This window comes from Gymnogyps californianus, chromosome 4, assembly GCF_018139145.2.
Source record: "Gymnogyps californianus isolate 813 chromosome 4, ASM1813914v2, whole genome shotgun sequence".
NCBI lineage: Eukaryota > Metazoa > Chordata > Aves > Accipitriformes > Cathartidae > Gymnogyps > Gymnogyps californianus.
This window is the reverse complement of record NC_059474.1, coordinates 25,582,450-25,726,628: the sequence shown is the minus strand read 5'-3', so window position 1 is coordinate 25,726,628 and position 144,179 is coordinate 25,582,450. Positions and strand designations below refer to the sequence as shown.

General features: G+C 40.1%; 1 protein-coding gene across 3 annotated transcripts; it reads right to left on the bottom strand.

Annotated features, from left to right (window-relative positions):
- Nucleotides 1-29,202: 29,202 nt before the first annotated feature.
- Nucleotides 29,203-136,377, bottom strand: TBC1D1 (TBC1 domain family member 1). 3 transcript variants are annotated; one of them, XM_050896123.1, is made up of 21 exons: nucleotides 135,897-136,377; nucleotides 90,916-91,449; nucleotides 87,737-87,826; nucleotides 84,071-84,175; nucleotides 83,304-83,436; nucleotides 81,786-81,877; nucleotides 80,035-80,145; nucleotides 77,320-77,448; nucleotides 75,115-75,201; nucleotides 73,044-73,333; nucleotides 71,177-71,305; nucleotides 68,694-68,813; nucleotides 67,394-67,533; nucleotides 56,251-56,436; nucleotides 51,479-51,640; nucleotides 48,417-48,575; nucleotides 41,362-41,606; nucleotides 40,753-40,912; nucleotides 35,713-35,882; nucleotides 32,659-32,829; nucleotides 29,203-30,526 (listed from the first exon to the last, which is right to left on the bottom strand). In XM_050896123.1, exons 1-21 carry the CDS (start codon nucleotides 136,311-136,313, stop codon nucleotides 30,326-30,328), a joined length of 3,831 nt encoding a protein of 1,276 aa, XP_050752080.1. In that variant the 5' UTR covers nucleotides 136,314-136,377; the 3' UTR covers nucleotides 29,203-30,325. The 3 variants fall into 3 exon arrangements, with proteins under 3 accessions (XP_050752080.1, XP_050752082.1, XP_050752081.1); XM_050896125.1 differs by lacking the exons at nucleotides 68,694-68,813; nucleotides 71,177-71,305 and having other exon boundaries at nucleotides 90,916-91,149; nucleotides 91,204-91,449; XM_050896124.1 differs by lacking the exons at nucleotides 68,694-68,813; nucleotides 71,177-71,305 and having other exon boundaries at nucleotides 73,083-73,333.
- Between the last annotated feature and the right edge of the window lie 7,802 nt (nucleotides 136,378-144,179).

Sequence of the window (144,179 nt, the reverse complement as noted above, 5' to 3'; positions counted from 1 at the left end):
TCTATACATTTCCAAACCCTCTAGTGGCAAAGTGACATAGACACTATTTGATCTCAAGTTAGTAATTAATTTGATCTTTTATTGACTTGTGGCAGATTTTCTTATAATATATCTCCATAATGGAAATTACCATGTTCTAGATTACTATTTGCAATATTCCAGGAAGTGAACTGACTCAATTTCTCACTCCTTTTTTTTTTAAGTAAGACATCAGCCTTATCTACTTCTTGTCTCTAATGACCTTCTTAAATTTTCGTGTTTCAGAATTCCTGTAAGAAAACCAGTAATGAATAAATATGTCCGTTATCAGCGCTATGAATCTCAGCCTAAATCAAGTAAGTGTGTAGACAAAGTCCTGACTGATTTATGGTAATGCAGAAATTTTTCATAACCCCAAATTAAACCTAGTCTTTCTTCTTAATGCAATTCTTTGTTGTTGTACCCTTAAATGACCTGCAGGTAAATAATGATTTGTTTGCCTGCATAAACAAGTTCATGGTAGGTAAGTTATTAGCAGTAGACATTTATTTCTCAGCTTTGGTCCTTAGCCAGTTTATTTTCAGTTGTCCAGTAGCCTACACTAGGGATGACTGACCAAAGTGTTGATAATAGACCAGGCAGCTGGTCCTAATGCTGCATTGTGCAGACATGTACTGCCTTTAAGAATATGAGATTGTTGTTGAAAATAATGTTGGTATTCTGATGTTTTCCCCTAAAACCCTACCATTCTGACACATTTTTTCTGAAGCAAATAGCTATACTGATACATCTTGCAAGTTTTTTCTCACTTTTGACTGGATCAGAATACAAGTGAGTGAGTAATGTTACTTGTGACTGTACCACTGGATCGTACGGATATAGGCTGAACAAGTGTGGACTGAATTGAAGGGAAGCAAGAGTATGTGTCGAGGTTCAAACTAGGAAGACCATGAGTTAGCTTGACTGGGTTGAAACCAAGAGAGAAAGGGGTCAATTGGTGGATGTTGGTGGAAGGGAATTGTCAGGGTATAGAAAGATTCAACTGGGCAATGTTAGCTCAATGGGTAAGAGCTATGGGCCTCCTCCCTTCCAGGCTTAGCTCCAGATTTGTAAAGACTGTTTTGTTTCATCCCCACCATTTATTCTACACATACTTCTGAAAGCCTTTCCTTTATCGTTTGAAGTGGTGATACATCACACATTTGACTTGCAAAGGAATCAGCCCCTTCTTTATGCCTGCCTTGCAGGGCTCCTCCAAGAACAAGCTCAGCCATATCTGCCGATGATCTATCTGAGGAAAACCTTTCCCAGTCCCACCCTCCTGGGTATTGATAGGGCAGCAAATTAAAAACTCAAAGCCTTTGGCATAGGGGTGGCTGTTTCAGATACAGCAAAAACTGAAGATACCTCCTCCTATCTTACTTTGATGTTAATCAGATATCAAAACATTGGCAGGTTCTTCAGCACTCTGTCTAAACCAATAATGTAATTTCTACAGGTAGGCTTGAAGCCCTTGGCAAGCTGGCCTTGTTTGTTTCCGCAGTCCTTATGAGCTCTGTTATTGCTATTCCTGATTGAAATTCAAGGTCTTCAGAAATTCAGTTGATGTTAGATCCAAACTCAGAACTCTGGAGCTCTCCATTCCTGGGCACCTCATGGGGCTCAGGAATATGCATACCTCCTGTGCTTGAGCTGGCACACCTAAACACCACAGGCAGCAGCTGAGTGACCAGGCACATTTTCTGAAGGGTCTGTTTGTCCTCAGCTACAGCCATAGCAATCTCTGTAAGAGATTATATGACAAAATGTAAGTGTAGTTGAAATGCCAAGAATGGACATATGATGAATGGGTCAAGAGTCTCTCAGGTTTTCTCCCTTTCCTCCTCTCACAAAACGTTCATGGATTACACAGTAGTCCCAAAGCCCCTTGAATCCACTCTCCATGCCAGCTCATGTATACACAGGAAGAGCTTCTCACTTCATGCCCTGTCCAATGCCACATAACTTTTATCAGGCATATGATTTTATAAATTAACATTTAACAATCAATTCATCATCTCTATTACACAGTACCTTACCATGACCCAAGACACTAAGATGAAGAAAAATCACATCTAATTCATATCTGCTCAGAGACCCAGTCTGCTCTTCCGTGACTCCTTCTAATGCAGCTTTTTTTCATATGTGCTGTCACTTAATTTTATACTATGCTCCCTCATAGCTAAAATGGAAATGGATTTTCCATTTTCTTTACAGTCTTTTCTTCAGAAGAAATGGTAATTTACTTAAAGGCAGCTTTGCTGTAACCAGTTACAAAATTCAACTCACTGATGATACAATAGTTTGCAAAAAATCATACACTGTACACCATACACACTCCACAAAGCCACCACCAGTGGCTCTGTAGGGATGTGGCAAGCAATTCAGACTTGTTGGATGAAAGAAACCCAAACAAGATAGTAATTTGTAACCTGTACATCATTTAAAATCAACAGTAAACAAATGCATGTCTTGCCTCCTTGTTCACATCTGGGCGTGTAGTGCCGTTTAAGAGGTCGCAGGGTACATGAAACACCCATATGCAGCTGACAGATATGACACATAGGAAATCTGTCATGAGATATGAATATATGAGAAATCTATAGCTGGGGACGAGGTGGGTACCCTATAGTATTCTCAGGTGGTACTAGACAACTGTACAGAAGCAGATGAACTGAGACCTCTATGTCTATAACAAAGCACATTACCAAGTTTTTTTCTAGTTGACATGGGTCAGCTTGTGGCTTGCATCCCAATGGTCATTATTATATAAAGCAATTTGCATAAAGGTTTGCTAAATGTTAGAGTCAGGATCAGAATTTCAAAAGAAACATTGCTGTTTAGCTGAAGAATTGTTTGTTGGTTTTGTTTTTTTTTTTTTAATTTGTCTTTTCTGCTCCTCTTTATTCCTAGTGGTATCATTAACTCTTTTTCTGTGCCTATACGAAACCTGGAAGGTAGTGGGAGAGGTGCTAGCGTTCCTCTCAGTGCACAGTCACATGAATTCCCAGTGTGCTCATTGCTCAGAAATGGCAGGCATGGCAGAGGCTTACACACAAGACCAAGATGGAAATAAATGGAAAACTTAACAACATAGCTATAAATAGGCAGAGCTATTATTTAAGCTTCCCCATATAGGAATTAGCTGCCTTAAGGAGGATCTTCGGTATGAAAATTCTCTAAAGAGGATAACTGGAGACGCCCCAAATAATCCTATTTATGTTTGCCAAGCAACAAAAGCCAGTAGTTTTCTGTTTAAACGGTATTGGAAAGGACCCCAAAAAAGAACCATAACATCCTTTTGAAGTCTGATAAACATGAGGAGTTAAGTCAGTTGAGATTATCAAAGATAATATGGGCAACCCCATCTCTACGGGTAGAGAATGTTTTTCACAGTAGTAGCTACTGAATCTAACAGTAAGATCCAGTGATGCAAGACTGAAGCTAGAAAAATTACTATTGGAAATGAGGTACAAAATTTTAAGTGTGAAGTTGATTAACAACTGGAGGACCTCAGTGAGGGCTGTGATGTATTGTCCACCACCTGAATTCTTTATATCAAGACTGAATGTCTCTCTGAAACCATTGTGTTATTTCCTCTTGAGATACTGGACTTCATACAGAAATCACTGGGAGAAATTCTGTGGTCTGTGTTTTGCAGAAGGTGTCAACATGGTCCCTTTTGACCTTAAAACCTATGAAAAAAATTAGCCATTTTCCTGCCCTGTAATAAGTAGGCATTCCATGACAGGTCAGAGGGTATGAATGAGGAAACATGATTAACTTAACCCAAGAAGAAACATATCACTTTTCTTTCTTACAAAAGGAAATATCAGACAGTCTTGCCATTGCTGTCAGTCTGTTGCTGGATGGCAGAAGACCAAGCGCTGTGTTTATACAGCATCTAGCACAAAAGGAGGCTAATCTCTAAAAAGGTAGGTACTCTGATAGAAAACTAATAGTCTGAACAAAGGAAAACATGCTCCTTGGGATTACTGCTGAAGTACAGCTACAGAGGAGGTTCCTGAGGCCTTCAGTCTCCAGGCTGGCACAAAGGGGCAGGCTGGGTCGAGTTTCTGAAAGCTATGGGGACACTTCACAAGAACACCGACTAACTGCTAACTTTTAACATCAAATTCTGTATATTTGATATATATTTGACTGATACTTTCAGTCTTTGCCATTTTGAAGACCATGGGCAAGTTTAGCCGTTGGTTTCTGCAGAAATAGGATTTGACTCTTCAAATACGTGTAGAAATGGAAACCTGAGCTTGATGCTGTTTTCTTTGACTTAAGACCAAGACTGTGACTTCAGGTTCAGTAGAAAGGTTTCCTGGATAAAACAAGTAAGAATCTGCTCCCGTGCTTTAAGTTCAATTTTGAAATGATCATAACAGAAATAAAAGCTGTACCGTTTTCTGGGAGATTACAAAGATTAAGAAAACAACCCCCTCCAAAACAAACAATATAATTACAATGGCTGAAAAAGACATGTGAATAAAGCAAACCAGATCCACCAAACAAAAACGTGATGACGCTGTAACACTATCTTCCTTCACCAAGCTCACTCAGTCCGACATTCAAATAAATCAGGCAGGGGTGTGCTTGAGAGGGATTAGTTCACTGAAGGCGTCTGACCCCAGGTCAGAAACTGAATGATAAACTGCATGGCTCCAGGCACTTGCCTCAGGATTGAGCAGCAACCTGCATGGATATGCCCTGCTGAAACGCATCCAGATGATCTGGTTCATCAAGTCAAAATGATCCTGGCTTCCCACCCCACCCTGCGTCCCACCTGGCTCGTCCATAAGTGAGGCTTACTATTCCTCCGGGCTCCCCGTGGCACAAGGTTGAGGTAAGCTGGAGGAAGGCTGCTGGTCGGCCCTCTGACAGGCACATGCTCCATTTCACGCGAGGCAGCAAAGTAAACACAAATGTGGCATTTTCAGAAAATCTGCTCTCTAAGTCAACACAAAAATCCCCGCTGACATCAGCAGACGCAGGCTTAGGTCAGTGCTTAGCGCTTTTAAGACTCATTCACCCGTCCTTGTAGGTGGCGAAGCAGGACACCCCAGCACGTACACATCCATCAGCTGCTGACACCGGTGTGGAGACAGCAACACAGAGAACAGAGTCAGCCCTCGGGTTTAGCAGGTCTTGGTTTGCCTCCAAACCAAACATGAAGCTGAGGAACAAACCACTCAGGGATCTGCAGAGCTTGGTACTGGCGGAAGGCGACCTCCTACAAGGTTCTAATAGCCTGGTCACACTGCTTCCGATGGGAGGAGACTCTTCCTGGGAGATTCCTGAGGGAGAAACGCCTCAGGAGAAGTTCAGGACCTGACCACTTAAAAAAATAAGGTGAAGGTTCATCTGTCTTACTTTGTATCAGGGAAGTCCATTTTTACCAGTAATTGAAATCCATTTTGATATATTTCCTAACTAAACATACACAGTGAGCAGAGCCTTTTTCCTGCGTAGCATCCCCTTGCGTTTTTTCTGCAGCTGGCCAATCCACCTCCTTTAAATAAAAGTACTGAGAGGATAGTTTGATCCAGCGGTGAGTTTCCGTGTGTTTTCTCACAGTGCACAGATAAGAAGCCAAGTGTTATCTCTTCACTAGAGCTACCTGGGGCTGTTCAGGATGGAAATAGTTGTTGGGATAAAGATATACACTGGCTCCACCCTGCATTTGTCTCAGGGCAGGCCAGGCTCTCCTGTCCCTCCTCCCCTCGCCTTTCTCATGCCCTGGAGATGCCTCTCTGGCTGCCTTCTCTGCTCCCACACCTGACCCAAATCCTCGCCCTCCTCCCTTGACATTATGCCAGATCCCCCACCCAGCGCAAATGTCCTCCCTTCCCCTTCTGCAACCAGGAGCTGTGGTCTGGCTGCAGACATCCCAGGCTGGAAGTCTCTCCGCAAAGCAAGCTTAGCTTGAACTGAACGCTGTAGTAATATCTCATGTGAAATCTGATCTTCACATGCGATGGTCCCGTGTGGTCACCTCTGTAAAGGTAGCCCCATGTTTCTGAGAAATGCCTGCCCAGGTGTTCGTGCAAAGAAGAGCTGGCTGCTCTTACCCACACTGAGACATAGCTCAGGGAGGCAAATGTGGTGGCTCCTCCGGCAAGGCTTTCTCATGCGGGTTCAGACCGTGACCAGGCGTGAAACCAGGTCCTAAGAGGAGCACTTAATGGAGAAAAACCATACACTTAAACCTTTCAGTCTTCACACAAATAAGAGCAGTCACCGTAAGTTACTGGCATAGATTAACTCTGCCGATGGTCCCTGGAAATGCCTACATGTCTAGTTTGTCAGTGGAAAATACTCAAAGCAATTTCGCCTGAAATTGCCCCAAGAGTAAAGAGCAAAAATAAGGACAGCGGGGAGGTGTATTAGCGAATGGATGGGATATAAGGAAGTTAGCATAATTGTATGACACTGGAACATGAGAAGGCATCCTTTTACACAATATTACAAAGAAATTTCAACAAGGTATACGATCTGCGCTGACCAGCATCGCCCCAGAAGCTGTCATTATAGCAGCTGGTACTGGCTGCCTGGCAAGGAGCGCTGCGAGACATTCAGTTTGTCTAATAATTAAGAGCTCGCTCCTGCCAGCTGCTGAGCGTTCCCATCTTCTGTCCCATTCAGCTGAAGACAAGGAAAGTCATATCTGCATGACAAGAAGCTTTGGCAGGATGAGAGGCTTTGAGGGCCAAAATGTTCCTCATAGATCATGTTAAACATTCACACGTTAAAAAAAAAAATCCAGAACTAAAAGACTTTGAAAAATCAACAGCTCTGTCTACCAATATGTAAATCTCCTCATTTTCTTGCCTCTCTCCTGATCTGGGTTTTAAAAACATGCTGGATTTTGGAAAGCCATTCCAGCCCTGCATAATGAAAATGCAGTCTGTGGAACGGATGAATCGTGGCTGAGCTGTTAAATACAGGGTGTCCAACCTCTACTGCTGCCACAAATGAACTTTTTGGCATAAATCGGACAAAACAAAAAATGTTGCCCATAAGTAGAAGGAGGTATCTTGATTAAATACGTGGAGGAGAAAGCTTATTTCTATATCATGCATGTTCTTGTCAAGAACATTCTGGAGAACCTGAGACAATCACTAGATTCCTAATTTTGAAATTATCATGTCAAACTCAGAATATGGAAATAGTAACAGGATGGTAAGATTGTGTTAGGGCCATCTACTGTACAGAGCATCCTGTGGCATTCAAATCAACACATACATTTTATAAACCCTGAGAACACATCTGACCTGTGGAGAGTTGGGCCATTTAAAAGGTTGTTAATAGCCCAGAATTTTTTTATGCTGCAATTGAGAAAGCAGCTTTTTCGCAGTCATTCGAAGGAGAGACTACTGTGAAATAAGCAGGTTTTTGAACACTCTTGCTACTTCTTCCATTTATTGACTGAGGAATACCATTGACAGGGATATGATGAACATCAGTCAAAATCCTGGAAGACCTAGATTTCACAGATGATATCTGAATCGTTGACCAGACTTGATGGCGTGTGACTGCAAAGACTGACAACAGGAGGAAACTGAAACAAGCAAACTTACAAAGCAGGAAGCTGACAAAGGCAGTGAAGATAAAAAGGATACTGAATAATGTAGCAAAACACACAGACTGCAAAAGTAGAGTCATTCAGGCTGGAAATTTTGTGCGTTGGTCCTATGACATAAATGGACATAATAGTACTGGGACTGGAGGAGAACTGGTAGCTTTTACTGTTTCAAAGTGGTGTGGAAATTAAGATTAACGGAGAAATAAACTTCAATTCTGAACACAAAAGTAAAGGGAATTTTACTGAACGGGTCAGAGACACTGGGCACCACAAAGGAACTGATGAGAATACTTCTAAACATTGCTATCCCTTCACATTTTAGACATTAATGGATGGTTGGATGGATAACAAATGAGAGCATAGTAGAGTACAAGAGAGATGCATCAAAGCTACTATTAAAGAAAGTGGAAATGGATTAGCCACTGTCTGAGGAAATCAGATATCAGAGCTAGCAGGCAAGCCCTGGAGTGGAGTCTACAGGGAACAGAGAAAAAAGGAAGACCATAAAGGTTTGTGTGAAAGAAGATACATCTGGCTTGGAAAGACATCAGACAGCACTCTAAGACAAAGATGAGTTAAGGATCATCTCAGAGGCCCTAAGTGTCTCCTAGATAAGTAATATTAGCAGGAGACTTGCTCCAGTATGTCTTTACATAGATAAGTCTCTGTGAGCTACACTGGAAAATGGAGCTCTGTTAAATAGAAGGTTTACATGCATTCTTGCAAGGGTGACGCTTAAATGTGCGTTAATGATACACTGGCTACTTAACTGTTATCTGGTTGTAATATACGGCAACTGTAATATATGCCATTAAAAAAGGAGTACTTTTATATTTTGTTCTGTACTACTACTCTGCTGATGGCTGCTGATGTCCAAAGCAATCATTGGGACGAAGACACATTTCAGCTTTTTCTTACCCTGCCATGGCAGTGACCTCACTCTGCTCTCCTTCCTTCTCTCCTCTCGCTGACTGCAGATCACTCCTGTTTCTCACGTTGTTCCACATCACCCAAAACATTTCTTTCTCTCAGCTACTCATTTTCCTTTCAACTTTGCCACCGGCTTCCCCCACTGCCTTTACCTAAATTTTATTGTGACAAAGAAGCAGGGACCACAAGGTTGACTTGAAGTTATAGGGAGGAGGGGAACAGACCCAAGAGGGGAACAGACACAAGGAGCTGTATCTTCACACATGCTTTATGAAAAGGATGTGGAAAATAGAAGTCACTGTCCTTTATGGAGGGACCAAGCTTCGCTCCTAGCAACCTACAGCAGAAATTGCTCTCAGAGGAGAAGCCAGAGAAATATTTTGTATTCCATATTGGCACAAAGTTAGCTAGTAATGTTGGGGTGAGCTAACCAAACCATCAAAAGAAACTATATAGAGCACACACTTAGCTTTCATGTCAAGAACCTTGCAGAGTGATTGCACCATGCCTAGTGCTTATCGGTCCAGGAATAAATTATCCACCTAACCAAAACAAAATCTTTTATCATGCAGGCTATTGGAACTAGACAGATTTGGAATTATTGACATTTAGAAACTCATTTTCAGAGACAGGCATCAGCCAACAAATGGGAAATATCTAAGCCAAAGAGATGATTGTAATGTACAAAATAAATAATGCACACACTGAATTATTAATTAATTAATGATGTGATAAACAAACTTTTATTGCCTACCCTTTCAAAAAGCATAAACTCATCTGAGTAAAAGTAACAGTCGACTCAAGCTAAACTGAAGTGAAAATTATTCTGGATATTGAAAGCAGAGGGGTAAAAAATCTTAAAGAACATTTTTGCTAAACCTCCCACCTCTGGGTTCACCTGAGATTGGAACTACCAAAACACCAACGAAAAAGATAGTATCTCCAGAGTAATGATGCATAAAAATACTTCACAGAGTTCTTAACATACATGGATAAGAACACAAATTCCTCAATGTCGTCTCCAAATACAGCTCCTACTTATCCTAATATTCACTCATCCTTAATTGCCAGTGACTTCACTCATGACTTATTGACAGTTCCTGCCTCAAGAAGCTTTGCCAGTAAATTAGTTGCAACAGAGCAGCAGTGACACAAATATTTGTTCATGTAAACTTTTTTGCCTTTAAACACACCATCATTAAAACATGCTTCCGTAAGATGTACAGTTATCTTACCTCAGAGTTGCATATAGATAGTTAGGCTGTCTGTCTCCTCCTGTTCTAAGCTCAAGGTCCCAAGGATTCCCAACCCAGCCTCAAAGAGAAATATCCTTCAGCTCAATTTTCGGAATCACAGTTTTTGGATGAAAATGCTTCAGGGAACTCTTGATCTATTATAAACTCACACAGTAAGGCAGGCATAACATTAAAAGCCCTGAAGTGAAGTAAACCCAGCCATTCCTTGACCCCGCTAAAAGTAAGCTTGACACATGAAGACTTAGCTGTTGTCCCAGTTTCCTTGGCTGCTTCCTAACATATTTTCTGAGGAACCGTGTCTGGTGGAAAATAGTTTCTTCATCCCACAAAACTACAAAATTTCAAAGTCGTTCCTATCCTGAGTTGGAAGGAGCCCAAGACCTTTTGAAGGACTTTGCAAAAAACAAGAGATGCCCCACCAGCCAAGAGCCTGGTCTGAGGTGTTCAGCACTGATTGCCCTTCTCCCTGGGCTAGCAAGCCAGCCATTTGTTCCACCTGCCTCAAGGTGAGGGGAACCATCAATAAAAAAAGAAACAATTATTTCTGTAAAATGATCAATTTTCTATAACAAGCATAGGAGCTTTCACAGAAACCACTGAAAAACACATTCCTTATCACTCCCCAACAGAGAAAACACTTGGGAGGGAAAACAGCGAGTGTTGTTCCTTTGGCCTGGAGCTGGCAGGGGGTGTATCCAGACTTGGGCTCTTTCCTCATCCCAGAGGAGGGCTCTAATCACCCCACTGCTGGCTGCTTGTGGGAAAGGGACTAACGGGATGTTATGACCAAATAGCCTGCTTTGTCCTTACGAGCACTCCTCTTTCTCTCTCTTTCTTGAAAGAAAAATGAAGAAAAAGAAAGGGAAAAGAAAAGAAAAAAAGGAAAGGGGAAAAGATTTGTTCAGTACGTACACATCCTAGTGAAAAATTCTTGAGCCTGATCAGAGCAGGCAATAGCTGATGAAAAGCATTTGGTTGCAAAATTCATGACCAACTCTAGTTAAAAACTGCTATTCAGAGGTAGCTCTAACCACCACAGCTCTCGCTGGGCTCCTCCGTGTTTGCTTTTCCATATCCCCTGGTAAATTTGCACAAGGGTTCAAGGTCTTCTGCTGCTGTGCGTGTGCCCTTTGCCAGCCTGGTTTCTATGACATATTCAGGAAGCTACACGGTGACATTTACAGTCCGATTTCAGTACCTGCCACAGCCCGGGGCGAGCCGCAGCCTCCCTCCCCTCAAAGGCTGCCTCTCTCCCCCCCCGACCCTCGCCCTGGCCGTAGGAGAGAACACGGGAACGCGCCGCCGTTGTGAGCAGGATGCGGGCTGTTGCCAAGTGACTGCCTATCTCATGAAGCAATGCAGAGCTGCTAGGGCTGCCTGACCCTCCGGGACAATTTCTGACGCTTGGCCCACGGCGCACAGCTCCGGGGCGGATGTGATTTCTTGGCTTTGCCCCTAGCACACCCTTCCTGCCAATTTTTCCGCATTTGCATTCTGCTGGTGCTCCCAATAGAAAAGGCGCTGCTCCCATAAACACCAGCCACACCTGCCGGTGGGTCACAGCGGCCTGATTCACGGCGCAAACCTCCCGAAGTTTCAGCCTGACCTACTGCACCTTCTACAGCTGGCTTGGGGTGTCCTGCGTGGTGCTCTCTCCCAGGAGGATAAGAATTGAGCCTTTTCTGCTCCAGCCCCCTGTTCTCTTTGCCCCTCTCCCTGTGGCACCTTGCACAAGCCAGCATTTCTAGAAAAAAAACCTCTGGAAGAGTAATTTTAAAGGCTGCGTTAGTCACTGGTCTAAACAAAAAGGGGACAGCAGAGGAAAAAAAAATACATTCTACTTAATTTGCAGATTCTTGATAACAAAAAACTTTGTAAAGCCTACAACTAAAATATTAGAGAAAGATCATCAGCAAATAAGATTTATCTGGATGAACAGGAAGCTCTGCAGAGAAAAAGTAAAGAGAGAAAATTAGAGTGTGGTAAAATCAGGCAACTAGAGTGACGTGAAATCCACAGGGGGATCAGGTGGTTGGCAATGGCTAAATTAAGAAGACATAGCTGAAGAAACACAATATTTCAGGCTTGATTTTCATTAGTAGGTACAAACAAGTATGCATGGAAAGTAATCCAAACTCATTGTGCACCAGCTGCTGTGAGGGAGTGTAGTAAGGACAGCTCAGGCACTGGTACAAGTTGTACACAGCCCTAAGACACGGTCTATCCATGAGCCACTTCTGGCTGCACTTTTTCACATGCCAAAGGCAATGCAATTGCATATGCTCTTGCTTTTCTTTCTTTTTTGTTTTTCTGTTTGTTCTTTCTTTTATTTAACTTCTCAGTCTGTAACTTAAAAAAAGGACGACATCACTTAGTACAATGTAATTAGACTAAAAGAGGGAAACTGAATTTACTAGGAGGAAATCCTGCTTTTGCTCTAATGCTTCCTGCCTGTTCTGGATATTAGGTTCAAAAGATCAGAGAGAGTACCTGTTCCATCATCAGCATATTTTCCCTTAAAATGTCTGGACATCAAATTTATGCAATTATTTTCCTAATCAGCATTGGTATTTACTCATAGCCTTACTGACTGGTATCTAATGACATCAAAAAGTCAACTTGCAGCACATCACATACATGGTTTAGCCACTTCCAGATCTTCTGCAGGAGGTTTGCCCCAACCGCCTATACCAATTTCAGTAGTGCTGCCCTGCTTCATTAGCCCACCTTTTACCTGTACAAGCTTTCTTCCCTCAGTTCTGTTCACATTTCAGAGCACACAGATGCTACAGGTGAGGTATTCGGCTCATCTTCATCTCTTTTACCTACTGCATAGGGGTAACCTTGTTGAAGAGGCTCAAATCAGGTGAAGCAAGGATGCACCGGGGATAGGAACTGAGGGAGCAGTTTTTCAGCATCTTTCGTAGAAATGGGTTGCACTGGGGTGCAGCTTGCAGCTGGCCAGCTGTGCTGCTCCAGTGACCCATGGAGGCTTGGGATGTATCTGTCTATCTCACACACCAATGATGAGAGCTCAAGCAGACACCCCCATGCTGATTTATGTATGGACAGCAATGCAGAGCAGGAGCACAGAGCTCTGCTGCAGCTGCGAAGTCCTCCAGAAACAGGCAGTTAGCCTGTGGGAAGCCAAGCAGCGAGGTTATGTTAAGCCACGGTTCCTTTTCCAATCCCATGAACAGCCCAAGAAATTTTGTTCGTGTCATCCTCTCCCTGGACTCTTCATGGTCCCTTGTACAGATGCAGCACAGGACCTTGCCACACTTGTTCTCAGCAGAGCAAGCTCAGCTCTAGCGGTTTGCCTTTTCCAGAGGTGTTTTCTGCTCCACCCCACCATGTGCTTTGCTCTGCACAGAAAGTTATGGACAGGGCGAATCCTGCCACCCATTCAGCCTGTGCGTGCTGTGCTCCAAGGTGGTGTCCCTCCAGGACGCACAGGCAGCGACACAGGAGAATAATCTAGGAGACCGGACTGTTTAAATCAATTTAAGTCATTTCTCAGTGGTGCCTAGCAGCTCTCACATGTTGATGCTTTTCCCAAGGCCCCCCTCTGGCATTAACAGCATCACCCTCCTCCGGGTCTGCCACCCCTGCTCACACCAAAGGTGAAGCTAGAGAATTTTGCCGGGCACTGCTCAGCGAAGCTGGGCTCCTGCTGCCCCTCGCTCTGGCCCTGCCCTTCTCACACATCCCCGGCAGGGCACAGCGGCCCCTGCACCAGGTGAGGGGTGCTTGCTGTCCAGGGGTGCTCTGCCCTGCCTCTCTCCACTCGCTGGTGCTGCATGTATTTCTCCTGTTGCATGGCAAACAGCATTAGCCTCAGAGTCCTTGGGGGTTTTTTTTGTAGAAATACATTAATTTGGACAAAGGAAGTTAATCACCTTTCGCTAAAAATAAGCGACGACTGCAGTGCAAATCTAGCAAAAATATAGATCTGAGGTCATTTAATTTCAGGGCTCACTCTTGGAAGAACAGCTAAATATTCCAGCTTTCTAAAGGTTAAGATACATGTTTAATCGTGCTCCATTTAAGGCATACAGTTTAGACATCTAATATATAGCCAAAAGTGAAAAGTACTTTTTAAAGACTTCAGTTGCATGCAGATTGCTGCTTATTCATATGCCCTAGCACCACCACCACCCCCAACCCAGTAATAACTTGCAACGTTTTCTGCTACTACAGTTCAGCTTCTCTCTCCTGGCTCAGTGCCACTGTGCTCTGCACTTTGACTAGGAGTTTATACCCAGGAAAGGCAGGGCTATTTAGGGGTTAGAGTGGCTGAGTGGGGCTAAGGGCTCTCCAGCGTCCATCTCCCTTGTGCCTCTGCTTTTGCAGAGCAGGATGAGCCCAAACAGGAACATTTAAACTCGTTATGTTTCCACTACTGTGCTTATAAAGAGAGAGAAAATGGGATGTCCTCTCTAAAGCACTTGAAAATCTGCAGATGAAAAGCTCTATAGAAGAGCAGAGAAATGGAATAATGCTTTCTAACTAGCTCTTTTCTAACAGAGAGCTGTAAAATTGCCGGGATTTTAATTTGGGATGATAAGTGGAAATTGTGAAATTTTTTCTAGATAAGATTCTTTTAGATTGCCAAATTACAACACTCAGTATTAAATTAGATTTCATAATACTGAAAGATTATGAGAATAATAATAGTGCAATATGACACAAACATCTGATACTTTTCAACTTAGACAAAAACATCTGCATTTTCAGATCTTTTTCTCTGCGTGTATCTACGAACTCACCGGTGAGTGCCATGCGTCAGCAACGTGCAAGAGGTTCTGCCCCTCAAACCTGGCTCAGAAGAAAACTGTGGGGTCAAGTATTGTCCTCACCTCTGGGAGTCTGACATCCAACACGTTCTGACGTCTCAGAACGAGGTACGACAGCAGGTGCAAATTAGGAAAAAAAGCAAGAAAAAAGAGGTTTTCCAGGTCTCTCATGTTTTCTCTGGGAAAAGCACATTTAGGTTGCTCTGCCAACAGTCAGGCTGGCACCTACTTGCATTGTGTAACGTTGAGTGGGCCTCACAGGTTACCGGGCTGTCACTGAGTATGGACAGAAATTTGTTTTGTGTGTAGAAGATGGGTTGCCCAGAGATTTTCCTAAAGGTTTGTTCTGCAAAAAGTGTCAGAAAGACTGCTCTCTTTCTGTGTTCAGATGATCTGCAACATGAAGAAACTACTTCTCCGCATAGGTGGAGGCTCACGATGGTTGTAAAGGTCATAGTAATATAATGTGAATATTAAATTATCTTGTTAAGTATCAGAGTAGCTATTTGTGACAGAAGACTGTGCTAAAATCAAAATATATGCTGTGGTCTCCAAGTCTTAGTGTGGCAACAGAAGACTGGATAACCAGGATGAACTCAGCCTTCTCCTCAGGCAAAGCTGGTCTTTAACCTTCAGTCCTGCACTTACTCCTTTCTGAAACCACACTCCAGTGGAAACCAGTGGCAGTTTTGGCTGAGACAGCACCATTTAGCATCTTTAGAATTAACAACATCTTTGTCTTTTTTAACTAAGGTCCTTCTGGCTGGTGTGCTTGCTAGTCAGTTGGGGACTGAAATAGATACAGCCACGAGAAGGTGTCTTTGGTGGGTAGGTCAGCAAAAGCAGTCAGGGTAACCAGTGTGGTATGCATGGGATAAGAGCAAGTGTGTCTAACCTTCATTCAGTTCTGATTTTGCAGCTTCCTATCTGGACAGTTGAATACAATGTGAGCCCGAAAGGTCATCAGGTGTGTTAGCTCTGATTAAAACTATTGCCTCTTATTGTAAATTTTGCCTCTCTAGGTAAGGCAGGGGTGCAGCAACTGGCAATGGGCAAGTGCCCTTAGAAGGGCCTGCAAAGAGTTCCCCGAGTGTGAGACTCGTCTCATGTCTGTTGAGAGGGATAAACCTCTGTTTCTCTGATTTAAAGCAAAACTGACAGTTATCCATGTTTCCATCAGGCTGAAGTGCGCAAGGATTACAGAACAGGGAATACCACCCCAAACTTGAAGCAGAAACGTTACATTTTCCTCTCTCAATCCAAACTGTGCCTTTCCATAACTGTATCTACAGCCATAACCATCTCTGTAGCCAAGGCCTAAACAACCCTTTAACAACAACTAAGGGGGTCACATTGCAGAATTATCAAAATCAGGAATCGTTACTTTAAATCAAACCTCTATTGAATTTTTCCTAGTGGTATCTTTCTTACTCTCTTGTTCCAAGTGAAAGGTGAAAAGTCTTTTTTTAAACTTTGCTTTATTACTAAAAATAAAACTAGTACAGATGAACTTTAAAGTATATGTAATTGAGTCTCATGTGATCAGAGGATCCAGTGTTGACAGGGACTCTCTTACTTGATGTAAACTAAGGGATGATGTTCTCAGCCAGTGCTAGTGGAGAGTATGTTATTGTTTGCAAATAGCATAATTCTGCTTTTAATTTGTAACATCGGTGGATCACCTCTAAGAAACAAACTGAGCTAATTTTAGGTTAGTATTTGTAATACTGCAGTTTAGATCTGTCAGCATACTAAGGTAAAATTTAATGTAAAAGAGTCCACTGAATTTCACGATAAATCCTAGTACAGAAGCTGGAAACCTTAGGTCAAGATCTAAGGTGGAAACCATATTTAGCTTTAATACTACGTGCTATTTAAAGACTTATTAAAACATTTTCCAGAGCTGCACTGGCCTGAGATATTGCCTAGGAGCAAGCCTGCAGCTGTTCGCTTGTAGCACATACAGGAACTGTATTTCTCCTTGTGGGGCATGTTGGCGTTTTTTCATTTCATAGTGGTTGTGTTTTGCTGAATGCAAATAAAGTAAATTATGTTTCTGTGATAAAGGCCACCCTTTGGTCCCAGCTGCAGCCCACATTCACTGTGAACAGTAAGGTACTTTTCCCTTGATCAGATTTTTACCACCATGGACTAATATTACTAGAAGATATATGGCAGTGCTACGTGGCGTGCTCTCCTGGATCATTGCCCAGCACCACCATCGCTGCACACCAGCACTGCAGAGAGCCAGTAGAGACCTGTGAGTATGGGCGTGACTGGCTGCAGGGCCTGCCCAGAACCTATCGTGGTTCATACTTGAGCTGCATATGCCAGCCTGGCCGTACCAAGCCCCAGAGGGAGGTGAAGAGGAGCACAGCTGCTATTTTACCCCAAGGATTGCACCGATGGAGCTAGTGAGGCTTTCTAGTACCCTTGCAGAAATGGTCTTCTGCTTCTCTGTCTCCATTGCTGTAAAAGGAGGAGAAGAGTACTTTTCTACTTCCCAGCAAAACTGTGGCTAGAAACAACTGAAGGATTTTGAGTCACTCAGCAGCAACGATGGGTATCAGATAAAAGCATAAAGCAGAGATCGTTCAGCTTGTCTTCTGCATTCTCTGTCAATTAATTCATTGTTTTTAGACATTTTCAAAGTTATTTCATGAACTAAGACTTCCATGATCCTAATAATTACAGTACATACAAAGCTTTCATCAAAATCTTTTCAAACCAAAAATGATTTTCTAATAAATGGAAACTTTTTGCTTCCCCAAATCATCCAAAGGTCATTTCGTGGACAAATCTCACGGCTTCCACTTCCTTTTGGAGTTGTTGGCAGAGAAGCTCCTTTCAATACAGATCATCTGAAACAACATTACCATCTAGTGGAGAATTTGATTCACCACTGACGTGAATTCCTTAATGCAGAAATACACTCTTTGTGACTCTTGCACAAATGCAGAATTAGGAAGTCAATTAAATATTCATTTTGAAAATCAATGCCTGAAGTTCGCCGACTGCTTTAATTGAAGAGTAAAAGAGTCTTTGAGTCATACTCTAGATCTGTAATACTAAAACTGCGCTAAATGCAGGAAATCAATACAAGAATCTCTAGATAAGTTTTAATTCCCTAAGATTTTCAGAAGGAAACATTGTTTGATATTCACTCTGGCAAAGCAGCTGAATCTATATCTGGAAAAGAGAAAACAAAAATGCAATTACTCTCTCTATACAAATTATGGAAAAATTAGAGCCTGAATGTAATCAATACAAACCAAACCCAAACTCTCATCTTTCAGGTTGGTGTAAATGGAAATCTTGAGGCAGACTCAGCCACGTGGCTTCTTCTGGAAACTTCATTAGCCCCCACCAGCTGTCTTTCACATGTTCATCCGCTTGCGTGCAGGAGGGTTGGTGTCTCTGGCGCCGAACACTGTGCAGCGCTTTCATGTGTGCAGGACAGATGCCGACGATTAGTCGGCTAGCGGCGGCAGGACAGGACTGCTGGTTACAGGGCTTGCGCTTCCTGCGCCTCCACCCTGCCCTTTCTACGGTTTCTCTCTGACGCTCGGTTTGTTTATCGGGTTTCTCTGACATGTCCCACCAGTTGCTTCCCCTGCACAGCCTTTGGCACAACAGCCAGCATTTCCGTGGGGCCTCCACAGTGAAGCACAGCGCTAGGAGCGTGCAGGACGCATAGCAACCCTCTTAAAGCTGTCTGGTCTCATCTGTGTGGCCCTTGTCCTTCCATGCTTTTTTTCCTGATTGCCACATTTACTTCAGCATTGTAGCTGAAACCAGTTTGCAGTTCTGTACTTGACTAGCTCATCAGTCCCCTGTGGCCTAAAACCCCCTGATTTAGGGAAAAGTTAACTGTTAGGAAAGCACACCATCCTCTGGGAACACTAACTTTATACAGCACTCAAATGCCGAAGTAGAAAGTTTCATAGAAAAATCAAGGTCAATGAATGCTTTTAAATCCACCCATGATTAGGGCCACATTTTCACCTGTAGAAGGTGTCTGCCTAGAGCAACATGCATATGTGTGAAAAGCCATACCAAGAACTTGGTTCAGCTCCTCTACTCTCCTGGTTTTTCTGTACAACACTTTGTATCAATTAGAAAAACGACATCTCGTGGAAGTTGATATCTGGAGGAGACAGAAGCGTTCTGCACAGCACAGCACTCAGCAGCTTGCATAATACTGAACAACAGCATTACAGCACCTCCTTTGCTTAGGGTCACAATCACTGCTTTGCTTTGGAGATTATGGGCTTAAGTCTTAAACTCCAAGGGTAATAATCACATTAAAAAAACAACCCAGCAACAAAAAAGGAACCCCTCCCCCAGAGGCAGTTTGTTATCTGAGGTAGGAATAATAAGGGTACCATCCTGTTCCTGTTGGAATCGATGATTAAATTCCCCCCTGGGGATAAATTTGGGTCCTTTAATATCAAGCAGTAAAAGAAAAGTATAATGAAACAGCAACAAAAAAGTAGTTTTTAAAATCAAATTTCTCCCTTCCTGCTAAGATGCAGCAGGGTAATACTTCACGATGTTGGTGTTTCTTCCTTTACATAGACAGAACATGCTAGATCTGAGAGACAGAAAGTCCTTAAAAGTTGTAATTAAGAAGATAGTTACCATCTGCCCCGTGTAAGCCTATATTATAATCAGCCTGATCTTTGTGATGGGTCTGGGTATGACAGCTGTTTAATTTTTAAACCTCCTCCAGTAACAGCAATGGCTACATAGCCAGGCTAATTGCCTGAAGCTTTACAATCCTTTTGCAAAAGACGGTTGGAGAGAGCAGGAAAAAGCTCTCTCTTTCATCACAGTCAGAAAATAGTTAGGACAAATGGCCAAATGATTAAGGCAAGGGAATGAACTTGGCATTTTTTGGTGGGATACGCAGCACATCTTTTCACAATTCCATCTGACTTCCAGTGCGACTCGTAACTGCTTTTTTGCCTCCAAATTAGGCCAGTTTGGTAGCCAGCAAGAACCTTAGTATATGCTGAATGTCCAGGGGCTTAGTCAATTAACACAGTTGGCAACTCTTGAGTTGCTTACATTTAAAAGTTACTCACATTTAAAAGTTGCTCCTACGTTTAAAAAGTTCAATTAACAATCCAGTCTCAGCCCAGTGCCTTGCCCACCCATGTAGCAGTGGGGGCTGGAAACAGGGGAAGCTGGGTGATCATGATGTACATACTTCCAGACTGGAAACTTCAGTGAATCTTGCAAACTTCCATAGGGGGATGAGAAATGCAGTTACAGAAGTTTTTCCCCACAGATGATCTTTTAGAAGATATGAGCTTAGGAAGGCTTCTGAGCGGTCTTGATTGTTATAGTGGTATACAGTCCTAAGGAAATCAAATGTTTTAATGCAGTGAAAAGTCACACAACTGGGAATGAATAATCTGTGCCATAGCTACAGAATAAACATCTGGATGATGGAAAATGGCCATGACTGAAAAGGTCTTAGGAGCCACGGTCATTGCCAGCAAATTTAACATGAGTTCCCAGGGTGTGCTGGGACAAGAAGATCTAATGTCATCTACAAACATGGAAACGAAGGACTAACCAGGGGCATGCAGAAGACCACCAAGAGAGCATCACATACAGTTTCTGTGCCTTTTTTCCAACAGTTATGAAAAATGGAAGGTGGTACAGAAGCCCATGACATAAATAGTCAAGGGCTGGAAAAATGCTTCACAGTGCTTGCACACTCACTGTACCTTAGTCTAGAGGAAGCCTTGAAGTCGACTTAATAACACTCAAAGTATGTCTCCACGGAATGGTGTAGGCTGACATGAGTGAGCTCCTTCTGTACTGCAAGCTTGCTGGTCACAGCCTAACGCCAAACTGGGAATCACATAACTGCCATCAGGACCGCACTGAGCCCAAACTAATAAACTTGGCTAGGAAGCAGAGCAATAAGGTGTGGGTTCTGGGTGAAATGAACTACGCCATTGGGTAGGTTCAGTATATCTCAGATCACAGACAGCTTTTTTTAAGTCTGCCTCTAGAGAAGTGTGGAGACGTGTCTCGAGAAAGTAGCCAAGGACCAGGAACTGAAGGGAGGAACTGGATTTGAAACCATGCATCGGGAATGGGACATGGCCTAACATACATCCTTCAGTTGCTGATTGAAAAAGCAAGATCCTGACATGCACAAAAGCTTTGAGACTGCCCATGCCCTGGGTTTCCTTAGTACAGGTGAGAGGGCTGGCAGTACCAACAATTGCTGGGCAGAAACCATACCTGGTAATGAAGGCAATGCGGGAGAAAACATAAAATCTTTTAAGAACTCTTTATTCCAATGGTTGATCTGCCTGATCAAAAAAAGATGCATTGGCTCTGCAGAGTTTTCAGCCTTTCATTGTTGTTTGACCTTCTCTCCTAGATCAAACTGCCACGGAAAGTGGAAGAGTCATCACCTCTTGACGCCTGCTGGATCATATCCTGCTGGTTTTCCAGAGGATATGCTTCACCAAAATGCACAGGATCGGAGTCAGTACAGAGCAGGTGACTCTTGTGGACCCCACAAGCTGAAGCAAGCACCTTAGTCCCCAGTGATGTAAGTTTTTCCTCTTGACTGGTTGGCTCATCGTGACATAGTGGTTAAGTGACAGACCACAGAGCTTGCAGATGTTTTGCCTTGTGTCTGTGTTACATGCATGTCCCGTCTTTATGTTGCAGGACAGAGTGGCTGGTGGGAGGAGAATACAGAAGGGGCTTTCAAGGGAAAGTATACTATAACCTTTTCTCTGAGATCACACTGCAGTGACTAAAAATCCCTAAAATTTGTAGGCCACAGCGGTGAGACGTTGCATGTTGTTTGCTGGGATCTCTCTGGAGGTCATACAAAGGGTTTGGGTAAATCCCTGCTGTCAGCTCTTTGCTTCTGAAACTCTCATTTCCTCCTTCTCTCACATATACTCATGTTCCATTAATCATAGAACTTCCTACTTCTTTTTTAAGAAAAAGCTGACAATGGAAGTTTTTATCCTTTGTTGAGGCATGAAGTTTTAAAAAAGGGGAAACAAGAGTTTACTGTACTTGGGACACACACTCTGCAAATAATAATTAGCGCAGATCCACTCAAATGTCCAAATATATATTCCTTAATTTGGCCACAATTTTAAGCAATTGTTGCCTTAATCTGAACCTATTTAGTAATGTCTTGTAAACATCTGCCCCAGTTAAAATAGTACTCCTTTCTGGAACTGAGATGCTTGGAACAAATTATGAGAGAATCTGAAACATTGCTTTTTTTTTTTTTTTTAAATAAATGCTAATAATTTTGGATGCCTAAAGACGATCTGAGGACAGAACATGCTTGCTATGGCACCTTTCACACTAGCCAGCGTACCTAAACTAGCATACAGTAACGTTAAAGTCAGTAGTTATATATGACTCCATCACACAATCCCACTAAATCCTGCAGGAGCTGAGTGAGCCACCTGCACTTTCTGCAGATACAATTTCTGTACAGGTAGGGTAAAACACCTACATACGTTCTGTCTCACCATCCTTTTTATTGTCTTCCTGCAAAGTCAGTGCATTAAAGCAATCTTTCTGCACAGTTGATGTAGTTTAGCAGCTTAATGCCAAACAATGAAGGTCACAAATTTGAGAGCCAAACAATAAAATTCAAATTTTGTGAAGAAATACCTTTTTTTTGTTGTTAAAGGTAAGGTAGGTGAGAGGTATCACCGAGAAAAGTTTCAAGCAGGGGTCTTACGATAATAGACCAGCATCACGGACTGTCTTCATTTCAGCTCCAGCAAGGTTACATATTGTAAAATTGTCCATGGCTGGAAGTTGCTACTGAAATTGTTATTTGATTGTTGTTTCTAGGTACTACTGACACTGAAGCTTGTTCTCAGCACCATGGAGATGTCAGTGTATCCCAGAGATATGCCAGAGGCTGTTGGAGGATATTTTTGTATTAAAAAGTCTTCCTTCATTTTCCGTTCTAGCAGGAAGGAACCTTTCCTGACCAGATAACTAGGTTGTGTGATCAGGTCTTATTTCACGTTGTCCACTGTTTGAAAAGAACAGCACATTTTGTTCATCAGAGTGTCCTGGTTTCGGCTAGGACAGAGTTAATTTTCTTCCTAGTAGCTGGTATAGTGCTGTGTTTTGGATTTAGTAGGAAAAGAATGTTGATAACACACTGATGTTTTTAGTTGTTGCTAAGTAGTGTTTATACTAAGTCAAGGATTTTTCAGCTTCTCGTGCCCAGCCAGCAAGAAGGCTGGAGGGGCACAAGAAGCTGGGAGGGGACACCATCAGGACAGCTGACCCAAACTGGCCAAAGAGCTATTCCATACCATATGACATCATGCCCAGTATATAAACTGGGGGGAGTTAACTGGGAGGGGGGATCGCGGCTCGGGAACTAACTGGGCATCGGTCAACGAGTGGTGAGCAATTGCATTGTGCACCACTTGCTTTGTATAGTTTAATTCTTTTAGTATTGCTATTGTCATATTATTATTATCATTATCATTGTTTTTCCTTCCTTTCTGTCCTATTAAACTGTCTTTATCTCAACTCACGAGGTTTTTTTTTTTCTCCTGATTCTCTCCCCCATCCCAGGGGTGGGGGGGCAGTGAGCGAGCGGCTGCGTGGTGCTTAGCTGCCAGCTGGGGTTAAACCACGACACAGAGAAACCTTGCTTGCACTGAGGCCTGCCTCTATGAACTCCATGAGGAACTGCAAAAAACCCTGAAGGTTTTCTGAGGCTTATCCAGATTATTTCACTATGCTCAGATTTGTATTGCCTCTCAGTTCAATGGATATTTGCACTCATACCTCTTTATGGTATGTTAGACATCCTACTGCAGGTCTTGAAAATGTCATGGCTATATCATGGCTGGCCCTACATATTCTCTTCTTGACAGTCCATTTCCTTCCATTTTTAATAAGCATCTTAGTTTTTCCTTCTCTCATAACGAGCAAAATGTTTATTAACAACTTTCTTGACAAGTTTACTGTATAGAATGCACTCCAAAGGCTCTGTAATTATTCCTTACTTACATACTGTTAATTATATTGCTACTTTGCCAATTGCAAGGTTCACTGCTCCTCTGTATCTGCCTGTTACCTCAGTCTCTAACCACTGAAACCACCATTTGAGATTCCTTACCAAAAAATACTAGACACAATTGGTGTAGCAGGCCATTAAATACTAAAGAGCAACCGCATTTCAGGTTTTGTTTAGTTTGTTTTGGGATCAGATTTTTTGTGATATGCCCCAGGAGAAAACTGCAAATAATGAGCTGGAGAGACATACATGTACCACTAATCCCATCAAGAATCTATGGCTTCATGAGCTCGAAGTCCCAATCAGTGGCCGACTCTTCAAGCTACTCAGCTCATCTTAACTAATACATGGAAGAAACACGCTCTTTGAGTCAACTGTTGCCTTGGCAATTCCAAATCTTTGACATTGCAAGACATTTCACTACCTACAGAGCCAACAACATCCTAAGCATCAGATGTTGGAAACAGAAAAAGACTCTATATAGGAGTGTTACAAGTATTCGTTCATCCTATAACAGCTTATGAAAAAAAATCTGAGAAAACAGAACTCGGAAACTTCTTAAATGCTAGTTAAACAGTCAAAAAAACCCCACTTTGAAGAGAAGTAGGGCGAATCAAGTTGTAGCAAGAAGACTTTTTTTCCTGAGGACCATCTTGATTAGACTGACTTGCAAATAACTAGTGAGAAATGGAAACTCACTGTCTCATTAGTAACAGAAGAACAGACAGATACAAAAGGTAATTATCATATTCTCCTTTTAGCTGGAAAATGGAAAATGTATTTATATCTCCTTTGTACACAAGCAGTCTAGTGTGAAATGTTAACAGAAGGAAAGGTATTACAGAAGTGTGCCAGACAGTGACAGAAAGAAGTAGGCATCCAGTTGAGCCTAGGACCAATATGACTGTTGTCAGAGCATCTTTGTTCGTCATTTTACTCCTAATCAAAAGCAGAATCCTGCTTCCATTTCTTTCTGCAGCAGCAATTTCTACTTGTGAAATATAACACTTCAGAAATGTCAGGAAAATTTCCTAAAGTCTCTTTGGGGTTCTGAAAAGTTGCATGAACAGAGTCAGGGATGGGGAGCTAGTACAAGCTGCTCCGGAACCCCTGTTTTAATCATCTCTGTTCTCTCTGTAAGAGGAGTTTCATCGTCTTTTAGCATCCATAGCCCCAAAGCTTTTCTAACACCATGGAAATATATGATACAATTAGACAGAAGAAAAAATCCATTTATACAAAGGAATAAGTAGTCTTCGACATAAAGAAGTACTTACTGATTTGCTTTGGGTTATGCTGAAAAGGCCTACTTTGAGGCACTGAATTCTTGCAGCCTCAGGTTTGTTTAGATGAAAGGAACACTTTCTGGCAGCTGCATGAGCAAATGAGTACCCAGTGATCCACCCTAATTTAGGTTATGTAAAACCTAGTGGGCGTAAGCCACACATGTGCCTTCCGAAGGCAATGCCTGGCTTGCACTCCTGACGGTTAGCTTGGCTGCCAGCGTTCTTCTCCCTCCCATGTACCTGTTCTAGTAAAGCTCTGTTAAAGAAAAATTACTTCACATCGCAGGGCGTGACACAGTATAAATACTGTGCAATGATCTAAGGTGCCTCAAGCAATCATGGCATTCATCCAGCTGTAGTAAAAATGTATTCTTTTTGTTTTAGGCGCTGTTTTGGTGTCATCAGTATAGTATGCAAATATGGTGCACTGTTTGAAGTGGAAAAGAACGTGATCACAGTATTTTGAAATAGATGGGAGACTAGTGAGGGCCCTTTTCCACAGTGCGACCATTGTGTTGGAGGTCCCTAAGCAAGCTCTAAGAGAACTGGCTTGCTTGCTCAATGAAGAGCAGTGGCATGCAGAGACACCTAAACAAGCTCTGACTGGCCCAGCACTGGAATCAGAAGCAATGTAGACACGTAACTTGAGCTGTGCTATGGAGCTGTGTGTTGGGGAGCAGCAAAGGCAGGTGCTGCTCTGAAGGGGAAAGTGAGCCAGGAGCTGAGGGTGACAGGCAGGCAAGGGGGGCAACTTACTGACAAGGGGGCTGTCCCACAATACCCAAAAAAGACAAGCAAGGCAGGTCAACAGTCCAGGTCACCAGACAAGGCCGTGGTGGTGAGGCAGGTCTGAGGTCAAGCCAGGAAGCCAAGTCCATAGGTCAGGATCAACAAGGGTACACGGCCAGATGCAAATGTGGCTGCAACATAGCTCAGGCAGGGACCAAGCACAAGAGCCTCAGCTTAAATGCAGCTCCTAAGAGATGGTGGCAGGGTGGGAAGCAGCTGGCTTCTTCCAGCTTTTTGTTGAATGGCTGCAAGGCCAGCAGGCATTGAGGCCAGAAGCCGCTGGAGGCTGAAAGTGCCTCAAAGCTAGATGTCTGCATTATCTAAGTTGCATTATCTAATTAAGCAGCCAAACCCCCAGAAGAGAGGGGAATGCACCGAGGGCACCGACACTGTCCCAGCTGACTTGGCTAGGAAGTGGTGGTGTGCTCTGCCATGTTGACATACCAGGCTGTTTTATTATGGTGGAATTGCAGCAGCTATTGTGGTGGACTTGAAGTCAAAAAAACTGGATTCAGCTCCTTGCTCCACTGAATGGTGGAGGAAGATCCCAAAGGAGAAAAAGCACTAGCTACGTTGTCCTCTTTGCTCTGTGTAGATTACTGTCCTTCATTCAGAGTCCTACTAGCTGCAGTTTCATGACTTCGTCCTAAATAATGGCAACTCTTACCAAAGATTACTGTTTGAAAAAAATCCCCAGAATGTTGGTTGACTGCTGATGCTATACTACAGTCCTTGCTACTCAGGATTGCTGGCAGTGCACCTGCTCCAGTGTATCAAGCAAGAGCTGGAGAGTGCTAGATGCCTGCAGAGGATGTACCTGGTAAGGAGACAATGTGTTTTAGTAGGACAGAGAGAGTTACTGTTGGGAGGGAGGTACAGCTGTCAGGAAAGGACAAGGTTCCAGCGACTGCGCTTCCCATTTTACATTGTTTCGCCAGAGCATTGCATGACTACTGAGTACACGTTACAGACCTTCTGGAACAATCTTTCAGACAACCAGCAAGACAGTTTGACCACGACGTAGATCTGGATTTCAGTGCCAGCAACCAGTAAGAAACTGAAATACTTGGTGCAACTCATTGAACTTCTTTGTGACTCAATTCTCACTCTAAACAAGGGAAGCCCTGTAATATGTGCCTTTATGAAAGTGCTTTGACCTTCCCACATGACAGGCAGTGTATCATCATTCTCAGATTCTGTATTAGGTAATGATCTCTGGAAATAGACAACAGAGCAAAATATAAAAGTACATCAAACAGCCAGAAGCACAGGGGGTCACAAGTACCTACCACAAACTACTACTTGCACTAGTTGGAAAAAACAAAGCAGAACCGGGTGACTGCAGCACACCACAGCAGGTCCTCCAGCTATGCAGCTATGTTCACTGCTATGGTTTTAGAGGCGCTGCCTTTTTCTCGTTGCACATGCCAACATCAGTTCTTTCCACATTTCAGGCTAACCTCTCTCTGGACTACTGCATCAATGTCATTCAGTAGCACACTCACACTGCACACTTTGGTGCTGCCTTTGTCATGCACCTTCGGAAGCCTAGGTTGCACATAAAAGTGAACTCCTTCGTTCCTTCCTTTTTCACTGCTTTTTCTTTTCTTCAAAAATTAAGCATCACTCCTGGGGACTTCTATCTGTAGAAGCGAGATGGAGAAAATCTTGATTATTTCAATTTGGATTTTCCAGGAGTAGTTCATTCACGATTCCTGCTGAAGGCCAGTGTATGGATTTGCAGGGCTTTTTTAGAACATTCGCTGAATGAGAAATTACTGTTCATATGGAAGACAGTATGTGATGACAATTGCTGGTACTCAGACAACAGGAGATCTAATTTTACACATCCTTAAGGATGCTCAGCTACATAGTTGGAGAAGGATGCAAGTATCTGGGACTAGCTCTGGGCTCTATTACTTCTTTCTCATACTTCTGAAAGGAAAAGCCCCAAGCTTTGCCAAAGTTGGGAACTGGGTAAGTGATAGTACCTTCCTCCACGCTCTTCCACTTTGGCCCCTTGAACCAGAGAGGCCTGGTGACAGAAATCAGCACAGGATGGGGAAAGACATACTGAAGTAACATACCATAGATCTGTTTCAGTGTAAGCAGCAGAAAGACTTAAATCAACTATTTCATTCATGTTCAGACCCTGGACCAGTGGATGGCATGATCCCTCACTTTGCCAGGCATTTACATATTTAACAAAATTGTATTAATTTGCATATGTACAAACAGAAAATTCATTTGTACCCACAGAAAATTTAACTCCCTGGTACAATGAAACAGTTACATCTATATAGTCACAAAAGCAAAAAGTTGCTTGTTATCTCTTTACCACATTTGTGCATTCTGAGAACAGTGACTTTAGTTCTCATCTAAGTGCACTTACTTCTGGAATTACACAAATTCTCAATAAAAGGCTTTGGACTAGAGGTAGTCCTCCACTTACACTGGCAGAGAAGCAAAACATCACAAAAAGGAATGCATCCCTGGAGTTATGTGCAACGTACTTCACCTTAGTCAACACATCGAGATCACAACTGGATCCTTAGCATCTTTAGAAGAGTCTGAGGACTAAGAGTTTTCATTAATAACCACTGTAGATGGTACTGTACTTTCAGGGAAAATCTCATCTTACACGGTTCTGAACTGCCACCCCACCAACTATGTTTTTTTTTTTTAAATGTCAAAAAATGTACAAACATAGATGTAGGCATAGATTATTATTATTTTTATTGCTCTTGTTAAAAAGTCAGTGTATGAATTATAGCACTATGCTGTAAAAATGCAACATCACTGAGTGCTCTAACAGTATGAGGTCCATTATGACAAGATTTTAAACATGAAGCATGAGCTTCAATATGGATTTCCAAATAAAAAACCAAGCCTAAGAGGTAAATGGATTAATAATAACTGATTTATCTGAAATTTCAATACTAAGTGAATACAGAGTGGATTTAAGTGAATTTAAGCAGACATATTTAAGACATGGCAGAGTCAGACAAAGCTTCTAGAAATTGAAGAGTAAATTCTCTTTTTCTTTTTGACCTACATAGAGGTATTTGTTCTGCACAGTAGATGAATGTTACAGCTCTATTAAACTACAACCACAATGTGTCAGGGGGATTTGCATGAGAAAAGGAAAAAGCAAAACAAAACCTTTTCTACATTGCCAGTCAGAGAAAAAACTGTGTGCTTTGAAATTTTAAAAATAAAAACATCAATTTAAGGAAGAAAAAAAAAAAAAAAATCACATCTCCTGGGTGAATCTCCACCATAACAAAACACCAATGCCTATTAACTCTGCGCTTGGAGACTGAACAAAACTATGGCACTATTCCTAATTCTGAAGCAAACCCAAACAACTGGATATCCGTGGCTATTATTGCACTTGTAGCAGCGGTGCTTTAACTGGCCTGAAAACTACTTTCATTGTATTAAGGAAAGCGAGATTTTTTTTTTTTTTTTTTTTTTTACATGTGTAATCTTACTCAAAAGATGCATTGTAAAAAGAATGGTGTCCTAATTCAAACTGATGTACTCTTTATAAAACATTTTAAGCATATCTGGCACAACACAAAGCTCTTGAAATGCCTCCACTACTTCAGAAAAAGTGTTAAAGAGTAACATTTCCCAGAGGATGGGTGGGCACAGAGTACCAAATACAGGGGAAAAAAATGACAGTGGGCATTAGTTTCCCAGCAAAAGGATGTCTTATATCACACAGCAGATCAGAAATAAATAAGATGAAACTTCACGAGTGTGAATAGAAATTCTTGGATGATGTTGCAAGAGTCACAGGCTTCACCAAACCAATGTCAGTGTATCTTGTTAAGCATAATGCAGTTACTATATACAGTATGTTTATCAGATAATGCCAACTAACAATACACTAAATTAATTGTTGTTAAACAAAAAACGTACTAAAACAACGTACTTATAAAAACAGATGGCAACTCCCCAATTATGCATAGTTACATATGATGAAGTCCAGCTCTCTGGAGTCCAATGGATTGACACCTTCAAGCATGAGGAAGCAGTTTTCTGAAGCGTAAACGACATAATAACAAGCTGTAGGGGAATTACACTGTCAAAAACTCGAGTCCAGTCACAAAACTCTCTGTAAATGTTACCACCGCATAGCTGCAATGGGGCTGTCATCCATTCAAAGGTTTTACACTGCCATATTTCTTCAAAGGACCTTCTAAAGGATGTGCTACTTAACATGGTGGTGATCTACACACAAGCAAAACATGTGACAAACACAAAGCACTTAGGTTTAGAAGCACTTATGGAAGAATCCAGGACATCTTTACAGTATATTGTGTATGACTGCACGCACTATTAACTTTCTCCTGCTTATTATTATGTGGCATCTTACTGTTCATAGTATTTCTACATACTAAGAAGAAAGAGCCTTCTCCCCAAGAAACCAGCTTCTCTGATACGGGAAACCACCATGCCTGTATCTTGCTTTGCTACAGTAAGGCGTGTACAATGAAGGTGACAATGTCAAATCTCCATGGATCATGAGAAAAAGACCCAGTTCTTCCCTTTGTTTCTTGCTCATCTTCTCTGCTCCATTACAACTGTGAATGTCAGTCAGCATCCATGTGTTCCTGTCTAGTAAGCAGAGGCTTCCCATCTGTACCACCGAACTTTTGCCGCATCTCTTCCACTGCTTTCAGCAAAGAAGCTCGCTCCTGCTCAAGAGTGAGAATGGACTGCTTCAATTTGCCTTCGTTGGTCAATAAAAGCTCTACTGTGGCTTCAAGGTTTTGGATCTTTCCATTGGCCACCTTTCAAAGTAAGAAGAAAGGAGTAGAGAGAGGAAGGGGGGGGGGGGGGGGGGGAGGAAATTCATTAATAACTGAAACCAACTCTAAATGTATCTATTTTTGAGATACATTAATACATACAAAATACTTTCCAAACGATGAAAAATTGCAAAGGTAAATGCAAGTATGAATGTTATTAGATCTGTGTACTTTAGACTACAACTATGGTTTTGCCTATAACAAGAAGCTTCCTCTCTCAACTTGATTGCTTTGATTAGTTCACCATTAAACTCAGAATATAATGCAAAGTAATGAAATTAGAAAGTTACTAATTCTGCAAATTATATACCAAAGAACTGCAGGTTAAGATAAGCTTCTGTATGGGTCAGTTGGGAGACATTTTTGGCCAGCCATATTTGTTGAATTCCATGTGCTTTGCAAAGCAAAGACAACCCAGCCTGTTAGGTGCCTCCTCATTTCATCTCGACATTGAGTCCAACAAATGCCAGATTTGGAGGCAAAGGGGAGGAGGGGATTTAGTGCAATATGCAAATGGACAACACATCTTGAAAAATTCCAAAAATTCTCCTTCAAAAGGCTGCACATATGGGCATCCTACTTCATGGCGAAACAAAGTATTAGATCATTCAAACTCATCATGTGAGATCTGTAGCTGAGGTACTTTGACAAAAGCAGAGATCTGTTTGGAAGTTTCAGCACTGGATAACATTTGGAGACCAGAGCACTGGATGGTCTTGGCTTTCAGGGAAGTATTTGCCTTTCTGATGAGCTCGCTGCCCTTCATGTAATTATGGTGGGTTAAAAAGTTCAGCCTTTGGGGGCGAAATATTGACAAACCATGACCCACGTTGTTTGGTGATGCATTTTCCTCCCATCAGCAATGGGTCACCTTTCACCATAGGAAACGAAGGCTGATGAAGCCCACCTCCAAGACAAAGCGATTGCTCCAACACTACAGACAGTTAAGTTCCCCACTATGATGTTAGGTGCTGACTTGCCAGCACTCAGGTGGAGATGAGCTTTGTAAAAAACTGCTTAGGGCTACAAAGTCTTTAGGGGCAGCAGGGGGTGGAAGATCCCCTGATGCGGGTATTTATAGGACATCACATCTTGAATCTCATCCCAGAAATCTCTCTCCCTCATGCTACATTCAACAATTTCCTTGCCCGTGTGCCTGAAGCTTTATGAAAATATCTTGCAGAGGAGTATCTCTTCTGACTAAGGCTCATCTTAGAACCTGAAACAGGTTCAGATCTCACAGGATCAGAATTTACAGCTTAAGCAAATTTTTGTTAGGAGAGGCAATCTAAGTCTGCATGGTTGGCTAGCTTTACTCATGATACAGAACCAATGCCTGAGAAACCTGAACTCTTTCCCTCACCTATTATCTTACAAAGTCTATGTCTTTAACAATAATCAAGAGGCTTGAAATGTCTGCTTCTTACTGTTGAAGTCCTTTTCTCCATCAAACTAAATGCATGGTCAAAAGTTTTATAACAAATGTCCTGTTATAAAGCAGCCAGAAAGCTGACTTCTTGAACAGTTAAGCAAAGAATAACCCCTATAAAGACCAGGTGTACTGCCTCTGAAAAAGCTGCAGACTGAACAGGCACCGAGCATATATTAGAAATTATTATTTCACATATTGTCTAAACAATCTGGATAACAGTTTAAAAAAACCCAAACATCTTGTAAGAAAGAGTATGTCTTTATAGACAATGTATCCCATATCTCATGTATCTCTAAACTGTGACACTGGTAGTAGCTTTCCCATTCATGATAGACTAGTATCCCTGCCCTAATAAAGCAGTGACTGAAAACGTAAAAAGGAAGTTGAGAAAGCACTTTGTGTATTTTTAGTCATCTTCTACAGCTATGATTTTAATTACAAGAGAAGAGACAGTGTGATGGATCAACTTTTCACTAATTGCAAGCATATGCTCTATCCACCCCCCTCTCAGAATTTCTTCTGCATTTAAACTTTAAAGGCTAAACTAAATAAAATTGCAAGTGGCTATGCTTTAAAGTCACTAGACCACACACCAGTCTCTCCTGTGCCTTGGTGTAGGACGGTCTCTTCTGAAAAGGTGGATAAATTAGAATGTTAATTAAATATGAAATTTAAATTGTACCTGCAGTTCTTCCAGGAGGTCAAAGTTTTGTTTGCGCAAGCTACTGTTTGCCTTTTCTAATCTATCCAGTCTCTGATTGTCATTTAAAGATGAATCTATAAGCTCATCCTGAAGCACATGGTATTCAACTTCATAAGCTTGCAACTGCTTGGCAATATCCATTTCAAACACCTGTTGTATATAAAAATATTATTAGGCGCTGTGCAGATCAAAAACATAGCTTATTCAATGCTTTAAGATCTATGGATCTAGACTTAGATATCTAATCACTGCATACAAAAAAAGGACTTAATTTTTGGTATTCACATTTCCTACTCTGGAAATGGCAAGACTGAGGCAGTAGAATGCAATACATTGGCATTGGATCTACTTAAAAACTTTGCAACTGATTTGCTGCCTGACTTCAGCAAAATCACTTACACTAAAGTTTTCAAGAAGTGTAGACTTTGTAGGGTATTCCCCTTTTTAGGTTTCAAATTCAATGCATCTCAGTTTGGCATAAACCCTCCTAGACATACTCGGAATTAGATGTCACTTTAGAAGAGTGTGGTTCAAGCCCACGTGCCACATGTACAAGTGTAAGGCTAAGTAGAATGAAAGCTTTAAATGAAAAACAGTAAACATTGCTAGGTTTATTTATGATTCCATGGTACTTCTACAGACTGAAAGAAAATGAAATAATCTATCCTTACACTAATACAATTACTGGAAACATTATATAATGTCAAAGCAGATTTCTATTATTGTTGACTATGAATCACCGAAATGAGTGCCCAGTCTTATACATGAATATTAAGAAAACCTTTTACTTTAAAAGTAGATAAATGAATTGAGGTGCACAGAGTGACCCAAAGGAAAAAACTGCTATTGTATTTTCCTTTTTCTAGGTTTTGGCAAACATCTGCCTGCAAATTATTCAGGAAATATGACTCTAATGTCCCTGAGCTAGTTATCTCCTCTGAAAGCAGTGAAGAAGGTGGTAAATTAAAAGGACAAGTGTGCCAATCACAGAACATAGTAGAAACAAAAGCTGATTTAAAAATGCATCTGGAAAATAGCCTAAAAATAGAAGTTCAAGGGTTATTCTTTATTTTTAAACCTCTTGTACTTTATTCCTTTTGGAAATGAGTCAAATACCAAATCCTATCTTAAATACCTGTTGAAATAACAAGAATTATTTCCTATTTTATCCGCTTTGTCTACAAAACTTTAACTGTTGGTTATAGTTAAAGAAAACATCAGTTTATGAAATGATTCTGTCACATGTTACATATGCTATAAAAAATTCTCTCATCATTGTATAGCAGCAGAAACACACATATTGAGCATCTAAGTACAGAAGGGTGAAATACAACTTTAATTTGAGTTTGGTTACACATATGGAACTTCCATTTTCTGTAGATCCGAGCAGCTCTGGAGAACACACACTGTTGAAATTTCAATAAAACAAATGGTGCAATTCAGCAGGGCAGAATGCTAGTTCCTCTCAAGACCTCTGCCACTTCTAGCTTCTGTGCTCTCGAGAAGGGAGGGAAATCCCTGCTGTCATACCCAGAGTATCAAATCTGAAAGGGGGGAAACGTGAGGGAAATCAAAAGCTTGACCTGAAAACTAGCTAACTGAAGGCACATTAGGGCATGTAAACCAAAGGCCACACTGCAGAAAGCAGGAGGAGGATGAGGATTAGCCCAGGAGCTGTGTATGGACTGCAGGGCTGGTCAAACAGCTGCTCTCTTCAAAGGCAGCCCTGATCAAAGCGGGCAAACTGCTCTCCCTTCAACTCACTTCTACCTGCCCACTTTAAATTTAGAGCAGTCAGAGCTGCCTAAACAGAGTATCTCTCCCTCCTTCTGCTCAAAGCCAATGGTTTTCTGCAGCTTGCTCAAGCACTGCAAGTCTCTGCAGAGCTGTGCACTCCAGGCTTTCAGCTTGGCAGATAACATACGATCCCCTTTGCCCCTAGACATCGCTTGCTTTCCTTCCCCTTGCACAGGCTTTCTAGTTCTCCCCTCCTTCCTTTGATAGTAAGCACTAGAAGCAATTTTTCTGATCCTAATTCGAGTGCATGTCCCCTGGAAGCTTTGCTGCCAGGGATCAGGAGGGAGCCCCTCGCAAGCATTCTGCAGTGTACTGCGCTGCTGCCTGCTTTCTTTATCAAGCCACAGGCTTTGCAGATCGCCTGCAGCCCTTGATGAGTGACAGGCATTTGCAGTTCTGCACAGTACACCTGCCATGTTTTGGACCACAAAAGGCCTTCAGAAAAACAGGCTAAAACCCATCTTCTATTTGCCTGCTGCAAATTAGATGTCAAGTGTAACAGCTAGGGTTTCTAAACAGGCAAGCCTTAACTGCAATAATTTGTGATTTTTTCAAATTCCACAGTTATTGTCTGGAGCCTTCTGCTAGCTTAGCAATATCGCATCATTTTCCTTGTCTGCCATTTAAAAACAGTATATCAAGGATTCCCAGTTTTTACTGTCTAGAGTCACTGCTCACTGCAAGAGACTGAACTGCCCCATGTACTCCTGGCAGAAATACAAAGGCACTGTTGTAACATACTGAACCAGCACCATAAAAGCCGGTATACACAAAGTCAACATAGAGAGGCTTCTAATTTCATTAAGTAAGGTTAACATTTGTGAGGCTCTTGTAAGGCAATTTTTCCTTGTGAAATGAGACTTGGAGAGCAAGATTCTTTGGAGACAGGAAAACTCAGAGGGCTTTTAGCCCACCTTGCTGCTTTTTTTGTGGAAAGCACTGCGTATGGGCTGTAATACTGCTGCCAGCAACAAACTGTTTCACGCTTCAAAAAAAAAAAAAGAAACTCATTTTCATTAAAGGCTTCATAAAGTGACCATAACCAACATGTAGATGTATGAATACAGAGGTACTATATAAGTCATATGCTTCCAAAAGTTTTCAACATCTTCAGAGCTACAATAACAGAATTCTCAGCTTGAAGTAACACAATACACTGTTGTGGTTTTTCTGTAAAGAATTTGTTAAAAAGAGCATTCCTTTGCATACTACTCATATGTTCAGATTATTTCATACCTGACTAATGGTCTTTTCCATCTGTACCAAACCCAAGTTGGGGAGAGTGCTTTTAATAAAATCAACAATAGTTTCTAGGTTCTCATGCTGCAGAATCAAGGGCTTGTGGCTTCCCAAAAGGCTTAAAGCCACTTTAAATATAGCCTCTGTTCCTTGAAGAAAGAGCATATCTGTGAAAACAATGAAAAAACAGAGTACATCAAGCAAGCACATCTTTTGACAAGAATATTAGAACAGTAAAATTTCCAAGGACAACAACTTCTCACAGGAGCAACCTGGAGGCTAGATATACTGTGCCAGACACATGCTTTTGTTACTGTGGCTATGGCTTTAGAAGTTTTGTAGGATCAAGATTATTACTGTGAATAGCACACTTGACTAACATAATCAATTATTAATTTTAGTGAGTTTTCATCCAAAAAATCCAATTTAAATTTAAGCTCAGTACACAATAAACCAGGTAGTCAAGTTTGTCAGTGTTGCGAATTTTTGTGCATGTAGTGGTTTTGTGAGCTTTTTTCTTTTGAGCTGTTCATGGGAATCTGAATTTGAATAGAATTCTAATCCCAATGCCATTTAAAAATACTAATACAACAGGCAAAAACTACACCTGAAGACACAGCCGAAGATCTGAAGTTCTGTTCTTTTCTCATCTGGTGGAGAAAGCTACAAAATCTCAAGTTAATACAACATTGAGCACATGAAGCTAAATGCGCACTTTCCAGCAGCCTCAAGTTTCATGAGCATGTGCTTATTTTTAGTATGTGTCTCAATCACTTATGTTAATATTCTAATAACTACATTAATAAGTACCCTGAAATCTTAGTAATACAGCTTAAGCATTAATATTGCAGGTGGCCCTGCAGTGACAGCACCTGGCATACATTCAAGCACACTGAAACCACAGTATAGAGTGACCTTTCAATGCAACTTCCTTTCTTTTCTTTACAGATTGCCTATGTCTTTATAGAGGAAAGAAATAGAAGGCTGCAATGAAAGCATCAGACAAGAAACCCATCTTCACAAACCCATCTGTCCACAGTATAAACAGCATTGCCCTGCATTTGACTTTCCTGCTATCATAACTCAGAATCTGCTCCTGGTTTTATTGAGGGACTTGCTACAGGCAAAAGCATCTAACATATGAAACAATACTGATGGAGGTGGAAAAGGAAGAGAAGATACTGTGGTTTTATTCCATATTTCCTAAATATATTTTCATTTTTAAAGAGCTTCTCTCTTGTTTTTTCCCTTCTTTGTATTCGAAGCTGTGAATGAAGTCACAATCACTTATGAAGTAGCACAATGACACCAAATAAACAGTATGTCTTAATGATCAAAAAAAAAGAAAGAAGAATAAAGAGAGAGAGAGGAAAAAAACACCACACAGTAAGGGAAACAAATACTAGCAAAACCACAGGTATCTCTGCTATAGTAAAGAACATATGAAAACACTGGCTAACTGCCTTTCTTAGTAAAAGCAACCTCTCTTTCCAAATTTGTATCAGAATGAAATTCCCCCTTGCGCTCTTTTGCCTGTAATGTTGAAGCCATAACTCATTTCACTTCTCTCTCTTTCTCTCTGAGAAAGAAAAGCACAAGTAATAACTAACCATAAATCTTGCACTTTGCCACCATTTGACCTAAAAGCGGTGTAAAATTTTTCAACTCTGATTCAATGTGAAGTCCAAAGGCAGGAATCATTGAAAAGTGGTAACAGAGCAGGCATCTGCCTCAATTCTCTATTGAAACTGAAAACTATAGGAAAATGCTTTATAGGGAAAGCTCTATATTAGTACAGGGAACGCTGAAGAACAGCTAGGAAACACAAAGTGAAAAAAACAGAGCTGAAAATAATGCATATTTATGATTCAGCACCTGCCCCGTAAAGACACGTAGATTAACTCAAGGTGACCTATAAGTTGTTAATGAATGTCTGTATGAGCTGAGCTGGTAATGTACGGCTGAAATCCCTCTTTCATTTAAAACAGCAAGTACTTAACAAAGACCTGTTTGTTATCCACTCCCCACGCTTCCCGTTAAGTGGGCTGCTAGCCAACGACAGTACAGTGAAGGTACCCAAACTAATGTCAGCATGACTGGCAGCCTACAGGATTACAAAAATCAAGTTTTATCTATAATCTTGAAACAAAATAAACACTATTCTACCAAATCTCCTCCATTAATAAGTAAATAGGGATATTAAAGAACACATCTTTGTTAACGCTGTACTTTCATTAGATCCTGCTCAGGAGAAGTGTTGAAAGTTTAGATATTATTAAAAAGTTAAAAGGAGTTTTGCTATTTGACTCATAAAACAGTCTTTGGTTTAACCTCTTTCTAGCCCACTTCTTTTACATATTGCTTGTAAGATGCTCGCGAAAAGTACACTCTATGGAAATCTAAAGGAAGTGGTCTGTAACAATTATATTATTAAATAGCAGGGGGGCTTCAAATATTAAGGGTTCAGAGATACCATGTTAGAAAATGGCAGTGCAATCTTACAGTCTTAGTAACCTATAGATGAGTTACTTCAACATTAAAAGGCAACATTCTTTCATCCCAAGGGTTCTAATAAGTAAGCAATGAAAATGTACATATGTTCTGCAAAAGTGTGTGAACACATGGGTCAGAACCGACCGGATCCTAACTAGCCATGCCGCTAATGACAGCCGCTAGCAAAGTGACAGCTCTAGCCTTTTTTACATTTATAGTTGTGTTTCAGAGTCTTTAGCATGGGTGAAGATGAGATTTTACTTTCTACTGTAAAAGAATGTCCAATGTTCTCGACTTATATAGTTCCAGTAAACGCTGTTTTAAGGAAATTACTAAATACTTCAAAACATTAAAAACTGCAAGTGTTGGTCAAACTGGACTTTCTCTCTACAAAACATCGGAGATTTTTAAGAGGTGACAGTTTCAGTCACACATGCTTTTCTGTTCTTGACTGTCCTGGTTTCAGCTGGAATAAAGTTAATTTTCTTCTTAGTAGCTGGTATAGTGCTGTGGTTTGGATTTAGTGTGAGAATAATGTTGATAACACACTGACGTTTTAGTTGTTGCTAAGCAGTGTTTATACTAATTCAAGGACTTTTCAGCTTCTCATACTACCCTGCCAGCGGAGGCTGGGAGTGCACAAGAAGCTGGGAGGGGACACAGCAAGGACAGCTGACCGAAACAAGCCGAAGGGGTATTCCATACCATATTACATCATGCCCAGTATATAAACTGGGGGCAGTTGGCTGGGGGACACCACGGCTCAGGGATTGGCTGGGCACCGGTCAGCAGGTAGTGAGCAATTGTATTGTGCATCACTTGTTTTGTATATTCTATTATTATTATTATTTCCCCTTCCTTTTCTGACCTATTAAACTGTCTTTATCTCAACCCATGAGTTTTACTGTTTTTTTCCCCAATTCTCTCCCCCATCCCACTGGGGGTAGGGGGGGAGCGAGTGGCTGCGCGGTGCTTAATTGCCAGCTGGGGTTAAACCACGACATTGACCTAAAATCAGTCCTGTGAAGATCATGTATCTATGCCTTCTATTCTAATGTAAAATCTTTGCTTTCCAAAGCCCTACGATCCTCCAATGACAGATAAAATACTAATCTGTCTATTAAGGCAGGAATCCAAATATACCGGATACACAAGGCAGTTTTATACCCTCACTGCAGTCAATTGTCCAATTCAAAGACTCTTCTTATCATGGACAATACAACGAATGATTAAGAATAATTGAAAGATGAACTGATTATAAACTCAGTATATGACACTCACATACAACACTTCATTTAATTCCTACAGATTATTACTGTCAGCTAGATACTTGTTGATGTACATTAGCCTACTTTGAACTGTTCCAGGAAAAAGAAAAAAGAAAAAAAAAAGCTGTTTTCCCTGGAGTTAAGATGCTAATCACAGGGCATGTAGTTCTGCTTAGCTATACACCATCCTTTTCACCGTGATTTCTTCTAGCACTACTTTTGGCAGGTCCTTAAACAGAAACAGGACAGGATTCTTGTTGGTTCTTCTTGGAATCTATATTCATTATTTGTTATTGTGGTAGATGAGACTATAATTTTTTAAGTCAGGAAAGTGTCAATATTAATACCCTAATAAATAATTGCTTCATTACATCTCTTAAGTGAGACTAAGGAAAATGAAAATAGCTTCTCATTAGAAGAGAGGAATTGGGGGGAAAGCTCCAATCCACCCTGCTCATCATGGACGATCCAGTACCACATAATGAAATTGAAAAACAAACAACTGAAAAGGAAATAAAGCATATTCTTGCATACCAAACAATTAATCTATGAAATATACATCCATAAGATAAGCATCAAGGTAAATTCTTAATTGGAATTTAATTAAAAGAGAGAACTTTACTTCTGTAGATTCTAAAAATAGGTAACAGAAGTGACTTCAGAGCCTAAACCCCATATGCTTCCAAACATTTTTGGAAAGTGAGATTATCAGTCAGGCTAAAATTCTAAGGATAAGGAACACCAGTTTAAAAGCCCTATGTTTCTGCAGAGTAAATCCACGATTAAACTGCAAGGGCCATCTCTGTGTGTGTTTTAAAAACATAACCCTCAAAATAATTTTCCACTGACACTGTTGGAGTCAATGATAATGGAGTAAATGGATATATTTCTCAGATGATGCCTTTGTTACGTCTCTTTTCAGCTTCAAGCTAACTAATTGTCAGTGTTGGAGTGCCATTGTCATAACACTATGCCTTCATGGCATCAAATTTTACATCCTCTCTACAACTTGTTACAGGGTGGAAAAAGGTAACAATGAGGATGAAAAGACAGGACAGTTTGGGACTGTCATATGCTTTCCTCCTCTCTGTTTCCATTTTACTGTAAATACTACATGCTCCATAAGATGACCGCTGTTGTTGTTCTGCTCGTGAATAGTAAGTAAAATATTTCTCCTGGGTGTCTGAAACAGGTTGGATAATAATGCTGTTCCTAATAACAGGATTCCAAATATAAGACTTCAAAAAGAACAGATAGAAGTTTTATGAAGAATTACCAAACACTCTGGCTACAAATCCGAGGGGAAACTGGGAGGCAAACATGGTGAGAAACCAGGGAGCAGCATAGAGGCTGGGGCCAATCTCATGTTCCTCTAGGTGGTTATAGAGATCTCGATGGTAGTCATGAAGAAGTCGAGACAGTTGATACATCTGGATCTGCATGGAATAAGAACAGAGACTAAAGATAAACATGTTTTAACACTCATAGTAGCAAAGTCCATGCTTCACACTCTTATTAGAAACAGTGAAAGATACTTGTCAATTGATGTTTGGACAGAACTGTGTGAAGAAAAGAAATACTCAGAAGCCATCTAAAAGACCCAGGAAGGGTCACCTGTGAGCCTATGACAAGCTCACTTGCAGGGTCATTTGAACCTCATACAACATGTAACAGAATTCTTCCCATTTATGGTTTTCATAGTTTCCCCCGTAGCCTTTTTATTTGAAACTAGTGCACTTAAGATGAGGTATTCTTTTCCCAGATTATCCTTCCCCATTTTTGAGAACGGAATTTAAGTTCAAGTCCAGATTTTGACCATGCTATCTATATTGCATTATTATGATTTAACATTAGCATCCTTTTATTAGAAAAATTGAAATCATACCTGTAAAATTGTCATGTCAGGACGATATTGTTTTCTCAGGCCCATGTCAAACATGAGAAACTTTAGCATTTTAAAAGCATCTTCTTCACTCATATGTAGTAGTAAAACTCCTGCTACAAAACTAAGGCCCTGGCAATATCCTACTTCTTGGTCCAGAAGTGAATAGGCCTTCAAAATATTGTAGAGTGACAGCTGCCCAGCTCCCAGCTGTGCTGAAAAGTATGGATGTGTTGGAAATGTGCGCCCTGTGAAAATAGCTGAAGTTAGCAACTTAAACTAAAAAATAAATTAAAAAAACCCCAATTTGCCATGTTATCAAATTAAACAGTCTTTCAAAAAGGTAGATTCTTTTGAAAGGTAGATTCTGAGTCAACCCACAGGAAGACCACAAGAAAGTTAACACAATACAAAACAATTGACTCATATGCTACTACTGTTTTGTTACATTAGTTGCAAAATTAATTTAGAAATCATCAAGGGGATGGGGACAGTCTGTTGTTTGGAACAGCTGAGTAACGGGTTCTTAAGACTGGCCCTTGATCAGTTTGTTAAAGGGCTTAGAGGGGCTGGTTGCCTATAATAGTGGGAGACTTGATTCAGTGGCTCAACGAGTCACCCAGTCCTCTCTTCTTGATTAATAAGTGTTAGCTTTTAGACAACTATTAGGATCCAGGCACAGAGTTAGAACACCTGAGCTCTCTGGGTTGGGGCCCATTCCCTTTCTCTTTTCTTCTTGTCTTTGTTTCCAGTAAATGGGTCTCTTGTCACCTCCCTCCTTGCCTTGGTCCCTCTCAGTCTTATGGGTCCTTCCTCCTTTCCGGCAGCATGAAGCTCAGACTCTTCCATGAGCTGATCCAGTTCACTAACCTGGCAGAAAAATCCCCTTTTATATGGGGTTAGTTGTTCTGCCCTGTCGCTCAGCTGCGTCAGCTCCAGGAGGCGTCCCATGAGCACCAGCACAAGTGACAAGTGCTTGGAGAGTGGGAGTAGGTTGTTGGACTAAAACTTTCTCTTGGTCACAATGGGCTTTGGATCTATTCCCCACATCTCTTTAAATACCTGGCTAAGGTAAACTATACTAATTGTAGAGCTGTAGGAGCACAACTGAGCTATTGTCAGTCAGTCAGTTCTAGAACAAGATGATGACTTCCACCCCAGACTGGCTTATCTGTAAACTTCATACAGAGCTGGGTCCCACATGTCCTTAAACCAAACCAATCCAATTAGGTAACTTACACAATCAGTTTGACCCACAATATTTACTCGGTGAATAAAACCTCAATTTGTCTTTTTTTCTGCAGCCCTTACAATATCAAGAATTGTGTAGCTATATATGTGCTATGATATATGCTATATACATATTACATGAGAGCGCAGCTAAGGGAGGCAGCCAACAGACACAGCACTTTGTGCAGCAGTTTCTGGGCTTTGCTTCTTCGAGCTCTTGAGCATCTGAATACTTTGTCTGGGATCGCCAGGGGACTCCTGGGAACCTGAGGGTACTGCTGCTGGCAGGTAAGGCTGAGGCTGTGGTAAGGGTAGCTCTGGCAGCTTCTAACCAACCCTTGTCAGCTGCCCTCGATGACAGGGTGCCTGTAGCCTTTGTTCTAGCTGATCCCTCATTAGGGAGGGTCATTAACGACCTGAAGATGGGGCAGAGCACACCCTCAGCAAGTTTGCAGATGATACAGAACTGGGAGGAGTGGCAGATACACCAGAGGGTCGTGCTGCCATTCAGAGGGACCTCAACAGGCTGGAGAAATGGGCTGACAGGAACTTCATGAAGTTCAACAAAGGAGAGTGCAAAAATCCTGCACCTAGGGAGGAACAACCCCATGCACCAGTTGGTTAGGGCCACCCAGCTGGAAAGCAGCTTTGCAGAAAAGGACCTGGGGGTCCTGGTGGTCACCAAGTTGAACACGAACCAGCAATGTGCCCTTGCAGCAAAGAAGGCTAATGGTATCCTGGGCTGCATTAGGAGGAGCATTGCCAGCAGGCCGAGGGAGGTGAATCCTTCCCCTCTACTCAGCACTGGTGAGGCCACACCTGCAGTACTGTGTCCAGTTCTGGGCTCCCCAGTACAAGAGAGATATGGACATACTGCAGAGAGTCCAGCGAAGGGCCACTAAGATGATGAAGGGACTGGAGCATGTCTCCTATGAAGAAAGGCTGAGAGACCTGGGACTGTTCAGTCTGGAGAAGAAAAGGCTCAGGGGGATCTTATCAATGTGCACAAATACCCAGTGGGAGGGAATGAAGAAGAGGGAGCCAGGCTCTTCTCAGTAGTGCCCACTGACAGAACAAGAGGCAATGGGCACAAATTGAAATACAGGAAATTCCACCTAACATAAGAAAAAAAATCTTTTTTTATTGTAAGGGTGGCCAGACCAGAGAGGTTGTGGAGTCTGTATCTATGGACATATTCAAAACCTGAGCGAACATGGTCCTGGGCAACCTGCTTTAGAAGACCCTGCTTTGAGCAGGGGGGTTGGACTAGATGATCTCAAAAGCTCCCTTCCAACCTCAACCACTCTGTGATTCTGTGAACAGAGACGTTAAAGGCTTCACTTTTACAGATTTTTTTCAAAAACTTTTGGAAAAGGGAATATTTTCATTTCTAGGGAAAAAACCCTCGCCCTATCAGATTTCCCCTGTGAAATACCTCAACGGAGAAGAAATTTGAATACTTCTTTTGTTCTAGGATTAAGTGGAGCTTGTTTTTTGTTTGCCCACTTGTTAAATACCACCCCACCCTTTAGCTCCTGGAATGCTGCTGTGCTGCCAGATAATATCAGAGCTCCTGTTTCAAGAAGACAAAGCCTGGGGCGGGGTCCTTCTGCCATCTGGTAGCTGCTGTAGACTGTCACATAGGACACTGGCATTCAGTTCCTGAGCAGGTCTCCCCTGGCCAGGCTGTTACAGAGTTGAACGTTACAGAAAAAGTATTTCTAGCTTCCAAGTGAGAAGGAGTTTGTGTTCCTTTGCAAAGGAATCCTCTGCCTGAATGACAAGTTATTACAGCACGGTCTAAAGGCAGACCTGTACTGCCTCACTCACGCAGCAAAGGCTCCTTTCATATAAGTCATGAAGAAAAGTTACAAGCTGAGCAAGAATAAAAATACAAAGAAGTTCTAAAAAACAGTAAATGGAGGAGGAGCAGAACTGCTAAACTCACAAGCTGATTTGTTTCTGAGTGCCCTGGTGATGACTTAACTAAGAATTTTAGCTTTTACTTAGGAGCAAACAACTCCTGGCCCTGCTGAAAAGAGACTCTAAATGAACTGTGATACCTCAAGAGCACCAGAATGAGAAAGTAAGTACCTACTACTTTATTTTTGAAATGTAATAAAACAAAACATACTTTTCTACTGTGTTCAGCAAACACTCAGTGACAAGTACAGTGGTTTCCTACACTGATAGCATCTGGAAGTCAGTTTACCCTACCTTATTGAGAGAAGAAATCATTTACTGAACATGACTTTGGTGTTCGGGACCTGAAATCCCCAGTGACTGCTGTGGTTGTGCAGGTGGGGCCACAAAAGGAAATAGACAAAACAGCCTTCAGGGAATTGTGGCTTTCTTCTTGTCCACATAATGAAATAGCACCGTGACTTGTAAACTGGGCCTGGAAAGCAGTTGCTGTACTTGTAAACTGGGCCTGGAAAGCAGTTGCTGTACCTTACCTCTGCATCCAGATGCACACTGCTGTCCTCATTCTCAGGAAGCACTATTTACAGCTGAAGATGCATCGATTCAACTAAGTGTGAGCAATACTATTACGGCTTTCGCTCATACTGTGTTAGCAAGACCTCTTTAGCTTAATTTGGGAAAGCTTTTTTAAATATTATAACCACATGTTGCAAGAACATAGGTTTTTCTCTCAAGGGAGAAGTGTATGCTTTCAGAAGGATTCTTAAAGATTTAAGAGAAAACGCTTCTGGTAGCCTGAAGGAACGCAAGTCAGAACATGCAAATTCCTTCTAGCTGCCTATCCAGTTATGCTGTCTGTTACCGTGCAGCACTACTCTAGTTCAATGCCAATCACTAGGAAACTAGGAAGTCTTCAGCTTCCTAGTTTCATCTTACTGAAATAATAGGGCCCAATCCTTCCCTCAGCTAATGGGCTAGCAAATAGCTCCCCGGCAAAAACAACACTTTGCATGAAAACCACCACGAAGTTAACAATTTGCCAACACGTGCAGTTGTTTGTTTCTACAAGCAGAGCACACGGCCAAGATGAGAAAGCATTCGTGTGCAGAACCAGGCAGAAAATATGAAGAGCTTGCTGAGCCAGCAAGCCCCAATGTGCTGTGTGAACCAACCAAACTCAGACTGATTGTGCTCCCTACTGTCCGGGAGTTGTCCCACCCCTCTCCCCTCTGCTGAAGGTGTTCGATTCACTAACCTAGCACAAAACTATTCACCCCTTACTGAGGCACTTCAGCGTGACAGAATCCCAACGTTCATTGCCAGGGGTATCAATACCAGCTATGCTGACTTGACCAATAGGTACTTGCTAGCGAATGATCTCTGGTTGCACATAAATGTGTGTCTCAAAACCAAAAGACTGCTTCTGGTGCTGTGCGATCCAGGGGAATTCCTAAAATTGGTGTGACAAAGTCTGGAGGGAAACAATTTACCTACATTGCAACCGCCTATTCCCAGGTGGCATTAAGGCTCCTTGGAGCGTTACTTTCCCAATGCCAAGTTGAAACCCAGCAGGCCTGTCAAGTAGGGGAAAGTGAAGGTGGCATCGACCATCACCCTCCCCACCTCAGCTCACGCCAGTTTCTGGAGAAACATGCCTGTTCTGCCAGACTCTTGTTTTCTATGCACTGCCTTGATATCTTGCCTCACTTTACCAAGTGTTGCAAAAAAGGAGAAAATATTCTCATTTTAATAGAGATATATCTCTCAAATAAATCTCTCTCAACTGCTCCTGGACAGTTCTGGGTATAGGTGATCCCTCATCAGGCAATTCTTCCATTTGCAATGAAAAATACTCAAATACTGTTTGAGTAGTCATAAAGAGCAGAAGTATGATGGGACAACTCTGTACTACTTCTTTACGGAAAAGACGTAAGTGAAAATAATACAATAGGTATTAATCATTCAGATCAAACCAAGTACAGATTTTCTCATAATTTTTTATCATTCTATTACATGACATTTGGTTACTTGCAGTGCATAACTTCCCCTGATGAAGTTTTTCATGGCAAATTCATTTAATCAAACTTAGTGATTATGGATCTTAAATTGCCCCACACAACTCCTCAAACCCAAACCACAAACCCCACAATACAAGCCTGTTGTAAGTTCTATCATGCTCTGGAAGACATTATTAATTTTTTTTCCTATATTAGGAAAAAGCATAATGAACACTGAGTTCAGTGTGGCATTATCCCACACACAAGAGCTGGGATCCTCTTGGAAAAACACCAGCTCCTGGTTTCTCAGACAATAAACTGAATTAAAATATCCAAGGGAGGAGAAAACAATATCTTAAAAAATATCCACAACTGTATATTCATGAGGATAATCTGTAGATTATCTGTAAAAACTTCCAATTCAGCCATATACCACTGAGGTGTTATAAACTTGTATCAGATGGCTTACATTCAAACACAAATACTTTTGCCAGGGTAAAGGTTAGACATGTGAACATCTGACTCAACAATTGCATATATTTGAATAATTACTGTCATGTTAGAAATGCTTTAATGACCGCAACATATTCCACAGAATACTTAACTCAGCTGAGGAGCAACCATGCGCTGCTTGGGGGCAGGAATGGAGAGAAAAGGGAACAGCCTTCATGAGGGAAGACGGAGAGGATGCCAAAAAGTACCTCTCTGAGGTCTACGACACGAATGGCTGATTCGTGGGAGCTTCTGAGATGGAGAGGTCGCTAGTACTGATACAGACCTTAACAAAACCATCTGGGAGCACCAGCAACCAGAGACAGTAACAATGTTTAATACTGATCCACATCTTACAGAGCATCCTGACTTTTGGTCTTATTAAATGTTCCCGGGTTTCGTTATCGTCTCAGTCTAGCAGTTGCAAGAGTCAATCAATGAAGGACAATCTCACACAAGGGAACTAAAAGTGATAAAGGAAGAGGACCAGGAAAAGTAAAAGGAATGGTTAAGAATGGCATAATTTTTCTGAGGTATATGAAGACTGCTCTTTTACAATTATCTGGCGCAATCTCTTCTGCTCCTACCCTAAAACAATCATTTCATTCCATTTAGATTTCCTTTCTCATGTTTCCTTCTAGAAAAAACTTTTTGAGCTTTGAACAATAAATGTGAGGGTAAATGGAAAACTCTACTCAAGAAGATCAAAAGCCTGCCTGAAGCCCACCTACCAGTCACTTCAAATTTAAGAGCCTTGGTTCCTAACCTCTCTCTACTAAACTCAATGGACTATAGTATATGTGCCTCCACAGACCAATTCACTGTCCCTAAATCAGGAGCCAGCTACTGCTTAAAATTATGCAGCGTGAATAACCTGCCTTAAAAAGAGCCTTTTTTAAAATTATTATAAAGAGCTTCTTTTATAATTGTTTCAATACAAGTAAAAATACCAACTGCTAGCAACTACCCATTAAAAAAAGCAAAAAGCAAAAAGCAAAACTTCTGCATTATTTCAAGTAAAAGTGTTTAACAGAGACAGCAAACACTGGACATCAGGAATGAACAGCACATGATTCAACAGTCTGCACTTAAATATTGACTTCCTTTCTTGACAATTTGTATTCCACGGGCCTGTGGAGTTCACTGTCAATATCTAAAATACAGATGCATTACAGTTACATCTAGCAACCTCTTATTACCACATGTTGCAAAGGACCTCTGTGCTTGAAATGCACATTTTGCTCTTTCCTAATGGTGTCAAGTAATAGTTTTCACTTATACCAGATTAAAAGCAGTTCTTACCAACAACCTATTATTAAATGGTGAGAGGCTTTTTGTGTGTTACCTTCTTTTATTTAATTCTCTTCCAGAGATCATAAACCCCTTATTTTAATTTCAGACCACCACTGTACTTACCTAGGTCAATAAGTATTGCATGTTGCTGGGAAGTTAGCTGTTTTAGGAGTTCTTTATAAGGTATGTCCTTTGGTTGTTGTTTACTCGGAAACTGATGTTTAAGATGGTATTGCTCTGCTAGAAACTTCCAGATCTCCCCACGGTGGTGACGTGGTACTCCTGAGAGAAGAAAGTCATTAAAACCAGTAATTTGTATTCATACTGAGGGTTCAGCTATAGTTGAGCTAACAGGATTGAGGAACTGAAGATCCGTATCTGCTAGATATGCAAGCAGATCCCTATCTGCTAGATCCATATGTGCTATCTCCAGTAGACCATAGAAGCAGATCAAACCACAGTGCTTATACTTCCTCAATCAATAAAAGACACCAGCATCTTAACAAGAGAGATTTAAGGTAGAAACAGGGTGAGCTGCCCAAGTCTAAGGTTACAGCTTACATCCAGTCTGAGAAGTACTAGAAGAGGCAGCAAAAATTGCAATACTCATCTCTGAAAAGTTATATGCTTATCTCCCATTTTTCCATGTCAAGTACACAGTAAAGCACTGCAAGAGAACTAATTAACATTTTTCACTAATATAGCACTGACACTGTTGGTAGGAGTAAGTTTTAGGAAGGTAGGATGCACACATACCAAAAGCATAAACAAGTACAAATGAGATGTGATCTAGAGACTACAGCAGAAGGCAGATAATCAGAAAGCAAGTGTTGTACTTCTAGTTTTGCTATTTATTTGCTGAATGACTGGTACACGTAAAAATGTTTTAAAGCTTGAATTTCTTTCTCTCTAAAAAGGGATGACACTACTTAACTATTTCACATAGGTAATGGTAGCCTTCATTTGTATCTATACGCAAAGCTCTGAAAGTAACACAAAGGTTGTTACATGCATACTTTATTCAGCACAAGACTGGCACTATTAAATCACCTACACAAGAAATCAATACACTATTCTTTGGGAAAGAATATCTGGAACCAGATATTACAGTTTGAAGTAACTTATGGCTTAAAGTTTTTTGGACTGCTTTTTTCTTTTGATATATATGTAACATATGGATGACAACAACAACAGGACAAATCAAAATTGACTCAAGCATACAACTTACATGGTAAGATAACAAAACATATTAGAGCAATTTCACTGCCTTCTCTCATATAAGCACAAAAGGATATGAATTTATCTCTGCAATACTTATTTTTAGTACACTATCATAATCCAGAGACAATTGCTTGAAAATGAATTGCTAGTAGAAATGTATAAAATTTGAATCCACATCACAAGTGTATTTAGAGAACGTTTCTATAAATTACTTTAGGGAGCTTAAACCCAATTATCAAAAAGTCTCCAACATGAAACAGTGAGGGAAAGTGCTGTTTCAGACACTGAATGAGCCAGGTTCTCCTCTTCAGATACACATCTAAAATCCCATTAGCTTCAATGAGGTTGCATGTGTCACATAGGGTAGAACTGGCTTAACAGTGCACATTTACAGCTGCAAAATTACAAATGAATTAAAATTCCCTTTAAGGAAGAAGTCTGATATCAAGTTTACCTCTGTATGCTGCATCGGACATGTAAAATAAAGTATTTCGTTTACTACTTCCTAAATGAAAGATGCACTATATTTAAACAACTACTACAGTGTACATTATGGGTCAACACTATATATTTGTTATCCTAATTTAAGCCCCATGCCTATTGAAGCCTGCATTTCTTACCTGCTTGCCTTGCTTACTCAAGTTATTTGTAATGGTTTTGGTCTAAACTAGAACTTGCTAAACTCAATTTAAATGCATTTTTCATTTCTGCATATGTGTGAAATTTGACATCACTTCACTCTAAGAACTCTGACACAACTGGGCTCTAGAGAGCAGAGCATAATAATAGCATCAAGAGCTAGGGATAATTTCCCCATCTACTGGCTACTTGTATGTGCTTCTTACTAGCAATCCACTAAACAGGGCTTTATTTATTTATTTACTTCTTTTGCATCACTCCAAGTTTTTTAAGTTTTATTTTGAACTCTAACACAGACCAGCATCACTGGTCTATCAACAGAAACGAAGTTTTTCTCATGCTCAAATATCGACTGGACAGAGCCCTTTACCAACATGAATGGAAGGAAACTTGTGATAATGAGCTTTCCCTACTCTGCAGAGATTTGTGCTTGAGGCGTTCGATATTGTTAGAAATCTAGACTTACCCAGTCATCTTAAATGGACAATTTGGTTTAATTTGCTTGAATAATTCCATATAGGCAGGTGCAATATTTAAAATATTAAACTTCTGCTAGTGGTGAATTCTTGACACTTCCTTTACACATTGGAAAGCTTTGTATAGAACTATAAAAAGCTCCTTGGAGTAGCCATCTTCACCATCGGCTACATACAGCACTCAGCATAAGGCCTTTGGGTCCAACCATGGCACAAATAACATTGAGCAATAACCCAATTTCTTAGATCATTTAAAAAAAATCCTTAGGTTATATTACTTTTGATGCAGTGGAGAGAGGGGCTGGTTGCTCAGCCCTGCAGTTGTGAGGAAGACACTACGTGGTGTTTGCAGGTACAATGCGTTGTTGAACTCAGAAATGAGGCAGTTCTACAGAGATATCCATGTATGCTGTTTGTATACACACATACTACCCAGGCTGGAACAGAGAATTTCCAGATAATAGTGTAGACAGTTTCTTCAGTTATTTACACAGTCATTTCTTTGCCATTATCCAGGCTTTTTTCTTTAATTATAACTTTTAATTTATAAAAACAGATTGCAACAATTGTAATACATTGAGGTACTGTACAACTCTCCTGTACGGACAAAAGTTATTCAAAAATTAATACCAAGTACTGTAACTCCAGTAATACAATTGCAGCTACCGCTGAAAGGGACTGTTACTTGCATATGCATAACTATGAAGATACCAAACATTGTTACTTGTTTAGTCAGCAACCTGAGGAACAGCTCTAGTGAGAATCTGGTTGTAAGGAGTTGTCACCCTATTCCTTTTCTAATACAATTTACATGCATTTCAACAAATCAAAATAACAAACTGTGCTTACCTTGCCCAACAGCAGAGTGTATTTTTTCCACGTCAAATTTAATCTTTGACCTTCCAGGTGTACTCAACATTTTTTCCCAAATCAAAGTTACATCTTTTAGACATGGTGTGATTTCTTCATAGTCAAGTTTCAGACGTCTGTTCTGCAAATTGTTTTCTGAAGCTAGGAAGTGATATCATGAATGCACCAGTTAATATTGTTTACTATTTCTAAAATGGATTAATTTAACTTAGAACTTCATCATGCAATCCACCTGAAATTAAATCCTATTAATTCTGAAACATTACATGTCTACATTTTTGTGATTGTAGGGTGTTTTGGGTTTTTTGTTGTTGTTGTTGTTTTTTTAAGATATTATATGCAATATTAACTGTGTTTGGCTTGTTAAATTAAGTTCCTTACAGCTAGTCAACTCTTAAATCTGAAGAAACATGAAAGATGATGACTAATGAAATAAACGCAAGATTTTCCTATCAGGATTTTTCAATTTCACAGCTCTTAAAAACAATTAGTGCAGAAGACCTACACCAAATAAAAATACAAAACCAATATAGTCATCTATTTCTTATGCATATAGCTCCATAATAGTAATGACAAAGTAAAAAAATTACTTTAAAAGTGATCATTCACATATCCATTTTTATAGACTACATAAAAAGGAAAGTTCAAGTATAGAAAATTTCAGAACCCTGAACACAAATAGGACTATAAACACTATATATACATGAGAGTCTCTTAAAGTCTCCACTGAAGAAATCAGAACAAGGGTCAGTGCATATCTCAGTCTTAAATAACACTTTTTAGATCATCACAGCTCCTGGAGCAGAGATGCACTGTAGTATTGGTGATTTTCTCAGATTACAATTTATAAGAATATTGCACTGTATCTTCATGTGTTATCTATAAGAGATTAAAAAAAATTAATCAATAGCTGGGAAAGCATCAAAGAACCGTGGCAAAAATGAAAATGAATTCTGTCGCTGAGTGTTAATTCCAAAGTTTAGAAGCGGAGTGAGAATTTCAAAGGGACTCCTGGCAAAGCTTTTAAGTTTTGTTTCTGTGGGGCTTTTTAGTACTAGAATGTACCTGGAAAAAAGGGTTTATTAATGGCATTCATGTAAACTAAATAATAAAGCACCTTTTGGGACAGTGGATGAATTTGTGCAGGTCATGATACTGAAAAAACAGAAGAGGTCTTTCAGCTCAGATGGAGAAAAAAAGTGCAGTGCAGATGAGATAGAAAGATGTCAGACGTCTATTCCTAAAAGGCATGAAATGCTGAAAGAAAATGCTATAAGGAAACCGAGACGAAGCTACAAAGAGAGCACTAAGGAGTGACGTAGACTGTGGCAAGTCTATGGACAATCTAACAAAATGGCTATTTCAGTTTTTTAACTGGGCTGTAAAGTGGCTGAGGACTCAACAAGCCTAGTTCCAGGACAAGAGTCCTGGGATATGGTCAGCAGCTCTCCACTTGCAAAAACGAGCAGAGCACAGGTTCAAAAGTCATAAAGGACTGAAAAGGTTCTATAGCATTGAACAAGAATTAAAAAATACTTCTCCTCAATAACACCCATCGAGCAAATTACAAATAACACGATTTGGAACCATGTTTATGAAATAGTGTATCATGAAGTGACCGTGATTTTTAATTAAGTTGCCATGATGTATTCACAGTACTTCATTGTTGCTGTAATGCTAACAAGATACTCTCATTCTGAGGACATTCTGCCATACATCATAAGCCTACTGCTACTTTTGATGATTTCACAGTACGAACTAAAAAAATCACACTCCTATGCATTACAGCCTTGAGACAATCGATATTAAAAGGATGTTATCTTTTGTTAGTTTAACTCTCCATTGTTTGTATGTTCAACTTCTTTATATAAACTTACTAAACAGGTAAAAATCACCTGAAATTTACAAGGCCCGTAATGACACTAAAATAGCCAACACACTAAGCTCATCTTGTTCTGAGATCTGTATCTGCAATTAAGGTTTTTTAGATTATCAAATTCTAAGAGTTGCAAAGGGTTAGCTGGTCCTGTACTCCCACTGGCTAAAACAAGATTCTAGATATTAAAAATGGAAAAAGAAAAGAACTGTTTAGATTTGGGAAGTGTCCACCTTACTTCCTTATCCTGTAGTTGCTTTCACATGTGAATGATTTCATTCAGTGAGGTTATTCGTGTGAGTTATGATGTTACCTTAGTGTTTGCAAGACCTAGACCTCATAGTATTTCATTTTGACATTTTCTAATTTAGTTTTTGACTTTTCACTTCAAAGTAGCATATTTCATTTTAAAACATGACTTTGGCTGCACGTGTAGGGACACATGCTTTACTCGTCCTGATACAGACAGCTGTAGCTTAATTTTACTCCTTAGGGTTTTTTTTTTTTTCCCCTCGTTTCTTACCGCTTTTGATTTTTCCCTGTAGATAATATTCAGTGTTTAACCATAGACCCATGTAAATACAAGCACTGATGGTTTTATTATAGCTGTGTGTCCACACTGAAAGTGATTCTGTGTATCTAAACTCTTTGTCAACTTCTTCACATTTTTTTCAGGTCAAATATAACATATTTATATATTAGAACATTAAAAAAACTTAAAACATAGGTGGCATTGTATGAAGAAAACTTAAAAATGGCATTTAAGTTTCAGCTTATATGAAAACAAACTCAGAGAAATCTTTCAATGTTCCATCTTTTGCAAACAAGTGTTTTCTGGTGCTTGGCAAATTTTCAGTCTTTTCAGACTTTTCTGCTTTATTCAGTCTTCTTATGCCACGTGCAAAAATGTGACAGTGGGAGTGACATGCAAAGATGCAGGAAAGAATATGCCTTTATCAACAAGCTTATTTAGATACTGACACTACCCAATTCCCAATATCACACTTAAGCATTATCAGTACAGATGCAATATACTGTACATCTAATTTTAATATTTTGTTCAGTATTAAACAGCAGTACTCTGAGAATTATTACTGCATGTAAAATATTTATTTTTACTTCCCAGAGACAAAAGCATCAGAACATGTGGCATTACATTACAAAGCTGTGCTTACTGCAGCATAGTCATCTGTTTTTTCAAGTAGTGTCTCACCATCTGAGCTCTTCATGCAGCAGCTACCTAGGACAACTTCCTTACTCCACAGTGCATACTGCACAGCCTGGGTCTTCAGTCATGCAACGCCTGTCTCATTCATTCACTAACTAGCTTTAGACATGCTTATCTTAGTCAATTTGTGATGGTTTTGCAATTGTTTCTTTTGGGCAGACAAAATTGGAGCATCTGATTAAACTTGTTAAAATTTTTATGGATATTGATGTCCGGCACTTGCCAAAAGCTTGACTGCTGGCTGTAGATTCAGGTAACTTGAATACAAGAGAATTTAAAAAAAAAATCAGGAGTATAAATATACAAAACAGAGAAGATTTATTTCTAAATGCTAGGTCCCATAAAAATTCCAAGTTACAGAACAACTTGATAGAAGCTCATTTATGACAGCACTGCTCTAAGCTGAAGATACCGTATAAATCATTGCTTTCGGTACCTCTTTCTCCAGATGATCTTGGCCCCTTAGCCAAGGGCATTGTATATTAGGTATCCATTGCCATATTTTATTTTACTGGATTAGCAAGTACATTTGCTGGGAACATGTCTGTCACCTGTGGGGTTCTTCGGAAATTCAGGTATCAGGTGTTCTTCAGATATCAGGGTTGAAATAGGAGAGCTATACTACCAGGAGCAAATAGCCTACAGGTGGGCTAAGTATTCTGGGAGGCCATATCCAATGTCCAAGAGAGGTGTTTTCTCCTTCCAGCCAGGAGTCTTAGCCCAAGTTTAAAGAAGGATTTCACATTTGGTATACTGACCTTTTCACACGGCTGGGCCCTTTCTCTACACAGTTCTTCCTGGAAGACAATCCTTCCTCAAGTTTACACAAAGGCAAAGAAGAATTGCCATTTTCATGCCAGGTACCTCACCCCTCGAGGATCCAGGTGCCTACTCCCTTCCTGAACATCTAAAATCAGCCAGATAAACATTTCTGCCCTCATCATTCATATTCTCAAAGGAGCAGCTCTCAAGGGCAATCACTTGTGATTCTGTATGCAGCTGCTACAATAAAATGTGTATTCTTAATCAGCTGCATTTTATGTGTAAAAACTGCCACCACAACAGATTTGTTGCAGCTACGCATTCATCCACAGAAAAATTTTGGTTAAGAACAACTGCAAATTCCAGTTTCCCAAGCTCCTTCTCATCACCCTTCTGACTGATCTAAGTCATTACTACTCTATACAAACCTTGTTTGCACAGTGTGTGTACTACTGCAGGCACCCATAGTTTCAAGTCCACAACCAGCTCCTTAAGAACTTCAACTTCAAGACTGGCTAAACAGAACGTTGCAATGATCAATACTTATACAATGACCTATGGATGCGAATGTAGAAAAGAATTCAGTTCATGATAGTGATTGTGCTGAATTCCTTGTCAGAGCTTCTAGACACCAGACTAAAAAAACCCAGCCATTGTAAAACTAAGAGAGCACCAATTAAGATCAAGTAAACAAATAATAAGGTGAAGTGATAAAAAAAAAAGTGTAAATTGTCACCTACACTAACGAGAGCCGAGGGAGATGCTGCTAAACTGATTTACCTGTATGTTCCTAAAATGTTTCATTAAGGCTTGGTCCAAACCACTGCCAAGGCCACAGAGCAAACCAAAGAGTGAACTTGTATTGTAATCAAGAACTTCACCAACCTTGTAATTTCTGGTTTTCTTTCTCCATTCTGAGGAGCAGTATCTGCTGAATAATGGCTTTCTTCCACAACTCACGAAGCTCACGGGGTGTCCGTTTCCTTTCTTCTTTCACTGGCCCAAAAGGGCCATCTTCACACACTGGTTCCAATGGGGATCTGGGTGGAAGTTCTCCCAATTCGGAGTAATCTTTGAAAGAGAGAAGCTGTTGTGAGCTACTTAGATTTCATGAACACGTGAATGAAGGGACACATTTTGAAAGATTGCATGTATATACAGACATACATATCTACATATATACATACATATATAGGAGGTAGCAATACCAAGCAAGGTTTCCCAAATGACCGTTTCAACCACATTTACAAGCTGCTTCTGAATAAGAATCATATGGGCCAAAGCCTGGACCATTTTTTTCCCATAACCTGATAAAAACATTGTACCATACACCAAGACCATGGCTCGCTAATTACAGCTTTACAAGCACAGAACTAAAAGGAAAAGGCAAGTTTGAGAAATTGCAGAAGTACAACCTACAGCTGAAACCTGGCATGATTCAAATAGCAGATCAAATCAAATATAGCACCCACATAATTTAAAGAATAATATCTAAACTGTATTTAACAAAGAAAACACACACCCTTAGCTGCACAAACACACCACCACCTAAGGCCATACAATGGGATGATTACCAGTTCTTAAAGTAAACATGCAGAAAGGGAGACAGGCACCTAAGACATGTTTGCTCTCACTTCTAATTTTTAACCATATCATAACCTTCTGCACTTTTTCTTTTGGCTTCAGCTGGTCTACCACAAAATGTATCTTTTTGTCAAGCATGCAAGGCAATACTAAGAAGACTGAAAACACTACAAAAGGAAGTGAATATTAAATAAATCTCAGGCAAATTGAAAAATCTTTTTTCTTTAGGGAAAGGGTAAACAACATTGTTTTTAATTAACTTCTCAACATAAGAAGTGTCAGTTCCTATACTTTGTTTTCTTAATGCCTGCTGTAGTATCACTCCATTTTATTCTTTTATACCGCTTCTCTGAAGGCTCAGTAGTCTTTGATATAACCTGTATCTAGAAGAAAAATTACTCAGTTCACCACCTTTAAAATGAACGCTCAAAACCACCCATCTCTTCCTACCAAATCCCAAATGGAAAGCCATCGCAACAGCACTTGTCCTTCAGCCAAACAGAAAGGCTGTGAAACGCCTCCCTGAGGACAAGATAACCAGTTATACATGCAAGAAAATGCTGTAAAGTCAGTGCAACAAAAACCATTCCCTGGACTCTCCAGCCAAGGACAAGTACACCTGTGCATGCTATTTTGAATAGCTCCTGGAGAAGGGGCATTCCTGAAACAAGTATTCTGATGGGAGCTCAGTGGTCCATATCTTCATCATTGCCTAGCATAGTGATAAAGATTTTGAATTAAACACACACACTATCTCACCTCTAAAAACTAACAAAATAGGAAGCTTTTCACCCCTTCAAATTCTGCTCAGAACGCTACCATATATTGACTCACACAGTTCATATGCAGCTATTCTTTTCTTGTTTGTTCAAAGGCACTCGTACAACTGAGCTCAGATGACTAAGTAAGAAAGGAAATGTTCACAGCTGTTGGCTTCTGCTTTTCTAAGTTTTGCCACTGTCAATCTTTTCCTCTCAAGGAGTCAGAGACAAATAGGGTAGGTCTAAATACCACCTGTTTCCTTATACAACATTTATTTGCTTGTTACCACAGTTAAATTCAAGGGCTAAAATATACATATAAAAATAAACGCAACATTTTCAGCTAGAAGAACAAATTAAACCTTTACAAACTTGCACTCTGGATAAAAGTGCGGATACCCACACTTCGGGCGTCTACAGCATTTCAGAGAACAACGAACTGCATGGGAATGAGAATTAGGCAAAGGACATATTTGTCACTAATGGAAATCATCATTTGTTGCAAAGAGAAGTAGGAAACACTGACAGATGCATTCAGAAATACAGCTGGTTATGAAAAATATCAATACAGTGAAGAAGTTATATTATATCCCTTAAAAGAAACTGGGAAACATTAATTTAATTTTTTTCTTTACAGGTAAATGGAAAGACTTCTGTGGGCTAAGACCTGCAATTACAAAAGAGGTTTAGGTAAATGTCATCAGGTAGAGAAGGAACACACACTTGATAATTCTCAACTTGTGTTGACAATGAAAGGAAAATTATTTTGATTTGATTGTTGTTTTTGATGCACATACTATACTGTCAACGATGTTCTGTACATTTTTATGTAGAATGACTACATATAGTAGCTTTCTTCCCATTTTTTCTTAGTGCATATTAAATAACATTATAAGGGAAATGCTTTTAAGGATAATGCTGGTAGAACTAGCTTAATTTGGTTGAATAAAATAATAAACTTAAAAAAATAAAAAGCCCGTCTTCAAGTATAGTTGTTCATTTCCTCTAAGGCTGCATTACATGCACAAAATAACATCGCCATAAGAAAGAGGAATTAATGAAAATGGTCACCAAACATCAATGCAAAAAGGAAAAGTGATCCAGATAGGAACACCCTTATCTGCTGTACGCTATCTGTAGTCTATTCACTTCTTGTTACGTTCTCACTGCATCCAATATAGAATGCACGTACATCTTGGGAGAAACAAATCTCTTCTCAGGCTACACATCCTCTCAGTGGTTTATGGATCTCTTTTAGAGTCAGATATGTATTCTGGTTTTATGTACGTATGCACGTATGTGTTAGAAAATATCAGACTATCTACAGAAATAGTTTATGGTTACCTACTTGCAAAAAAAACCAGGCTGGCAAAACACATGCAAGGAAATGGATTAAACACATTGCATTCCTAAAGCAAGAATGAACATATCCAACGCCTAGAATCTTCCTGTCTTTAATGCACACATTCTACTTTTTCAGTGTGAATTTTGTGGATTGGTCTTCAAGTACCAACTTAATAGAGATCACCTTCTAATTTATCAGAGATGTTACTCATCGTCCTCCAGTGATCAAACTGTGGCAACACCTGAACCACTGCAAAGCATTAATTACTCAAGACCATGGTCCTGCTTCCATTTAGGCTGAAAATTTCATATCTATTAGACTAACCTGATAAGATCAGTATTCACTAAAAGAAATTTAACTCACAATGCTTAAGGCTATAAAAGAAAACAGAAAAGTTACAAAATTCTATAGGCTGAACAATTATGATCATCAACCCTACCTCTGATTCCTCTGTGGAAGAGTCCTAGGCTTGATTTTGCCTTCCAAATGGCAGCTCCTTTTCTATCCTTTCTTTCTTCTTATTACTTGTGGACATCTAACAGAAAGTCTGAAGTCTACTCTGATAAAGTGCAACACGTTCACAACCTGCCTTCCCTCCCACCTCCGTGCTGGCACGTGGCAGGATGTATAGAAACCATAACGAACCTGTTTAACTGCTCAAGTGGCCTGTCTAAAGTTTGCAGAGTTGCATCAGCTGTTTGGCTGGTAAAGGAGGGGGGAGAGGTGGAATGTGCAGGTAATCCCTCAAAGTAAAGTAAAAAACCAGACATTTGGTAAGTCAGCACTAACCCATGTCCATGAATATACATCAAGGAGATTGACAGACATGCCATCTGGCTTTTCAGATCCAGAACAGACAAGAGTAGAAATATTTTAACAAGAAACTGAGTATTTCATTATTATGCACAAGCGATCTGGACGATAGCAGAGAAAGCAAAGATAAACAGTAGAGCAATTCAACTGAACATAACCGGGAGCTCACATTCCACTGAATCAAACTGCCATGTGTTAAAATCCAAGTAATGTGCAGCCTTCAAAACTTTTATGAGATTAGTAAGTACACTTAAGCAGGATCTGAACTCTTCAGCACAAACTGAAAGACCGCTTCCCTGTTCATCTGCCAACCTCGCCAGCTTTTGTTGACTCCTATTCCATGTTTGACCTTTACTCCTTTCAAATATGTTGCTCCCTTCCCTGCAGCTTCCATATAAAATTCTACCTCCATACACGGTACTTCTACAAGCCTACCACACTTCTACTCTTAAAGGTTCAGGATTGGGCAAGTTGACTCGATAACTATTATTATATTTTATCAACACACAAGTTATTTTCCATTTGAAGTTCATACTTGGGCTACCCTTCAGAATTACTCTTCTGTGCAACACACTTCTACAAGTCTGTGGGTCCAAACTAAGTATTCCTCAAGAAACAGTGTACTTCACTGGGAAAGCCACCAGCCTTCCTGTGCTTGTGAGAACTTCTGCAAGGTAATGAACTGCAGATGAAACTGCTCATGAAGCAGATGGAAATGTTGCACAAATGTACTAATGCATCCATACGTACCTCAAAAACACTGCTCTGATGCTCCCACCACTTAAACTACCCAAGAAAGGACAAGGCCAATAGGAACAATGGACTGAGATGGAATTTGTACAGCAGATCCATTCATTTATACTCAGCTCTTTGGCTTCACGTGGCAGTGCTTCAATCCTAAGATGCAGTGCATCCCTACACTCCAAAAGGATCAACAAATGCATTACACAAAACTCTTGTGCAAAGATGAGACACAAAACAAAGTACAAAAGATTATGAAGTAATTTACTTCATATTTAGTATATTACTACCAGGGACCACACTAAAGAAAGTTTGTGAATGAAAAGCTGGTGAATGACTGCAGTAGTGATTAAAACAGACAACATTTGACTGGTAGTGATATGAACAGGAAATTTCATTAGCTCCAGAAGAAGCTACAATGAATATAAAGCATTTGCTGGGACCTGTGGGAGAACATTAAAGTATTCCAACAGTTAGTTATTAAAACATTGCCTTAAACCTTATTTTTTAGGAAATTTCGTTTGTAATTGACTAGAAAAAAATTTAATTGGTCAATAGTTTCTTATTCAATCAATCTCAGTATTAAACAAGGCTTTCCAAAAACAAGAAGGAAAAAAGGAAACCCAGTAAGAGAAACCACACACACAAAACAGCAACAGAAGTGACAAACCCACCTAAAAGCCTAAATTTTAAAAACATTCTTTCAGAAGCACTTAGTCTAACCAACCTCAAATACCAAAAACAAGATAACAAGATTCATCTTTGACTAGAAACTGCAACACTTCATGTAGAAAAAAGGGCTTGTTTTATTTTTATAGCAAGCTAATAGGGAGGAGGCTCAAATATAATGCATTACCACCATCCTCACTATGGAGTTGTTTACACATGGCGCTCTAAACGCAGTGTTTACTAGTCACATCTGCTCTCCAGGGTTAAGAAGTCAGGCAAGATATGGTGAGAATGTGGATGGAAGAATTCCATTGAGCATTTTATTTTCTGCATTACACTATTTTTCTTTGTTGCATTTTAAACATTACAAAATTAAGCTTAGCAAACAAACAAGAGAATCTTCACAGTCATATAAGATTAAATTGCCCAAAAGAAAGGAGTTTCACAACATCCTTAGTTAGTTCTCCTCAGATCCTCCATTCAGGTAGTGCAACATGATACAAAATTAAAGAGGAACTACAAACTTCTATAACCAAGGATATAATATTCCTATTATTTTACGGAGATGTCTGGAATATTTGACTTCATAACCAAATGTGGTAACATGACCAGGAGCCTTCTGTTACCAGAAAGCTTCAGATATGGAATCACAAGAAACAACAAGTTCTTCTAGTCTGACATACAACTTAAGGCAATGGCTGAATGAGGAATTCTTGAAAAATTGTGTCTTTCAATACAGTTGTTTAAAATCAGCTCTGAGAGATGCTTTAGAGTTTGATTTTTCTTTTAAAGCCAAGAGCTTCTTAAAAAGTAATCACTACCTCCAAATTCACCCCATTTACTAATATTACCAAGCCCTGAGAAACAAATGCCCTGATATTTCAATGGGCACAGAAGCTGTATGTGGTACTTACTGCTTATAGCCAGGCTCCTATGCTGCAAATCAAGATTATGAGCATGTATTTGCACTGAGAGGGACAGAACTGAGTAATCAATTCTAACCAACTGGCTTTATTACAGCATTTACAAAACTAGTCATTAAGTTAATTAATAATCATTTTGTCACTAAAAAAGAACCATTAAAACAGTATTGGAGGACACATTACAAATAATTTACACCACATAAACATTCTAAGTACAGAATGCTAAAGCAACAGTTTACAGTATTTGCAATACTACTACAAAATGATTTTTAAAATATTTTTGCTTAAATAATGGAAGAGATACAACCCTCACCACAAAGCACATAAACAGATAAGTAGGTGCTAACTACAACTGGTTTTAAGAATAACAGTTCTTCAAATCCAAACTTTTCTTCAGCACTTAGGATTTAACAGTTTGCTACCTCTATCTCTCAGAGACTGAAACCGAATTAATTTTAATGAACCGATCAAGTTTTTTTTCCTGTACAGAGATACTTGTACTTTCTAAAAGAACTTTTTTTCTGCAAGTCAAGCTGTAAAATACTATGTAGTTGTTCTGGCTAAAGTTCCCTTTTTTTCATCTGAATCTATTTTCTGAGTACTGCTAAGCAATACCAAGCATCTCATTCCTCTGAATTGCAATTTCTTTCACTGTTCAACATGAAACTCCACGCCACTGCCCACCTTAAAACAAATCACCCATTCTCCAACCTAAAACTGACACAGCTGTTATAAAAATCTTGCTGTCTACTGCCAACACACCTCCCGCAGCAAGAAAGCTCACGACAAGCACCATTACTTTCCCACCATTTACTTCAGAAAACTATTCATATCCCCTTTAAATCTAGCACTTGACTTTACTCTGCTGGGAGTTTCTGACAATCTGCAAAACAGTTCTCCCACTATGACCAATTCTGAACAGTCAATATGTGAAAATTGTAGTGAAAATAGTCCACTTCACAGAGATTTGTAGATGCTGAATAAAAGTATGCAAATATCCTGCTGCACTGCAGTGCAAGGTGAAGTTTCATGATCACTCTGCACTGATCTAAGTGTGTCCTGCTCCTGAGCAGCGTAAGAGCACCCACCCTCAGCTTCCAGACATGTGTCCCTACCTGCCTCCTTGTGCCTACTCTAGTGCTTGTATAATACTGTGAGTGGGACTAGAAAACGGATCCAGCTGAAAACTAATCACCTTTTTTGAGTGAGCCCATGCTTCAGCTGGTTTAAAATGATCACCAAGTTGTTCCCTTCACCTTTTTACCAGTGAAGACAGAGAACTAGGAAGTCCTAAACCATTTGCATAGCCACAGAATGTGGCTCTTGTTAGAGAGACTCTACGGAAGTATGAAGATCTGGCTGCAAGTAGGGTGGGCAGGTATAAAGGTAAAAATCAAAGAACTGAAGAAACACTTTTATTACTTAGAATGTTTAAGACAGTGAGTGGGAGAGCTAGAGTGAATTTTGTGTACTCATATATAGAAAACAGGCCAAAAAAGCTTTAGAAAAAAAGCTTAATGAAAACCTTCTTTCAAAAGAAATATAGTAACAGATCAAAGCGTGATCCATTTTGTAAGTGACCTGTGCTCCTCTTTTTCCATCTCTCCACTTCGCAGGATATAACACTCATTCCACCCTCACAAATAAAGAAAAATATCAGAGGACCAGACACTGTGTTTCAAGGTGGCGGTGAGAGAAACGCTGCCCCCCAGTGCTCCACACCACCCACAGCAGCACAACCATTCCATGGGAAGCGCCAAACAGCAGGAGATGAGATTGGACATTTGAACTGTAGCTTGCTACGATAGAATTAGCATAATTCAACCCTGCAAACCTCCAGCTACCAGCTGGAAAGCCATAAAAATCTCTACAGATCATTTCACCTATGCAGAAATTCCTTTCTAGATCTCCGAACTGGAGATCAGCCTCATCTTCAGGCTCACCAGAGATCACCTGGCTGTCCTGCCAGGCAGCAAATTGCATAATGCTTCTCTGATGTGCTTCATCGTAAAGTTATATACAGAAGCAGAAGAAAATAGCAGGGAAAGGGGAAAGTGGCAGCACCCACAAGCAGGAGGTGGCTGGAGGAGGGCCTGCACATGGGACATTGCGCCCATAACAACCAAAATAATGGTTTCCTGTACCCGAGGCTTTCTGTTGTCTCGGAGCGCTCACCTTGCCTGAGCATGGCTGGATTGAGTCCAGTCATCAGGCAAGGCAGATATCTCAACTGGCAAGAAAAAATGGCTTTCTAGTGTATCTATTTGCAATATTTTTTTTTTTAACTCTACTCATTTAGGACTCTTTTTCATTTTAGTCCTGAACTAGTAAGAAATGAACACCCTCCTTCACGTGCAGTAAAACCCTCCTTTTAAATAACAGTGTCTGCAAAACAAACAGTGTGCTCTCTGCCTGGTAATACACAATGCAACCACCAAAGCACAGCCAGCAATCATTTTTCTACAGCTGAGCTACAGGAAATGAAGTTTTAGCTCAAACTACTTATGAGCACCTCCTAAAGAAGTAAAGGATCCAGAAGTGCAATATGTGCTCAAAGTGCTGTCAGCTTCATGTGGGAACTCAGGACACTAGACATCTCTCAAGTTCAGAATCTCATAAGATTAAGCTCAAAATTTCTGTAAAAGCTATAAATCTATGTACCAGTTGTCTGGGTTTTCTTTTTTTCCTGTTTTTAAACTTTTAGTAAAAACACCTTCATATCCTGCTGTGTTAACCACACAGAGAGTGGCAATGAACATGATGCATCTTGAGATTCAGCTCACCACTTGCCTATACAAGTGGAATCACAAATGTCAGGATCTAGATCTTTCTGTATGTATAAAGCTTAAAGTTGTCTCTATTTCTTGTAACATCTTACACATGCATGTTTACTGATTACAACCCAAAGAAGTTATAGCCACAGAGCAGTTTCATTTTGTTGACAGTGCCTGCCCACACGTGGTCAAAGCAACATGTAGTTCAGGCATACTGGTGGATTTTATGCTTAATACAAAGTTTAGTAAAGCAGCCTATGCTAAAGCTTGAAAAACTTTATCATCTCTGACTCACAGAGATCTGGGTCTCTTGGTTGGCTGACTTACTAACTTTTAAAAAATCTCTATCCTTTTTCCTTACTGCTCTCCTGCAGAGTACCCTGGAGTGGTGTGTGGGCTATTGCACTTGAATGGACAAACTGGTCAGTGGAGTCACAGTCTATAAAGGGAAACTCATGAAGAGAGGGAAACAAGGGAACATTCATGCTTACTTTTGCAGAACATGACAAAACACATTATCTTTTAAAACCTTCTTTGCCCTCTGTCCAATTTGGCTGAAATTGATCTTTTGGTGATACATTAGCTGTTTGCATAAATTCTGTTTCCAAAGGAAATCAGTCTAAAAAGAGCGAGAAAGACTTTAAAAAAAAATAAAAAAAGGGACGTACAGGTAACTTACCAAATCAATAAACCCCACTGCTTCTCCTTGAGAGAATATGAAAGAAAGAGGAACAAGATGACGAATGATAGCTAGGTACATTTACTTTGGAACTACAGAGGTTACTCAGTTAACTGTGGTGGTGAGTCCAATGTAAGATCATTTGTACAGCAGCTCTCTTAAAGGCTACAGAGACTGGATCATGAGTGAGTATCCTTTACTGCCAGAAATGTTGCGGGCGGTGCATGAAAATCCAAATGGAAAAACCCAATACTTGTTATAAATAATTAAAAAACCCACCCCTAACTCTGAGTTTTCTCCCTCTGTTCATAAACTGAATACATACATTGGAACAAAAACAGAAAAAGAAAACAAGAGTGAAGAAAAAAGCCAGATATTTTAAATTGCTCCTCCTATTAATAGCACTTCCTGTTTTCCATTTTGGCCACACTTGTTTCTCCAACTATTCTGCTTATCCAGCTGTAGGTTGTTAAGATTGTATCTTGCAGCTATTATGTCTCAGAGGAAATGCTTGGATAGGCGATTTAGGGGGTTTTTTCCTATTTAATATGGGAAGGGTTTGTCGCTTTCAAAAACAAGAAAGACTATTTCCAGTCACAAAAAGATGCATCAAACCTGCAAAAACAGTAGCTTCACAGAACAGCTGAGGTTGAACAGCTCCTTCATATGCCTTGAAGTACAGGAGAGCATTTCACGTGTACGTTTACACAACATGCTCTTGAGATCACTTCATTTTGAAGTACACCAAATTTGAGAGGCAACTATGCCCATATACAGCTTACCCCATCGTCAGTCAAATTACATTGCAAGCAATGCATTAATGACAGAAACACTTTTGTTATGTGCTGTGTCCAGTTAATCAAGGTCTCTCTTTAAGATGCAAGAAAAATGTCTCAGTGACATTAAGATGGTTACTTTTTACTACATTTACTATAATGTACTGTTCCCTCTGGTTCTCTTATACTTTTTCTTATTTCTTATACAATGGCCTTGGAGATCAGTCAGAAGGTAGAGCTTGCAGAGCTCAAGCTGTGAAATTCAAACTTTAGTGAGCCAGAGACCACTATCTACAGACGCAAGCTTCTCTGAGGCATTCTTGGCCTCAGCATGTGCTGTACTATCTGGCTCACGTAAAGTGAGATGCATAAAATGATGCACCTGCATGCTCGTGTGCAGTGATTTTTTTCTAGTCTGTGGTTCTTTAACTCTACAGAATTTCAGGAAATAAATATGAGAACAGTGGATAACTATGGCTCAAGTGGCAAATGTTACAGACTGGAGCAGCATACATACGGTCAAATTCAGTCTGATATGAAGTACACACTACAGAACTCAACTGAGGTCATAAAAGAAATTTAATGCCTTCTGCTAGGCCTGGATTTTTCTAGTCCATAGTTCTATACTCCAGCATGGAAAGATGAAATAGAAGCATCACCTTTTCTTCAGAGCAATACTTGGTGATACATTTTTTTCCCCGAACTCATTAAAACAATACACATAAAAATAATTTCTTCTCTGGTTAGTTCATTTGACACAATCGGAACTATGTTACATACAAAGCTGAAAAATAAAAACTCAACAGCTGATGAGCTTGGCATGACCAAAACGTAGGTGGGAAACTGCAAAGACAGTACAAACAGACCACCAGGCAAATATGTCCCCTCAGTAGACAAAATGATCCACACTTCAGACTACATCCACTAACAATGTTCATGGGAGCAAATAAACACAGACTTTACCATCATATCGGCTGGGAGAATCACATGCTTTCTGAGGGGTTGCCACTCGCAGGAATATCTGTTGCCTCCATGAATGCCGTCGAGTCCTTACAGGGCTGTCCGCACCAATGGCCTGCTGGCTGTGTTTGGATTCGTAGTCGCTAAAATTCCAGAACACAGAATGGCTTGTGAGTAGGTTACCTGAATCTGCTAGTAACAGTGACACAGTCTTCAGTGAATACAATAACACAAACCATCAACTAAGGAGTGCAGTGTGCTGTGCACATGCTGGGTCAAGCTCTTAGTGTTAGGTAGGCGAAGCTTGCTTTATGGCAGCAGGCTTATACAAGGCTGCAAACATCACTTAGGTTCACCAAAAGGGGCTGGCAGCTCTGCAATCTGCTTTCTCCAGTTTTAATTAATTTTCAGCTTTCTTTGCAGCAGTGTATTAAACACAACGTGTTAAAGACACATACACCACAATGTATCTTTACCATTCTGCTGTTTAAATGCCATCCACAAAATCTAGCAATTATTCATAGGAGACACAAAGAACCGCTAATGCCTTTTATCAGCATACATCAAGGAGCTTTATAAACACCAACTAAACTTCCAACCTTCTGTGAACCGGGTATGTAATATATTTCTTCACAACACAGACTTGGAGCAAAACTTTTAACCTTTGTGTTCACAAGTCACTATCTGAAATAAGCAACAAACTTTGGAACAGTGTCCAGGAACCTTGGACGTTACTCCTTTGATGTAACCCACAAACTACATACAGAGGTTTTTATTCAGAATAGTGAACAACAATGGTGTTTTCCTATTAAAAATCCCACTAATAACTTTCACCTGTTACATCTTTAAACTATTCATTGCTTTATTCCAGCCATTGGCTAAATGGTTGCATGAAGCTGACAGGGATAAATGAACTTCAGATAGCTCTGGCAGCAACAGGGAGGAGCATTTTACAGGTCACCCTCTCCTTCCAATTTGAGGACACTGACATTGCTTAGGATGAACCATGTATATTCTCTTAACTGAAAACTGCTAATGCAGTCCTTTGGCAGGAATAATCACAAAAGTACATAGATGGAAGTTGCATAACCGTTACAACATCTAAATGGCTAAGTTCTGCAGTCTTAACAGGAGAGGAGTCTGGGACAGCTCCATCCTTTTGACAGCAATCACATGCAGAATACATGCAAGTGAACTGTTGCACAAATCAGGTTTTGCAAGTGTGAGAAGCATTTGAAATATTTGAGACAAAGAAACCTTTGAAAATACAGTTTTACCTCCAGGCTTTAAGAGAGAACCCTACCTTGTTGTGCTTCTAAAGTCAGAGGTGTTATTTTCATCTACAGGAGCCAGAAATTTTAAGAAATTTGGCACAGAAGAGGAAGAATGAAGCTTTTTCCTTAAGGCAGTACGGTAGGAGATGCTGAGAGTGCAGTTGGGAAAAGTAGAGTTTAGAACAAAGAAGTATAAATCCACAGAATAAAAATACATACTGCTAAGCTTCAAACAAAAAGCAGCTAAATCCTGAAGGCCTGAATATCAAGGAAACCAAAGTAAAAACTGAAACTGCTAACAAAGTGCTACTTTGAAATACATATTTGTTTGGGCAAACTAAAATGTTCCAATATAAATAAATGTACTTCCAGTAAAGTTATTATTCTTTGCTATATCCCAAGGTTTTTAGTGCACGTTTCAAGTAAATTCCTTTAATCTAATAAGAACTGATGCCAACTTTATCATTGCACATTTACTTAAATATCAGTTTCAATGACTGACTAACTTTGGGGGAAAAGGTTAGGAAAAGCTGACACTGATAATCATGCTGGCAAATGAAAAATAAGCCTTTGGCAAAAAACATTTTGTAAAGCATTAACAGGGTTTCATTCAGACAAGCTTGGAACTTTTAAGTTAAAAGCTGAGCCTTCTGACTGATCATTTAGGATTGTGGCTCTATTTATGCAACAGACAGGAGCACTAATCACATTTTGTCAACAGTCTTCTGGCCAACATAATTCTGCTCTTTCTTTAAAATAACAAGCCCCCAACATACTCAGAAGAAGGTTAATAGAAGGAAGTGAGAACAACTCAGATAACGAAAAGTTTCTGCATGGAATGAAAACATAGAAAATTACTTGGCTGATGATTCTAGAAGACCTTTTCTCAGAAGAATACACACAAACACGTGAGTAGGAGAACTTACTCCTGAAAAACTAAGTTTAAGAAAGAACTGCTTCTGATAAACCATAATGATATATCTGAATGGCATTTAGCACTGTCTCCTGAAGATGTGAATGGGATGGGGGGATACTCTGGGATAATCACTAGTATGAAGTGAAGCTGTTCTTTAGTAGCTGGTACTGAGCACGAAGAAGGTAAGGCTGTAGCATGATGCGCCCTGCAAACAGGTTTCACTTACAATCACATTGTAAATCCATCACAGTTACACGGTAATTTCACTTACAGAATACAATCAGCTTGGGCAGTTTGACTTTATTGATTTAAACTCATTAGCCCATTTGATATCCCTATCACTTTCTGTTTTCAGTCTTGTTGTTTAGAGGTTCAGTATGGTATACCCTTAAATGACAGGGAAAGGGAAGGAGAAGTTGCTACTGTGAGTGCAGAATCATTACCAAATCTACTTGGAAAAAGCTACTTTTGAGAATTTAACCTTCGGAATTCAAGTAAGTCTTATTAAAATGAAGAATAAAGAGGACGCTGTAGACTCACATTTCCTCCCCTGAGCTATACCATACTTCTGAGGTGAAGCTAAATTAAGAGAGATGCTAGTTAGTACTCAGCAAATACAACTGAAGGAACTGGTGAAACAAGGTTCTCAGTTGAGTATTTTCTCAGGATCAGAAGAATCAGCACCTTGGGGAAACAGGAAACCTTCACCCAAGAGAACAAAACCAAACAATAAACAACAACAACAATAAAAATTGCTTGCCAATGGCCAGTGACTGTTGACAGCGCTTCCAAGGACATTTGGTCTGATTAGCCTTTTGAGCTAAAATAAGCAGTTTTAGCTCAAGGGGTTAAGAAGGGGTTTCACAGTTAAGATTTTTAGGGATCTACTTGTTTCAGGTTCTCAGGGAAATGATGGGTTAATGTCCTTTTCTCAACGTTCTCTATATGTATTTTTGTTCTAAGAAAGGAGGCACAGAAAAGTATCATTTGATATTGCTCCAAGTAACCAAGACAAATACATGAGCTGGTGGGTTGGGGTTGTTTGTTTGTTTGTTCTTGGTTTTTGGTTTTGGGAGGAGTGGGGGATGTGGGGAGGTTTTTTGTTTGTGGGTTTTTTCCTATCGGCTGTCCACAGTCCTGCTATTTCTTGCCCCATTTAGTTAACTTAGTCAATTTGCCTTTAATGTCAGGCACAAAAGAATATTAATATGTTTCTGTGTTACCATGAACAAAGCAGAACAGAACTGAATGATTCAGGAGGGACAGAGTGAGCTGGATCACAGGTTCTTGGCAACTTACCCCTCACACAATTTAAGCAGTGCTGCTGTCTGCTGCATAACAACAAATTGCTTTGGAGCAACTGGCTCTAAAGAAAGTGTCCATGTGTCTGAAAGAATTTTATTTATTAAAACAAAAAATTATGTAAGTAGCAGCTCTACATTCAGTAGCGGAGCAGTTAAGAGAGTTCCCTCTCCCATAAAAATCTACCACCTTTGGTCTATATTAGATTATTTTAATTATTTACACTACAGAGAGTCATATTTATGACACGGTAAAACAAACCTTACCCCAAACTATGTACAGGTGCTAGCTCACCTCTTTTGTGCAAAATGCCCACTTTGTTCTCCACTTGAATTATGCCTTAGATATTTAAAAAAGTTGGGCGAAGAGGCCGACGGATTAAGACGAGCTAGAGGAGGAGAACGTGCAAGTTGACCAGAAGAACTTTTAGATTCGCCGACAGATGCGTTCAAACGGTATAGTGGGATTCCAACCAGAGCGATGGAGTTGAGGTAGCACAAAGAACAAAACACAGTAAGAAAAGGGGTGGGGGAGAAGTGAAATCCCTTCTCTAATCTTTGAAAGGGACCTCGTATATACAAATGAGCCATTTCCTATGTTTTTCACAGTTAATGCAGTAACTGTAAGAAGCTAAACATTTTAACCCAATCAGCAAAGTCCCAAATACACACTTACAGGCTTCAGCAAGGCATTTCAGCTTATGACTAAATTTAAACTCCAAAAAAACTGTCACTGACACACCCCCTTCTCCCTCATATGTGCTTCCCCTTGGTTTCTGTGATAAAGTCAGGCATATGATCAAGAGTTCTAATGGATGAGAAGTGAAATGCTACATGAAGAACTGAATTTATTTACACTTTGGAAACATTTTATGAATTGAGGTAAGCTGTTCAAAAACACTCATAAAATGTAAAAGACTTATTAAAAGTCTATCATTCCAGTGATTTTTGAGAACTTTAAGTATACTTTTCTTCTAAGTTTTCCATTTCCCCTGGTTCTGTACTTTTGCTATGAAAGGGAAGCAACAGTGATTTCTTTTTGGTTTGAGCTATGTGAGGGAGCAGGCACACTCAGGTCTTACTAAAAATTACATGATCAAACTCAAACAGAAATAACCAAGGAAATGAAAAATATACTTAATTTCTAGCTGCATTCCTATAGTAAGATAAGAACTGATCGAACAAACAGCTACAAGCATGAGGGCAACTCTCATGAAGATAACAGAACAACAACACAAGTCCTAAACGGCACTACAAAAACATTCTAGTATTCTAGAATTAAAAAGGTTCAAAGAAGGGACAAAAAGGCAACCCAGGTTATGTTTCCTTTCAAATACTATAATTCTCTTTTTTTCACTGTCATCACCTATTTCAGGCATGTTCGTTTACTGCCCTGCCTCCTGCAGGGAAAAATGAGCTGCAACACATGCAGATTTCCTACTGTCTAACTTGTGTAAACGAGCAGTTTTGGCAGTAAAACAGAAGCCTACAGACAGAAATGTTTCCATAGTAAATGGAAAAAGCCAGATAGAGGGAGGGAAGAAAAACTGCCATAAAGTTAAGAGGAGACTTTAGAGATGTAGAGGCAGGCTTTTGAAGGAGGATAGCTTGAAGAATATTAGCATGAAACAAGTAGTAGCTTGGTTTTGTGAGTAAAATCCACATAGGCTCATTGAAAAGCTAGACAGGAGCCTCACCTCTATCAACAATTAGGCAATTTATGTCAGTTTTGTGTGTTGTTTTAAAGTCACACATGAATTCACCAACTAGTAAGGTTTTCAGCATCACAAATGCTACTGGATTTTTCTCTATAAATAGACAAGAAGAAGTAGCATTTATTTATACTGCTTGTAGATCAAAACAACAAAAATTAATGAATATTGCTCCCAAAAATATAATCGAACCCCTTAGGAGCAATCCTATGTTGTGCTCATGTTTAGTTTTGTGACATATACTGTGGAACTACACATCTCATGTTTTCTCTCCCCTGTGGAGCACACGGCTAGAAGTGTTTTTAAACAGAATACCTACAAACCTCCAAAGAGTGACACACTGCTGTGAAACATTTCTTATCCATTAAGAGGACATACCTGGTACACAATTATCATCCCCAAATATGCCCTCAACAAACAAAATCATAGCCTGCTTTTAATAAGTCTTACTTTCTTTTGTGAGGAGTCTCTGTGCTCACTGAGTGATACCTCATAAGTTTCCTCTGAGGAACAGATGGCGATGTTTCAACAGGTACCAGAGATTCCTGGCTTTCTGTTGGCAAATGACTCAGTGTGTTTGCTCGCCTCCGAAAACTTTGCTGAGGTAACGTAACAGCCTGCTCAACAGGAGAATCATCCGCGTCGCTGGAGAGATCACCCACTGATCCACTGGTCTTGACAGCGTTTTCTGTAGGAAGCGTAGGAAGTCTGTCTTTCTCCTTGTCACACAATGGTGGTTCCTAGCAGCACAAAAAATAAGGTTATCAATACCTGGGTTTAGAATCAGTCTTTGAGGTTGCACTCTCATGGCATTATTCACATCCCACAGAGACCTGCTTCAAACTTGCACATTTTTATCATGATAGCTCAAAGAAAGAATCTTTGATGTTTTACGTCTCTGTTATTAATCATTCAGGTCAACAAACCACAGACTCCACTTTACAGAGAAAAAGTAATTTTGAGAGTAACTGTATTTTACAGTATGTTGAATACAACTCAGAAGAAATGGGGTCAGAACAGAACAGATGGGTCAGGTTTGGGTAACAGCGACAGCAATGAAAAGGGTGGCATTTTGGAGTACTGTATATTTAGCACCCCATCTAACAATATAATATAATATAAATTCCTCTTGTCTATCTGAAGATTCACACAAAGGACTTTAATCCTACGACTAGATGCCTGTTTCAGTCCAAAACCATGCATTTTTCTTCATTCCCCACTTCATGTGTTTCCTGCAGAGTCAGCCATTCTTTCAAGAACATAAGCAGAAAGAGCAGACTCTTGATTACCTGAAGTCAGGAGTCCGTAGATGACTAGGCACTAGAGCAGAATCAATAGCTGTATCCAAGTCTGCAGAGTGCTAGGCTGCCTCCAGGGAAGGAGACTGGCTTCTTCTATGCTGTTTGTTTATATTGTTCTATTCAGACTAAAAGCTTTCTAACCACGCAAAGGAGAAATTACTCCACTTCTTGTTTTAGTTTCATGTTTCTTATGAATGCAATCCTGCATTCATGGTACGTACTTTCATAGCTGAAAGCAACCAGATTAGGAACAGCAGCACGGTAATCATTGCATTTGTTTTGCTGCACATTGCTGCAAGATTCAGATGATGTTATGTAATATTTTATTTCACATAGACTCACACGATAAGATACATACATACAAAATATATGTTTATATACAGTACAAGACATTTCTAATTCAAATGGAGACCCAATTGCACTGCTCTTTTTTATAGCATGGGGAACAGAATGAAAGGCCTGAAAGCAACTTGAAACTTCTGGAGAACAGAAACACAGATTTACTATGAGTCCCATCTTGTCAAAAAGTATGGAAATCTCCAGTGAAACTCTACAGATAACAGCATCTTACACGTTACCATTGTATTGACATGTGACTGCTATTTCTTAGCCTGAATCTCTGTTATCAGAGTAAACTGGGAAATTAATTTGTTCAAGTTGTCCCTCCGCCTACAACCTCCTTTTGTATATCCTACTCCAACCTAGACTCCTCTGTGAGTCTCAGAGGATTCACACACATTCTAACATCTTACATACATGACAAATGATTTGGGTAACCAACTTGCAAATTCTAAAAAACTTAAATATTGCTTCAAGCTGGGGGCAGGGGTGGGAAGAAAAGGCAGTGGCTGATCCAAGAGGCTGCCTGCAATGAATGCAGCCCGCCACCCCCAGAGGGACTGGGCACAGGAATAAAGACACACCCTATGGATCAGCAAGTGGCAGCAGGACTCTTACAGGTAGGAAGAAAAGGACATACCTACGCTCCCTACCCTGTAATACTGTTTTTATCATACTGTTTGGCTGTTCTGGGGTTCATTTCTTTTCACACACAATCAGTTAGCTTGTCTACTCCCAAAAAATAATCAAAACAAAATGCAAGATGTTAGAACAGAACAGTTATATGAGGAGTTGGTAACCGCATTTCACATCTGACTAGTTGTTTCAGGGAATATTATCTGAAATTTCTAAATATGTACATTCACCCCAGGCTTGCTTACTTTACTTGTGCTGCTTAAGGTACTGGACATGGAGCTTTCCAAATCCACAGCACCAGAACTGTCCAGCGGACCTCTGGCTTTACTGCCCTGTAGAGATAAAGCACACCAGCAGTTAAGATTATGATATAGGGGGCATACCAAAAAGAGATTTGTGTAGCATAGACAGAATCTGTAATTTTCAAAGACAGTATCAAATTTAATTTCCTGAAATGCCTAAGAATAGCCTTTGCCCCTGTGAGAAACAGAGGCTTTATTCAGGACAGTCACTGACATATTAAAGGATCCTGTGGAATTAAGGAATTCTCACAGGCAATGATGTGCTTTCCATGATATGTACATAATCACATATTGCACGCATGTACTATAAGTACTGTTAAAGTACCTTTTGTATTCCAAACAGGAAATTTTCACACTAGGTACTTCTTACCAAGATACAAAGAAACAATAAGTCCGTCTATTACAAAGGACTTAAAACCATATAAATTTAATACACAGCAAAACATAATTTCTGGTATTATCATTTCAATGGCTACAAATCAGAAAGCATAAATATTTTTGTATAATCTGTTCAACAATATTTTTGTATAATTTGTTCAACTAATGTTTTTATGTAACCAAGAGAAATATCAAGAAACCTACTGATGGATTCTCATGTGGTAATACAACTATGGAACTTGTATCTTCCTAACCTTAAATGGTATCATTTTTTTATGTTCTGAAGTTAGGGCTTATGTTCTCTTTGAACTGTTATTCCAGGTAAAATATAAAATGTTATCATTATTCACAATAGTGACTATTCTCTCCTTGAAGCTCAGACAAAATGTTTTGCCTCAGATCTGATCAAAATCAAGAATTTCCATCAAAACAGCCATGACAGTGAAAATGCAACCAATATACAGCTGTGCTTACATGAAGACAGCTTATGCCAGTCAGGACAAACTGGCAAAAATTAGAACAGTAACTACTATAGTTAGTGTAACAACACTGACACTATGTTTCACATCCCAAACACACCCACAGCAGGATTTTATGGGGGTGAACTCTAGAAATGCTGGCTGGGAAGTAACGAGGGGAGACATTCAACTAAAAATCCTCTCTATATGCATAATTATAACAGGGAGAACATGCTTTGCCATCATTTTTTTCATGGGAACAGGTTAGATACAATGTCTGAAATAAGATTTGAAAGCCTAGTATTGTCACTACAAGTTGCATGTCTATGAGCCAATAAACTGTACTAGATCTTGCTTCAATTTAACTGTTTGCTGATGAGAAATGAGAATGCCCAATTTTTGTTCCTTAATATTTGTTGATTTGCATTCTGTCACAACTCTCTTTTTTTTTTTTAAAAAGGGAGGTGGTCTGATTTTTTTTAATCCTTTGTCAAGCAGAAGTCTTTCCGAGTCTCCTATTATTTTCCTCAGACTTTTTCCATGAGGTGCAAAACAAAGAATATTTGAATGAGAAGACACTCCGTAGGTTTAAGTAGTGCTTAAACTTGACATCTTATTTGTTTTCTTAACTGCTGCTGTATACTTTCAGCAGATATTTTCAGCCATCTGTTCATGATAAACATTTTCCCCACATGTCTTCTTGGGGATCACTGTCACACAGGAGCTCAAGTTTTTCCCACTAATAGACAGACACTGTTTACAAAGAATTTTACCTGATGTGATATTGCATAAATGCCTTCATATTCTTAGTGCCTTCTGAAGTTCTTTACACTCCTCGCCTTCAAATAATCTCTAGCATTTAAAAGTTCATATGCCCCATTATTCATTAGTTCTGTGTCACTAATAAATACTATCTCATTAGGAATGCTTAGTCAGTTCCCTAATAATTTCCTTCTATGTAAAGAGAAGTGAACAATTACAATTATTTTTTAAATTTTCTAAATCCGAAAGAGAAATAAAACAATGGTCGCTTTTCATAAGTTCTCATGCTCAACTTCATATTAATTTTTTGAAATGCCTATATACACTTTTTCTTATCTAGCAATTAGTTCACTTCTTCCAGGACTTGGTATTCTCTCTACCACAGCCCTCCTTTGTTTTATCGTCTAACATGTACACTCAAATATTTTTGTCACTGTGCCTTTAATAACCACTTGGCCACAACCTGGAAGGATAACAAATACTTTTCTATCATTCAAATAAATAAAACAATGAAATTATATTCAGAGGCAACAAACATGAAGATACTTACACGTGATAAAATACTTTCAAATGATTCTGTCAGAGATCTTTTTGCTTTGTTCTTCAACATATCTAATCTGAATCTTGGAGCGCTGCTGGGCACCTCATTTACAGCATTCTCAGCAGGGGGTTGTGAAGTCTGCAAGTGTTTAAAAACATAAATGTGAAATACTCAACAGCATGGAGCAGAATCTCAGCGAACAGTCCGAAGACTTCTGTAACTTGAATCAATACTTTCTCCTGGTGTCCTTGGCTTTTCATGCCTTTTTCTCTACTGATACTTATACTGAAGTTTAACTATCCTAACATAAGACCAGGAAATCTCTTAAAGGAATTGTGTTGTGTAGTAGCATGCTTCAGAAGAATTGCCATTTTGATAGGGATTTATGGCTGCGTTGGCAGATTTTCTTTAATGCCAAAGTACAATTGTACAAATTCTAAATGTTTAAGTGTAACAGATTAGAGATTTCTGATAGATTTACTTTTCTTCAGCCAAGAAATTACTCAAAATCGATGAAGCTCATAATTAACAAGAACTCTCAAGTGTCTCCATTATATTAAAATGGGGCTTTCCAAGGGCCAGGAAGATGTGTAATGATCTAACTCCTCTATAAATTTCACCAGTAGAAACACTTCCACCTTAAAGCTAACAGTCTATTGAGAGCTTTGCTTTCTAAGTAAATATTTCAGTCCATTTTTAGTAATTGCGAAGACTAGTGTATCAAATACAAAAATGACACTATGATGCAAATATTACCATCCAAACCTAACACCTGCAGTAGAAACCAGAGCAGAGTTTTCAGTGTTATTTTTGGGGGTTCATCTAGAGGCTGCCAGGCACCATAGCCCTCTCTACCTGGCCCTAATTTCAGAGATCTGAATGCTTGATCTATGTAACTATTAGTACGTGGGCAGCTGAATAGCACATCATCGCCATCACCAAACAGTCCTGTCTGGATATAATTTTAAAGCATCCTGTTTCCAGTATGACAAAGTACCAGGCTTCTGTATTTTCTTTTTACCTTCACTCATCTTATCCTCAAAGGGCAAATCAGATGCTGCCCACTATTATGTTCTTATGAAAAGACACTTATTTTGTAGGTCGTTTTTGTTAAATAAGATCAAAGTCCTAGTATCACATCTCATTTTTTTCCTCCTCTGATTTAAATATTTAAAAAAAAAAAAAGTGATGCAAAGCATGAACGTGAATATCTATGCAGAAAAGAAGGGAACAGGGACATCAGGATGTCATGGGTTAATGATTGCTGAGAAAAATAACACTGCCAGAGTACACGTTCAAAGGTATCTGCTATTACACAGCTCTGGAGATAAATTATCAGAGTAAATATAAAATGTTATGCTAAGACAAATGATGGACTGAGGGCAAGTCAACTCCGTTCTTAGAGCATTGGCATCTTTGCAAGTGTCAGATTAACCAATTTTGGTTCCAGGAATTGAGCAAACAGACTGCAGCAGGCCTTAGGAATTTTCAAATCACACTGAAGACATACTAAGGTATTATCTTGCCTTGTATATCCCTACTTCCAAGCCATTTGTGACTGACAGCTACTTGATAATCAGCTGGCATTAGACCAAATAAAAATATTTCAGGTATGATGATAGAGGACCTCAGGCAATGTTTCTTCCTGTCATGCCATAACTACAATGCTTTTTTCTTAAAAAAACATTTCTGGTGAGATGCCCAAGACAAGAAATCAGAGAACAAAACATGCAAAGTTTTCTTCCTGCTTTCTCAGGGAGGTCGATAATTAGCCAGTAAGCCATAAAAGAAGAGATTAACAAGTGAACAAATAGTAAATGAAGACTTGCTGCTATTTGCTCAGTTTCTTCAGGGGTCTAATTACTCTCCATATATTCATTTGCTAGTTTATATCACAAACGGCCAACAGCAGTCACCATGATGGAATTCCTGGCCAGCAGTGGTGGGACAGCCAAGATTTTTAAAAGGGTCAAATAATTGGAACTGAAAGTTTCCAGACAATGGGTGCCGATCCTCTCTCTTTTAAATACAGACCTCCTCGAGGTGTCTCAAGCTAGTTAGTCACAAACCAAGGCATTCAAAATCATTAATCCCTTTCAAAAAATCTTAACTGTGCTGTATAAATAGACAGTTAAACAGCACTGATGCAACCTGATACAGAATGAAAGGTAGCTGAGCCCTTTGGAAATGGATGACAGTGCTGCTGTTTCTGCAGCAATCCTCCTCAGCTACTCCTTGAGGCCACTTCAAATGGTGGTTTGCACACAAGAAATAACTTCCAGCTATTGAGTAAATGTAATAGTCTTTATCAAGGATCAAATCCAATGTGTTGTCAGGACACCGACTCACACAGACAGACAGCGGGATGGCAAATGCCACAGATCAGCTGAGAGCAATTACAAATTCTTTATATATTCTCTCACACACACTGAATTTTCATTGCAGTGAGAAGAAACAACCAAATTAGTGGTCTACCTTGTTTGCATCTCTGTCTCCTAGGCCTGAAATCAGACTGTATCGGGTACCTCAAAATCTGAGATATGCCTCATTCGGCGTATGACAATAGCCTATGAATCATAAGCACAAGCAGTGTTCACCACTGCCTACAGTTTGAAGTTCCAAAATGCAAGTGATGGAAATTTGCCCTTGGAAAGATATAAAAATGGAACGGAATATTTTTTCCTGGCTCCTCCTTACATGAACCAAACCTGCATAATTACTTACCTGTTTTGCTTCTCCAACATGGACATGGTCCTTCTGTTTTTCTTCATACATGTTTCTCAAAACAGAGATAACCAACTCATTCTCTTTTTGATCATTTCTTGGTCTTAATTTCTTTAATTGAAAACACCACAAGCACAGCAATTATACATTTGTTTAACAGTTAGCAAATATTTACTCTTTTCATTTTGTCACTGTCAATATGTCGTCAGTGCAAGAACAAGTTTAACTTGGTTAATGCTACTACTCCAGTCCACCAGAGGACACCAGCGTCCCAGGCAAAGCAGCAACACAGCCAGAGAAACACTTGACCTCACTTCATACATGACAGAATTTACATGAAAGATAAAGGACAACTGTAGAGGTATCAAATTGCACAAGCAAATAAAGATTTTTTAAAATATTTTTGCCAATTTGCTTCTGATGTAAAGAAAACCAAAACACTGTAGTTCTGCGTTTGTAGCACACATGAAGTACTGTCTTGCAGTTACGATGCACAACCCTTCTCCTAGAAATCCTTCTCACTGGACATTTTATTTTTCAGAAATGACAGATATTCTAAAAATTAGTGCAGAAGGTGAACATATTTGTCACCGCTGCATTCTATTTAGATCTGAATTATTGTAAGATAAAATGTTTTTAAAACAATTTATTATAGAATTTAATCCCAGAAACCTAACTTTTAAAAAGCATATGCTGTTTTAAGCCTATTGATGTAATGCAGAGGATATAGTATGAATTAGCTAATGCCAGAGTAGCACACCAGATTAATAAAAATATCCTTAGAAAGACAATTACCTAAAAATGCAAATCATGGTTACAACATATGGAGCTTTAAGAACGCGACAACTAAAATTTCAGGCAGTTCAACTCAAAAAATCAGCTGAAAAAGACAGGCAGGAGAAATGTACTTTACCCTTGGTTTTACCAAGTTAATCGTTTGCGGACTCTCACCAGAAGCAATTAACAGTTTCCTGTGACTACTAGAAGCTTTAGACCGTTAAAACATGTGCAGAATACTAAAAGGCAACAGTGCCAGCTAGCTGCTCTGTACTAAGAAATTACTTAGCTCATGGAATCGCTCCCACAGAGTAACTTCCAAATTTGGTACTGGATGATAAGTTGCCACATGGAAACACACAAAGAGACTGAAATGACTCAAGAGAGGAAGGAAACACTATTTTTTAAAAAGTCTGAAATTTCCTAATCTTAAATAGTGTGTCAAGCCCAATGACATTTCCTACAATGTTCATCATCTGTCTTAAATCCAGCTATGCTTTCCTCTGTGCTCAAATGGATTTCATTTGGAGGACACAAAGTTAAACTTTTTTAGTTAGTTTGACAAGTATTAAGATCTAGGATAAATTTTAGGCAGGAAATTTTCTGATCTGGGAATGTTACAGTAATTTGTTTTGGTCAAAGTAACAGTTGAATGTTCTCAGAGTACAAGTTACTGCCTTCACCCACAAAAAAATGTGTGCAATTTTACTCCGTGAGTAGTCAACATTTTCATGGAAAACAAGTAGTATTAGGGGAAGAAAAATGAGTAAAATAAGCCGTTTTCATCAAAAGACAAGTTTTTAACAGCTCTAGAAAAATAATGATATTGAAATTAAAGCACAAGGTGATTAAAAGTCTATTGACTAAAGATAATGAATAATTCACAAAAAAATGAACATAACTCTGGTGCTTCACACTGATGTTAGCAAAAAACATCAATTGCTTTAAAAACTTGTAGGAAACAAAGAGCTTACCTTAACCTCTTCAAAAACAGAGGCCTGCTCCTGGTTATTTAGTGTTGTTAGATGCTTTTGTAGTTCTAGTTTAGTCTTAGAAGGGTGTAACCCTACCAAGAGGAACAAAAAAGAACAAATCACAAGGTCAAATTTGTCAGAATTAATCAGTCACATAAATATGCACACAATTTAAGCCAAAGCTCATCAGTTATTTGAGCTGACCCATTGCATTGATTTCATAACAGGGCATTAGAAAGAACTCTAGGTTAATTTAAAGCTACTACTGAACTCGTGTCTTTAAAATGAGGGACATGAACTCTGCTATGAGGAGATTTACTGAGTACAGACCAGGATTATACTCTTAGCTGAAGATTCCATTATCACACAAGATAAAATAAACCCACAATCTACTGCATTTTAGCAGACTGCTTTGTTGGTGTTTTAGGCAGTACTGCTTGGATTTTGCTTGTGGTAAAAATATAATTTCCATTGATTTTCTCCAATTTGTATGCATTGGCCTTTTCTGAAAAAGAGTAAATTTATTGCATGTTAGTGAAGTTCTTGCTTTGCCTCTTGCTGAAAACATTTACTGACAGTGTAAAGCAGACTACCCTCTCAGATTATTTTTTTCTGCTCTCATCCTGGATTAAATTCCTTTCCTCTATTTTCTGTGGAAAAACAGAAAACCATCAACAGTATTTTGTACTTCAGTTTCTGATCATGGCATTTCTGCTTCAGAAGCAGATGATACAATTAACCAGATAGCATGATTAAAGGCATTAAGAATCATTTGCCTTTAAGAAATTTCTCAAAAATCATAGCTAGCTGAAGACCAAAATAGAGTGAAAAGTAGTTTTGGAACTTCTCCAGTTTCATCAAATTAATACCAGATAGGTTTTGAGTCCAACGAGCTACTATCACGTGATCTGACAAGCTGCTGTTGCCCCTTATTCACCCCAGACATTGCTTAAATGAACAAAACCTAACTGTGAAATTGGCTGAAATGCAAAGAGGTTTTTTTTGTCTCAAACTTGTTTTCTGGCAACAACTACAATTCTAACTGCTGCATTTTCATGAAGGAGCATAGATCGCACCACAAACATGCATATTAAAAGCATACTGTTCGGTTCATGTTTAGTGGTAGTGTAATGCCAGTATCGAAGTGGATTCAATAGGACAGCAGGTCATAGCTATTGCAGCATATATTCTTGAGAAGTTCCTTATCTGCAGTCCTCTGCGTTTATATGGCTAATAGAGCCAAGCTAGCTGCAATTCAGTTATATTTAGACTCTTAATTAATTTTCAAAAATTCAACTAAAATACAAGACAGGAGCTTAACTTTTCTTAGAAAATTCTTATTCCCTTATAGATAACTTGACATTGCAGTCCTCTAAACAAAAAGACTGGCTTTCAACCCTCCATCCCAAGTCCCAATCTCTTTTTAAGCGTTCATTCCCTTCGAGTTTCACATGTAAGATCGTCCCCCAATAGAACTGTTAGTAAAAATATTCAACTAGAAAGTTCTCTAAACCTCACCTTCTATCTTTTCACAGAGTTTATGCAAGCTTTGCATAGGACATCCTTCACAGAGCTGGGGCTGTGCCTTGGAAGTTTGTTGCACAGCAGCTACGGTGAAAGCCTGTTTCAATGTCATCATGATTTCATCGACCTGAAAAGAATAGAGTGCAAAAGAACAGAATTTCACTCCTCCACTGAGCTTCTGTTTTCCTTAACACAAACACAACAGTCTTTTAGAATGATACTGCTGCTTGTTTGGGAATGTGCTTATGATTAAAAAGAAAAGTTGTTCCCGTGCCATTTCTGTGCACAAACACACAAGCAAGACAAAACTCAGCGTGAAGTCATATCTCTTCCAGGCCACCCAGTTTTATTGCTGTGGTCTTATAAAAGATACTACCTCTATCTAGAAACCTTTTCTTGTCTGTGATAAAAAAGCTTACTGCAGTTGTGACGCACTGGCCTAACCTAGAGCACAGTAGTGTAGTCCTGATTTTCTGAACAGGTACACTATGAAAAAACCCTCTTCCAAAAAAGAGGCATACAGTCTAACTTAGGTTGTGTAATGAAAGGAAGTTTTATTGGATTTTAAAGGGGATTTTAACTTCTGCCTTCAAAACAAATTAAAAGTTCCTTTGCAGACTGCTATGTTATTTACATTTTTGAAATAATTATATTTCTGAGTGGAGCAGGATCTGAAGACATTCAGCAAACTACAGAGCATCGAGCAACAGAAGACTTTTAGGGCCTAATATTCTATTAGCCTCTTCTTTTCTTTCACTTACCAGTGCTTCATCTGTACACTGAAACACATAGCAAACAAAGTGGAAGCCTCCATTTTCTGAAGACTCTCTGCAGATGAACCCAAAGTGATCCACATGTCTAATTCCCTAGCACAAAAACAACAGCAATGAAGCAGTCATATTTACTTTCAATGTTTTGTACCTGTACTTTTGCCAATAACAAAAGCATGAAACGCCCAACAGCATTACAGATAGGTCACATATCTCTGTTACAGCTACATTGAAGTCATCTGGCCATTAAAAATCTATTCTGTTATAGAACCTATTACTTCATGAATCTTTTAAATTTCACTTAAGTCAGAGGTTGTTTGTTGGTTTTGGTTTTTTTTTTAATGACTGAATTATAATAGATCCATTGGAAAACACTTACAGGGATGAATAAATACTATTCAAGATGTATTTTACTCAATATTGGAAATAGCAGGGGAAAAAAGCTCACTTTGCTTTTCCTTCTCTTTTGCTTAAGCAGTCAACGATTGCTTTACATTTGTAAGAGCAAATCAAAGCAATAGCGAAAAATGGATAAACAAATTTATTTTTTTTATCTAAAGAAAAGCTTAGCTAGTTAAAAAATGGAAATGGTTAAATATATTACTTAAAGATCAGTCATGGAAGCATTTATTTCTCCTAAAAGGCATGCAAATTCAGGCACAATCTACATGCAACAGCAGATAAACAGTACATCCTGGAAAAATGCTAAGAAGGTTTTTTAATTGCTGGAAATTTTTTTCTTTTATGAAAAGATTTTCAGATGAGTAGAGTTAGGTGATTGCAGTGCATGTCTCCTCAGCGCACCATTCTTGGTTAAAAAAACCCAAAACCAAAAACTTATGATGATGAATTACATGCACAGTGGCAGAGCCTGTTTATAGAAATTCAATTACACTCAGCAGCATTTTACTACCTTCTAGGTGTCGTGGCACAACAATATTAAAGTTGGGTAAAGAGAGGCAATAAACTTGTATCAAAAATCATAATGATGAATCACAGTAAATCAGAAATTTCAGTGAAATTTAAACAATCTGAAGATGTCAAGGAGGACTTTTTTGTTTGTTTTTTTTGCTTTTCCTTGTTAACACATCAAGAACCACTGAATAGTTTCTTTGTCTTTTTATCATGAAGAAAATATTTTTAAAAAAGCATTTAAACAGCATAAAAAGTGAATACTTCTATAAAACAAAATGGCTAGGTGTCCCAAAAAAGAACATGTTATAGCATCAGATATCCTTAAGCAATCCGAACAATGTTGTCTTATCATTCGAAATACTAACAATAAACCTTCAGAGCACGCCAGCTGAATGAAGGAAAATATTTAACGTATATGGAGATACCTGGTTTGTTGGAGTGTGACAATTACATATAGATAACAAAGGCTTTATTACACAAACATCAGGCACTAATACGTCATGAGAACAAAAAGATCAGAAGGACATTCAAATGATGTAAAGCCTGCAGCTTCTCCAACTCTAGCTCCATTGGATGTCCAGGCTAAGCATTTTAGGAGGCAGCTATGTGGTAAAGCAAGAACGGGCTGATGCAACCTGCAGACTCTCTCCCTCCATCATCCACATCAGAGACGTGTACAGAATGTGCTGAGCCCCCTCTCACTGGGGGCATTCTGGAAATTAAGTACTGATTCTCATCTCTCTTATAATTTAACTCTAGTGCCTTCAAGAAAAGATTATTAAAGTTCTTGTATGATCAAGATAAGTCCATAAGATTGTTCCATCTTCTGAAGTGTGCATACTTGAGCCCTCCATACCCCAATATCAATATTTGCCCAACTGACACAACATCTGCCCAGTAGCACATTCTTCAGACAGGAGGTGAGAATTCAATCATAATCTCACTCCTACTGCTCTGAGGAGCATAGCTGTCTGCTGACCTTCAGGGCAAGTCACAAAGTCTACCTAACTAGCTCCTGCCTAAGGAGACAGCCTAAGGGAACGTGGGGATAAAGATTTTTCTGTGATCAAGGAGTTCTCTTCAAAGCTCTTGATCTGACAGCATGCAAACTACTTATGTTTACTCTGAAATTTTCAGAATAGGTACCTGTATGTTTAGTGATGAAAGCTATCCTCATAAAATTAAAAACCAAAGTCATTTATGGGAAAAAAAAAAAATCCAAAAAAGCTAGAAGCAAATAACAGCAAATCATATTCCTTATATTTAAAAATGGGTAAATAAACCTACTGAGAAAAAAAAAAAAGTTTTGCCCCAATATCATTAAGACCAGAACCTGTGATGCACTGAGTAGACCTGCACTATGCAAGTAAGCCAAGTGCAAAATAGTTCCTAGTGCAAGAAAGAGTGGCAAAATTCACATCCTGGTATACTAGGTCTTATTCCCACCCAAGCCCCACAGTACAAACAAGCATTGCATTGGTTTAATTCAAGGTGAATTTTTAGTTAAACAGGTGGGAACATCTATTCCTCAACAAATGTAAGTTTATTTATATAATTATAGTTCAGGTTAATTTCTCAGAGGTTTAAACTAAAATGATCTATAACAGGTTTTAAAGGAATTAAGTGTTCTCTAAGGACTCTATCCTAGTTTAATGAATTAAATTCTATTTCCCCATTCACTTAACCTGAATCAAATCTGGTACACAGATAAACTAAATACAAATAATGCCCTGTAGGACAGAAAATGGCTAGTGAAAGACAAATCTCTGCATCATGACACTGGTTAGTTAACAAAAGCGACAGGTCTATGAAATGTCTTTATGAACAGTTGTTTCAGTCTGCAGGTTGATATTTGAGCAACTCTCAAAGGAGAGTCCTCCACTCCTGTACACAGGACCCGCCAGCAGTTAGTGCAGCTGCCCATACAGGAGTGCTGTAATTGCCCGAGCTGTCCCATGTCCTTGATGTGACGGTCCTATTCTGCCCTCACACCGCTGAGCCGCTGCAGTAGCTGAGTGTGAATCATATGCCTGTGTAACCTACGCAATGCCATTACCGCATCTTCACATGTGTAAGTTGCATCTCTTTCAAAACATCATCACTCAAAATAAGTCATTAGAGAAATTGCACCCTCACATAATCCATGCAAAATCAAAGTCAGAGCCACAAAAATGAGAGGCAGAAGGACAGGGAAGCAAACTCTGTGGCATAGGGAACAGCGATTAATAGTGAATGAAGAGGCTCTGAAACATGCTTGCCCTCAGTGCATCACACACACTACCTCTGCATGGCAGAGGGTTGTCTTCTTTTAGACACATGCAACTTATACTCTTGAAAAAAATGTATTTTTGAAGTATTTTTCAGATAACACTGATGTATCATTTTTCTCCTTTCATTATCACTTCTTGAAAAATATGGCTCACAGAATCCCAGATTTGCACAACTGTGAATCACGCCTGCTGAAATCTCAAACCAGAGCTGACCAGGGTGTTCCTTCTAGCTCATATTATTCATCCACTGCACACAGAATTGAGTCTTTATCTCAGAAATTACAATGCAAAGCATGAGAAAAGAATGACAGTTTTACAAAATCACTGATTAACTAGCAACTTGTCAATAGCAATTACTGAAACCACGGGGGTGAGAATCCAATTGAAATGCTAGGAGAGAGGAGTACATGAGCATTCACAAATGGAGAATATTTAAACAAAAAAAGAGAGAATGAATACACTGCAATCTTACCTGAGAACAAAAGGATATTTCTTTAAAGCTTTTTTCAATTGCTACTTTTTTTGTGTCAGGACTGATAAGGTAAACTTCAGACTGGCCAATCTAAAAAGATCAAAATAAATAGCAAGATGATAACAAGTAACGTTACACTTCCTTTTGTCTTGCTATAAAATGTTTCCTGGACATAAATCTCAGGTTTTTTTTCTACCTATATATTTAGACCAATTAGTATATTATCACTAGAGAAAAAGAATACTGAAACAACATTGATTTGGCATTCAGAGCTCTGCACATTACTGAACTGAGATTTAGTTTCACATTTGAGACAAGAGACTGAGAATAGTGTTTAATTAGATGAGAGTAATATTGTACCACAAGTACCTTACTTTGCACTGAGAAAATATACTCACACTCCCTTTTCTTATTTTCTGCAGTCTTGGCACATACTACATTCCGAAAAGCTACTTAATGGAATTGTCCTAAAATTTAAATCCAAGTGTATGCCTCTACCTGTATTCCACCTAATTACTTTTTAGGGTTTTATTTATTTAAGACACACATAGCATTTAATTTTAAGGCTTTAACTCAAACTATACAAATGAGCTTACTTGAGTATATTTTCTACCTTAATTTAATCTGTAGGTCATTTGTACAGCAGTGACCCAAAAGCTGATGCTAACTTTTGATGGGCAAAGGGCATTTTTAAGGTGAAACTATTGTTTTCAATTTTTCAGCTTCTGGCAATGTCTTTGTAACATTTTAACAGATAAAATTTAAATTCCTCATAGTTTCTAGCACATCAGAAAGTCTGCTAAGGACAAGTCTCATCAGATTTTAGGGAAGATGGGCAGAATCTGGATCCATTCATGAGCATGACTTAGACAAACCTGCTGAAGCTTCAACCACAACCGAATCCCAAAAGACGCACATAAAAACATCAGCAGCACCACTATACCTGTAATTTCTTAAGGAATGGGGAAGGAGGGAATCCTGTGTGTGAACGGATCAAGTGAGATGTGCCACCTCTGTGTGTCTAAAAATGGTCCTGTGCATTCATTCACTTTCCACCTCTTCTTTCACTTCAACCAGTCACAATGCTTTTCCCCAACTCCCTGCTGGTTTCCTTGTATTGTCCCCAGGGCTGACCTCGCAGGTGTTCATGGGGTTATTCCTTCCAACACCTGCTCAGCAGCCTCCTCCTGCTGGCTGCTGCCTTCTGCTCCCTGCAGCAAGAGGCTCCTTCTTAGCTCATCCCCACATACTCCTTTCACACTTGGTCCCAGGGCAGCAGGGATCATTTGAAGCCAACTGAACAAGGGAAGAAAAAAAAAAACCAAACCAATACAGCCCTCTCCCTGTCTGCCTCCAAAATACAGCCAGGAGAAAAGCCTAAAAATAAAAAAATCCAAATCCTAAGAAACTGGCTAGGAAAGCAGTTCTTCAGGAAGAGATACCAAAATCAGGACTGTCTGAACCAGGTGACGAGAGTCAGCAGATAACTCATCTGAACATTTTTCACACCTCATACACCAAAATGTCTGCTGCAGTCCTGGGGAAAATCCAAGTAAGAACTTTAACTGAGAAAATATACACAATTTTTTTTCCTCTAGATATAAAGTTACTTTTTAGTGCTTCATATGTAGCCTCACAGAAACTGATGAGCAAAGGTAAAGACCTGTGCACACTGCATGCATACTACTCCTCAGAACCTGCTGAATATGGGGGACAGCTAACCAACAAACTCGGCTCTGCTACAAGCTGCTAGCTTGTGGATACCGGAGGCTCAAACCACAGTTACTTCACTTCCTTATATTCAGCTGAATTTAGACTGGCTGAATGGCAAAAGAATACAACTGTGAATACTAAGCAATATTTTCCCAGGCAAAAAACAACCCAAGATAGAAAGCCAGATCAGCAGAGCCCCGCAATTTGGAAATGAGCCTGTCAGCACGCGAGTGACATGATATTCAGGCTGAAGCTGCATGTGCCTTTGAGAACTGTTGCATCTATTTAATATAAATCAAAAATGCACTCACTGGAGTAAGAGGATCTGGACCTAAGCATCCATCTATAATCTCTCTATCTCTAAAATATGTGCCATGAATTAATAATGGAGTCAGAATTTATTTAAAAATTAGGCATTATTATAAAGGGCGTCTATATTTTCTGTGTGAAATACGTGCTCAGGGGAAGAAGGTAAACATGGAATTGTTTTTACTGGGGCACAAAATTTCTCTCTGCCTTCTTCCACTTCTCTCTCTAATGCCAGCCTGCCACGACTAAACAGAAGTTTTAAATCAGGTACAGCTAACTACACCTCTTTCTGTGTGTTACTTTTTACAGACATAACACTTTGGCAATCCTTCTTAAAGCAGCACTTCTCTTTCCCCCCTCCAAAAAACCTGCTGTAACTGCACCCACTCCACTCTGTTACTGTCCTTAAAAGCTCCCAGCCCCAACAGCAGCTGACAGATCCAAGACGACCTTATGATAGCCAGCCATTGCAGTATCGGCTCCAGGTTTGCATTATGTTCATATAACTTATGTATCATGAGGATTATAAGAGGAGCAAATAACACATTCCCTACTTGTTTCTCAGGTCTTGAAAAATACTTTTGCGGCTCACCTATCAAGGCAAAGGCATTGCTAGCCACACAAAAGCAGGACAGGAGTGGAGGCAGGTGTGGAGTAGCCTAGGAAGTTACTACACCACTCCATCATTACACAGACATGTTGGCAGCAGGAACACCTTCATGAACTACACTGCTTATCATAGGACATAAAGTCTACTAGCCCCCAGTCATGGTTTGGTCCTTCTGCTCTAGTTACAGGTAGCTCATTCACCTGGAAATTTATTTCTGCTGTTACTAGTTAGTGTAATTGTACGTACAATTTTGCAATTCTCTACCTACTAACTTGCCATAGCTTTCTAAAAGCTGTCTTTAGAAGCCCAACGTTTCAGGTAGTGCTGTTTTAAACTATTTAATATAAACTTATTTTGACTACGTAAAACAATTTACACTGACTGGTAATGCTTTCTAGAGAAATAGGTAAGTTTAAGTTAAGCTCTGGCAACTGCAATTAAGTTATTAAAGAAGTAACTGCCATCTGTCAAAACATCTGCTTTGCTGTTTGCCACTCCAAACTCCAAGATGTGAAAACACCACCAAGAGCTGCAAGTCTTGCTTTACCGTAAACAACATCGTCCGGTTTTCTGCAATGTCTGTTGGCTGCACAACACTGTGTCCATAGATAAGTTGACTTTTTAGGTTCAGTGAAATTGCATCTTCTTCAAAAGACCTGACAAAGCTGTTACTTCTATGGCTTCCCTCTTGCAAATCCTTCTTAAAAGCAAAGGAACGAAGCCCAGGCTGAGAAAAGGATTTCCTAATAGGCCTTTTCTCCTCCTCTTCACCGACCAAGGGCTGGAAGACAGACCGAAATTTGTTGCTGAAAGAGAAGCCTCCGAAGTTATTGGCAGTTTCATGTTGTTGGGACGATGAGTTGAAATCTGATTTTTTTGTACAACTTGCATGATTAAATTTCTCAATGCATTCATCTATGAGTGCTGGAGGTGCATTTTTATGTGCTACTGTCACCCGTCCACAGAACAGCACCTCAAACTTTTTGGCAAAAGGGTCTTCAACATCTGAGAGGTTATTCTGAAACTCTTCTTGACGAGCAATTTTTCCAGCTTGTCGAATAGAGCTTATAATCTCAGGCACCTACAGGAGGGGAAAAAAAAAATACACAACATTAGCATCTGGTGCTTTATGACAAACAAATTGCAATACTAAGAGGTGCTCCCTGCTGATATTTTTCTGGAATGGCTAATTTGGTTTTGTTTTCTGAAAGACCAGTTGAAGTGATCTTGTATTTGTCCCACAGGCGCATTATAAAAGTCGAACACTGGCTAGATGAACTGCTCATTTGTCTCCCTGCCACGAGTTCACCATCATCAAGAGTTTGTCAAAAGAGCTTCATTTCTTGTAATGCTCTGTGTTTTCAGTAAAACTTTTTCACCTGAAGGAACCAATATAACGTGACAAATTCAAACTCAAAATGAAAAATAAAAATACTTCAGAAAGCATAAGAGAAGCTACAGACTAATTAATTGGGAAAGTTATTTAATCTCTGTTATTTTTCACTCCCTTCTCTTACTCAAGCATTCATGTCATGTAGATTAATGAGTCTCTTGCAAATTTGCTTTCACCTTCATAATAGCACACTATGTTGTTATGGCAGTTTGGTGTTTGGGGTTTTTTTTAACTGTAAATAGCTGTGTTTTTTAAAGAAACATTCATTATTTTAGATGTTCATTTTTATTCTACCATCCTAGATGACACTCTCAAATAATATTACTTCCACATACAGTATCACTTGCAGGGCATTTGTATGAGAGCAGTCGGCTACAGCCCACAGATGTTGTAATTATAAACAAAACCCAAACTGCCATCTGATGTATTTTAAGTAACAGTAAATGGTCACAGTTTCTGATATGGTTATAAGGTAGGAACACGCATATGCTATCTACTAAGCTGCTGCAAGGCTGATGCTTGGTTACATCCCACTGCTTTGACTGGCCCAGGAGATTAAGGTTCTTCTGCAGCCTGTGCTGCTGCCATAACGACAAATGCGGGGCCACCATCTATGATTACAACAGATAATTCTGCCAATTTTTTAATTTCCCCAAATTACTTTGAGAAAAATCCATGCTAAGTGTGCCAGTTTCCTGACAGAACAAATTTCCTCTGTCAAGATTAATTGGAGCCTGCTTACTTACAAGTATTTGGTTGCAGATAGTACAGAAAGACAGAAAGAAGTCTGGGAGCAGCAGACTAAAACAGCAGCCCAGAAGAACCATCTCCCCTATGAGAAAAGGCATCCCTAAGCCTAACGAATGCTTTGGAGACATGACCTCCGTCTTTTTCAGACATTTCTATGGTTATCTAACACTTAAGCATAATGCAATAATGTACATAAACCAACACGGGAAACAGCAACGGACTTAGAGGAAAAAAAAAAGTTGAACAGTGAAAACTGAATGGTTATATTCTGGGTGCTCATAAAGACCTCAGTAGGATTCTTTTTATAGACAAGGAAACAGATATAAAGATATGGATAGATAGATAGATATACATACACACACATCTAGCTAGCAGATTTAAGACAGTAAGTAACAGACTACAAAATAAATAAGATGACTCAGGAAGCATTACTTCACCCTTGAGCGCAAGGCATGAGTCATCAGCTAATCACTCAGAAAAGACAATGGGGAGAGGTAAGAAAAGCAGGGTCATGACTTCAGAAGTCTGTTCTCAGCTATGTCACGAACCAGGCGGAAAGCCTTCGGCTCGGGCAGCTACGTGCCTAACTTTTTAATCATATACAAGAAGAACATAAGGGTATAACGAATCTTTATTACTTCAAGTGATATGCATTTGCTCCACAGTGAGCTCAAGGTTCACCTCAGTTTTGTTTACCTAATACTCCTTCAAAGAACCAATTTTTAGTTGCATAACGTATCAGGATGACAGTGAAACATAAAACTGTATTCTACCCACATTTCAAGCTGCAACTGCTTTAGCATTTTCTAATAAACACGTTTTACTTTTGTGGGAGTGTCTGGACTCACCAGCCACAGGCAATTTTACTTCTGAGTTGCCCAGAATACATGCAGAGACCTGTGATCCCACCTCTGCTTTTGCTGAGGCTGCAGAGGTGACAACGAAGGAATGAAATATTCTGGAAAGTGTTCTGGAAAATGCTCACTTTGTTAAAGCCAGGAACATCAGCTCTCACGCAGGCGAAGAGTGCCACTATCTCAAACAAGGTTAAGCTCCCCCAGCACCACCCATGCTGACGACTATAAGGAGAGTTTCCAGCAGTGCAGGTGCTGCAAGGGTTAGAGCTGAGCTAAAGCCCAGACAAGGCATTAGGGATCCATCACAGATGTGCAGTTATTGAATTTGATTTCTTCAATGTTTTTTGTTATCAAACACCTTGGACATTGACAAAATTGCTGTTTAGCAGTGGCTGGACTTTACATACAGACTAGTTAAAGAAAAACACTACATCACACAGAATGACTTTGCAGTAGTTAATAAACTTCAAGTCTGAGAAGACCTAGCAGGCCTGTTGATGAAAACCAAGGGGAGTATTTATTTATTTATTTTCACTGATGCTAAGGTTTGAATTATGTCATTTATAAGTAACAGCTGGCTTCTGTGCTACACTTACTGAAAAAACACTGACTGCTCTGTTCCTGCTTATTAACCTAAAAAAATTCAGAGCCTGTTAATATTATTTATTACTTCTGATCAGGCAATTGATGCAGTATGGCTCTAGCAGAAGCAGCAAATCACCACCTCACTTTCCCATGACCCTTACATATGTTAAACATTAATCTCTTTTCATTAATAAAGACAAGATGCCATGATGAATGAGAAAAAAAACAAAATACATATTTCCCTGGAACTGCTCTTGGCCTGATCAAGATCTGTGCTCTTTTCTTCTACCTGTACCATTCCAGGCCTTTTACACAAGTATCTAGAAATGAAGAATCCACATGCTCCTGTGTGTCCTCCAACCCTGACTCCCTCAGCAAACAGACCTGGATGCTGAGTACATGAAGATCAAGTAAACATTAGTTTAAAAAAAAAAAGAGAGAGAGAAAAAAAATCTGTGAAATGTAAATAAATATATAAATATATCATAATTATTTCAAATTATTAAAATAAACAATGTAGGCTCTATCCTGGCAAATGTTTATTAACCACAGCTGGAATTTTTCCAGATAAAGCAGCATGCCACTGGGCAAACAGTAACCACACCTCTTGCAAACCTCCAGCAATTAATTAAGATGTAAACTGAATCCGGTTTTATGGCTCTTCAATTTGTATCAAAAAGCAGCACGGATCAAGTTGCTCCTGAATTAAGTTAATGTTGCTCGGAGTTTTTTCAAGGTTGTGGCGTTCTTTCTGAACGTAAGAAAAAGTCTTTTTTATTGTAAGGGTGGCCACATGCTGGCACAGATTGCCCAGAGAGGTTGGAGAGTCTCCATCCTTGTAGATGTGCAAATTCTAACTGGACACTGCCCTGAGCAACCTGCTCTAGGTGACCCTGCTTGGAGCAGGGGGCTGAACTAGATGACCTCCAGAGGTCCCATCCTATCTCAGCTTGGTGACTTAGATACCAACAACTCCTATATGGACCTATAGGTAATTGTGTCTACTAATTTGAACTTGCTAAGACAGTGGGGGAGGACTGTTACACACATGTATGATTTCTTCCTGCCGCACAAATTCTCTTTTGTAGTATACTTCTATTCTTAAGTGTTTTCTGACTTATTTCTCAGTATAAACATGTAATTACTGGATAAAGATGATTTCTGTAATCAGAAAAAAACTGCTGCTGACCTAAAATTATTTCCCTAAAACCACAAAACTAAGTATAGAACAACAGTGTAAGCAACGATGAAACTTTACCAAACACAGAACATTACCTTTCATCACTCACTCTGGGCCAAACAGGAGTGGTGAACAGAAGACACAACTGAAATCTATTAGGAAAAGTTTTTGCATTTAGAGTGTCTGAATTAGATACGGAAAAAGAAGATGTATCTATAACCAATAAAACTAACACTGGACTGTTGTAATTTTTTTTTTTTAATACCATGTTATTTCCGCTATGATGAGAATGTTTATTTTGCAGAGATAAAGCAGAGAATTGAAATGCTAAGTATTCTTGTGACTTGACTCTTGGGTAACCAAGCAAAACACAAACCAACATCTAGAATTTCCTAATGCACGTTAGTCTGTTACTAGACAAACAGCTACAGCTTCTACGCCATGCACCAAATCATGAGAGAAGGCAATAATTTTTAAGCATGCACAGGTTTGCTGCATCTGAAGAAGGAACAGCTCTTTCCCTTCACAGAAAGAGCAAGTGCAGTTGCATTTTTTTCCCCATGCAACCAGAAGTCACCCTGTAAGTTTACATACAAGCATGCAGTAAGATGTCAATGTCTTTAGCCTGTCAGTGGATTTGAGAAAGAGTGAGAAACTATTTTAATGAAAAAAGCCCAGCAACAGCTGAATGCAACAGCTGCCTTTTGGTAAACAAGACCAGATTAAAAAAAGCTTCCATTTCTTTAATACACAGTAGGTAGGAAAGCAAAGCGTGCCACAGAAATAGAACTGTTAACACATCAACTTGCCAGGACTGGGGGGGGGGGGGGGGGGGGGGGGGGGGGGGGGGGGGGGGGGGGGGGGGGGGGGGGGGGGGGGGGGGGGGGAGTGGGATGATTTATGATTTCAGATGCTATGCAGTGTTTATACCTACAGTATAAACCTACCAGTTTATACCTACCAGTCCCTTCATAAGGCTTCAGGTCAGTGAAGGGCTCAAGCACAGGCTTACCTATTTCAAGGGAACAGGTGGTTTTGTTTAATATAAGACAGACCTGTGTTGTCAGGAACTGGTCTTACACAACAGACTCCATAAATTCTTGGAGACTGAAAACTATTAGGGTCAGATCTTGAGTTGAACCTCAGAAAGTCTCACACCACCCCAGCTGGAATAGAGCCTTAAAAATCTTTCACAAAGCTCTTGAAGCAAGTAGATGTTTTGATTAAGTGAGTTTTGCCTGCCTACTCAAGTATGAGAGGACATCTGAATTATTTTTAAGTGTTTTTACTTGCCTTTTTTTCTGACCATAGCAGGTTCAATAAAATATGTCAAGAAGTCTAACATACTGTTTGCTGTTAATATCTTTCCTTCTCTATTTTACTAGAGAGTGCTGCTACAGGAAAAATAGGGTCCACAGCTATATATCTTGGGAGAAGCCATCTAGTTGTATCAGGACAGATAGCAGTATTTTTGTCACCCGTACGTTATTTATAATCATAATTTCTTTGTAAAAGAAGTAGAACAGAAGGAAACTCATTTCTGAGACATACACAACATATATAAAAAGATGATACAGCAAAGTACTTATTTGCATTTTTAAAAGACTGCATAAAAATCTTTGATTTCAGTAGTCTGATATGTACTAAAAAGCAGTTGGTCTGTTTTCAGCACACTTCTAGCAAAACAGCCATGCAGTAATAAACCAGATCAATGCTTCCTATCCTTATCACTCCTTAAACCCACACTAGTGGTCAACTGACTTTTTTGAACAGTTTTCTCCACTCAATGGATTTAAAGTTTGGCATTTTTAGATCTAAAGCATTTTAATTTATAGATTTCACTGGGATTTTTTTTTTTTTTTAAATTGAGATACTGCACAATTTCCCCTTTCAGAATCATAGAATAATTTAATTTGGATGCGACTTCTGACGGTGCAGCCCCCCACAAAAAGCAAGGCAAACTTTCAAGTTAGATCCAACTTCAAACTTAGATGAGATGCTGGGAATCACATCCAGCTGAGTTCCAACGATGGGGACCCCACAACCTCCTCTTCCCCACGGGAAACCTGCAGCTGCCAGAAAAAGAAGGGCAAGACACAATCAGCTGAGATTTCTTCTGTGAGAAGTCTTGCCCACTAGTTTAACCAAAGAATGAACTAAAAACTTCTAGCACAAAACCACAGTCTTCAGTCCCTCACTGAAGTAAAATAAGAAGTTTCAAAAGTGACAGAATTTCCTTATTCCTTGGCATTAGTAGAAATTCAAGGTAGAAAAGAGAAACAAACTTTTCAAGTTAATTTCCATTTCAGTGAAAGACCTTTTATATTCAGATCTTATCTCAAGTGTCTTCACAGGGTTTTTTCTTCTATTATCTTGCTTGGAGACTGCTCTACAGCCTCCTACACCTTGCTGACTTTTTCCAGTCATTAACTTCAATTCTCCTTTTCCAAATTTTCACGCCTTGACTCCTAATAAACAGTTCTATGGAGTACTTTAATTATTAGCTTTCTTCCTTTGCTATTTGTTGACTTTTATTCCTCCCACGAAGCCACTTTCAAACCAAGATTTAATTCCCAAAGAGAGGCAGAAAGTTTATAGTTCCTCCAGCCCCTGGATGACGACCATCTTTTGCAAGCTCCTGTCAGTTTTTCTGTGCATAACGAATGCACCACAGGTAGAGCCAAAGCGAGATTCTTACTAACAGCTCCTTAAGTACTTAAGATCTGTGGGTGCATGGAGAGACAGTTCACCTTTGCTCCATGACTTCACACCTCAATGCATATGATCCAAAACTTTACTCCTGTATCCTCATTGCTCATAAAACAACTATGAACTGTGCCACTCTCGGCAGCTTCACCATCCGCGTGCGTTGGTTAGCTCATTTCTCTCTCTAGTACCTAAAATGCACTAGGTGTCTCATTTAACCAGGGAACTTGTGGATATCTCTTGAGAAAGGAGAACAAGTCAGAGCACAACCAGAGGGCTGGGAGGGGTAGCCAGGCTAGCAGCCAGTGAGGCTAACCACACCGCAGGTGTGCTGCTCGGGAAGGACTGTGAAACCAGACCTGCAAAGGCAAGACAGAGATGTAGTTTCAACCTTGATAAGGGAAAGCTCAATGGCTGAATAATACCACCACGGACCTATGAAGGGAAAAGCGATTGGACATGTGTCTACTTGCGGGTGTGGTTTGCTTAGTTAGGTTTGAATGGGCATTATACAGAGAATTGGATAAGTGAGGGTGATGGGGCTAAAACTCAAATTTTGCAGGGATGTATGTAAGAAGCTGATGAACAAGAGTGCACTAAAATTCAAAGGATATTCTGTGTGGGGCAGAAGAGACTCATCTGTTTAAATCCAGTTCTTTTTGACTTGGAGCATGGTGGATGAGTGACAGTGTCCTCTGAGATGACTCTGACACAGTAAGCACAGAGAGTGGAGCTCCACATAGCCAACACATACTCTTACAGTTTACACATTATCATAAAAAGCCATATGAGTGACTAGACTTCCTACATACGTCAAGTGCTGCCTCCAGAAGATTGCCAAGTAATGCAGATTGATGTCGCAAGTACTGTATGCCACTTTCACAGTATCACATTTCTTTTAATATTACAGACAAATCTCGTCTCGAGAACCTTCCTCATGACTCCTCCGCCAGATGGAAAAGGTTACACTTTTTGCAGTCATGTGAGTTGGAGAGCACTCCATGCGATTTAAAGAGGCACAAAAAGGTTTTCTTTCCTTTTTGAAAAAACAGTATTTGCAGAATCTGTTTATAGATTATTGTAAACAAGCTCAGAAATAGAACATAATTGTACTCCGTGTTCTAGTGAAGTTGGACTGCTCTATTTTGTGGTGGTGCTTCCTCCCTGAGAGAGATGCATCATGTTGCTGATACACTTTAAGGTTTTCTTTCACATGCTTTCAAGACGTACCTTACTTGAAGCCCAAAATACAACAAAACCTGGCTACTCTCCATAAATAAACCGCCATGACCCAGATTGCTGCTTACTTTTGAACCTCCCCCTACGAAAATGCATGATCCAAAACCAAACTGCAGCCGATGGAAGGCCTCCATGGGCTTTTAATGCACCTCCGAATGCAATGGCACCTGACTGGCTCTGAAGGCGGTATTCCTACAAAATCTACTTCAGGGAAGCCTATTAGTATACTCTGCCCTATACCTGGAGGGCTTATCACATGGTGCTCACTAATTCATTTTTCCCCAGCCCCATTCTGTCCTCAAGATACAAACAATTTCTTTTCATCTTGTACTGCCTCATCAGCTCCTCCATTCAGCACCATAAACTTTTAAGCAACAAATGTGGAATAAAGCAAGTCAACAGATATTTCAAATAGCACATTAACATCTTCAGAGAGTTATCTTCTCCATCTTTTGTTTCAAAGTTTTCTTTTCACACAATTTCACAAATGAAAACAGCACTTGAAGACATAACAGTAGTTGCTGGTCATACCTGCAGGATTCCTGGCTCACATTTTACAAGGTGACTATTGAACAAGGAGGCAATACCTGTTGTAAAGGAATAGTTAGAAACATCTGTGCTCATTCATTATCAACAGAGGTTAAATCATTTTTTTGGGGGGTGGGGGGTGGAATTGCAAGCAGCTCCCTTCACAGGGTTGAGACAGGCTTGGGGCTGAGTTGGAGGTTATGGGGTGGGAAACAGAAGGAAGCCTATTCTTAGATAGTCATAAATAGAAAAAGACAGCAACAGCATTTGAAAGCTTTCAGAACAAGGGGGTTTGTTCTTGGTTTTTTGCGGGGGGGGGGGGGGGAGGGTTGTTTGTGGTTTTGGATTTTTTTAAACTGAAGGGCAGTAACAGGATTTAAAACAGGAAATGAGTTACTAAGAACATTTCGGGGAAAAAAGTTAATTATCAGATTAAATTCCATTTGTACAATAGGAGACAGGCTCTCTCCTGGTCTCCTTTGCTCTCAAGCTTCTGTCACAGTTATCAAAATTGGTATATGGCAAAATAGGGGCTAGCAAAACAGACAGAGGTGAACATAACTTCTTTTCAAATGATATAAAGCCCGAAATTGTTCCATCCTTTTTAGCAAAATCCAACTCCAAACATGAAGGGAGGAAAACTCCATTTGCGATGTGTGTCCTCGTTACAACTGAAGTTATTTCTGATATAACCTTCTTAGACAGCTGATCCAAATGCATGCCAAAATCCTCCTCCCCTCAAAATTTATTTTGAAGTTTTCATGGGGAGGGCGAATCATCCTACGAATGCTTTTGATTGACATGATGTATAAGTTAGGTCTACCTGCAAAAGAGTAAAACACCATCTCTCTTACTCTGACAACACAGTAAGACTTCCTGAGGAAAGGGACAGCCCCACGGTCCTTTTCCCTAGGACTGCTGGGGGGCGCAGGGGGACAGATGATGTTTTTCACGGGAAGAATCTTACTCAAACATTAAACTTATAAAGGCCCCAAGGGAACTGGAGTGCAGAAGCTGATCAGCTTTTTCCAGCGTTCTGCCTGGCTGGTATAAAATGCCAGTGAACTGATTTGCTCATGGATGAGCACATATTTGCTGCTTTGTCATGTAGTAGTAGATTTCAGCTGCCTCAGGTCAACTCACAGAAGACCAGGATGGGAAAGTAATGGTTAAACATCCCATGAAAACTACCCTGACTTCCACTTAAGAAAGGCAGTTATTTAGTTCACCAGTTTTAGTCCTTTTCAGACGTAAAAACAAATGGTTTCTCATGTCTAAGGGCTTTTTGAGTTATGGGTTTTTTTCTAAGATATGCCTTCTAGTGATGGCTTCTCATCATAAGGTCTAATGGGATTATTCAAACTTGTGAATTAACTATATGCTGCTATGAAATCCACACCTGTAGTTGATACTAGTTTGTATTCATTTTTTTCCTAAAATACATTGTAAATCACCCAAAATAACAATGTATTTCTTTCTGAAAATTAACTTCCTTTGAACATAAGGTGTTTGCCAGCCTTTAATTCCTACATGAATGGTCGTCTTAGGAATATCTACACATTTTATGGTATTGACATAGGTTAATTTGAAGTTTTATAAAGTTAAAGTTTAATACTACTGATTTCTACCAGGCATTCCTAACGTACAGTGCATTCAATATAATGGAAGAGGAGGAAGAACAATACACCTAAAGAGCCCTCAACTTCTAGCAAGACCCTTATTATATAAGAAGCATATAGGGAAATTGTTAACAACCTATAGAATTAGACTATATTTTGAAATGAACTACTCACAGAAAGCTTACTGACCTCCTATGATTCACTAAGGACTATTTACGCTAAAACATTTATCATGTAATTTGAATTAAAACTATTCCGCTTTTTGCGAAGAAATTTAGCTACAATAGGATAGGTCATGTTTTAACTCTCCTGGAAATAGTTGCTAAACTGTAATCAAGGACAGTGCAAAACTCATTGCTTTCCTTAGGATATTTTGCATTTACTGGAAGCTATCAATGCGATGTTGTCGGGCAGAAAAGGGAAGAGCAAGCTGTTTACTCAAGATCCCCTCCATTAAGATACAGCCAGATCACATGGGGAAGTTGCCAGTTTTTCCTCCAAAGAGTCAAAGATCATCATCCCTAAAAACTCAGTCCTTCCAATTCCTGCTGATGATAGACTAATTAGACCCTGCTTCCCTCCTGTTAAAAGATAAAGCTGTCTTAAAATTTTACAGTAGGTGAAAAGTTCAACTTTTCTGTATTCTATTCTTCCTCTCAGATCCAGATTTGACAAAAATCTTGCAAGAAAAAAGAAAGAGCTTGGAAAAAGATGCTTTTGTAGAGTGGTCATTCCATAAATCTTTACATCAGGTGCCTCTGAAAGTCACTGTAAGAGTACCTCGTATGTCTGCACTAAGTACATAAGTGTGCTAGAAAAGTGAAGAGAGAAAGGAAAAACAGATGGGATACTAGATATCTGAAAAAGTTATTTAACACTGTATTCAGAGGAAGACGATCAGTGTAGAAAACGTGCCCTTCACTTAAAGACTGCCTGCAAAACAGCGTTTCACTGCAAATGCCATCATGGATGGTTGGAATGCATCAGCTGCAGAGCAGGTTTATAGACTAACTATCCTATGTCTGGCAGACCTGCAATACCATCCTACACAGCACTACTTCACTTGTTCGTGCTTTTGGTCATCTTAGCGAGATCTCATTTCTTCATTTAAATGTTGACATCTTCATTGGCTGTTCTCTCCTCACTTTAACTGTTACAGGGCAGCCAAGCATGCTCCTTGTGTTGACAGTCAAAAGTGAATTTGCACATCCCAACACAAAACCCCAGATGTCACTGTCCTTTTTAGATAAAGCTGCACATTCAGTCCTAAATGGAGAAGAGTTGTCAAAACATAGATAAAAGGCACCATCAAGACAAATGGAGCTATGGGATCACTCCTGAAAGCCATCCCAGAGCCAAGCCAAGATGCCACCCCAGAAATACCTAAGAACAAGAAGCCAAAAGAGAAGTTTTAGCAGTGCCTCCAGATTATGAAAATGCCTTGATGGTTCTCCCTGCTGACAAAAATTCTCATATTTATGTCCTGTACCAAATTCACTACAGACCTGCAATGGCAGATCTCTAGATCTACAGCCTGTGCCAACAACTTTATTTTGGTCATCTCACTTCAGCAGTATTACCTGGCCTATGCAGGCCCTGCTAACTGATCTCAGAAGCAGTGCTCATCTAGGAAAACCCTAGTAACTAAAGAGTAACAGCTGAAATTCATCCTTCTGTTCCTTCCCCATTAGCCATACTACAGTATTATCAACAATTCTCTACAGCTGCAGTCAGATCATTTACCTACATCATTTGCTTTATTTAAATAAATGCCATAATAACAGCAACCAGTATCCAAGTCCTACATGATGCCTGACAGGAGTTTGGAAATACTAATGATGCAACTGATGAACAACAAGAGAAGAAATTCAGGGAACTTCATTAATTTGAGCCTCAGTCTCAAAATTCTTCTTATTCCTATGTAAGAAAGCAATGCAGTAAAAAAAAAAAAAAAAAGAAATAAAAACCACAGCATGGAAAAGACATAGTGCCAGACTGATTAAAAATGGAAGATATTCTCCAGATATTTGTTAAAATAGTAATGATGCTCTTCCATCACTACAGTCAGAGAAAGCTAGCTGTACTGATGGGAAACAAAAAAATTAGAAATCACCGAACAGACCTAGTCTCAGTGCCTTTCCAAATGACATGTCTGCATGATAGCGCAATATATGGATACCTGTAATCAATTAAAAAAGATACCAGTAAGAGTGTATACAAAGACTTTCAATAACACACGTTGGCCCACAATCATGAGCATTTCTGGAGCTCCTACCATGTATTTGTATTACCACTTAAGAAATATAAAATTTGATCCACATTGTACTTTATTCAGCCACAAATTATAACAATACACACACAAAAATTCAGAATCTGTTCTCTTTTCAGGGTTATGAAATTGCTATTTTAAGCCTACCCAGTCTCTTCCAACAGTGAATTTTCCGTTACTCCTTTTTGTTCTTCCACTCTCCCCCCCAAATTAAGGCTGGGTTTCTTTGGAAAATGGTAAATCAGACTGACAACTACCAAACACTGAATTGCAGCTAAGCTGGACAGTTCATGCTGTCATACCCCTTTCAGAGTGACTGAATTCTGACCGTCACAATATTTCCGAAGTATTCTATATTTAAACCCTTACTCGCCAAGGAAACCCAAAAGGGAGGGGTGACTATTCAACATTTCTAAAACACAGATGTCACAGACTTACAGGATCTCCACAAGAAGCTGGAGGGCGATACAAGGATGATGCTCTATGGGACACACTAACAGACTACCTGAAGGAAAGCAGTAAGGGAAGGAAAAAAGATTTCAAGGAAAGACTCCTTTTAATGCCAACTTCTTCCCCCCCGCCAAATTATGTCAGCACTAGGGATTGCCGGTATTTCAGCCACACCTAATATACAAGTGGACTGGGCTTTTTTCTGTTGTTTTTGAAACATACGTGAAAGCATTATTGAATCTTTAGAAATACCAGAGAAAAAATGCTGCGTGAATTATAACAACCTACAATAAATAATTTTGTATATGATTCTGCACTTTATAAACAAAACATAGCATCAGCTCCATGAATTGTGTTCGCATATAAAAGAACCTTTTTCTTAAGTCTACGAAAGTCAGCCTCTGATGACTGTATGTCAAATGGAAATGTCAATCCCTTCCAGAGAATGCTAAATCCCACAGGTTATATTCCAGCAGGACTTACCCAAAATCTGAAATTCCAGCACGTATTTTTGGTTCAGGTTCTGGGTAACTACCACAAGAGCTTTAAAGACAAGCCTCTTGTACACAATCATCTAAAACTCCAAAGCGCTTCTACAAATCTCCTTTTCCATGGCTTGCATTTGAGGAGATTGGAAGCTATAAAAAGGTCCAAAGAAACAAAACCAGCATGAAACATTTAGTGTTAACCATCCAAATTTCCATGACAACAGCTTCAGTGAGCTCACCTCATTGGTACTATAGCAGCAGACGAATGGTCCAGTAAACGTAGAGGCAACTGCTAAGATCTAATAAAAGTAAAATACTTGGTTACAGAGCTCCTTGAAATAAACACAAAAAACCCTCAAAATGTTTGAGTGAAAAAGACAGGGGCTGTTTAGTTTAGCTCAGCTTTGCCATTTTCAGTAGCTGGGAGTGTGCCTGTGTAACTATGCGCAAGTAGTCTCTTCTCCCCAAACCTGCAATTTCACAGGATATCTGTACCTGCAAATCCTGTTTGGTTACTGCATATCAAAGGTTTCCCCTGGAAAAAACCATATGGTTTTGGTTACAGTGATGATGCTGTAAAGACACAAAGAGAAGCATTCACATGTGCAAAGACAGCAAGTTTTGAGTTGGGAAGAAGCTTCCAGATATTTCAGCCAAGATGAATTTTTGTTTTGTTTTTTAAATGTGACCATCAACATGTGTGCTTGCATGCACACTGCCCTGAGAATGGAAGGCAATATATGTTTCTACTCTCTCTTCACAGTGCTTCAGTTAGTGACAGACAGAACTCTAGCTCACAGAAACTCTGGACAACCTCTTCAGGCCTGAAATCTCACAAAGCAGTAGCCAAAAGGTCAACATCCCAATAAAATAAAAATTTTCTGATGGGCCCCCATTCCTTGCATTAAGGCCAGCTACTGGAAAGCCATGCGTATGCTGTTTGTCCAGCTTCTCTAACTGGATTCTCAAGTATTATATAGGTGCGACTACTTCACTATTTTAATTTGGACCAGGAACATGTTTGAGAGTAGATTATCCCAATCCACTTCTTGTGCAACGGACTGCACTGTGGAGCTGTCTCAAAGTGCCTGAACTGACGTCCATTTAAATAGAACTAAACCTTCATTTTGTGATGCATTTCACTGTGAACAGGCATTCAGTTCACAGCACCAAACTGGGGCTAGTCCAAAGTAAAACCCACTTCCCTGAACCAGGTAGACAACCTGTCCCCAGCACCAGCAGTTTCCCTTGAACAATCTGTTGCTGTGTGCTACTTACTAACGTAGATGCAACCTGCAAGTGATTTCATCCAGACTAATAACTGCAGCTTTCACACACCTGGCCAGCTGATCTGGGAATGCTGGCCTGGCCTTTAGGGAACTTGCAGACACAAGAGAAAAGAAGTAGCAGAAACCCAGTTGCTATGCTCTAGTCCACCTCAACAGGGTAAAGGTGTCTGAATCTCCCTCTTGCTTGTCAGTAAGCAAGCCATGTTCTTCAGAAAGATTTTACTTTAATTCTCTCCTATTAAAATTTTATATTTATGCATTAATTCATCTCAGGATTTGTTATTGTAACTTGGTTAAAAAGTAAGAATAACCAAAAACAATTCGGATACAACTCAGTACAAGTAACTCAGTGATAAAACCAATACACAGTGGTTAATGTCATTCCTTGCCTCAGCTTCTGCTCTCCAAGTTCCAGCTGCTCTTCCCAGCTCTACTGCCTCACCTCCCCATACAAATTAGTAAGCAAGCTCCTAGTGGGCATGTCTCTTGACATATTTTGTGTATCTTTACTGATATGTAAAATACTAACAAAACCGAGACTGAGATTTTTTTTCTCAGTCATTGCCATCCATGAGTATTTCAGCTTGAACATTTAAACTGTAAAGGCTTCTAATTAAAAAAAAAAAAAAAATTATAGCCAAGCTGTAATTCAATTAACAGTGTTTCTATTGAAGATTTACTTGCTAAGTCACTAGTCAACCTCTGTACACCATACACAACCTCAGCTTCTTCAACTTTAAGAAGTCTTTTAAATAATTTTATTTTAAAATCTTAAGTATTTATTAGTTGGCACAGTAAAAATATTCCAACATCCCCTTAAAGCAGAGGTTTCTCAGAAATGCTGCAGCTTCTATATTCAGTATGATGGGAAATTACAAACTGGAATTGTCTTGCAGCTCTGAGCTGATCTCTGAAGAAAGTGGTGCTTTGCCCAACTTTTCCCTTAAAGATATTTCTACTTGGGGAACCCAGAGCCAAACTGCTGCTTTTGTGTTCTCAGAAACACCTCTAGTGCACAAAAAAGACTGTTTCATTATAGCACCCTTCCAAAAAAGCAGGCTATGACGTGAAACAGTATTTTAGATCGTCAAATGTAAAGCAAATAAAGTTAAACTGTGGTGCCCCATATACATATATATACACACGGCAAAAACCCAAACAAACCCTTGATTGTACCGTCCATCTCTGATGGGACCTGGAGTTTTCCCTGATCCTGCACGATTTACTAATATTTTTGCTATTGGTTTGGCCCAAAACGTGTTAACCACATGAAGACAGCTAATAGCACCAATTTCCAGAGAGCTTTTCAGCAAAGGAAAGCAAACAGTTTTTGACTGGAGCCTAAAAGTTCTGTTTTGAATTGCAGAGGGCAGGACCTGTACAAAACAGCAAGCTCAGCTACCTCGTCGGACTTGGCTTGTTGTTAAATCTGAAGGTCGACATGAACCTGAAAGTAGATACTCATAAGAAATTAATTCAGAAAGGCATAAATGATTCAAGACATAAACCTTGGTAAGCTGCAATCTACATGGCCAGGAATTTCACTATGGAAAGCCCTACTCCTTACTAAGCACGCATAATGTACCTTACAAATGCAGAGGACACTGCCCTACTACATCTGCCCAGCCACATAAAAGCTGTGTGAGCCAGACTGTATTCTGTCCTTCTCCCACCAAATCAGGGACATCTAAGCAGAGCGGGTGCAATTCAGGCCTGGCGTGCAGAAAAAGAAATGGAAAGACGAAGAATAAAAGCAAACAGCTCCAAAGAGAATGTAACTGCTGAGTAACAGAGAGGTTTCACCACAGGACTGACTTCATTTCAAATGCTGAGTGCATATTCCTCGGTCATCGCCCAGACCCCCGCGGGGGAAGGTGGGGAGTGACTGGCATACAGAAAAACAGCGTGTTTCAACTGCTTGACATTTTGTGATAATCTGCACTTATCTGAAAGCTGTCAATTGGTAACAACATTTTTTCCCCCGAACAAAAACTGACCTGGAGAAACACACTGAGCAGCAACGTAGTGTTCTCTGACAGGAGCATTGTGCAAACTCGGGCACCAAAACCCAGCTCCGGCAGAAATCTGAACTTTCTCTTTGCTGTGTTGCCGGCATCCGGCCTGAGAGACAAGCGAGGGTCTGTCCCTCCAGCCCTACCCGCAGCATCAATGGCTTCAAGGAGATTCGCCTACAAGTGAAGCCACGGCATTTGAGCCTTCCCTCCCCAATGATTCCCAATTCTTCCCTTACACTAGTTCTCTATTAACTCTCTGAGTCTTGATACAGTATCCAAGTATTCAAATTCACTTATAAAAAGGGTTATTGGGGGTAAATGCACTAGCACAAACAAGGGTTGTACATCATAGGATACCACCACCGTTTATTCACCTCCCCAAATAATTTACCATCTTAGAAGAAAGATGGGCTTAAAAGTAAGACAGGCTTAATAAACTTCAAGGTTTATTGGACTTTAGACAGTATGAAAATACCTAATTATGAGGGTGCCTTAAGAGACCAAACCTCGATTTGTTTGGCTAAAATGCTAGTCACTCAGTGAGGGACTAAAGATGCCCAAAGGTGCTCAACTTTGCTGGAAGCTGTGAAGAATAAAGGGAAGAGGCACTTCAGTACAGCTGGAACAAAACATCCTCATAAATGAGTGTGATATACCCTAAAACAGACCAGAAAAAAAGCCAAGATCACCCTTTCAGAACATTCTTAAAAAGGAGAAAAAAAAGGAGGAGGGGATTTCCCAGGCTTCCTGATTTTCAGTCTCTCATTCCTTCTCATTCTCTTCCAAAAGGCAAATTAATTTCATTTGTAGCTTCTGACCTAAACTAAGAAGTAGATTGTTACTCCCACGCATTCTCCCCCAGAGGTCTACTAGGTACTCTATTATTTAGAAAATAGCAGAAATAACAGCAAAACATCAGCAAAATCAGTTCTAACACAGCATATTAAATTATATTAGGATTCCAAGAAAAATAAGTGGCATTTCCAATATTATTATAATTACTACTTCAGTAATGTTTCATGGGACAAGCGAAGTAACCAAGCCTTGCTGCACTGAACAGCACAGATACTTTCCTTTTTGATGCCTTGAGAGCTTCCCAAACTGAAGAAAGCTCACAGGCAATTCTGACTCAGCAGTCCTTGGAAAAAAAAAAAAACAAACCACCTACTTCTTGCTTTGCTATTAGGAATTTCAGAGCATCTATTGTGAATATACCCTAAAATCTGATCTTCAGAGCAGAAGAAATCCAAACGATCAGCTTCTCAGTCCAAGGTCCAAGATTAGCCAAGCCAGCTGGGGACAGCTACATTGTAAACCCACCCTTTTCTGCCAGTGCTGGTGGCCCATTCTCAGAGGTTCCTCGAGCTGCAGCAAAAAACCCTGCTGCTCTTAGCTCCCCTCAGGAGGGAACTGGGAGCATCCCCTTCCCACCTGCTGTCCTGCAGGTTGGAGGCAGCTGACCAGGGTTGATTGATCCATACCAGCAAAACCATTATAGAAGAAACCTTGATTTAAATAATGTAACTTTGCTTTGCATTTTACCTTAGTTAATTTCCTTACTGGTTCCTTGTTGGTTTATAATCCTTTAGACAAAATAAGCTGAAGCTAAACACAGCTTTTATATTATATACGGTATTCTTTTTTCGTAACTAGAAAAACACACTATGTATAAATTGCTTAACTAGCTGAGAATCTGAGGACACATTTACTCAAATTCTCTATTTATACAATTTATTACACTAAGAACTGTTTCTTACTTTCTATTTCTTCAGCAATCAATTCTTTAATTCTGGCTTCTGTCAAGCTGCTTCTGAATAGAAACTTGCATTATAAAATGTTGTTGTAGACAACTAACACTAAACTTTTTTTTTTTTTACTTAAACTAAAGCTGTATTAAATGTGATGGAAACAAATAAAATTACTCTTAACAACTATTACTGTGGTATTATCTCCTGCTAATGAATTAATGGTGTGCAAGTACACCATAAATCAGTAGAAATCTGCATTTCTATCTATTTTTTTTATTTGCAGACTGAAAGCTTTGATGTTTTTAGACTCCAAAATGATTTCTTTACTTTTAGTAACAGTTATTGCAGTGAACTAAACTCAATACAGATTAAAATATCTCTGTGTATCTACAAAAGTGACTGCATTGTCTACCCACAACAGTGCAAAGTTAGTTTACGCTTTCAACAAATTATGTTTTAAGGTGCTTAGTCAAAGGTTTCCCTGAAGTCAGTTGTCTGACTTTGTGTAAAACCGTGCAGGAAAAACAGGTATAACTATTCTTTTTTATTTAAATAATTTTAGGATACTAAAACAAGTCAGTACTTAAGAATTCATTATCCACCGAGTCATCATTCAAGTGGTTTAGCCAGCATCCATATGGCCAATGTGGGCAACACCAACCCACGTAAGACTCAAGCAGGGCTTTATCCTCCAGCCCAGAACGGGCCCCACGACCCGGCCTGGCAGCACCGCAAAACTCATCCCCAAGGAGCCTGCGTGTAGGTAGGAGACAAGTTGGGTAAAATAGCACATAAAAACCTGTAAGGAAGACATATTAAAAGGTAATGTTTATACAAACACTAGGGACCAGTTTTATAGCATATGGCAGTAAATTACTTCACTTGTAAGTATCTGTGGGCCTGGGGACTTACATGGTGACACTTAGCACTCATGTTACTGGATGGGGGGATTTACTCATTTTTAAGTAATAGATGCAGGCGGGCAGCTTTGTTTCGAAGGGTGCAGTTTCCTCCCCCCACACCCTGCCGTCCTTCCCTGTTCAGGAACAGGCCACCATCTTATAAAAACTACATTTGTGTTGAAAGCCTACAGCGGTAGTTCCTACATTTTTACTGATCAGATTTTGGCAGGCAGGAAAGCTTTCTCCATTAACAAGCCTCATTTTATATTTCTAAATACACTGCTTTGCTTTCCCTCCCAAATTAGTGCTGATGATTAATGGCCATTAAAAGAATAAAACTAAACACTTGCGAGGAACCAGCATTACAATAATTAGTTCTGAAAGCCCAGAAAGCACTCCTGAAAGCAGAGTTAGAAGTGTGTTTCTGCAAGAGCTTCTGTTACTCTCTCCAGAAACGTGGCCAAGTCTGCATGCTACAAGTTCTGCCTTGTACCTCCTCCAAGACTAACTCCTCTCTGACTAGCTGCTTTGTCCAGCTGACAAATGAACAACAAGGGGGGGAAACGGGCCACCCCTCGGTGGCATCCTGAGGTATTTACTCAACAGCATCACTCATTTTTGACAGCAGCCACCTGTATAGGAGATTGGCACGTATGTAAGAGGCAGCATGGAAATCAGCCAGTATCATTCCCTTGGACAACATGGCAAATCAGGCCTTACATCACCCTTGAGACAGAGACACAGTGATGACAGGAGAGGGAACTACTTTAACAAGAGCCCCACCTGGTAGCTATTTAAACAGAGAAAAAAAGCCAGGTGGAAAGAGGAAAGGACAAATTTCTATTTTTCAGGGCATGGCTAAAATTAAGTAGGCTCCTTTTAAGACAGAATAGAGCAAATCCTTCTATCTGAGGATCTAAATGAAGGTAACAGAGTCACACATCAAGCGCTTCCCTCTTACCATCTTCCCAGGGTAGGTATTTCACCTGTTACATATTCAGGGAGAGGGATGCATAGCAGTGATTAAGCAACTGACCATTTACACCTGGCAAAACAAAAGGGAGAACCAGGTTTTTTGTGGTCTGCCTAGTAGACTAGACTGCCTGTTAGTTTAACTTCAAGATACACTCTTCTTTTTTTTCCCAGCTAATTCCTCCAAGGAACCCCTAATTCTTGTCTGTCATACAGCTCTGCTTCACCCGCTTGTCCTCTCCTGCACTTTCTGCTGTGCCTCATGACAGAATATCATATACAGGTTATTTTAAATTCAGAATGACTGTTAGTTTGGAAAAAAAAATTTTTTTTTTTGAAACATCAGCTCAAAACTATATTCTGGATTTCTTTAACCATCACTACTGCTTTGCATCCATATGTAGTTTCATCATTACAGTGGGAGATCCTACTGAAGCCCTAGACACACAGATGTAGAAGCCAGCATGACACACATTGTCATACTTAAACACGTAAGCTCCCCATTAAAAGCTAGCTTATTGCTCTTCATAAATTCAGAGTATGACAAAAACCAGGAAAAAAGTCCAAAACAAACAGTGGGAGTGCTGTTACACATTCTCCAGAGCACACAAGAAGTGTTAGACTTGAGCAGGGAGTAAGACCACACCTTCTGTGCAGTTTTAATTACAGCTTTCCCCTTCTACAGATCCGCAGCAAGGTAGAACAGCTGGTGAGAACTGCAGCTTCATTTTTAACCCCTCAACCCAAGCCCTGAGTTGTATCAGTTTTCCTTTACTGTTCACTTTAAGCACTTCTCCTTTTCCCCGGCTGAACAATACAGCAGGGCTCTGCTCCCTTCCCAGAGATGGTTGACTTGCCTTGAAATTAAATGCGAACATCTGCAAACTCTTAGGCTGGACTTTATTTCCCGAGAGCGGAGGACGGCGGGCGCGGCGCCGCCTACCTTAGCCACCCAGCTGAACAATGGTGACATCCTACGAGCTCCGGCGCGGCGGCCGGCGGCGATCCCCGGCTCCGGCCGCTCCTCTCCGCCTCTCCCTGCTGCCTCCCGCCTGCCGCTCCCGCCGCCTCATGCGCCGGGAGGGGAGCCAGCCCGCCCGGCCTCCGAAAGTTTCCCCGCCTCCGGGCGCCGGGCACCAGCCGGCGGGACCGTGAGCTCGCCGCGCCGGGGAGGCTCCCCGCGGCGGCACCGGCTGCTGCTGCGGTCCTGCGGGGCGGGAAGGGAAAGGAAAGGAAGGGCCGGGCCGGGCGCCGGGGCCGGGACCGCGTCCCGCCTCCGCCGCGCTCCGCCTCCGCCGGGGCGCCCCGCGCCGGGCTGCGGCCGCCCGTCCCCGGGAAGGCGGGAAGGGAGCGGGCTGCCCTCCAGCAGCACTCCCGAAAACGCAGACAACCGCCTGCTACCTCATCGCGTTGCCCTTTTACGTAATTCAGCGCAAAAGACAGGATTCGCAACTATTTAAAAAAAAAAAATCCCACGCAGTCCATGTAACTTTCTGGGAATATGCTGGCACCGAAGTCAGGCTTAACATTAAAGGAGCGAGCAAAAAATCATCTGTTTGAAACCACTGTGAAATGTTACACTTCCAGTCAGGCTCACCATTCATGTTAGCTAATGGCATCTGACATCACACACTACTAGCTCTACTTTCAGAAATAAGCTCTTGAAGAAGAGCGAAAACCAGTACGCACAAGTCAATAGTATGCATGTTTCTGGCAGGTCAAGGGATGTTACCTCCCACCCAGACTGGAAAGGTGTTCATTCCTGTTGTCGCTCCGGCTGGACTGCCTGTGAACACACACCCCTACTCAGTGGCTGCAGGGCTGCCTGAAACAACTCACTTTGCTCCGTTTGGAGGAAGGGCACAGAACTAGGAAAAAAAAAGGCTTGGATTTCACAGGAAATAATCCATTGGGCCCAAAACAAAAAGCCCTTTATTTTCCATCACCTCATAGAAACAAAGTGAAGAACTAGATTTGCAAAATTGTAACAGCAAAGCATAGGGGTCTGTTCTGCACTTCTTCCCAATAAAATTCAGCTGCTCAAAGTTAGATGTCTAAGTGCTAAATTCAGCTCTTCGCTTTGCCCAAAGACACTCTCACTGAGACAGTCACCCCACTGGGAGAGTGTCCTGCATGTGTTTGCACTTGCACGCTCAGGGCCAATGGAATAATCTCCAGATGGAGAGCTGACACTGTCCCACTCGTCTGAGTTATTAAACGATCACATGAGGCAAAAAGTGACACCCACACACACGGGCTGAGGAGAAGCAGAGCCAATCCCACAGCTCACTGAGGCAGAAAACGGGCAGTTTCGACCCCTGTCCCAGACTGCACAATCCTGCAGTCCTGGGTTTGGTTCATACAAAGCAAACGAGGCAGCTGCCGAGAGAGCTGCATCACCTCCTAATGCTGCGCTGGTGAGTGCTGTAGAGCTAGCTGGGTGTGTGTAACAGGCCAGGGTGGGCTGAGGGGGCAGCACAAAAGCAGCTCTTCTCAGGTCGTACCTGCGGCATCTGCAGTACCTAAGCATGACACTTCCATCCACTTCCTCCTGCGGAACAGAGAATCACAAAACAACAAACCAGAATGCTGATGCAGAACAGCAACACCTACCCAGAAAAGGTGGCACAAAACAAAGGATTGCACCAGTGAAGCATGATGTCTCTATCATGGCCAACGCATCACTGATCGTCTGAGAATGGAGGTATCCAACTGTGGTGGATGCACGAGTTGGTGCATGGCAGTGCATACCCAGCCCTGGCCTGGCCTGGCAGCACTGTGGCCCAGCTGAGCTGGTGGTGGTGGGACTGGAGAAATCTGCTGCCACTAGATGTTAGCACTCTCTAGCTAATCACTAATTTACCCATCTGTAAAATTAAGTCTTGACCAGTTTCATTGGCTTGCTCAAAGACACACAGCTAATCAGGGGAAGAAATTTGATGTGGGAATTTGAAATCCTTTTCCTGAGCAACATTTGCCAGGGAGCCACAAAATACTAACCAATATGAGCTAATAAACCAGCATGCAACTTACTTACGGTGACCTTCTCATGGTTGGAGAGCCCAAAGCCTGCCTGGACCTGGTTTTTAATCAACTTACAACCTACGCTACAGTTTCTGGAATTAAAATGATAACAAATACATTTCATATTTTCATAAAAGGAGAATAGAGATCCATTTTCTAATAGTTCTACAGGTTAAAGTAGAGGTGATTCACAAGGATGGCCAATGGCTCGTTCTGTCATTACGATAGTGGCCATGGACAGTTTGATTGCACGGATGTTCTTAGCCATAAGCCCAATAAATGACTAAATATGACCAACACTCACTCTGCTGGTGGTCTCTAAAGGTTTATTGACACGATAGAGAGAGAAATTTTCACTGCTGCTACTGTTCATGATGTATAGAGCACATACATGAATAAATGGTATCTGTTCTCAGGGCTTTAAACTAGGCACCTTACAAGAACACCAGAAGTATTACCATCTGAAGTACAGAACTGGGTCTGCTTTTATTTCGTAGAGCAACTGAGGGCAAGAGCAAGGCAGAATGTTCCTCATTATGTGCTGCCTGTAGTTGTACAGTATATCCGCTATTTGGTGGTAACATTAGAGTTGCATTTCTCTAACACTGAGTGTGAACAATATTATTTCTTCCCCTTTCTCTGAGGAGATCCTGCCTGCTTGGAAGTTTTTCCAGCTCTCCCTCCCTGACTGGCACCCTTCCACAGCTTTAAACTAACAATACACACATCTCCTCTGAGTCCACATTAAACGCTGGTGTCAGTCAGGAGATCTGGCTTCTCGCCCTGACTGCAACTGGCTCGAAGAGCTGTCCCCAGTGTGTCACTTCACGCTACTTAGCTTCTAAGCTTGTTGCATGCAATTGTTATAGTGATGTTTGCATGATCTTAAATGCACTTTGAAACCTTCTACATGCTTCTATAGGACTGGGAGGAAGAGCGGTCTTGTGGTGAAGCCACTGAATTAGGAGATAGAGTAACAGTGAATGAATTCCAGCTTCTGCTGTTAACATGACTTTCAGGCATGCTGCATCACCGCTCTCTGCTTTAGTTCATCTGTTAAACGGAGATGGTATCTGCCAGCCTTGAAGGAAGGAGGAGCAGGCACTCTTTGGCATTTGGGAAACAGCTGGCAGCTAAGCTTAAGTGTTCAGATATAAAAACATTTGGTAATACATGAAATTCTTCAGTGTAAATGAAAAGGTCACTGTGTTGCTCACCTTCCAAAAAAGACAGATTTAGTAATGTAGTAGGAACAATAACTGCATTCATTTTTCAGGATGTTCAACTTACTAAAAACAGAACCTCTGTATTTTTCTATTTTAAGTTTGGCTTGTGCAAATAACTGTCTCTCCAAAAATACTATATATCCATTTTGGGTAAATGGAAAAATTCAGGGCCAGGGAATAACATCTGTATTGCATAAACAGTAAGTAGCACTTGACACCATCTTATCTAAGTGTACGATCTTTTAAAAAACAAAACAAAATCCTCATTCCTATGAACTGTTCCATGTTATCATGGAAAATATTAGCAAGATATTTGTGGCCATTTTTAAAATAGTAGCAATTAGAATACTTCAAAGCCACAACTTAAAGCTTACATCGTCAGAAAGATGATCTTTCAGTTTTACAGATGTCCTTCATAAATTTACACATACACAAATACCCCCATTATTTTTCCTCCAACAAATCTCTCTCCATTAAAAGAAACCATTTGGAGATAAGGAAAGAGATGTGAGATATAAAGAAATATTAAGAAGAAAGGAGGCTGCAGTCAACTTTTTAACTCAAAAGAGGAATATTTTCTGACTCATTCTCCTCTGATTTCAGCTTTCTTTAGGTTTAATGGCTGTAAATATTTTTGAGAGTCTTCACAGTATGTCACCACTGAACGTCTCAGAAGAAGTTGCATTAAGGGTATAGCCATAACTGTATTACCTGAGAACTGGCCCCTCCTGTTGCTTTTGTGTTAACTCTGGTGGTGGTTTTACAGCAGACCCCATTCCCTTTTGCAGCTTTTTCCTCTGACGTGTACTCAAACATGTTTCGGCAGCTATTCTTCTCATGAATCATCCCCTCTGCCCACATTCACTGTTACAAGTTTCATTTCTCGCTTCTTTCCCAGTACACAAGAAGGTCTTCGTAAATTCAGTTGAAAAAATGCAAGAGAAGAATATGCCTGCCAGTAATTACCAGTATCCATTATTTGGCCTTTCTTTAAAAACACCCACAATTTTTATCCTTTATTACTTAGCTTTCGCAGTTCATTAGGAATTCCTTGAGCCTTGTCTCATCCCTCCCCATTCCAAGTAGTAGGCTAGATGGTTTCTACTTTTCAGAGGAAAAAGACAGAAAGAAAGAAACTACTGTAAGAGTACTGTTTGTCATGTGAATTCAATATGTAATAATGTTTTGGTTCTTAGATACAGCTATATTAAAAGATACCAAACCAAAAGGTGTCTGCTTAAGGAAACCCCACACTTTTATGGCACCTCCATATGACGCAAGATGCAACAAATGAGTCATCTGAATCCACTGAAGGAAAAGAGTAATGAATCCTCTGGATTTCATCCTATCCAAAGACTCAATCAAGCCTGACTAGCTGGCTTCTGAAAAGATACTGTGGTGAAGAAAAGAGTAAGCTTTGTTATTCTTTTGGCTAAATTATAAGCAAACTCCTTTTTTCTCAATACAAAATAAAATAAAAGATTAATCACAAAGCCAAACTACCTTACCAACTAAGATCTGCATTAGCCCCCTGATGAGAGACAACAGCAAGACCTGACAGCTAACCACTGACTGGCAGTGGCTGTCCCCTTAATGCAAAGTGCATAGGAGCCCACTGCCCTGAGCTGCACATCCACGCTAAAGATGAAATCCAGCTGTCACCAAAGAAAATGGGATGACTTTCTTGGTGGTTTCCAGATACTCAGTGGAAACAGAAATGACAACATTTTGAGTAATCTGCTTTGTACTGTTAGTGAGTTAAGAGTGTAGATGGAAGTGTTTTGGTTATCTGCTAACCAATTGCAAATATGAAAAATGCAAGACATCGGGCCGGTGCCCAGAGATAACATGCAATTCACTCCCTGTGTGGCAGATAGAAGAGAACAATTCCTCACCAGAGCGCTGGGCACTGACTCAGCAGTGGAGCCCTTTCCAACCTCTCCTGTAGGTTTGAGCTTACATATGATTGTCTTTTCAGCCACAAAACTTGTAACTGCTAAAATGCTTTGATTCAAGTGGCATTAGCATTTCCCACTCAGGAATGAAAAGCGGCATTGGCGATGGGTTATCTGTCCTCTTCCCTACCAGCAGTATCCATCCTCTCTCCAGTGTCAGAGCATAAGAGGGTTACCATGTGCTGAGGCTCATTTGGGATCCTGCATCTCAGCGAGAGGACTGAGGGAAGGAGGGATCTGTGAAAGGAAAGGTGATCCTACACCATGTAGGAGAGAAGCACAAGAGCCCAAGGGCCATGTTGCTCATCAGACAGTGGAATGAAGTCCTCCTTGGGCAAGTGTTATCCTGCAGGCAAGGTTAGATCAACTAGAGTGAGGTCATGAGAGTATTAGATGATAAAATGCCTCATGAGGTTGAAGTAGCTTTCCTAGTTGCTACCATTATCTTAAGATTCTTCCCCATGGGTTTGTTTTGGACAAAGAAGTGTTCAGACATTCTTTTTTCCTTGGAAAAGGTCTATCTAGAGAAAATGGATTGTTTTTCTTATGCCCTATTATAAGGCAGTTCTGGGTGATAGCAGATGCTGGGCTGACCAGTCAGGTATCTTGAATGGAATGGATCATCCCTTAGCATTTGATTCAGAAAGTTCAGAGTAGAAAGGTTTTGGTGAAGTCCTTAAACAAGGGACTGGAGAAAATACTACTCATGGGATGTGGAACCCATCATCCCATAACATAAGGGACCTCTCTTTGCATGAGGATGAGTGTTACAGAGAATCTAAAACCAGAGAAAAGTAGCTTTACCTTCAACAACTGAAGTGGGCTACAGGAGAAGCTGATAAGAGACACTTTTAGATGTACAGTATCTGACCAACAAACACGATGCATGCCAAAGGTACCCACAAAATCCAGGTACAGAGGGAAAGCAACATACTGAGAAAGAAAGAGAGGTAACCAAGGCTATACATAATCAGTGTAACAATAAACACAATCTAGCTTTAGGGTCCTCTGCCCATTCATAAACATTAAGACCATCTGATGCAAAATGCTCGTCTGGACTGAAATCATCCTGCCACTTCAAACACCTCCAAAAACATTGATGAGTAAACTTTGGATTGGCAGGCTTTATGCTGGATTGAGTATTTTTTGTCTTCCCACAGACAGCAAAAAAAAAAAGCATAAAGCTGTCAGGAACTTTGCCATGGCTTCTGACCAATTCCGCTCAAGCATGATCATATGTCTGCGTTTGACCAAGATCAAATGTGCACTGCTGAGTGATCCAATTGTGATCAACTGACTGGACCTCTATAAATGAGCAAAAAACCACAGCCTGAATCTGCAGGTAAGTCCACACAGACTTGTGAAGAGATCACTTTGATCTGAATAGTTGGATGCAAAACACCCACAAGGACAATGTGGCGAATGAGCAACGGGGAAACTCGGCACATAGTGGGGAATCGCCACACAGAGACATCAGAGGTTCCATGTGTTTATTCTGTTTTGCAATGGAGGGTTTTCTGGCAGCTGTGAAACTGGAGCAGGAAGAGTGGAGCACAGTCAGAGCAAACCGTCAAACTGCAGAAGCAGATTACAGAGCTCAAAACAAATGGGGATGCTCCCAGTCTGCAGTGACAAAGACACAGGTCAAGCCCTTGAGATCATCAACTAGGTCTTGACTGTAGCTAAACCAGTTGGAAACCTGTTTTTCTCCCTGCAGGGCAACATTTTTTGGTCTTCTCAGTGTCAACAAACTGAGGACAACTAGCTGAGCTCTCCAGGCTGCTGAGGTGGCTCTGGGGGAGAGAGCAGCAGCCACCATAGGGATGACACACACCTGCACACACACCCTGACACAACTGGATAAACCATAAAATATTAATGATGCCGGACTGCTTATTTTAAAAATCCTCCCAACAATAGGACATGAAGGATGAGAGAGTTAAATGAGGATTAATGTCCCCTGGCACTAGATATATGGCCATGGAAGGACTTTGCGCCGTTTTCCTCCAGTCTCCCTCTGCTTCCTTGCAGCAAGCACTGAAAAGTCTCAGGAGAAAAAAAAAAAATCTCAAAGTTTAAGAAGTATTTTCTGAAATGCAATTAATTAAAGGTTATACTTAAAGTGTTCCTTGATCTTGAAACTTATATGGTTAACCTAAGTTACTCAGATGGGAAAAAAGACACTTCATTTGAAAATACGTCTCATTTCCTTTGTGGAGAAGCACTACCTCACAACAGAAAAAAAGAATTAAAATACAAAGCACTTCTACTTCCAATAATGGATAAGGTACATAGTAAAAAAAGTCTAGAAAGTGTTGAGGAAAACCAGACTATGAACAGAAAATGACAACTCTCACTTGACTGGTTAAAATCAAAACATAATTATAAAATTTATTGATTCCCCATGTGCTATGGGAGATACATATACTATGAATGCCTACTTCTATTACATGGGACTTCATGTTAGTTAAGGTGTCCATATTCACTTTATCCTATTAGAACACTCTAGTAATGAATAATATAAAACAAGCAATTTTATATGCATAATTTTACAGAGTTATAGCCTAGCTCTTTGTTCACGTAATTAACTATAAACACAAAAATAGTCCCACCGCCCTAAGCATATTATTTTGTGTACTTCAGTTGCAACAGTAGGAGACTAGGAAAGTATATTGAGTTCCATAGTATGGAGAGCCATGAAAAGTAGCCAGTCTTCTCAGTTCTCCCCAATTTACTTAATAACTTAATAAATCTAACAGCATTGACTTCTCATAACTGAATTTAGCCGCAATCCCCATAGACAGTACACAGATTCTACTGGACTTTTACTGTAGTTCAGATACTCTAAAGCACCATCCATTTCAGCAAACTGAAAAAAATCAACAGTTACAATAAAACTTTAAGTGTTAACTATTCCATCCCCAACCCATAATATTATTGGTTTTGCTGGAAAGAGCTTAACAATAAAAAATATCAGTTCAGGTTTATCTCTCAGCAGGTGTAGGATCCAGAACTTACCTACAGTCAATGGAGCTATATTGCAATTTACAATATGATGAGCATCTGGGTGTAAAAGCTATTCATTTGAGAAGAATCCAATCCTGCCCCCACTAAAATCACAGACCAAGTTGCTACTATATTCTTAGGCATCTTAAACATAGATAACAAAAAGAGGAAACAAATACCATATTGTCTTGTTCTTTTCCAGAATCAAGCTGAAGAAATTTTAATTTCTGTAATGTTGCCCTCATATCATAAGCCTCCCTGCTCCGGTGTTCTTGGACAAAACTCCGGCGGGAGAACTGCAGCAGCCACTTGCAGCAGATTAAGAAGTGCGCACAGCAACCCACCCGGCCCTGGCTCTGCACTGCTTCTCATCACCAACCTTCCATTTGATTACAAGCTGCAGCACAGTCCTTCCCTAGATATTTCCTGTGTAATGTGGAATTGAGAATACCACTGGAACCTACTAATATAATAATTTGCATGTACAGTAATTTTGTATGGTGCATATAAATCTGCCTTTTTATTAAATTATCTGAGATTTTTATTTTGCTGTGTTGTGCTGTTGATTATATTCCTTCTCAGCTGTCTTGAAAGTGGAAAATTTTATCAGCAATGTTCCCTTGCGCACACTTTTAACTCACTGTTTCTTATCTCTTCCCTTCCTACCCTCTTCTCAGGGCTTATTAACCCATCAAGTGTATCTTTCGCAATGATGTGGACTCTTTTGCTCTTGTGATTTTTATATATTTTTGGCTAAGCCATACTGTCTTTCAATTACAGCAAAAGCCACAAAATGGCAATAAACCATCTTTAAAACCAAGATTCAAACATTGTCTCTACCAATCTGAAAAAACGCTTTCCCCGCGATTCAGTTAGCTTGCCATTCAGAGGTCTGCAGCTCCTGGTTTCATTACAAACAACATTCCACATTTAGTTATTTTAAGCCAATTCTGTTTTGACTCCTAAAAACACGCTGGAAAACATTTGTGAAATATAACATATGATACAGAGACTTCTAAAACATAGCAACAGGATTTGTCCTTATGGCTCTTTTGTGGTTTTGATAAAGCTGCATCGCTTCAAAGGGCTCAGGATATATTACTGTAAGACACCACTGCACATTTTGGCCACATGTGCTGACAGCGCTTCCGCTCCTCTGCCAGAACAATGGAAGCCTTTGCGCGCTGAGTCAGCTATCCCACAACCACGGATCCACACAGACCAAATGTGTTCCCTCACTACAGGTTTCCTCAACCAGGTCTTATCACTGAGAATGCCAGATAGCTGTGTCATTTCATGTAAGACTGCTGGAATAGGTAAAATTTGGGAAATGTGTACATATTTTCAGGAATAAAGCCCAAAATATTATTTGACATGTGGTACACTACTGAAATAAATAAAGTTACAATAAAATGATCATGGGCCGATTCTGCCATTTCCTCCCTCCTGGGTATTCCCAGTACCAATAGGGAATTCTGGCATTCCAGGAGAAACCTGCACACAGCTGGACGGATGGGCTGGACAACTCTTCACTCAAACAATCTGGTAAGTTCAGATACCACTGCAACTTGTGAGTCTGAGCTCACATATTTGAATGTGTTCACACGCACAAAGACCCAAATGAACAAGTGAACCTCAGAAGTTACCTGAGCAGGGTCTTTTACCCCAGGATGTAATAAATTCTCAAGTCTCCTGTTGGTTTCAATCATAATTTATGAGTAGAATGTAGGCCAGCTTTAATTCATTTTCCCAGTTTGTTTCTAACATGCAAAAAGCTGTAATATACAGCCAAACAGCAAGAGCTTAAAAAAAAAAAAATAAGAATCAAGTATTACATTATCTCATTGTAGATCCATAATGTCATCCCCATACACGTGCTTTGATTTCACTCTCAAGCCAGTTGGGGCTGAGCTCCAGTTAAGACTACTGCCTGGAAGTCTACTTCAGCTGATGCCTCAAGCTAGCATCAAGACTTCCAGAACAGACTGACATGCCTGTGCATATGTGTGTGTGTAAAAGTCAGGTCACTGACGGTTATCTGAGTAAGGAAAATTTGTCACATACGTAGTTTTTATACAGCTTGTTGGAAGTGTGTGGTCTCAACTTGTTTGAAGGGATTTATCCCAAGACCTTGACAGTTTGTATTCTGTAACTTTAACGAGAAATGTACCTATAAATCAGAAACCTACGTTTTGTTTGTTCGAGGTTCCTGGGGACTTTTCTGACTCTTCCAGTCCTAGCTTGCATATGGATAGTCTATTAAAACAGAAAAACTGAAGTGGGGGGGGAGGGTGGGGGCGGGGAAAGACTTCATTTTAAAGAAAAACTTGCAGCACGTCTTCTGCAGTACACAACCTACCTGCAGAATGCCCACTGAAAACCTCCTCCCAGTAAAAAGGAAGCCTGCACACAAGCAATGCACACACTCTGAGCTTTGTTGTCCCCTGGATGTATCTAGTTAATAACACACACGTAGAGAATATTCTGAACTCCTGCAAGTTTCTAGAAGAGAAACTTTGGTCCTTATCCAGATACAAGCACATTATATCAAGCTCAGAACATGACTGAGAGCTAACGTTTTCACAGCTATCAGATACTCTGCTGAAGGGAACTGAGACCTCCCAGAACATCAGCTGACGCCAAACAATAACCCGAGTTAAGCACATGTCTTGTTTTGTGAATTTTAATACCTAAGAATAAACTCCAGGAACACTAGTATTTCAGTTCTAGAGACAGCACCTTTACCTACTGTTGGTTCTTGTGCTAGCTCACTGCATAGTAAAATATCAACTCATTACAGTACTTTTACAGGCATTTATTGCCAAAAAAAAAAAAAAACAAACCACGAGGAGAACCCAAACAGAATTTCAAAAGGACAATTTGGAAAAGAATGTAAAATGGGAATGATGGTACTGAAATTCTTATTGAAAGCCCACCAGGGTCTTTTAATTGATTTCAACCAGCCTTAGATTAAGCCTTCAGTATCTCTAAGATAAGGTAAGGAATTCCCCTGCTCGTGGAAAGCAACAGCAGGAGAGGTGAAAACTGTCACAGCTATCGCAGTATCTTACATTTGCTCTGGATAGCCACTAAGTGGCACTTAAACACCTCATCTTAAACCATGGTGAATCTGCAAACTGTTGTGAAGGGAGTGGGTGGGGAAAAAAAGGAGTTAGGCACTCTGAGGACTAATTCCTTTTAAGAACAATGAAGTTCACTTCCTGCAATTAGAGAAACTTCCTAAGGGCCTGACTATGTATGAAAATGTTACTGGCAGAAATGTTGTACAGTATTCCACGGAAGCAGAAATACTGCACAGAGCTCCGCAGAAGCAACTGCTTCCTCTCCTAAATCCCGGTCCTGCTTTGGGAATCAGAGTGCCTCGTTCCAGTAGATCATTACCCACTATTGTGTCATTTTGAAATACGCACTTAAACCAGGAAAATGAAAGTGTCTCATCGTTGCTGGACTGCAGGTCAAACTAAAGCAGCCCTAACATCTTAACACAACTTCTAGAAATGCCTCTGAGTTCAGTTTCAGTTAGAGATCTCTGCAGGGACCAATGCTATTTGTACTTGCAGATGCACATTAGAATGGGATTTTAGTAGTCAGCAGAGAATCAAGAGTGATGAACGGGGCTTTGCTTTTCTTAAGACTTTAGTACATTATTGCTTCCTAGACATATGGCATACTTTCATTTGCATTTTTAATCAAAGAAAGAAACCCAGTTTTCCTAATAGTTGTGTTGAATCAACTACTTTAATCATCCTGAATATGTTAATGCATTATAGTTATATTTTTTCTTTTTATTTAGTTTTAAAAGTGCTTCTGTTTCATTAAAAATCTTTCTAAATGAATTCATTACAGAAACTGGAAACCATTTTTTCCCTATATGAACAACACAACTGTCACTGGAAAAAAATCTGAAGATAAAACCAAGCAGAATAACATATTAGGTATTTTAGGTGCTAACCAAGCAAGTATCTACAAGCACTTCCAATGTCATTATTGCAAGTATTTCTGTTGTCTTCAATGGAACTAGACTGAACTTAAAGTACATAAAGGTTTTCAGCATCAAAGACTCAGAAGTAAGATTTATGTACAATTTGCTTTTTAGACTCTTAAAGAAACACCTCCATTTCAGTTAGCCACAAGTTTAGATGTAAAATACACCACCAGATATTAGCGGCAAGCTCTATTTTTTACCTTTGTGCTGAATGCAGCCTCCAGACATCTCAAATTAAGAGTTATGAATTTTATCTTTTATTCTCTCTTCCTGTGAAAGTTCTTTACGTTATGATTAGAAACACAGCATATAAGCAACAAAGCAACTCAACAAGCCACAGTACGTCATGATTACTAAGAATACAATTTCTAAGCACATTCTGCGTATGTGAAACTAGTTTTGTGGGGTTCTTTTAAAGGCTGAAACAAGAAGCTTGCAAATGAAAAGCATTCATTCAGTTATGTAGAAGGATCAAACTTAACCCAATGCAAGAGGAATCCCCAGCAGTGAAGCTGTTTTTATGACCAGCGATAGATCTCAATTACTGTCACTCTGGGAGAAGTGGGGGGAGGGTGGGAAAGAAAGGAGAAGTCCACATCAACCAGCAGTTTCATACAAAGGACAAACCAAGTATAAGCTGGCATTATCCACTCAATCCTTGTATCAGATCCTCGATGATCAACCTTTAGGGCAGACACACATATCCATTTAAGCCTGCATTTGCCCAGTCACACAAATCATTCTTTAGGAAAATATTTCCCACAGCCCTTCCCATAACTTGATGTCCACAGAGAGGGTAAAAAAACAGAAATATAGAACAACTGTGTCTACACTGGGCAAGGGAAAGCACTGATTTTACGACAGTGATTTGTTACCATCATTCACTTTGACTTATTACAGGATGGGAGATTGTGCTGCTAAAGTAAATACAGCAGTTATATATGCCTCCTCTGCTTTGGTTTTCTGCTCCACTACAGCCAAAGAGCCCACAACTGATGACCTTGAGGGCACAGCATAAATGTCAGCCCAACGCAGGCAAAACTCTAAATGAAAAGCCGATTGCATGGAAAAATAGGGAGCTATTTCAGGAAGGTGATTTACTCAGTATCATAATTTATGAATTGGCATCTTCATATTTTAATGTGGATGGCTTGAATTTGTCCATTAGGGCCATTTTAGAATCTGAAAAAAAGAAAATACAATTGCCTGAACATGAATGTCCATGTTTAAGTAGCTCTAAGTGAGCTAAAGCCCAAGCTTTTCAGAGAAACTTGTGAAGCAGAGAAATTAGAAAGGTTTTGTTTTTACTAGTCTTGAGGAAAGATCACTGATGTAGGACCCAGTCCTACAATCTGATTCATGCCAGAACCACTCTTGAGTCTGTCTGGAGAGATTGTACTAACCTACATCTTCCCACATGTTTAAAAACAGATTGTACACGCTTTGGATGTTCTCTTTCACTAACTAAATTACACTGTCCTCAATGTTATTGTACTGTGTGCCATGAAAACTAACACTGTATTAGGTAAGACTGTTTTTTTAATAAAAACTATTCTTTTTCAAAGCAGGTTTTTTTCCCCTCTAAAATATACTTTCTGGCTTTAAATTGCACACAACTATCACTGCACCATGTACCCACAAAACTAACTTAAAAACATCACAACTGTGTATGCTTTATATTCCTTAAGATCATTAATTAATTAAATGAAAAATAAAAATGATCTACTGAATCTAGATTAGACTTTCTGACTTGTGTTTGGAGGTCACTAAGGCAGCACTCTTCCAAACGTCCTCTAGTCTTAAATTAACTTCAGCAAGCCACAGCAGTGGGTAACAGAACTGGAGTTCCTTTATCATTAATTATTCCTCTTTGTAGTATCGTACATTCAGCTTAATATTCAATGTTGCTATAAATCAAACAGTATTTTCTGAACTCTTAATTCTGTATATGCAACCTGGTTTTCTAGACTAATTCTCTTTCTCACTCAGAACTTTTCCACAGGCACAACTCATATTCTTTTTTTTTTTTTTTATTTGCCCAGAATTTTCTGCTCACTGTGAGTTGGTTTGAAGCTATAGGTCTGACTAGGCTGCAAGGCGATGAGGAGACCCATTCACTTACTTTGTGCATATTGCATCCAACGCCTTTGCAGAAGGCGGACTTTACTACAGTAAGGTGAGCTGAATAACTTCGCTGTTACCTATTTTGTTATTGTTACCGCTTGTGAAGCTGGGGAATTTAACATGTTTAGTGCTGGGGTAACATGTGGATAAACATAGCCTCTCAACTGAAGACCTGCATTGTACTTTGAGAGCTGTGTGGATTTAACAAATTCTCAAATTTTCACATTCATCTTCCACACTAAGTTATCTTCAAGCTTTTCAATCAAATTTGAAGGCTACAGCATCACCAAACTCTTACAGCAACAGACACAAGACTGTAAGAAGACATTTACCAGCATGCAGATTGTTCCCATGCTGCTTATGTCTTCTTAGAGCGAGGCTACTCCATCTTTGGACTCACTGGGCAGGTACACAGTGATTTCTTCTCACACAATGCTAGCAGGACAGACTTCAAAGTCTGTGACACTTCGTCTAGGTGGCTCTGTGTACAGAGGCCAAGTAAGCCTGCAAGTCTCCCTGTGCACCTCCATCCTCATAGCCCTACTTTTAGGATCTATGTCACCATACAAAGAAACAACATCAGGTTTCCTGCTGCACAGTCCAATCCCTTTGGACTACCTCTAGTGCTGCACTCTACTTGCACCATCTGCTTGTGAAAGTACCAGGAAAAATTTTTCCCAAATTACTCTATGTTCTCACTGTAGTTTCTAAATTTATGTCAACTTGGAATTTGACAAAACGCCTAAGGTGATCCAGCAAGGTGCACAGAGTTGGCTTGGAGCAGAATGCAATTCAATTTTTTTACCTTAGACCCTAAAGCCCCTCAACACAGAGCTGGACAAACATCAGTGCCAGCACAAGGGAAAACACTGAGAACGTACATCAAGGGATGGATCAGAAGAGAAAAGAATAACAGAACTGCCTCTTTTGACAGAGGACAGCTATTAGATCTCCTCGCTGTATCATCAGATACTACACTTGAACTAAAACCCCATGGCAGTTTAAGACTGACTGAATCAGGGATCTGAGGTCCAGCCTTCTCTCTGCTCTAGATAGTGTGGCCTTGCTTCTCCCTGACTCTCACAAAGGTGCTCATGAAACTGTTCTGTGATCAGGTTAGGATGCTAATTTAATTTAAACTGTATCACTTTTCCTTTTGGAATATTTAAATTGCTCTGAACTGCCTCACTGCGTGATACCACAGTGTAATACGAGAGCAGGGGAAAAGGTGGGAATGTGCAAGTCAGCAACCAAGGGAGTGCAAGGCCACCAAAAGCTAGACTCAGACTAGGTTAAAATGTTAAGAGTGAGCTTCTCTTTGGAGATATGTAAGGAAGCTCTTCTCTATATGAAGAGGAAGTTTCTGAAGGAAACTCTGCTATAACTCTGGAGGATGCTTGGATTACCTGGCTCCAATTACCTGTACTGGACTTCATAGGCCACAAGCATCAGACCTTGTAAGACAAAAGGAATAGTTAGTAGACAGATGAGAAGCCATCACAAATCCGCTAATTATGTTTTAGCCTCAGTTCCACTGTTTTGTATTTCTGCTACAATCCTCAACAGAAAAAGTGAAGGAGCAATAAATGATCTTGGCATGAACTCTGGCTCGAAAATGAAGCGCACATGACAGCACAAGTAACACACAGCTACTTTCAATATTATTTAAGTTGAAAAATACACTAACAATGTCATCTGATAAAGAATGCTATACTGTTGAAGTCACAGTAAGAGTTCTTATTAGTCATTCTGTAGCAGAAATTTCCATATGATTTAGGAGATTGAAGAAATCACAAGAAAATATATTTTTTTTATGTTGCTGCCACTGTAAGAGTGGGAATAGGCATCTCTTTTTACAAACCATGTGATTAATTTCATCTTCCTTGGTAAGACATTATCTCTAAGTCAGGAAACAGCACTGGTATTGCACAAATTACTTCCTCCGTGTGGCAATCACACGAGGTTGAAGGAAATCACACAGTATTTCTTATAAAATGAGGGTGAACACAGAGGCACGTAGCTGAGCCAGGATGTCACAAAGTCACTCTAGGGTCTGACAAGAGCCCCATAAAGGCTTGGGATAATGCTGCTAGGGACAGGGTCATTGGCCACTGAAGCTCCCTGAAAGAAGAGTTCACATACATGAATCCTTTGAACAGATCCCAGGATAGAGCTGGTATAGTCATAGTTATGCTCTAGGCTCAAGACGAGCATAAAAGCCTGATTAATTGTGAGAGTGTCCAAAGCATAGCTGGCTGTTTGCATTACATAGGACACTCTATTAAGACTTACACAGCTAAACTTTGACCTGCTTTACATACCGGACTACGTATGTGCACAAATATGTATTTGATTTTTCACTTGTTCTGTTGGATTTTTTTTCCTTCTGTTTTTTACATTAATTTCTCCGGTTAGCATTCGGGAGACAGAAGGGACTTCCTAAACCAAAAAGCAGTGCTAGCAGTTTGCAATTACATAGATTCCATCAAAAAAACCAAATGTGCATATGAACAGGAGGCAGAAAACAGCCAAATTAAGCTCTCAGTTGCACCGAGTTGCACAGTTACCTCATTTTGTTTCAGTGTTTTCTGCTTTTTGCAAAAGAAGAACCACGTTTTAATCTCCCTAGACTCATCAAGCAGTAAAATACAGTAGAAAAAGATCACCTCTATCTTTAAAATTATCTTGCCTGAATTCTTTTAAGAAATGGAAATGGTGCTATTAAAAATGAGATACATAGTGAGGCCTCATCTTAAGAGTCTAATGTAAAAACAAGTTGTGTAAGAATCCTCAGTCACGAAGCTAAGCCTCACAACAACTGCTTTGGAGTTCACTGGGCTTCTGCCATTCCTTTTATAGATGAATTATGTGAAGTTCACTCACAACACCAGCTCTGTGCAGCCTCACAGAGAGCTAAGTGTTGATTATCTGAAACCAGCTTCTCCAGCACATAATCAGATCACAAACAACATGTAACAGAGTACTGCATTCCAGGTAATACATCATGATCTACTTAAGTGCATAAGCTACTGTAACTCATAAAAATAGGAGAAGGTTATTTAAAAACATAGTAACTGTTAAAGCAATTAGTGGACCAAAAAAATGAAGACCTCTGACAAAAGGAGGCATCACTGTTGTAACCAAACAGGTCAACAAAAGGGCAAGTGCTACATTTTAAAAAGTGCCTCAAGTGTAAGGAGATGGGGCTTATCTGTGTCTGCTATGGGGCAGATTTCGCACAAGCAACGTCAATGAGCAGGCTCGGGTTTGAGCAGGTGTCCCAGTCCGCTGCAACCATACAGGCACTGCAACGCTCGTGGCAACATTCCTGCAGCTGCCAGAAGCCCAGTTCCTGGGCCAAAAGCTGTCCCTGATTTATGACAGTACAGAATGAAGATTCAGAAGAAGCAAGCAGGCTTGTGCATGTCTTGTGCAGCTGTGATCCTGCTTAAATCATGAGCAATATTTCTCTACAAAACAGAAAAGAAGAGTTCTATCCAGTGTTTTGCCATTATAGTATTAACAGCTCTGGTAAACACAAGCATGTATTACAGGCTGTTATGACAACTTGTGTCCAGACTCTTGGAAAATAAAAAAAGAACTAAACTTAACCCTTTCAAAATCTGAACTGAACTTTTTACATTTCTTCATACTCTAGTTCTGCATCGGTCATTGATAATGTCACAGAAATATTTCTCCTTACAAGACATCAGGCTCAAGTTTCTAGGGTCTCCTTTGTTGTGGTTTTTGTGGTTTAACACCAGCCAGCAACTAAGCATAACCCCAGCTAGAAACTAAGCACCACGCAGCCGCATGGTGCTTGTTTTCTCTATTCCAGAAAGAAAAAAGGAGAAACTTTCAAACATTCTGAGCATCTGCTTCACTAAAAAAAGGTGACAGTGCTGCCTGCTGACTTTTATTCTGCATACAGGAATTTATTTTACCCTGTGACCAGGAAGAGCAGGTGGATGAGGCACTCTACAGACAGCTAGAAGTAGCCTCACATTTGCAGACCCTGGTCCTGATGGGGAACTTCAACCACCCAAGTATCTGCTGGAGGAACAACACATCAGGGCATAATCAATCCAGCAAGTTCCCAGAGAGCATCAATGACTACTTGCTGACCGAAGTGACAGAGGAGGTGATGAGGAGAGGTGCTCTGTGGTACCTCATACTTACCAACATGGAAGGGCTTGTTGGGGATATGAAGATCAAAGGCAGCCTTGGCTGCAGTGACCATGAGATGGTGGAGTTCAGGATCCCGAAAAGCAGGGCAAAAAGCAAGATCACAGCCCTGGACTTCAGAAGAGTAGATTTTAGCCTCTTCAGGGATCTACTTGAAAAAGTACCATGGAATAAAGGCCCTGGAGGGAAGAGGGTCCAAGAAAGCTGGTTATTATTCAAAGATCACCTCCTTCGAGCTCAAGAGCAGTCCATCCAAATGACCAAGAAAAAATGCCTGCATGGATGAACAAGGATGTTCATGTTTTGCTCCTGGCAAAACTTAAACATAAAAAGGGAGAACACAGAGGGTGGAAACAGGAACAGGTAACCTGAGAGGAATATAAAGACACTGTCCGAGCCTGCAGAGACATGGTTAGGAAAACCAAAGCCCACCTGGAGTTGAATCTGGCAAGGGATGTCAAACACAACAAGAAGGGCTTCTATAGCTACACAGGTGACAAAAGGAAGACTAGGGAAAATGTGGGCCTGCTGCTGAATGGAGCACAGGACATGGAAAAGACTGAGGTACTGAATGCCCTCTTTGACTCAGACTTCTGTGAAACCATTAAGTTTAGAACTGTTACTCTTTTTTTTTTACAATAAATATAAAAGTATAATAAAGGACAGTACAACCTTAACTTGCCTTAAATCTAAGCCAGCCCAGGGCATTATCTGATAAACTAGTGACCAGTATTCCATTTGCCAGCCAAAACATCCATCAAATAAGATTAAACATACCTAAGTAAAACAAATCATTTGATACACCAAAGAAAGATCAACATAATGGCACATGGAATTACTTTTCCAAACTGAAAATAAGAAAAGAAATTACTCTTCCTCTGTAATGTCTTGGCTACTTAGTATCTGCTGGAGAGGGATATCCTGTGACAGTATGCCATTAGCTTCTCATTATCTACCTCTTTCATTCCTCGGACTGAACAACTCGCTAAAGCAAGGTGTCCTACAGTAGCAGAACAGTGCTGTGTTTGTGGAGAATGAGCTCATGAGGGAAACAGCACACCTCACCTACAGTTCCAAACACTTTCAAACTACCACATCTCAAGTGTAGGACAAAAATGCTAATAATTTTTAATGTATATAGTTTTCAACAACAACGACGTCAATAGCATCACATTTCTGTACAACGTAAACAAATGTCAGGCCAGAGGCTGCTGGGAAGATACGTAGGCTGGTAGCATGTATGTTTTCATTTAAGTCATCGCATTCCTACAGTACCCAAGCACTCTGGCCAAGCTGTTCAACAAGGCTGCGTTCTTATGATGAAGGTACTATCCTGCAAGCACAGATTTACTGGAGAGTTAATTTTTCCTCAGCTTCCACCACCATTACTCAACACAGTATGCATAATCCTCATCTATGACCTATCAGTAGTCTTCATAAGCTCTCCGCAGGCAATATAATTGAATCCAGCTCCATTCCTGAGCACCTACAAAGAATATGCATTAATGCTTGAGCCCTACCCTCAGGCAGAAATTACTCAATCATGAGGCCCCATCAGAACCTCCACAGAATGAGGGTGAAGGGATAAGAAACTCCACTATCTGTAACTAGTGGAAACTTACTGAGGTTATACATGAAGAAGGAAGGCAGGCTCCAGATCCCATATCCAACAGATCCGCTTAGAAAGGGAACTCTAATCCATAAGAGAAGCTCTCCCTAGGCAATGTAAACCCATCCTTTCAGTACTAAGTGGAGAAGAATGATCTCTATATGCACGTGCTTGTTGTCAAGTAATGTGCCAAGGAGCAGTTTGCCAGGAAAGCTTCTCTCGTCCCTCCCTACTTACTGCTATACCAGCAGGGAAAGTGAGCCGTATACTGCCATGATGATGCAATGGAAATAATTATACAAGATTCTACAGAGTGAAGACAAAGACCACAATAGGGCACTGCCTTTTCTTTCACTTTTAAAGAGGAGCAGAACAAAGAATTCCTCGCAAAGAATGTGGACATTATTTAGTATTAATTACCTGTCTACTGATTTCTTCTCTAAAGTGGATATGTTGATAATGGAACAACAATGAACCTAACAGCCCTGAATTCATATCCAGGAAAAACATTGCATGCATTCCCACACCCCCATCAATTGTAGATTTTAGCTAAATATTACCCAGCAAAAAATCATCTCCCATTAACAAAACGCTTTCGTATTGAACAGTAAGATAATCCCTCACTAATCAAGTATATGTTCTCGCTCAATTTGTATATATAATGGAGTAAAACTACAGTTAATGGACTGCAGTCTATCTGCAATGCTGATGCTAAAAGCCTGACCATTCCCAGTTTTCTGTACTTTCTGCCACCTCCAGTGCTATTCCTCTGTCTGCATGAAGTTCAAGCTTCTTGTCCTCCTCTTCAAAGGCCTTCACTGTTTAGTCTTCTACTCACCTGCTTTCATCTTAACATACTAATCTTCCTAGTCTACTTCTCCCACAGACATCCTTCTCCTTCTTTTATTCTTATCCTAAGGTGGGGAAATACTCAGAACTTACTTGCAAAGCCACAAAGTACCTTCTACTTCAAATCCTCAGTCAGACCTGACCTAATCTAAGAACTCTTTGTCAAATATAGCCCTACTACAGATTTATCTATGCAGATACAAAGAACTGTGGCTCTTGCAGTTTACAATATTATTGTAATTAATAACTCGTTGGGTTTTTTTCAAATAAAAATAGATGAAGTGCAATTATCACAAAAGTTTGGATGTCCAAGATTGCTGGGTAAAGAGTTGTTATGAACATGTAAACTCTGTGATTAAACCTATCTGAACTACTCTGTCTCTTTTACAGAGCTGAAGCAAATAGGGGGAAAAAAAAAAAAAGAAAAAAAAAAAAAAAAAAAGAGTCCTCAGGAGCAAGAGTGCCAGTACAGGAGTCTGCTGAGTCACACAGGCTGCAAAGGTCCAGTTTCTAAAATTTGTTTCTTCTGAAGTTGAACATAAGCTGCAGCAACATAGCGCTAAATTCTTCATCCCAGCTCACTCACTTTTATCAAACAGCTCCCTCAATTTGTAACAACACTCCTACTCTTTCAAGTTGGGTATCTGCAGAACAGGTAATATCAGTTCACTCCTCTTGATAAATACACAAACACCAATTAGCTAAAAGGCTTTATATGACAATATTCAGGGCAGAGTAACAACACCCTATAAAGCATAAGGGACTTACTTAAAAGGTAGGTTAATCAGAAATTACACTGAATTTAAGTAAAACAGGCAGGGCTTCACTTTAGAAGATAAGAATACTTGGCATTTCCATTATCCTTTTGTTAAAACATAGGTCCACAAATGCTGATTAGATGTCTACCTCCTAACTAGGAACCTAACCTGCAAAAAAGTCAAGAGAAACAACCCATGCAATCAACACAAGTAAAGAGACCAGGTGGAGGATAGTTTTTGAAAGGACAGATAGCTGTGTGAATCTGGGGCTAAGTAGTTAAAATAGGCATCCAAAAATTCTGGGTGTTGTCTCCAAAAACATGTGGACATAGCTGCAAATTTAACTAGAGACTTATTTTGTTCTCTTTCACGTCTAGGAAATTGATCAAACATGAGGACAAAGTACTTCAATCTTTTGTTGCAAAAGAAAATGCAAAAGAAAATGTACTGGAGGTGATCAGTGCTGTGTACTCACCATAATCCTGTAAAATCACAAGCAAAAGTAAGTGCATAAGCAAACTGCAAAATGCATTTACCAACTTCCATTCAATGCCAAGTTCTGAAACATCTATCCCTTATTTCTGCTCCCTTACATACACAAATTTGGGATTCTACATTTTAACTTGACAGGATTTCTCACTTGAATGCTTACGATTTACAACATATTTGCCTTTTAATTTACTGGAACTGCCTTTTTATCTGGGGGGATTTAACTAAAGCTGTTTCCATATGTTTTGAGCTCTAAGCTTGAGACCATGGATTTGAAACTGTACAATGTTTTGCTATTCGGCAGGCTGGCATAAATCCCATGTGCAGTGTATATTCACATAATACCGCCAAGGTGCTTCTTCAGCAGGACATCTCCTATGAGTCAAGCAAGCAGCATGTAGCAAGATGCTGTTTTCCAACATTATAACTAGAGTCTACACTCAAGAGGTGAAGGATATGTCACTGTTTTGTCTCCAGTAGATCACAATAGCTTTGCGCCAAATCCTACTCACCTTACTCATTCATGAGAGCTATTGTCTCACATTACTCTCAAACAAAAGAAGAGATGGACTATTTTTAATGCTTCCACCTTTTCAGCAAGGACACAACTTGCTCCTAGGAAATGCAGACTGAGCCAAATCTCACCCACAGTGTGAGATGTGCACAGCCAACTCGTGTCTCATGCCATGCAGCAGCAAGCCTGCATGTCACAGAGTCACAGCACTGTGCTGTGGCCTCTCTCCCATTCTCCGACACCACCTGCCAGGCTCTGTGGATTACAGAGCTAGGAAGAGGTTTCCACAGTATCCTGTGGTTGGAGGTGTGCTAGATATGGAGGCTCCACCCTACCCCCTCCTCCTTCTGAGGAAGGAGGTATCTCTATTTCCCAGTCACATAGGTCTCAACTCAGGAAAACAGAAATTTGAGAGGTCTGACCATAGGATTAGATAAAGTTCACAGTGACTCAAGGGTGAAATCCTAGCCCTAGTGACATCAACAGAAAAACTCTCACTGACTTGTGGGCCAAGATTTCAGCCCATATCCCAAACTAAAGTGTTTCTTAAGCCGATGAAATTCAGGCTCTGATCCTGTAGGAGATTTACACACCTTTCACTTCACATACTGAGCAGTTGAAATTCAACTGAACCATTAACATCAAGCAAAGTGGCGCCTGTCAGTAATTTTTAGTGAGATCCAGTCTCTAATTGTAAATACAACCTTAGGATCTTACACTGTAGTGAAAGGTTTCAAACAGCACGAAAGCTACTCTAGGGTTGCTTGCTTTGGTTTTTTTTCTTTTTACTTACTTTTGTCTGATCATCAGCTCTAAATACATAGCAGATACTTTGCTGATTCGCTGCTCCATCCTTTATCAGACAAGCAAAGTAGCTTGGATCATGGCTGTTGTGAATCAGTTTGTGGACATGCTGTGGCTTGTATTCAAACAAACTTGAACAAATCAAAGGATCCCACTGCTGGATTTTCCCTGTGTCTGGTTCACATCGCAAACTCGCTGGTGAAACATAAAGTCGGATTTGGCTGATGCTAGGTTCTTCTTTGGAAGACTTTGTACTGAGCATCCGGATCTCTGCCACAATCCAAGGCAGCATTGACATGGTGGTTAGGGAATGCACTGGCAGAGAACCAATGAGCTGGAGATTGAAACTTGCTGAGAAATCACTAGGTGTTTGATACTTTTTAACTTTGAATGTTATTGGCTCCATTTTACAGTCCTTTAGGGAACCTGGACTAATTCACCAATATTTCAGTTCCATGGAATGACGATATCTGGATGGTTCCTTTGATTAAGGAACAGAACAGTTCTGAAAGGAAAAGAAATAGTTATGTAGGTGCTGGAACCCCATTAAAAACAAACTGTCAGTAACACAAATATTTAATAGCTTAACATCAGAAGAGACATACTGGTCATCCACCATGACCTATCTAGCACGTTTCCCCTACACTGGGCCTTACTATTTCAGGTCCAACAAACATAATAGTACTAAATATATTGCTTGGAAAAAAGTCAGTCCTGATTTAAAAGTTGCTTTATGACCCTTGCTAAACCATCTAATGAGTAACTAAACTAAAAAATGCACATTCTTTCTAGCCTGTGTCTGTTTCATGGGCAGGCACATGTGTATCACACTGGCCTATTTCAATCCTATTATCACCGAAAGAACTCAGCTGAGCTATTCTGACCTTCATGACAGTTGAAGTCAGTGCCTGCTGAGACACCTTCACATCTGGGGAAAAAAAAAAAAAAAAGGAAAAAAAAAGGTCATCTTTCTTGTTCATAGGTGGATGATTTTGAATTTGGCTACTAACATGCAGTTGTTTCCTTGAGTATAGTTTGCCAAGTGATCATGGGCTGTTACAAACCAGACTTTTTCATTAAGTAACACCCCAGAAATCGTTGTCATCTGAAAAAGCTAGCAGCAGACAACTGACTGATTGCTGATAAACCTGTCAGATAGCAGAGATGAGCAACAATCCTTACAGCATCCCACCAAAAAACAGATGATGATTCACAATTCATGACTGCATTTTAAGGCCTGTCAGCCAGCCAGGAATACTTAGTGTTTGCCACATTGATACTGTATCATTTTCATTTCTTAAAATATCAAATGGAACCAAGTTACAAACAAGCCTGTTACAACCCTGTTACACCCAGCATCTACTACCACTACTGTTATTACATATTAGTAGTTTCAGTAACAAAATACAATAATTGCATTTATCTACCAATTTCATTTTGCAAAATATAGTCTATGAAAACATATAGATTGGCATTTGTTATACTACCATGTTTTAACTCTTCATTAATTGAACCTGGTTTCAGCTGTTACATTATTTTGTGCGAGACTGATGAGAAGCTGACAGGCCTATAATTGCCTATGTTTAAATACCATGACACTAGTTTACCCTCAGCCTTCTGAGAGTTTCCCATGAAAAGACCTATTAAAAACAACATGAGCAGTCCCAAGAACTCCTCAAAAAACATTTTTAATTATATTTGCACAAGTATTTAATAAATGGCATCTGTTTACTGTGGCAACAGTATTTCTTGTCTTTGTTCATCTACAAACATGATCAAAAATAGCAGTGTTTTTCTCATGAGTTTTTATTAAATGTTGTCCTTTATTTGTCCTTGTAAAAATATTTTCAAACTGAGTTTCTAACAGTGCTTTACCTTGTTGAAAATGAAAGGAAATTTTAGGATTAAAAAAAAAAAAAACAACTTTAAAAAAAATTTCAAGGTGGAAATTCATTTTGAACTAAACAAGTGTTTAAAATGCAACCAATTTGCAAATGTCTGAGTGGGGAAAAATGTTTCTGCAGTAACTGGCAAACTGTAAAAACAAGAGAACTGCAGAAACCACGTGTTTGGGTACATTTACTTTTTTGGAACTTTTGCATCTTTTGACATATGAACTCTGTGGCAACATTACTAGTTCCAAGGATGCCAAACTGAGCAAGAGAATCCAATAGTGCAGGTTTTAAAGACATTATTTGAAGAAATCATCATAAATATTATTCTAGATGTGTAGAACAATTTTTTTAGAAGCCTTTTTATAGACCTCTCTGTGTGTGCGTGTCTGTGCGTGGGAGGTGTGGGGAAAAGGGCCATGAAAATCCAGAATTTGTATGCCTCGTTTCAATTATACTACAACTCTTTTTCAATTTTTTTTTTTGTTTCACAAACAAACAAGAAAACAACAATCTTTAAGATGAATATAAATGCATTGCATCGTACGGGATAGCAGCTTCAGGAAGTATTTTTACACCTTATCAACGCAGACTGCTAAACACAATTATCATTATAGTTTTGCATGTCAGGAATCAAAATGGTCTTTTCTTCCTTGACAAACTATTATAAATCTTTTCTCCTTAACTGTAACAATGAAAAATAGTTCAGCTACTGCAGGGAAGATTGGATTCATTCAAAACTACAATGGTGCGTAGTTCAAAACACGTAAAAATTTTATTTTTTAGCTTTTAGTGTTCTCGTCATTTAGTGGCATACATAATAATCTCAGGATAAGAAAGCCTAAGAAAACTCCACTCTTAGCTGAAAACAGGAGAACTGAGCTACTGCACGGATGATGACCTATTAGCCACACACTTTTTGTAACCATATTACTCAATCGTGTTTTCTCAGAAGTCTTTTTAAAAAAAATGCAATTAAATAAAATGCATGTGAAAATACAACGAAGTCATCCTCATTTAAATCAACTTTTCAAGGAAGAGAAGTTTCATTTGGATTACCACCATCTACCATGCTCTTTTACCCCAGACCTACAAGGCACTGCAGCCTCAAATAGGAATAAATATCACAATATATTATTTTGCATGCTAACTCTAAGGACGAACAGTATGTAAAAAAAACAGGCTGATACTCTGTCATACTTCAACAAACACTGTACTGCTGGAATGTATTTAATATAAATGCAAAGCTTCTTGGCATGCATCTCTTTTTAACAAAATAAACACCTTGCAAAGTCAACAGCATAAATACTCCAATGTCTCCATTTGTTATTTCTAAAGAAAAACAGTTAATACTAAATCAAAACAGTTAACTAGAAGTCAGAATGCTAGGTTTTTTTCCTAATGTTAAGAGGGGCTAAAAGTGCAGTTTCTCAGAGCACAAATTTAGCAGCATTAGAAGGTCTCCTTATCTAACCCATATCGTTCTGTATGTTACCATTCTGCATGTTTCATTTCCCTTTTCCAGTCATTCTTTCTTTATTTCCTTCTCCTGTCATCCTTATCTTAATTTACATGCAAATCCCACCAGAAATTATACCAATTTCATGCTGCTGGTGTTAATGTCCTTTAAGTTTACACCAAGGACTAGGTTTTACTTCAAGACCATGAAGTATTTATGTACATGCTTAATTTAGACCTAAAAATAGATCTGTTCATCTCAACAGGCCTATTCCCAGCCATAAAATTAAGCATACGTTATGGCCAAAGAGTGTCCGTGCTCTAAGCCCATCCATGTCTGCCCTGACTACACCACTTGGAATTCTGGCACCTTCACCCATCTCTGACTGCCACCACTCAGTTCATCCCCTCTAAAACTTGGCTCGGCAGGCGCCATACCAGTTTACCATCCATATTAGTACAGTAGGCTCAAACAAGCTTCCTCTTCCTCCCAAGTGTCTGACTGATTGACTCACAGCTTCTTCAAAGCAAATGCTTATTTCACCTTTAATCCAAGAGAGAATAGAAAAGGTATAAAAATAAAGCCGCCCACTTGTTTCCTTCCACCTAGACTTTCATCTTCGCTTGACAGCTCTATGTGCCATTCAACTCCGTTGCTCTGGGCTGGGAGGAGACTGCCAGGCTTTGCTTCGCACACAGGCTGAATGTCTCCAGTCGTTCTCCCAGTGCTCACGGACATAACTGGGACAGATCCTCTTTCTCCCCTCCATCGGCATTTTCTGAAGGATCTCCGCTGCCCGTGCATGCACTGCTGAGAAGAGCTTGAGTGGCACTCCTCATCTAACAGCTTTGCTGCTGTCAGAGAAACGTTAAGTGTTCTCCAAACTGTATCTTAATGTTGACACTGTTTAACCTGCTTTGATTTAGCTGTATTTGCTCCATCAGCATAAAAAAAGTCAGGCAAACTGTAGCACATATGATATTTATGCAGACCACACTAATAAATCTAACCCCACCTTCTACACTAGGAGACACCAGACTGACTCACTAATGTGAAAGACACACATGGGAACATATGTGTGCTCTTTGTCCTCAACTTCTCTTTCACTGTCATCAACCCAGCCACTTCTCACAAGCAGGGAGCAGGCTTAGAAAGCATGCAACACTATGCTGACAGTCCCATTCTAGCAAAAATCTGATACTGTGTTTTAAAAAAAAAAAAAAAAAAAAAAAAAAAAAAAATCAGGCTCTTGTTCTCGCAAATTAAGTTGTATTCTCATCTTTTTATGTCACTAGAAACTAAAAGGGATGCCTTCAGAGAGAAGTCAGGGTGCTGACAGGACAGCATGAAGAGGACAGCTACAAAAATTAGTACTTCTGCCATTCTAGACCCCAGGTTCTCCCTGCATGAAGATACACATCTAAGCAGCTGGGCATCATGCAGGACAGCATTCCTCAAAACTCACCTTCTCTCAAGAGAGTAAAGACTTCATTATGAGGACAAGGTACAGGCTCTGGGTGCCATTTGGTTAGATAGGGCCAGGTCAGCTTTGAGGTTAGGAAGGAGAATCTTGTAGGGTATAGAGAACAGATTGCGTTATTAACCTGGGAGGGTGGGGCACTGGAAATCAGGTTTTGGCAGCTGGGGGAAAACCAGGCAAATTTGGGATGGACTCAAACTAATACAGAAAAAAAAGGCAAAGAAGGGAGAGAGATTGTTCTAAACGAAAAGAACACAAACAAATTAAAAAAAAAAAGCAGAAACTACAACAGTGGTGAAGAGTTATCCTTCTTCTGTTGTTTCATCTGGTCTGGACTAAATTCAATACAAACATGCGGCCAAGTTTCAAACTCTTGTTCAGAACATAGGTAACTATTGACCTAAGCAGTCCTTCACTCTCCTCCAGCTCTTCCCCTGGTTTGGTAGCAGTTGGAGTGCTGGGACCCACAGCAGAACTGACAAGTTTAGAAGATGAGTCAAGCAAGGAAGCAGTCAGAGCTTCCACACATCAATGATAAAATGAGGAGTTTGACCTGTGAGTTGTTGAACAGGAAGACCCCAGCTTCCTCAGTCTTTGCAGTTCACCTGAGAGACAACTGTGCAGTTACACCACATCAGGCTGCTGACATGACAGCAGTTTTTTTCTGTAAGTTGGTTTTCTTTTTCCCCTCCGAGAAGCTAAGCAAAACTTCCAACCATACAGCAAGGTCTTGTGAAAAACAGCTGGTCTTAAAAAGCACAAATTTGTTCAGCTCTTCTCTGCACGGCATTAGTGCTGAACCCTGCCGACAAATGGAACCAGAGGCACTGGTACCGACTGCACTTCACCACTGATTATTTTAGCAGAAATATCGTACTACTTAAGGATTATGAGGAGCCCTGGCCTGCAGCCAGAGCTCTGGAACGCAAGCCAGAACTAAATACCACTCCTCTCCCTCTCTGTCTGATCCCTGACAGAGATTTACATTGTCTTCACTCACACTGACAGATTTCTCTATCCGCCTAGCAGGATATATAGCAAAACACAAATGAGAATATGTATTAGGCATGTCATGATATGGTGCTGAGAAGACGTCCTTTTATGTTTCCATCAATATGCATGAAATGACTCTCTTCTCTGGTATCACAACACAGCATGCATTAGATCATTCTATGGGGCAGCTAGTTGCAAGCTTTATCTTTTTTTTGAGGCTTCAAACATTTTTGGCCTGTTTTCTATACTTAAATAAGATTGTTTAGATATCATACCACAGGTTGCTCTCAGTTTTCAAATAGTTTTAATTTAACTCAAAATGGCACTTGGAATCACGACGTGCCCTTCCGTTGCAAGGATGTTCTTTTTATCTCATAGCTACTTGCTGTTTACTTCTGGAGCTATGGCTTGCTGTGGGCAACAGCATATGCACGTCCAGAAGTCAATTCGCCTCAGAAATTATTTTTAATTTCCATTCTTTTTTCATATAAATGCATTAAATGCTGACTTTTAAAAGAATCTTTTCAATGCCGTCAACAGCTTCAGATGTGGCCCTGAATAATGTTCCACCATGTACTCTGAGCAAATAATTTGGTTTTGTGGTAATAATCACACCTAAAATATTTACCGATACAGCCAGCATTTATATCACTCCTCAAACAGGTTAAAAAAAATTACACAGACTATTCATTTTAAAAAGTTCCAGCAAAATGGTAATATGTTCTTGATTATAAACATACAAGTTTGTAATCAACTATCAAAGGAAGAAAATAGCTCACTGTTCCTGCCTTTGACACCTGTTGCTATTTCCTTAATAGAGTCCACAGAAATTAATATGCTGATGATTGAGGTCGTCTGAGTCAGCCTCATATGGACCTGAACAAAATATTGGGCTGTTCTACCACCGCAATGCACTAAAATCTTTGTAAAAGAAAGCTTGCTAGGTAAATTACATTCTGAATACCATTCCTTTTTATTCAATTGCATATCCACAGCCAAAATACTTGCATCCAACTTTTCAGTTAACCAAATTATAAAGCGAAAAAAGTGTCAAGTCATCCACATATCATTGAATGTGTTTCACATTTCTTCCAGCCTGTCATTTTTCTCACCTGCAAGCATTTCTACTTCTGCGTATTACCTATGACTTTCAGCATTTCTATAAAACAAGCTGTGACGGATTTCTATTTTGGCACTTACAAGTGTTAAAAGTGTAACCATATTCATCAGCTCAGAGGTATTTGCTATTCAGGAGATGCATATTTTTATTAATTTTGACCCACAATGTTCCACTCAATCTCCAGGCTTAACGGCAGGCACAAATCCCACCATCTGCACTACTAAAGGTTCCTACAGCAGATCTGCCATATTAGCCTCTCTCCCAAATACAACACAGCATACAAAGGTCTCAATCTTTTCAAACTGCACTATAAATAACCACATTTGTTTCATACCTCTCGTGAACGCGGTTTCAAGAGATCATTCCCTTGTTAATTTAGTACGCAAATTTAAAGGGCCATAAAAATACTGCGCCAGTGTGTGGGGATTTTAAGGTTAAACTCAACTGTGCTGCTGTAGGAAAGGTTAGCTTTACCCCTATGGGAAGAGTCGCTGTGTTGTTCTATGAAGGAGCAGGTTCTGGGAGGAGTTACACCGAGCGATTTTGCATTGATGGGCGAGGAAGGTGCAGGCAAGAGTGAGAAAAAGAACTAAAGGCAGACCGTGGCACATCAGGTCAATCGCAGATTAAATTCAAGCAAGTCTTCTGGTTATTCTGACGAGAAGCCAGCTCCCCCAGGACCCCGCGAGCTGAGAAGCGCAGCACCGGCGCCCCGCCGCCCCCGCTCCGCTCCCGCCCGCCCGCGCCGCCCCGTCCCGTCCCGCCGCTCCGCAGAAATACTGTCCCCTGAGCAAGTGCTGCGGCTTCACCAGGGGCTCCGTCGCGACCGACAGCGCGACCCTGCCGCGAGAGACGGGAGGGCGGCAGCCCGCCCTACCCGCGCCGCGGGCACGGAGCGGGGCCCCGGGCCGGACCCGCCACCCGCCTCACAGCCGTTTCCTCTCGGCCGGCCGGAGGCTTCTGCCACCTCAGAGTCTGGTTACAGCGCAGGGACCAGCCCCGCCAGCCCGCAGCCGCCCCCCGCGGCGGGGTGCCTAATTTCTCGCCTCAACTCTTTCACTTCCTCAAAGCTAAAATCCGCTCTTCCTCCTTCCCTCCCCTCCAAAAACGCAGCTCGGCCCCGCCAGCGCCGCTCCCCTGGGCCGGCCCGCAGCGGGGGCACGGCGGCCCCCACCGCCGCCCCCCGCCAGGCCTGGAGCTGGAGCTGGAGCTGGGGCTGACCGGCCGCCGCTTACCGCCGCCTCGCCGCCGCAGGATGTGCTCGCTGCAAGGAAGTGCCTCGGGCGGGCAGCGGCCGCGGGCTGTCAGGCGCCGCCTGCCTACCTCCC

What these genes read in the sequence shown, in the direction of transcription:
- TBC1D1 (XM_050896123.1), bottom strand. Translation starts at nt 136,313, where the DNA reads ATGGAGCCAATAACATTCAAAGTTAAAAAGTATCAAACACCTAGTGAT. An exon ending in AAATATCCTTTTGTTCTCAG is followed by an intron (nt 84,176 to 87,736) that starts GTAAGATTGCAG and finishes TTTTTGTGCTAG; the next exon opens with GGAATTAGACATGTGGATCA. An exon ending in AGAAAACCAGAAATTACAAG is followed by an intron (nt 51,641 to 56,250) that starts GTTGGTGAAGTT and finishes ATCACTTCCTAG; the next exon opens with CTTCAGAAAACAATTTGCAG.